Source organism: Hippocampus bargibanti, linkage group LG10 (assembly GCF_051943395.1).
Source record: "Hippocampus bargibanti isolate YZ-2025 linkage group LG10, ASM5194339v1, whole genome shotgun sequence".
Taxonomy (NCBI): Eukaryota; Metazoa; Chordata; class Actinopteri; order Syngnathiformes; family Syngnathidae; genus Hippocampus; species Hippocampus bargibanti.
The window spans coordinates 5549596-5677412 of record NC_142743.1 but is presented as its reverse complement, the minus strand read 5'-3'; the positions used below and the strand labels follow the sequence as shown (position 1 = coordinate 5677412).

General features: G+C 42.4%; 4 protein-coding genes across 6 annotated transcripts in view; 3 read left to right on the top strand and 1 right to left on the bottom strand.

The window, feature by feature from the left end:
- The first annotated feature begins 6498 nt into the window (after positions 1 to 6498).
- On the top strand, positions 6499 to 19954 carry LOC148892208 (rho GDP-dissociation inhibitor 1-like). The gene is made up of 6 exons (XM_089005449.1): positions 6499 to 6616; positions 11209 to 11397; positions 13169 to 13252; positions 13352 to 13428; positions 17267 to 17330; positions 18403 to 19954. The coding sequence occupies exons 2-6, from the start codon at positions 11211 to 11213 to the stop codon at positions 18600 to 18602; spliced, it is 612 nt and encodes a 203-aa protein (XP_088861575.1). The 5' UTR covers positions 6499 to 6616; positions 11209 to 11210; the 3' UTR covers positions 18603 to 19954.
- A 176-nt stretch (positions 19955 to 20130) lies between these two features.
- Positions 20131 to 70209, bottom strand: ppp1r12c (protein phosphatase 1, regulatory subunit 12C). The gene is made up of 20 exons (XM_089005448.1): positions 69832 to 70209; positions 49131 to 49299; positions 48921 to 49051; positions 47697 to 47815; positions 44910 to 45069; positions 44613 to 44757; positions 44445 to 44519; positions 44291 to 44370; positions 42024 to 42136; positions 41868 to 41935; positions 39904 to 40037; positions 39697 to 39784; positions 38516 to 38633; positions 32368 to 32483; positions 31126 to 31172; positions 26604 to 26637; positions 26235 to 26339; positions 22669 to 22719; positions 22526 to 22576; positions 20131 to 21119 (listed from the first exon to the last, which is right to left on the bottom strand). Exons 1-20 carry the CDS (start codon positions 70038 to 70040, stop codon positions 21033 to 21035), a joined length of 2100 nt encoding a protein of 699 aa, XP_088861574.1. The 5' UTR covers positions 70041 to 70209; the 3' UTR covers positions 20131 to 21032.
- A 12133-nt stretch (positions 70210 to 82342) lies between these two features.
- Positions 82343 to 89804, top strand: LOC148892206 (nicotinate-nucleotide pyrophosphorylase [carboxylating]-like). Its single transcript, XM_089006261.1, has 5 exons — positions 82343 to 82456; positions 83652 to 83905; positions 86806 to 87116; positions 88150 to 88281; positions 88358 to 89804. Exons 2-5 carry the CDS (start codon positions 83653 to 83655, stop codon positions 88547 to 88549), a joined length of 888 nt encoding a protein of 295 aa, XP_088862387.1. The 5' UTR covers positions 82343 to 82456; position 83652; the 3' UTR covers positions 88550 to 89804.
- A 6218-nt stretch (positions 89805 to 96022) lies between these two features.
- Positions 96023 to 127817, top strand: part of LOC148892205 (integrin alpha-M) — a 45458-nt gene continuing 13663 nt past the window's right edge. Inside the window, exons 1-15 of one of the 3 annotated variants that reach the window (XR_016116250.1) lie at positions 96023 to 96336; positions 102202 to 102319; positions 104177 to 104268; positions 106177 to 106259; positions 106611 to 106725; positions 106830 to 106960; positions 108660 to 108802; positions 109210 to 109366; positions 109511 to 109723; positions 111377 to 111494; positions 113306 to 113448; positions 115434 to 115580; positions 115663 to 115860; positions 117380 to 117510; positions 125275 to 125432. Coding sequence is in view for 2 of the 3 variants with exons in the window: in XM_089006345.1 (XP_088862471.1) it covers positions 96294 to 96336; positions 102202 to 102319; positions 104177 to 104268; positions 106177 to 106259; positions 106611 to 106725; positions 106830 to 106960; positions 108660 to 108802; positions 109210 to 109366; positions 109511 to 109723; positions 111377 to 111494; positions 113306 to 113448; positions 115434 to 115580; positions 115663 to 115860; positions 117380 to 117510; positions 125275 to 125432 (1990 nt within the window). In the remaining variant the exon portion in view is untranslated. The remainder of the gene's footprint in view (positions 96337 to 102201; positions 102320 to 104176; positions 104269 to 106176; positions 106260 to 106610; positions 106726 to 106829; positions 106961 to 108659; positions 108803 to 109209; positions 109367 to 109510; positions 109724 to 111376; positions 111495 to 113305; positions 113449 to 115433; positions 115581 to 115662; positions 115861 to 117379; positions 117511 to 125274; positions 125433 to 127817) is intronic. The other 2 variants (XM_089006345.1, XM_089006346.1) reach the window with 2 other exon arrangements.

Here is a 127817-nt window from a genome sequence, read left to right as displayed (position 1 = left end):
ACTCGATGAAATGTTAAAACCCCTGGCACCCCCCTCCCCCCGCTCTCTCTCTCTTTTATTTTGTTCTTCTCTCCTCTTTTTTCTTCTTGTATAATGATTATCTGTCAGGAACTCCTATTTCCTGTGTGATCAGGTCCCGTCTCATACGCGATTATGTCACCTAATGTATGTTGCCAACTATTTGGAAAATATCAAGTATGCAGGAAGATTTGCTGAGACACACCTCAGATGTACTTTTAGAAGCTCCACGAGCTATTCAAAACCAATGGTTTTGTCTACTTTTGTTGTGTTTTGTTTGCAGTGTTGTTTGATTGTTTGTTTCTGTTGCTTTGTATGTTTGCATGCCATTTGAATTAAAAAAAAAAAACATTTTCAGACACTAGCTCGTGTGTAACAGACGAGATTGAAGTGTTTGTGTTAAAAGGTAAAAATGGGAAGCAGAAGATTGATGACTTTTTTAAATTGCATACATAATACAGTAAGATGTAAGCGTTGCAGTTTCTCTGTTGTGTTATGTACATGCCCTCTGTACTGTATATGAATGCAATCGTTTTTTTGCAACAATGTTTCTTGTTTTGTCTGCTGAAGCGTGATGATTTTGAAAATGATCAAACATTACATACTGTGCATTAAAGGACAACCGATGTCACTTTTCATTCAAATGCAAAACACCAATAAAAATGACTTCACGCCAAAACATCTTGCATTGCTTGTGAATCCAAACAATGGCTTCAGATTCGGATAATATGCTTTCTTGTTACACATCCAGTTATGAATATGATTCAAATACACTGTAGTTCTGAAAAGGAAAGCATACATGTTTGCAATCGATTAAAGAATTATATGTGCCATTTTGAGGCAACATTGGGGGAACAGCTCTCACCCCCAAAAAAAATAATAAAGAGGCACAAAATGGCGAGCTCATGGCCAGCTCCGTTTCTTATATGGCGCTTGGATGCCCTCTTTTGGCGGCTTTTGTTAATGCGGATATATCGACATTTTTTCTAACTCCCGAGAATATCAATATAACGAGACTTTACTGTACAGTGGGACCTCAACTTACGAATTTAATTGGTTCTCGGGCAGTGTGTAAGGCGAAAAGTGTGTATCTAAAAAAAAAAAATCCCATAGGAAACCATTAAAATGGGAATAATTCATTCCCAGGTTTCCATAAAATATAATTTTCAACTAAATAAGCCTTAAAACTACACACAACACACCTTATTCTATGTATAATAAATGTGCTATTGTATTGTAATGAAAGAAATACACTGCATTGTATCATAAAGTCACTTTATTTGCATTTGTGATGGTCATTGACGGCTTGATGGAATGGCGTTGGAGGTCGAAGGTCAAACGGAATTGCTGTTTGCAAAGAGAGGCACATTACATGAGGACTGTAATTAAAGAAATAAACTGTGCTGTAAAGTTTTATTTACCTTTTTGATGGTCCTTGATGGCTTATGGAAGGAGAGTCACCTTCCATAAGGACTGTTGATAACTTAACCTCTGGTGCTGTTCGGTCGTGTGCTTCTGCCGAAGATCACTTCGCCAGCCGTGGTGTGTATTATGAAAATAGTGCTTATTATAAGGTTTAATTTTCAGAAATTTGAAGTTTGTAAGACGAAAAGTTTGTAAGATAAGGTGTTTGTAAGTTGAGGTCTCACTGTATTTGAGAATGTGAAATGCACATACGGTAGTTGGGACTATTTTGTCCACTAGGTGGCATCAAAACCTTACATGGCACAAGTGGAAATTCAACCTATTACATTATTCAAAACAATCATTTCTACATTTTCTGATGACAAATTGACAATTGATGACAAATAAAATATAGACAGACAAACCGCTTATATAATAACTATGGAGCCATCTCAAAGGAGCATCAGTGGAAGCCGCACCATTCTCTGATCATCGGCCTTTGCAACATCGGTCAGAAATGCATCAAGAAAATACTTGACGGAGGCAGGAAACGGTGGAGAGTTCTTGGAAGGATTCCTCACAACAAGCTCGTGCACATAAAATAATGGGTAACCCTTTCTCTTCTTCAGAATGCTACCAGTGGCGTCCAAATACAAGATGTCCTCCCTTGTCCTGTTCTCATAAATGTCTATGCTCTTCTGTGACCACAGTTTTACTCCTTTAGGAAATAAAAACGGTTTTGGGAGAACATCTTCTGGTTTGTTTGATTTTCTTTAAACCATGAACTTCAAACCGAAGACATCATTGTTATGGAGATGACTTATTTGTTAAACTTCCCATGTGATGGCCGATGTTATACAAGAATCATGAAACACTGGACATGATGTTATTCTGTCCATTTGTGCCAATGGATGGTCCTCACATGAGATTAGCCTTGATGTTGAGAGTGGTGTGGGAGCTGTGCCTCAGGGATGGGAGGTTGTGAATTTGGGACACATCGTCAGTAGTGTGCCATCGTCAGTAGTGAGAGATACAGAGATAGATAGATAGAGAGAGATAGATAGAGAGAGATACAGAGAGATAGATAGCGAGAGAGATAGAGAGAGAGATAGAGAGAGATAGAGGTCGAGAGATAGAGATAGAGAGATAGAAATAGAGATAGAGAGATAGATAGATAGAAATAGAGGTAGAGGTAGAGAGGGTAAAGATAGAGAGTAGAGAGATAGAGAGGTAGAGAGATATAGAGATAGGGAGAGATAGAGAGAGAGAGATAGAGATAGGGAGAGATAGAGAGAGTTAGAGAGAGATAGAGAGAGTTAGATAGATTTAGAGAGATAAAGAGATAGATAGATTTAGAGAGAGATAGATTTAGAGAGAGAGATAGATTTAGAGAGAGAGAGAGATAGAGAGAGAGAGAGAGATAGATAGAGAGAGAGAGAGAGAGAGAGAGAGAGAAAGAGAGAGAGAGAGATAGATATATATATATATAGAGAGATAGAGATAGAGATAGAGATAGAGAGATAGAAATAGAGAGAGACTTTCTGTTGATTTTTCATCCACATCGATTGTGGTGTCTGATATTTCACGCCCTCCCACAATTCAGACTCCACCTTTGAATGACAAACACCTACATTCAGCAAGATCATATTTAACGTACACTTAGAGTAAATTAGAAGTACAAACGTGGACATGCGGAAAAACTTTACATGCTCAGATGACTTATCCTCCACAGTGATTGTGACGTGTTCAGTTCGCTGCTGTGGGAGCTTGTGCGATTGTGACTATTAAACACATTTATTATGTTTATAATCAACTATTATATATGAAACGAAATTAGTCACCAACTGACCCGCTGCAATCGGTGTGCTCTATGGAGTCTGTCAATTATTGCCACTATTTGGAATTTTAAGAGAGCCGCACATCTCTCCCCAGAAGCCTTTACTGGCTGCATTTGGCTTTCCACAATTGTTGCACATGGACGATAGCTTGCAAAATATCTGGAATCCAAATTTTTCTGATCTTGTTCTTGAAGGGAAAAAAGTAATAGCGTGATTACAACAACGCAACACCAATGATGCAATTTGTGCTTTATATAATCTCAACCAACGCCTTAACCCAAAGACCCTGAATAACAGAACTGTATGGGACGAACAAAAAAAAAGACATGAAAAAGAAAATTTTGAAAGAGTACACCTATTTAATATATTCACAAAAGATTATGCGACTCATTGCATAATATGGTTAAAAATTAAAGAGTAAAACAAAAATATGAACTCTATTTCCCCAGTAAAACCCAGATGTAGATTATGAGCAAGATTTTTTTGACCACTTAGGCATTGTTGTATTGGTCCTCTTGAAAACTTCAAAAAGGCATTTAGGTTTTACTTGCTTTTTATGAAAATGATGAATTTGTTGCAATGTAGGCACTGAGTAGTGGCTCTGTTGAAATGTACAGAACATTGAAACAAACTGTATACATGCCAGATGGATTGTGACGTGAACTACTTAACAATACAGTATCTCTATATTTGTCACGATTTGCAAGGTGGTGGTGGTGGAAAATGCAGGCAGGAGGGAGGAGCAGAGTAGAGGTGTATTTGACAAATTGTATTAAATAAAGTCAACAGGAACAAAGCTCATACAACAAAGTCATCAGAATAAAAAGGTCCAAATTAGCAAACAAAACCACGAGTTAAGCATGACAAGGAGAAACAAACCTGAAAAGGAGAAACAAACCTGAAAAGGAGACACAAACCTGAAAAGGAGACACAAACCTGAAAAGGAGACACAAACCTGACAGGGTGAAACAAACAATGATCCGACATTGAATGGAGTGCCGGGAGTCCTTTTAACTGCCACTGATTAAAATGACCAACACTTGTGCAGCTGCAGGCGGAGCCAGACAGTGCAGTGACGTGCGGTGAGGTTCATGGCTGGTGAGGCACTGACGTCATCACAGTCAGATTTACAAACATATGAACTCCACAGAGTAGCTTATTCACCATTTGATTGGCAAGAGTTAACATGTTTTGTTTAAAATGTCATGTCAGCATTCTTTATATACTTTGACGCTTCAGGAATAGTTTCAATGAGATCCTTCCTGGCCAAAAAGCTGAGAAGCTGTCCAGGAGATTTACATCCATCCCTCACCGTTTGTGAGCTATACAGTCCGGTGTTGGTCTTCCTTTAATTATCTCCTGCTTCGATTGAAAGTCCAGTTGAGAAAATTCTTTCAATTTAGATATGTAATCCACCATTCTGAAAATAAGGCCAAGCAACACGAAAAAAATGACTGGATGGTTGCACTTAACTTGCTAACTGTTTACTGTAGCTTGCTGTCACTAATTCTATTATTCTGCAGCCGAGGAGTCGCAAGAAGAATCTGTAATCACCAGCGCCTCCTGTCATGAGGCAGGAGAACTGTGTGCCTTACCTATGCACAGTTTTGATAAATAAAATAAAATAAACACTGTAGTACAGTGTTTATAATGTGCAGTGACTGTACATTATACACACCAGCTAAACTGTAGAAATTTAGTTCATATACTAAAAGCTTTTGAACACTTGAATATCGATATGCAGAGGAACAGCAATGCGGTCTCACTGCAGAGCAAGCCAGCACAGTTAGCATAGTCATTGCGCAATCCATGGTGAGGCTCAGCCGGCTGGTGCCTCATTGCTCGTCGTATTAGAACGGTAAAAACAGCGATTTTGAAAAAAAAAATGGTGAAGTTAAATGGAAAACAACGTTAAAGTACAAATCACTAAAGACATATAACTGTTTAATTTATTTTGTCATTTGATATTTCCATGATGACAGGTGAGGCTGTGCTTCACCTGCCTCCCCTGACTGCACGTCACTGAGACAGTGCCACCCGTTGGCTGCAAACCGATACGTGACAATATGACAATAAAAATCAACATGTTCGAATGAACATTTCAGTCATGAAACATGGACATAAACGTGGTTATAATATTACAACATTGGGTCTTATAGGTAAACTTGGTTTACTCCTCCTCATTCACTATGTACATTTGAGAATTTTTCTTGCAATCAAACATGTTCTGGGATAAACATTTATCAATAAAAACAAGACTTAAACTAAAGTTTCAGTAATGAGCGTTTAATTGCACATAAAGCTGAAATTGCAAGAGCAACACCCAAAAAACATCTAAATGTGTTTAGATTTTTTCCCACTAGCTGATGGAACAAAATACGTACCCTTTTTGTCTCTGACTCATCTTTGCAATGGGGTATCTTGTTGTTTCTAAGATGTTTTAGCACTTATATGGTTTTGTTGAAGAAGGTTGCTGCTAATTTGATCGAAAACAGTAACGAACCATTGAGCTAAAACAGAGTGGCCAGAATCGCACCTAGCTCAAGAAACGAATGCTCAATGCTCAGCCAGTGAGTACCGTCAATGTCCTAAAAATTGTGCTTAGAAAAGGTATGAAGCCCCATTAGGGCCAGGTTGAAATGTTTTTTTGAGGTGGGGTGTTACTCTGAGAAAAAAAGTCACACATTTGCTAGATTTAAACGTTACTTTTTTCATCAATCGGTATGCAGTGGGTTAGCGCGATAAGCCTTGTGTACGAAACCCGATCGCAAAGTAACAACTGATTAACTCGTCCATTTCAACAAGACAGTGTCCGTCAGCTGCGGAAGAGCATTGGGCTGCTCACCCACCGCACGACCGAATGATGTACAGTATTACAAACTCCGAACGTTTTTTTAACGTTTAAATCAAGCAAATTTGCGAGTTTGAATCCGTCATCTAGCGTTATTTGCGAGTTTGAAACTCGCAGATTTCCGACTTTTTTTGTCAGAATAATCCCCATCTCAAAAAATATATATAGTTTAATTTAACCTGGCCCTAATGCTCTTCCGTGTGAACGGGCTGATGCCATAAGAATAAATTAAGTATCTAAGTTTGTGTTGCAGCATAAATCGTGCTGTGTAAACCAACTGTGGCTCTGAAAACTTTTGCACCAAACACTACGGGAGGGGTAGGTGGAAGGTGAACGGTGCTTATACTTTTGAGACAGTTTACTTGCCGTAGTTTTATTCCCGGAAATGCCGCGAGGGCGGGTGGCGCACCGGGCGGCGCCGTTTAGTTAATCGCCATACTTCCACAGCAGCACACGACGAACGCACTTATTAAGGCACCTGGAAGCGCCTCTGCTTTAAAAAAAGGTTTGTCTACTCTCTTTCTATTCAGGGCGAACAGTTCTCTCATTGGGGATTTTAAACCACTCATGTCTCCTCATCCACCAGCAGGTTCCAACTTGCCAAGTGGAGAGTGAGCCTACTGGCGTTGGTTAGCTTGGTTGAATTGTTCAGTCCACATTAGCAATTAGCCTCTTGTCCCCGTCATCAACCCCACCCTGTCGGAAATCGACGGCGCAAAGTCAAAAGTTAAGATCCTTCATTCAGACTATTTCACCGCAAATACAACAGCTCATGTCCAACTTAAACTCGACACTTCTTTTAGTGCAGTTATCGTCGTCCTGGTGTGCTATTATTACGCGTTAGTGCGAAAACGTTCTGCTCAATCGCTGCCGTGTTGGAATATAAATACAGTATACTTATTTGTTTTTTTTCTGCACACGTCTTATTCAAACCTTGCTGTTTCTGTGTCACATTGTATAAATATTTGTTTGTTGGCAAGATTCAACTTTAAACTTACCCTAATGTCTGAGAAATGTCCACAAGTATCCCCTCCTCAAATTTACTCCCATGTCAATGTTAGGTTCGTGATGCATCTGCTTTATTCGGGATAATTAGTTGACGAAGACCAGGCCATGCGATGCTTGTGGATCAGACAGCAGCCAGGCTAGTCTGCTACTTAACGTTGTACCTGTCACCAGCCACAGTGATGGTGTCGACCATATGATTGACGTCTCACCTAATTCTGAAATAAAAGCACAACAGATGGAGACAATTAACAAATCCCATTGTTAGCTCATTTTAATTACAAACAAAACGATAATGCCTTAACCCAGCCACCCCACCCTAGTCACCCTGAGGGAGAAATGAAATAGCTTTTTTGGCTCGAATCTACATAATGCATTCACATCCAGTAAGATGCCATGTGGACTATTATTGTCACAACCTTCATGTTAGCAATTGTTAAAAAAAATCTGTAGCCATAGTGTGTTTTAGGTGTCAGCATGTCAGACTCGTGGTCTGACACGCTTTGGAGTGCACACCTTTGGTCGTCAGTAGTGTGCTTTATCCTTGCAACTTGCAGACATTCCTTCGATGACTGCTAGTTTGGGCAGGCCACAAGAGGTATGGGGAAGGTGTTTTTCTTTTCACAAATGGGAGCAAACCCGAGACAATTCTGAGCCTATAATTGGTTATGTAGTGTGCGTGTGCGTGTGCGTGCGTGTGTGTGTGTCTAATATTGATCGACATATCTGTCTGTCTATCTGTCCACACTGCAATTGTTTGCCAATCATGTTGAATCTATATTTAATTTCACGCACTATAAATTGAAGACATTTTATGTTCAAACTTGTTAACTTTAGCAAAACATTATTTTTAGCAAATGCTCATTTGGGGTCTCAAACTCAATTTACCTGGGGGCCGCTGAAGGCAGAGTCTGGGTGAGGCTGGGCCGCATCAGGATTTTCACAAGAAAAGCATAGATAAAACATTCCAATGTTCTTCAATGAAAAGGTTTCTTCAGCCGTCATCTGTACTTTTTGAAGGTGTCGGACGTTTCGCTTCTTATCCAAGATGCTTCTTCAGCGAACTAAAGTCTTACTAGTAGTATCAGCCCTATATATATATATATATATATATATATATATATATATATATATATATATATATATATATATATATGTATATATCCCTAATGTCCAGACATGGCGGCGCCGGACACTGCTAAGATAGGTGCCTACTCTCAGGTTGGGGGGAGCAGAGGACCACTCCCTGCAGCCCCCCCGATTGTTCCTACATTCCTGACTAACGACTGGCCTGATTGCCCCACTCCCTCCGGTATCACCTATCAGCATTACTCATGTTGCCTAACCTATGTTGCCTAAGCAGGCTATTGTACGAACGATCCAAATTGAACTTCACCCCACCATGTCGGTTTGATGAAGGATTTAGCTTTTTTATGAAAATTGCTTCTTTTACTCCCCTTTCAAACCATCTATGTTCTTTTGCCAAGATTTTAACCTCATTGTCATCAAATGAGTGGTTGCTAGCTTTTAGGTGCATATGTACTGCCGATTGAGGCCCACTAGTAGTATTCCTGCGATGTTGATAAAGTCTTTTTTTGAGAATTTGTTTAGTCTCCCCAATGTATTGCTCTTTACAATTGTCATTCTTACAATGTATTAAATGAACTACATTACTGTTTTTCATTTGGCATTACATCTTTTGGATACACTAATTTTTGCCTTAAAGTGTTTATCGGTTTGAAATAAGTAGGAATTTTGTGTTGCCAAAGTACTCTTTGTAGTTTTTCAGAAACTCCTGCAATGTAACATACATTACATACAATACATAGCACTTAAGCAACTTATGAACGGATTCACCTCACGAACAACCGCTTGGAACGTATCTCATTCGTAAGGTGGGGAGTGTCTGAATACCTTCTGCCATCCCAGCATTTTCGTGGATGCTCCTGCTTTGTTGTAAAAAAAACAGTCCAAGTACTACGCTGGTGCATATGAATTGATTGGGTTCGGTGCCTCTAACAAGGTTAAGGACCACTGCACCGGTGTGGTTTGGTCCCCTTGCTCAAGGGTGTGCAGGAACCAAATGTGTGTTTCTCTGGCAGCCAATCCTTTATGTTTTCGTTGTCTGTCAACTTAATTCACAGCTATGTCTTAATTCTATTGTGATATTGGATTTTATTTTGTATAATTCATTACTAAAAAAAAAGGCGGAACTACATTAGGTTAAGAGGTATGCATTTGTAAGGCGAGCTCCTCCTGTTCTAATGCCACGTCTGGGGTTTTGTTTCAACCAAAGATAATTATTTTGATTGCATTAGTTGTCGGTTTTGAAAACATCCCGGTGAAAGCCCAAAGGAAAACGGCATTTTGTTTAAGAAGTGATAGACTGAATGTTTCCATATTATAATAATATTTTTTTAAGCACCTTTCAAAGCTCTCAAGGATACATTACAGTCACAGACAAGCATAGGTACTACAATTAATAAAATACAATACAAAATAGAATACAATAAATAAAATACAATTATAAATAGAAAAAAGAGAAGCTACACAGAAAATGCAATTTTAAATAGGTGGGTTTTGAGATGGGATTTGGGAGATGGGACCGTATTCCTCCGTAAGCATACAAATCTTTGCTCTAAAACAGGGGCGGGAACCTTTTTGACTAAGAGAGCCATTAAAGTAAAATATTTAGAAATGTTTCTCAGTGAGAGCCGCGCGCGCGCATGCAAACACACACGCACGCACTTTTCAACAAAATGTCAGAATGGATTATTTAAAATAACTTTGTGATAGTACTCACCGTTAACATGAATGGTATTCCGTTCCTCGTGATTGGTAAATATCCAGCCAAACGATCAGGTCCATAGGTGAAGTTACTGCTAGCTAGCCTGCACACGGCTCATAAGCTTCCACACTTGCTATCTGAAGTATACTTCTCGCAGAAGTACAGTAAAGTCTCGTTATATCGATATTCAAGGGAGTCCGAAAAAATATCGATATAACCGGGACTATCGATATATCCGACCCTGTTTTCATGTAATTTTCTCCGTGCGTGCATAGAAATAGTATCGCTATAACCGGGACTATCGAAATATCCGATATCGATATAACGAGACTTTACTGTATATTGATATTGATCAATGATGGGGTATATTGATGGGGCTTGTTAAAATGTCACTGACATTCGACTGTTTCATCGATGGAATTGTTTCATTGCAAATTAGAATCAGAACATTTTCTCTCCTCAAAGGCGAATGCTCCGGTGCATTCAAGCTGAAGTGTACCCATCGGGCTCATTTAAAGGGTCGTTTATCTGTTTTAACATGACGGCCAGTATCATCCAATCAAAATTGCGCTCTCCGCCAACCTAGGTCAGTGTCATCCAATCAAAATTGCACTTTCCGCCAACTAAAGCCCCAACAGGAAATGAACGGCGAAAAAACGAGAATATGTATTTAGTTTTATCAGCGAGCCATATGCAATCATCAAAAGAGGCATATATGGCTGACGCGCCATAGGTTCCCGACCTCTACTCCAAAATCTGGTTATTTTTTTCATTGTACCACTTATAGAACACACATTTATCCTCTTACATATACATCTAGTTCAATGAAAATCTGTGGAGTCAGCTAATTGTTAAGCCCTCTTCATGACTCTCGCACAGGGGTGATGTCATTTCAGAGAAGTGATTTTCTGTCATGTCACGTGGGCCAAGTCTGGCCCGCCACATCATTTTATTCGACCCACGAAAGCAAATCAAGCATGTCAAGTGCCATGATACTTGCTAAAGTCCGAATCAAAATTTCAAATTGTCATATGTAAACCACAATAACAATCATTATTCTTGACTTCAGATTTGAAAACTAGTTATTCATTAATTTGTTGTGCATTCTGTACGTAATATGTGGAGGAGATGAAGCATTCTAATTGTTTCCCCAAATTCATAACGGCCCTCGAGAGGAAATCATAGCTACAATATGGCCAAAGTCCATCGTGAGCATAGGCCCAACATTTTTTTTTATGTTCGATTTTTTTTTCCCACCCTTTTATCTTTATCAGTGTACTGTATAATTTTTTTGTGACCACCAGACATGGCTGATGATGACGTTACTCCAGAGCAGCTCGCAGCCATCGCTGCAGAAAATGATGAGCCAGAGATTGTGAACTACAAGGCACCTGCCCAAAAAACAATGCAGGAGATCAATGAGATGGATAAGGATGACGAGAGCTTACGTAAATATAAGGAGGCCCTACTCGGCGCTGGAGTTCCTGATGCTGGTAATGCGGCTGCTTTCTTTCCATTTTCATTTTTAAGGGATGCTTGATAATTATCCGGCCGACATGAGGAATTATGACATTAACAAAGTGATGATTCACACGTAGAAGTTGCACCACCTGACTTTGCAGAGAAGTGGAATAGAATTGTATCCTTCCGTGAGCATACCAAAGCATATTTTTGACACTCTGTATTTGAATTGTGAATACCATATTTTCCACACAATAAGGCGCACCAAAAAGCCTTTTTTTTCAAAAGCTGATGCCCATGCACCTTATAGTCCAGTGCAACTTATATATTGGAAAGTTTTTCAAATACAATATTTTCCGGTGTATAAGATTCACCAGAAAGCCTGCATTTTCTTCAAAAAATGACCCTGTGCCTTATTTGTAAAGTAATATTGAGCCACAAGTCTTGCAATCACTGTCAGCAGCCACAGAGTCAATTTCCCCCTGTAGAAGAAGTAGTGTGTGTCCTCAGCCTCTACTGTAGCGCCTTATAATATGGTGTGCCTTGTACAGTGATACCTCGGCTCACAAATAACCCGCACAAGCCATTGGTACAATTTGAAGAGAACATACAAGTAAGAGAACCAGCTATTAACGAAGTTTCTAGTGTGTCTCCCTGCATCTGTTGCTGTTGCAATATCACAACTTCTAAGATGTATAACCCAGAGTTCCTTGAGCTACTTTATGCAAAAAGCTATCCATTCCATCAAGCAATTAACGACCACCACAAAGGTAAATAAAACAACTTTTTTATACAGAACAGTTTATTTCTTTAATTACAATACCATAGCACATTTATTATACATGAAATAAGGTATATTGTGTGTAGTTTTAAGGCTTATTTAGTTGAAAATTATGTTTTATGGGTACCTGGGAACGGATTTATCTCATTTTAATGGTTTCCTATGGGAAATTGATGTTTGGAATACACACTTTTCACCTTACACACAATTTCTGGTGACCAATTAAGTTCGCACGCCAAGGTATCACTGTATTTGGAAAACCTTTAGCTATTTATATATTTGGAAAACATTTTTCTTTCATCGAAGGTGCGCCTTATACTCAGGTGCACCTTATACAGTGAGACCTCAACTTACAAACTCCCTATAATACGAACTTTTCATCATACGAACGTCAAATTTATGAAAATTAAGCCTTATAATAAGCACTATTTTCATAATACACAACCACCACGGCCGGTCGATCAAGCACACGACCTTCGGATCTGGCGAAAGTGATCTTCGGCGGACGCACACGACCGAACCGCGCTCCAGACGGCGCTACTTTCCATACCCCTCTCATTGAATGCATACGTCGATCGCCTACTTGGAGCTTTTTGCTGATAATTTTACTATTATGGGACCGGAAAATAAACACCACAGGCTTGTGTTCAGCCTCAGTTCAAATGTGAGCCTTACTATGAATAAATTGAAAACACTACCAGCCGTACACGTCTACTCTGCTCTGTTTATTTGTCATCCAAGACTTGGGGTGTGTTCAGGTTCGAGAATAGCGCATGACTTCTTATGACTCTAGGCTGTTTGGAAAGCATTGTCTAACTGAATGAGCGGTGACAAACACTTGCCAATGTTTTTGTGTTGCTACACTTGCACCCCCATGGCAGTTATATGTACATTGCACATATAACTGCCATAATAAGCAGATGCATCTCCATAACATTAAATGTGGGTTGTAAAGACTTTTTTGCATAATTCATGTGGAATGTCAGAAATGCTGGAGCTTATGCTTGTTCTGTTCTTGTCAGACCCCAACGTTCCCAATGTCCAGGTGACCCAAATGGCTCTGTTGTGTGAAAGCGCCCCAGGTCCTCTGGTGCTGGACTTGCAAGGTGAGTCCTCGGAGGATGGTTTCTTTCTTTTTCGCCGTGATTTGTCACAATACCTGATATGGTGTATGTCGATACCTGTTTACTTTTGATTTCCATCAGGAGACTTGGAATCCTTCAAGAATGATGCATTTGTTCTAAAGGAAGGAGTTGAATACAAAATAAAGATCAGCTTTAAGGTGAGAGCTACCCTTCATCCAGCATTTATGGCCACAAATGTACTGGACATACTGTACCTCATATACTGTACACTCGTATTCAGTAAAGTGTTGACACTTGAGGAGAGATAAACAATGGTTGTCATTTTGTTACATATCTTGTGTGTGCGTGTGCCTTTTAACTGACAATTTGCTGTGGACACAGTCACGTCCAACCCGAGTGTCTAGGTGTCTTGTTGTTTTATTTAATAACAGGGCTGATGGGCTTATTTTGATCGTTCGTCCTTGGTTCATTGCGTCTACGGGCGTTTACGGCACAGGATGGTTAAATCATCAGGAAGCCAGGTGTTGAACAGAAAGTTGGTTTAATCTTGAAGACAGCGGAGACATCGCGGTGTCGGCCAAGGAGGGAGGCAGGGAGAGAGAGAGAGAGAGAGAGAGAGACTAGAAAGGGAGAGCATTTATACGTGGCGCACAATGTGTGATGCGATAGGATGTGACGTAATGTAGATGTGACATCATGTAAAGGAAGGCAGGATATGACGTATTAGGAAGTCCTAACGTGAACAAAGATTCTAAAGCGATGTTTAGAGATGTTTGTATCGCGAATTACCCCAAGAAGGGGGCCCATGTTAGAAAACTGGTTTTGGGCCACAAAAAACTTAACCCTCTCACCTCAATTGTGTTCAGTCTTAATTTTAAGCATTTTCTTCAGACCTGACGGCTCGAATTGAGGACTTCTTTAAACGATTGCAAACATTTATGCTTTCCTCTTAAGAACTATATGAATCATATTCATAACTGGATGAATAACAAGAAAGCATCTTCTCCGAATCTGAAGCCATTAATTTGATTCTAGAGCAAGGCAAGACGTCCTGGCGTGACGTCACGAACAAGGGGGCGGGACCTTCTGAAACGTGCCATTTCCAGGGTCATTTTGAGGTAGTTTTGGGACACTTTAACTACACACTACACTTTAACTACACACTAAAACTACAGACAATATACCTTATTTTATGTGCTGTGGTAGTGTAGTTAAAGAAATAAACCATACTTGTACAATAAAGTCGTTTTATTTACCTTTGTGATGGTTGTTGATTTTTTTTTTGCATAAAGTGTCTCAAGGAGCTCTAGGTTGTACATCTTGGAAGTTGTGATAAAGCATCAGATGCAGGCAGACACACTAGAAACTAATAGCTGGTTCCCTTGCTTGTCTACTCTTCAAATTGTACAGATGGCTTGTGTCCGGGTTTTTTGTGGACCCTGATTGATTGGATATTTTAACCTTGCAGTTTACACTCTGCCTTTAACAATAAAGTTGAAACAAGTCCAAATTTCACTGTTTTCTATCTATGTTCTCACCTTTTCACTTTTGTTGTTGTTTTTTTTTTTTACTTTTTTTCTTTTTGTTTCAAGCGCTGTCGTCTGCCTTTCCTGTTCATGTGCAGTTCTGTGTTTCTGTAACCCCTGTCCCCGCTCACTGCTGTGTGTCCTGCTGCGTGTGTCCCCTCCCTCATCTACCACGCATCTTGACCAATCACGTGCGGCTTTATGCACGTGCGGAATAGAGGACAAAAAAAGTCAGCTGCCATTTCCAGCTCCAAGAACCGGCTCGTTAGCGAACGACACATCACTCGTTGTGGTGCTCCTTGTGTTTCACGAAAAATAGTTTGTATGCCAAGATTATATTCTCGTGAATTTAACGTTCGTAAGGCGAAAACTAAAGCATTCAGAAACCGAGGTATCACTGTATATAGCTTTGGTTTTGATGTAAAGGTTACGTGCACATGTTCCGTGTGATTGCTCGCTTGAGAGAGCACACGACTTTTCACATTGTAAAGATGTCGTGGAAGAGAGATCCTACACAAGAGTAATGGTAGAACAGTGACGTCTCTGGATGGCGGAATAAAGAATTTGTGGAATTGGGCATGGTTAGAAAAACAAGTTGATGGATGCCGGCTTTCAGATTTCATATTCAAACGTGAAAATCCTTTTGTCACTGATGATTGCCTCATCTCGCCACCGTACCTGGACTCTTCCTTCGATGCGCGAGTGTATCCGATCCGAGGTGTTTTCCCTGCGTCCCGTAAATGTATGTCATCATCCGGGATTGTGTAATTTTGCACCCTCATGTGCCATTTGCTTTTTGGCGTAGTAAACGGGTCGGATCACCCCCTGCCTTCTTACTCGCTGTGTTTTCTTTGATTTGTGAATAAACATCCTGCTTGGGTAGTACGTGTCTGCTTTGGGATCCCAAACATTCCACTACGTTCCGACGAGTCATCTGCCGTCACTCTCGCTCGGAACGTGACAGCTTCGGATGACTTGGCTGCAGGATGTTCTTTTCTCTTGAAATATCTATCCAATGACACTTGCTCTGATTCCCACGGTCACATCACTAGATTTCACAGCCTCCTTATTCTTTAATATCGTACTGATCGTAGATTTTGCCATGCTGTATTCCCGCGCCAGATCAGACACGCGCACACCTCCTTCATATTTTGCGATTATTTCTTTCTTAAATGCAATAGTTGTACGCACTACTTTTCTTTTGTCACTTTAAGCAGCACTTACTTTCTTTGGAGGCATGATTAGGGGCTAAAACTCTTCATACACCTATATTAAACGCTAGAGCAAAACGCAGCAAGTCCGCTAGCGACAACAGTTGGTCACGGAGAGAGCGATACACCCGTGCGCCGCTCAGCTCCCCACCCTCGCGTACGCACTCACGCGTCGTATTGGCGTTCGAACACCGATTGATGTTCGAACGCCGAAGCAAGAATATCTCGAATATTTTGTTCAAACACCGATTTGTTCGAACAGTGAGGCGTTCGAGAACCGAGGTACCACTGTACCCACTACAAATGTTCTGTTGCTTAATTGATGGTAAATATCCCTTGCTGAAGATTGTCGTTTGTCATCATGGTGCACAATGCAATGTTAGCGTTGCCTGCTGAAAGACACGTGGACTCCTGTTTCTAAGCGGCTTTCATAACTCTCAAGTACACTTTAGAGTCACAATATGCAAATTGACAACAAATATTCGTTTGGCAATTTGCATACTCGGCATGGCAGCCAATCAGAAGCCTGTTTCGTGCTTCGGGCTATACTGTGACTGTAAAGTGTACTTGAAAGTTTTGAAAAGCTTAGAAACAGGAGTCCACGTGGCTTGTAGTGGTTTGCGTGCTTTTGCTTTATTGAATAAAACAAACGTTTGATTTGAAAAAAAACTTTTTTTTTTTTTTCCTTGAAGTTGTCGACCACCCGAGCCGAGTTGTTTTGAAAGCTGTACGCCCGACGTAGAAGTTGAACGCCCCGAGCTTCCGGGCAGATGTTATTTCAAACACTGAGTATACCATGATTTGAATGATGATTTATCAGACTAAACTAACTAACTTGAATAAGACCTGATGGGAGATGACCAAAGTTGGTGAAAAACCGCACTAAACATAATAAATGGTATTTGTATAATTATGTAGCAGATACCTAATATGCAATCTTGCATTGATAAATTTACAGCCCCCTTCACCCCCGGCTGATCTGTTCCATTTTCCTCTATTTTCATTTCCCTTGGCTGGGATCACTGATAAGTGTAAACGCAATGGGTTAAAAAAATGTTCCTTGTTTGTTGTCGATTGAGTAGAGAAAGCATCAGGAAAACAACCACTGATTCCTGTGGTTGGGTGCACATTGTGTAACTTGAAGAAAAAAAATCTATTCCCTTTACCGTTTTCTAGCGTCCTAAATTATATTTTAACAGGTTTTGATTTGCAACAATGCTGCATCTGATGTCTTCAAAACAACAGATGACACCAACTTACTCAACTGAAAAGCAATGTTGTTTTTCTTGTCTCCTCAGGTAAACAGGGAGATTGTTTCAGGTCTGAAATATATACAGCAGACATACAGGAAAGGAATGAAAAGTGAGTGCATTTTTTACTTTTTTTTCTACTGTTTTTAGCCATCAGAAATGTGCCACTAAAAGGCACCCAAAAACGGCATAAAACCCACGACATAGTCTAGCCTGGTCCCAATTCCAGATCAATACAAAAGGTAGAGTGATGAGGATAAAACTTGAAATCATTTGATATACGTCGTGGTTCGGCTCCACTGTGAGGATGTGAACTGGAGGAGACACCGTTTCCCAGGCGGGGAAAGAGAGTGCGTGGACGCGTGTTGTAATGGACATGTTTTAGGAAAAGTAACGATGTCCAGGAAAGGAACTAGGCAGCGGGTGGGGGTCAGAAGATGTTGGAAGCTGAAAAAAAGGAAACACGTCATGCTGCTATTGCAAAAAAAGGATAAACGGGCTCTGGACTGTCAGCAGGAGCTTCCACAAGACTGAACCACCACAGCCAAGTTGTCCTGGTAGACGGCGGGGGAGTAGAATGTCTAGTAGAAAAGGGGGGAAAGAGACAAAGTGGTGCACCCATAAAGTGTGGGAAATGTGTATGTAAGAAGATTTGGAAGATTGAGGCAAGGAACAGAAAATGCTAGAACAAAATTGGAGGGGGCAAAGATCAAAATGAATGCAGATGACACATGCAGAGAGACGTCAGTCGAAAGGACGCACAGCACGTCAGGCTGATTCAGGATCGCAATGGAAGTGTGCTAACTGATGTCATATCAGCATATCAGAGAGGAGGTGGCTGAGGACTTTTTGACCAGGTTGTTCAGTCGTCTTTGGGAGGGTGAAAAGATGGCCGAGTAGGGTAAGCTCGACTTTAGACGGAAATGTGTAAATGTGAGCAAGGGTATGGTTTCATTCTTAGGGCATGCTGCTTTATTTGTCTTCCGGGTGTTGGAGAAGTAAAGCGAAGGTCTTGCATTGTCTTGCTTTTTTGACTAGTGATGGGTAACTTCAACAACGGTCTGGATGAATATTCATTTTCTCCAATTAATCAATGGCACCACCAAAGTTATTCAAATGCCCTTTGTTTTGCATTACACAATTGTCATTTCTATTTTCTTATGTCGTCTGGTCTGTGTCCGTAGTTGACACGTCGACCTACATGGTGGGCAGCTACGGGCCGCGTCCAGCTGCATTTGACTTTGTGACCACGATGGAGGAAGCCCCGAAAGGCTTGCTGGCCCGCGGAAACTACGTCATCAAATCCATGTTCACCGATGATGACAAACACAACTACCTGAGCTGGGAGTGGAACCTCAACATCAAGAAAGACTGGAAAGACTAAAAGCCAACCTTTGAGTGGGCGGCAAATGAAAGATGTCTACCTGCTATCTGTCTTAGGACACCTGTCGCTCTGCCATCCAGTTAATTCTGCAGTCTCCTTCCGCCTTCCTGGTTTTTTTTGTTTTTTTAATACCGCTGTACATTTGGTCCTTTGGTTTTGGTTTGTAACCCTGACATTTCTTTGACTTCTCCGAGCATCAGGAGCGGCACTATTTCCTCACCCCCAGTCCATCCAATCATCACCTCATTTAGCTTGGATTGGTGGAATGTCACTACCCCTTTGCCACCCCATTGCCCACTTCACTCCCCTTTCCTGCTTTTGCTGGTCGCTGCTTCAGCAGAATGTTGTCTTCCTCTCATAATGAAGTACATGGTTAAAGCAAGTGTGTACAATCAACGTGAGTTTGCCTTTCAATCTAGTTGTATCACTGGTTGTGTAACTGTATGACTGTATCAACCTCACTGATTATCAACTGTCTCCTCACCACATCCACCATTTCCTTTCCTCATCGACCCGCTTGCTGTCTTTTGATAAAATGACCAAATCTTGCCTTCACTCAGAGCCGCTCCGCATGTCATCCTGCGCTCCCGTTCCAAATGGAAGCATGGCCCCAGAACACATTGGCATCCAAACCTGCCTTATGATTGGTTAAAGCAGGACCTTTCCTCACCCGGTGTGCAGTTTAGCTGCCAGGTGGCTCAATTTGCTTTTGTCCTACACCCACCTGCAGCCCTGTTGATGTGGAGATCAGTTTCAACAGGTTACCAATCGCTTGTGCACATGGCCAACGCTCCCCCAAACTTAACCCATCTTATATAATTGCAGGGTAATGAATGTTGACAAGAATTGGGAGGAAAAGAAAAAGCCCGAAGCCTTATATTACAAATGATAGCGTCCAAATAAAAATGGGCACAAATGTTTTGTCGTTCGCTTTTGGTTGTGTTTCTTTCGCCTTAACATGCACGTCCTCCCCTGCAGCGGCTCACAAGCTGATTCAGATTGCATTGCGCTTGCAGTCAGCGTGCCGCCGCCGGGCGACATGGATGGTGTCAGGATCAGCCGCTCCCCCTTTTTTGTTTTAAATGCAGTGACAACACTTAAAACAGTTGTGAAGACTGTTTGAAACAAGTGACTGGTAACAACCTGAAAAGCCTAAATGAACTTGTACTGGTCCAACGCATATGCATGTCATCGAGCCTATTTGTAGTTCCAATGAAAGCTACTGTATGTATTCCTGCATCATACATTCCTTCACATTGTATAGTTTCTATGAAATCACTGGCATGCTGGTGGGGTTGTACATGATATCATTCGTGATTGTACTTGGTCAATAAAGATTTTGCTCAACTTGGGCTCTGAATTGTGGTTGTTTGACCTTCACAATTGCACACACCAATTTTGGAACTCGAACAGAAATAATTTTGTGTGGCTGATATGAACTGTAGTAAGAGACTTTGAACCATGTCACATTTTGGGGTTATTTCTCCCCATCACCAAATATATATCCAACAAATGACATAACTATGAGTCAGAATCATGATATGCTTAATATTAATCTCTTATGACAATAAAATACTTGAAAGGCACACCATATAATTGACATGCAATGTGTTTCTTTCAATGGCAGTACAGTGATCAGCGAACAGTCTGGCCTTGTTGACTAAAAAATAGAAATCTATTCTGGGGTCAATAGTATACTTTGCTTCCAAGAAAGAAACCTCAAGTTCGAAAATAGAAAGATGAAATGCCAATGATCTTGCCTGTATGTACACCATTTACACGTTTGTACATGCACATGAAAATAAAGTTTGGTCTGCCTATGCAGCAGTTGAAAATGAAAAAAAAAACACTCCAGATTTACCCTGACAAAAAAACAGACTATACAACATTCGTATTTGTTCAATTTCGGCAGGATTTGGCACTTTTCTTCTTTTCCTAGTAACTAAGCTATTGATGAAAAGGTTTCTTCAGCCGTCATCTGTACTTCTTTGAAGGTGTCTAAATATAACCAGCAAAATTCCTCAAAGTACAGATGATGGCTGAAGAAACCTTTTCATCGATGGACCACTCCTGTATGATAGAGCTTACACAGACCTAGAAACCAAGCGCGACTTTTTTCCCTTTCCAAACTTTCAGAGGAAAAAAGTATGAATGAACATGGCTTTTAGTCTAAAAAAGAGGGGTGGGGGGTCTTTTATAATATTACAGTTAAAAACAACAATAAAAATGAATCTAGAGGAGGTTGTGAACAGGATGAACAAGCAGCCCTGCCACCCTCCTTTCCCCATCCCCATAGAAGGTGCACTTCAGCTTTGTCATCATACAAAAAATATGCATTAGCTCTAAAATTCTGTTCAGTTAATCTTGGCTGTGTTTCACACAGTTGTAATTCTGTCCTGTAATACATTAAAGTTATTTTTTTTTTCTTTTTCATCTGGACAGTTTACTGATGACTCGAATGAGGGCGGCATTCTCATCCTTGAGCCTCTGGTTGTCTGCTTTCAGGTCTCCCAGAACCTTCAAAAAAGAAAAACAAGCCACTGTCAAATCACAAGTAGACACACACAACACGCATTTCAAAACAAAACACACATACAACACCCCTCAAAAAAAAAAAAAAAAAAAAAAACTTGTGCCGATGGGAGCTTGTTGGTCATATGAAGTAAACTTGATTTCCACCCCAAATGGATGTGGAACCTCATCTCGAGTGTACATAACTAGTAGGATTTTGTCTCACACACTAATTAAAGTGCTCAATTGTTCATTTTGTGCATTGTGGGATGAGCACATGCAATTATTAATTTTGCATTTAGTCACGATTTATCAAACTTGAGACAATTGCAATAGCAGATATTGCGTTTTTGACGTACATGTATTTCTAAAGGAGTAGTTAGAGCAAATCATGTATGACATCAGGGCAAAACCACCTGTGCACGCTGGTGGTTTGAGACAATTTCACCAGGGTTTACAACGGTGAGCCAGTAGTTTCAGTTTAGAGGGCAGAGGTAACAACCTCGCACACAAATGCAAAAACTACCATAGCCTACATGCAAGCACATACCCTTGTCTAATTCAGGTTTTGTTTTCTGCCTTCCCTGGCAAGTTTGATGCACATCAAGTGGAAAGAGAGTTTCATTTTCTGTCCGTGTAGGCTATGCAATATGCAATCACAATTTTCAATGCGGATTGCCACAAATTATTTTGCTGGATGACAAGTGGACAGCCACGTCAGCCTCACAGTGCAGAGTTGCAGGGTTTGATTCCTGTGTGGAGTTTGGATGAATGGATGGATGGGTGACAAGTCACTGATTGTCATAGGAATTAGTCAACTAATTAGATTTAAATGGCAGTAAAATGCATGTTTTTGAAATGTGGGAGGAAACCGGAGGACCCTGGAGAAAACCCACGTGGGCCCGGGAAGACCATGCAAACTGCACACAGGGAGACCGGAGCGAGACTTGAACTGACAATCTCTGCACTGTGAAGTCGGCGTGCTAACAACTCGACTACTGGGGCGCCCTACATTGTCTTACAGCTTGAATTATTTCAGGTGTAGCAGTATCAGTATTCCTAATCTGTTAACAAATGAGCATGCAACTTCAACACTGTGGCCTTGCATGATGAATATCTACTCATACAAAAATAAAGGATGGGGGCAGAGACACAACGTCCAGACAGTGTGCGCTTCATTGTAATTACAGGAATTTGTGTGTCAGAAGGTCTCCTATCTACTGTAGAAGACTTTACTGCATAGCTTTCCAGATCTCATTTAGGATAGCCAGGCTGTATTCCTCAATCACCGATATGTCAAAAATGGGGAGGCAGTGAAATGATTTTGTCGTAAGTTTTGTTAGTGAACTTTACAGATGACTGTGTGAGCACTGTTGTGTTTCCTTTTTTAGCTATGTGAAATGAGTCAGAACCTTCAACTCATCTTCCAGTTCTACTGCTCTCCTCTGGAGGGCCAACTTCTCCTAAAACGCAACACAACAACAGAAGAAAAACGTTTCCCTTTGCTCGTTTGCAAGAGCACAGACATGCTAGTGTTGCAGTGGAGCACACTTACAAATCTCTCGAGCTCCAAACGGGCAGGTCGCTCTGTGCTGCCATCTTGACTCTGTCACAGAGATAATATGTCAAGTCAAACTGTGGTTGTGCTTTGCGCTTTGCTTTGAACAATTCTAGTAATTTTCAAAGTTAGAAATTTAGAAGTTTGAACCAAAATCGAATGGACTGAAACAGAAAGTGAAGGTTGGTTACCTCTTCATAGACAACCTAAATTGAGTAGGAAAATATTTTTGCCTTATGTGGGATAAAGTAATCAAGTATTAATCATGTACAGTACAATGGTACTCGGATTTACAAGTAACACGTATGTGTAAACTCTCAGTCGTACAGGAGTGGTCGGTCCATCGATGAAAAGGCTTCTTCAGCTGTCATCTGTACTTCTTTGATGTTGTTGGACGTTTCACTTCTTATCCAAGAGGCTTTGTCAGTGAACTAAAACGTTGCTGGTAAGCTCTGGCCCTATATATATATATATATATATATATATATATATAGTAAAGTTATATCGATATCAGTTATATCGATAGTACTGCTTATTACGATACTATTTCTATAAACGCAAGGAGAAAATTTACATGCCGCAGGATCGGATATATCGACAGTCCGGTTATATCGATATTTTTTCCGACTCCCGAAAATATCGATATAACGAGACTTTACTGTATATGCGCTGTATATATACCAGCCATATATGTATATACGTATACATATATATACGTACATATATATACACGTATATACATATACGTATATATATATATATATACGTACATATACGTATATACATATATATATATATATATATATACAGTGAGGCCTCAACTTACAAACACCTTATCTTACAAACTTTTCATCTTAAGAACGTCAGATTTATGAAAATTAAACACCTTATAATAAGCACTATTTTCATAATACACACGCACCACGGCTGGCGGAGTGATCTTCGGCGGAAGCACACGACCGAACAGCGCTCCAGCCCGCTACTTTCCACACCCCCTCTCATTGAATGCACACGTCGATCGCCTATTTGGAGCTTTTTGCTAATAATTTTACGATGATGGGACCGAAAAAAAACCCACCACAGGCTCATGTTCAGCATAAGAAGACACAAAATAAAATCACCGTCGCTGAGAAGAAGGAGATAATTGAAAAACACGAACGAGGTGTGCGTTTGTGTGATTTAGTGGCCGAGCACGGCTATGCTAAGTCAACCGTTACTCCCATTCTCCGGAACCAATCCAATCCAATCCAAAGCGACGGTCTCGGGCAATCGAAGAAGTTGAAAAACTTCTGTTAATTTGGATTCACGAAAAGCAGCTATCCGGCGACAGCGTGAGTAAAGCTATTTTATGCAAGAAAGCACGGCTAATTCACGCCGATATCGCCATGCGCCAACCTGAAAGTTCGCCGCTTATTGAGGATTTTAAAGCCAGTAGCGGATGGTTCGAGAACATCTGATGGCGAGGAGAAGGCAATGTTGGCAAAGTGGAATGATGTGCAGGCTTTTATTGAACAGTTCCATCCAGAAAAGACTGTGGCTATGACAATCATCAACATGATGAACGATAATGTGATGCCTCGGCTTCGTAAGACCTTACAAGTCAGAAAGAGGAGTCTCCAAAGAAAAAAGAAGAGAAGCCACACCAGAGGTTAATTACCAACAGTCCTTATGGAAGGACCTTCCATAAAATATATAGTATAAAGTATATTTTATGGAAACCCATTATTCCCATTTTAATGGTTTCCTATGTGATTTTTTTTTTGTTCGTAAGTTGAGGTCTCACTGTATATATATATATATATATATATATATATATATATATATATATATATATATATATATATATATATATATATATATACAGTATATATATACAGTAAAGTCTCGTTATATCGATATCGGATATATCGATAGTCCCGGTTATATGGATACTATTTCTATGCACGCACGGAGAAAATTACATGCAAACAGGGTCGGATATATCGATAGTCCCGGTTATATCGATCGATCCCTTGAATATCGATATAACGAGACTTTACTATATATATATATATATATATATATATATATATATATATATATATATATATATATATATATATATATATATATATATATATATACACACACACACACACACACACACACACACACACACACACACACACACACACACACACACACACACACACACACACACACACACACACACACACACACACACACACATAGGTACCTCGGTTCTCGTCCATAATTCGTTCCAGGACCCTGTTTGAAAAGCGATTTTTTCGAACACCGAAACCACCTCTTTGGTCCCGTCACTTGCGAGTTGACAGGGGGGGGGGGGGGGGGGGCTGCCTCTCCCGGCCGTTCTCCACCTGCTGTCAATTCTCTAATCACGGACACGGGGCATTTATACGGTTCGCGATCGCCTCGTCAATACGGGATGATTGACTTAACTCGCCACCGTACCTGGACTCTTCCTTCGATGCGCGAGTGTATCCGGTCCGAGGTATTTTCCCGGTCCCGTAAATTTATGTCATCTTCCGGGATTGTGTCATTTTGCACCATCGTGTGCCATTTGCTTTTTGGCGTAGTAAGCGGGTCGGATCACCCCCTGCCTTCTTACTCGCTGTGTTTTCTTTGATTTGTGAATAAACATCCTGCTTGGGTAGTACGTGTCTGTTTTGGGATCCCAAACATTCCACTACGTTCCGACGAGTCATCTGCCGTCACTCTCGCTCGGAACGTGACAGCTTCGGATGACTTGGCTGCAGGATGCTCTTTTCTCTTGAAATATCTATCCAATGACACTTGCTCTGATTCCCACGGTCACATCACTAGATTTCACAGCCTCCTTATTCTTTAATATCGTACTGATCGTAGATTTTGCCATGCTGTATTCCCGCGCCAGATCAGACACGCGCACACCTCCTTCATATTTTGCGATTATTTCTTTCTTAAATGCAATAGTTGTACGCACTACTTTTCTTTTGTCACTTTAAGCAGCACTTACTTTCTTTGGAGGCATGACTAGGGGCTAGAACTCTTCGTACACCCATATTAAACTCTAGAGCAAAACGCAGCACGTCCGCTAGCGACAACAGTTGTCCCGTGCGCCGCTCAGCTCCCCACCCTCGCGTACGCACTCACACGTCGTATTGGCATTCAAACACCGATTGATTATATATATATATATATATATATATATATAGTAAAGTCTCGTTATATCGATATCGGATATATCGATAGTCCTGGTTATATCGATACTATTTCTATGCACGCACGGAGAAAATTACATGCAAACAGGGTCGGATATATCGATAGTCCCGGTTATATCGATATTTTTTCGGACTCCCTTGAATATCGGTATAACGAGACTTTACTGTATATATATATGATATAGGATATATAGGATAAGAAGCAAAAACACCTTCAAAGAAGTACAGATGACGACTGAAGAAACCTTTTCATCGATGGACCACTCCTGTACGACTGAGAAATTACACAGACGTAAAGCTCAACTTTGTTTTCTCCAAATCAAACCGAAAAACTGCCGCAACCTGTCTGAGTCTTTCCAGTTCCACTTTGTTCTGGCTGAGCAGCAATTCCATCTCCTGCAGCTTGTCCTTCATTGCAAGGTTCTGCTGCAGTATCTGGAAGTAGAGCTGCAGGGGAAACACACACATCTATGAGCAGTCATTGAACAGAAGAGAGAGGTTCTGATGAAGGTTGGAATGTCCATGCAAAAACAAAACAAACAAAAATCAAATAAACCAAAAAAGAGGAGAGGGGGGGTTGGAAATAACTTGGTGAGCATTCCGGACATTAAGCAACGCTGTTCATTTTGAGTTGAAGCCAGAAGAACACTCTTGTGTTTCCTTTTTTAGGTATGTGCAAGTGTCTGCATGGGGAGGAGCTCAGACACGTACCATCCTGTAGTCAGCGTCCCCTAATCCACTCGCACTGCAGAGAAACACAGATGGCAACACATATTACAACTGCTTTACTAGTCTCGATGAATGAATACAAAATAAAACCTCTCTTTGCAAGTAAAGCAGGGCATACATTAATTATGAACACAAACATCCGAGAGATCAAGTGGAATGATTTTAAGGTACTTGGGGGACATATTCAAATTCCTTGAAAAGGATTTAGAGTAGTGGTTCTTAAACTGGGTTCAATCGAATACTAGCGGTTCGGTGAGTCAGTCTCGGTGGATCCTCCGCCACAGAGGTCCACCCCTCAGCCTCGTCTGCAGTTACTGGGCACTGCCACAGAAAGTGTTTTGAGTTCATGCACTGGGTTTGTTTTGTTATTTGAACAAAGCGATATTAATGCACAATTAATTTCATGCACCAGTTAATTTTTTTTTTTTTAAACCACATTTTATTTTTTTATTAAAGAAGGGTTCGGTGAATGAGCATATGAAAGTGGTGGCGTTCGGTGCCTCCAACAAGATTAAGAACCACTGATTTAGAGGCATGACTCAGCTTGGTACGCAGTACACTCGATGTGCTATTGACAACACGATGGAAATATTTTGGCACACGAGAAGCGCACATCAGTCACGGAGTGCTCAAACTCAGAGTTGCTGAGTCCGTGTGATGTTGTTAACAACGCACCAATCCAAAGCCCCGTACTTGAAGCACATAGAATCTCCTCTGCAACAAAACCTACATGGGTGAAAATACACCCTTGTGAGGACAAATCTTCATGCATTAAAGCCATCTCCACTTTTCTGTTTCCCCTACAATGAAAAATCCCCATGTTGCCTTGATACAAAATCTTTTTCTCTCCCCTTGCCTCGCATTGAGATTCACTACAATGAATATAAGCCTTCTGCAAAAGTCTAATCAACCTCAGCCTGCGTCGACTCTTCCTGCTTAGCTCGGAAATGGCCACAGAAAACACCACGCTGGCTTGCACATGCGCAGTAGGACAGGAAGTATTTGTTATTGTTAGTTTTAGACGCACACCAACGTTGCATTGCTAAAATGGCTAAAAAAAGACGGACTTCCGCAGACTAAGGACTGAAGAAAAGATGTAATGCTTGAAGTAATAAAAAACGAACAATGGAGGCAGCAAAGTAAAAGATATGATGCAAGAAATCGATGTAAATGAGAGTGAACACAGATTGTAAATTTTGTAATTTCTTCCCATTTTTTCTTTCTACATAAGTGTCAAATAAGTGTATGCTCATACTTATGCACTATTGGAATAAAAATAAGGTCTACACATTAGTTTGTGTGCATGTGCGTGTGTGTGTGTTTACATCTGAGATAAAATTTGCTCATAGTGAAAAGTCACTTGTGAAAAATGTCTTGCTGCAAACGATTTAGTTGTAGAGGAATTTCACTGTACTGGCAAAAAATATATACACAGGGTCATCCAAAAAGATGCGTACCCGTGAAAATTTCAATTGTGGCTTTGATTAAAAAGCTACTTATTTAAAATTACAACCACACATTCTTCAGTTTATGGAACACCGTTCACCAGAGTTTCAGCTATTTCTTTCAATTTTTAGTCAATTTATGGCATTCCCAAGATGTGTTACAAATGTCCACTATTTTGTTGCAAGCAAACCTGTACTTGTCTGACAAAGTTGTCAATCACTTTTACACACTCCTCTTTCGGGAGGGTGACCCAAAAAGATGTGTCCTATTGAGTCCTTCACTGCAGCAATGTTATCCCCCAAAAGAGGAGTGTGTAAAAGTGATTGACAACTTTGTCAGACAAGTACAGGTATGCTTGCAACAAAATGGTGGACATTTGGAACACATCTTGGGAAAGCCATAAATTGACTAAAAATTGACAGAAATAGCTGAAACTCTGGTGAATGGTCTTCCATAAACTGAATAACCTGTGGTTGTACAGTAAAGTCTCGTTATATCGATATTCTCGGGAGTCGGAAAAAAAATCGATATAACCGGACTATCGATATATCCAATTTTAACTGCATTAAAAGTGGGCAATAAATCGGGGATCTTTGATATGGCATGTCATTTTCTCCTTGAGTTCAAGGATTGCGTATCTAGCATACTTTTGTACTGTCGTGAAGTGAAAAATAAACTTATGCATTAAATAAAAACATTTATTATTTTCATAACGCACTCTAGCAATCATGACTGAGTAGCACTGGACATTGTTCTATACACACACGAGAGAAACCACGAACGCCAGCATGTAGATACTGTATGAAAAACAGTGATTATTGCAAGCGATAAATATATCTGAATACAACACAATTAAATACATGTATGGAAAACAAAAACTGCAACATTTACATTACTGAAGTTTATAATGTATTCTGCGGCATGTGGAACTCTTTCGCGATGGAGGATTGGCTCCTTGTTGGATTCTCCTCGACAGCCACTATTGCCTTGTACGTACTTCGTTCCGAGGTCACAATTCTTACGTTTCCCCATGGTTGAAATTGGTGTTGAACAATTGTATACTGTATAAGAAGACGACAGTATGTTTCAGATGCTATTGCAGCTCTGCTACACTGTGAATGGAATTTCCCTGAGGCTTCAGACTCAGGATTACTGGCAGATCCTGAACTGAATGAATTGAAATGTCTGGTTATGACCGATGTTATTCAGTCAATACATGAAATTACATTGAATCGACAGAGCTGAGGGTAGATGGCATTTGGCGGGGGACTGGGTGTTGTGTCAAGGCCCATGTGCTGAACACACCGTCCGCCACTGACAATTTAACACGCCAGAGTATACGTCTGTGTAAGCTCTCAGTCGTACAGGAGTGGTCCATCGATGAAAAAGTCAGCAGTCATTTGTACTTCTTTAAAGTTGTTGGACGTGTCGCTTCTCATCCAAGAGGCTTCGTTAGCAAACTAAAATTTTGCTGGTAGCTATATCCCTACTTTACAGAGGTGGCAGTGCCAGACCTCTGCTCTGATAGATCCCCGCTTTAAGGTTGGGGGGAGCAGATGGCTATTTCTTGAGGCTACACTGATTACTCCTATTGTCCTAACTACTGATTACTTCTATTATCCTGACTGATTATGGTCTACATAGGCTTAGTTAAGCTGATGAGGTGATACCAGAGCAAATAGGGCAATCAGGCCAGTGGTAAACCATAGTCAGTCATGACAATAGAAGTAATCAGTGTAGCCTCAGGAAATAGTCCTCTGCTCCCCCCAACCTTAAAGCAGGGACCTATCAGAGCAGAAGTCTGGCACCGCCAACTCTGGACAGTAGGGATATAAATACAGTGGTACCTCGGTTCTCGACCATAATTCGTTCCAGGACCCTGCTCGAAAAGCGATTTTTTCGAACACCGAAACCATCTCTTTGCCCCTGTCACTTGCGAGTTGACAGCGTGGGGGTGGGGGGTGGGGCCTCTCCCGGCCGTTCGCCACCTGCTGTCAATTCTCTAATCACGGACACTGGGCGTTTATACGGTTCGCGATCACCTCGCCAATGCCGGATGATTGACTCAACTCGCCACCGTACCGGGACTCTTCCTTCGATGTGCGAGTGTATCCGGTCCGAGGTATTTTCCCTGCGTCCCGTAAATGTATGTCATCTTCCGGGATTGCGTAATTTTGCACCCTCATGTGCCATTTGCTTTTTGGCGTAGTAAACGGGTCGGATCACCCCCTGCCTTCTTACTCGCTGTGTTTTCTTTTATTTGTGAATAAATATCCTGCTTGGTTAGTACGTGTCTGTTTCTGATGAGTCAGCTGCCGTCACTCTCGCTCGGAACGTGACAGCTACGGATGACTCGGCTACAGGATGTTCTTTTCTCTTCAAATATCTATCCAATGACACTTGCTCTCACTCCCACGGTCACATCACTAGATTTCACAGCCTCCTTAATCTTTAATATCGTACTGATGGTAGATTTCGCCATGTTGTATTCCCTCGCCAGATCAGACACTCACACACCTCCTTCATATGTTGCGATTATTTCTTTCTTAAATGCAATAGTTGTACGCACTACTTTTCTTTTGTCACTTTAAGCAGCACTTACTTTCTTTGGAGGCATGATTAGGGGCTAAAACTCTTCGTACACCTATATTAAACGCTAGAGCAAAACGCAGCAAGTCCGCTAGCGACAACAGTTGGTCACGGAGAGAGCGATACACCCGTGCGCCGCTCAGCTCCCCACCCTCGCGTACGCACTCACGCGTCGTATTGGCGTTCGAACACCGATTGATGTTCGAACGTCGAAGCAAGAATATCTCGAATATTTTGTTCAAACACCGATTTGTTCGAACAGTGAGGCGTTCGAGAACCGAGGTACCACTGTATAGGGCCAGAGCTACCAGCAAAATTTTAGTTCGCTGACGAAGCCTCATAGATGAGAAGGGAAGCATGCGACACCTTCAAAGAAGTACAGATGACGGCTGAAGAAACCTTTTCATCGACGCCGTAGTATACTTCTGATAAAACAATATACAAGGTTTGACATCAAGGTATAACTCACGTTGAGGCGTTGTCTGCATCATCCAAATGAGCATCCTCTTCATCATTCTGAAACATAAATCGGCTATCAGAATGTACATCGAGGACATTTTTACAAATATTTGCAATTTTAAACATTCAAAATGCTGAGTTGTTTTCCGGACCCAAGGCTCACAGGGTTGCACCACTGCCATCTAAATCTGGGATTACGGTTCAAATCACGGGCAGGGAAGACAACCTCGCCATGGAAAACAGGGAATGTGTATAATAAAAAAGGGTGTCAGGGGTGAAAAATGCTTTTTTTCTCCACATAATGACATTAGGTTCTAACTGCTATTATTTTTTGAGGCTCATGTTGATTTATGGAAGACAAAAAAATATTCCCGAACCAACACCCAAAACCAAAAATATATTTCAGAAGGTGCCAATCAGTGGATTTTTACTATTTGGTGCCCTGTCCTCATTCCCCACAGTTTATAGAGGTCAATACCTAACTAACTAACTACTGGTAACCAACCAACTAACTGACTAACCAACCAACCCCCATTTCTCTCTGATGTACAAGGTGACCCAAAAACATGCGTACCCATGAAAATTTCACTTGTGGCTTTGATTAAAAAGCTATTTATTTCAAATTACAACCACACATTATTCATAGTTTATGGAAGACCATTCATCAGAGTTTCAGCTATTTCTCGTCAATTTCTAGTCAATTTATGGCTTTGCTAAGATGTGTTCCAAAGGGCCACCATTTTGTTGCAAGCAAACCTGTACTCGTCTGACAAAATTGTCAATCACTTTTACACACTCCTTTTTCGGGAGGGTGACCCAAAAAGATGTGTCCTATCGAGTCCCTCACTGCAGCAAAGTTTTCTCCCACCCAACTTCGCTGGGTGCAGGGTTTGATTCTGGTTCCGGCCATCCTGAGTCGATATGTATGTTTGGGCCAAACATGCAAATCCACATGTGCGTGTTTGGCCCTTGAAACAAATATATAATGAATAAAAGAACAGGTTTTCTGTCTGTTATCGCTGACATGACAAAAAAACATGGATGCTTTTGTGCACAGATGGGAAGAGTATGTGACAGTGCATCGACACGATGTTTGGGGGGGATAAAAGTACGCTTCTGTATTAGAAGCCATGATACCAAAAATTTCACCCAAAAACTTTTTTTGGTTACATCATTGAAAATGGTGACTGCCTCTGAAAAAGAAATTTTGCGGCTGCTGGGACTGTGAATGTGCAGCGAGCGTGCTTCCCACCTCTGCACCCGGCTGAATGACGCCAGTGGAGCGTCTCTCTTTTCTCGCTCGCCTCCTGTCCTTCATTCCCAGACGTCTGTCTCCCTCAGGCTCCTCCTGCTTCACAGGGTCTGTATCTGAAAAAAAAAAAAAAAAACATGGGGGCGGTGCTCACAAACACCCTCACAAACTACTAAAATATTGAACACGAAAACAGCCTATACAGAATTGCCCCCATAGCATGCGGTTGGAGGCACGCTCTTTACACCAGGAGAAGTGAACAGTGACTACATTTACACGCAGTCAATAACCCTTTTACGCTGTTCAATCGTTTGAAATCCACTGTGGACCTGGAACGTTGAAAATGTTTGGACTTGACTTTGAAAACACATGCACGGGGGCCATTGTCTTTCTCATACCAATTATGCTATAATACACACACATGTATGATTTATAGTGTGGAAATACAGAGCACCAAATGTATCCAATACTTAAAGGACAACCGACACCTCCGGACAAGTTGCGTCCATAATTTGTAAAATCACTTCAAATGACTTCTACTGAGCGCATTTTACAAAGATTCCACCACATGTAGCTATATTTTACATTTTAAGACTCGCGCTGAATATTCATGAAGTCTTGGTTTCGAGTTGATGACGATGCCCGAAGTGACGTCACTTTCGGAGCACCCCTGACCGAGAAAGCGACACACAATGCATTTTGGGTACTTTTTTCATCTGAAAACATCATGTTGATCGCTGAAATCATCATGTTGATCGCTGAAAACAACATGTTGATCGCGAAATTAGAAGGAAAACTACATAAATGACACGGTGGTGAATCGTTGTGTGTCGCAGCCAATTGCGGTAACACGCATAGAGAAGGTGTAAGTTTACACAAATTCCCAGCGGACAAATCAGCCCATTTCCAACGGAGCTTGCGCAAGATGGCACATCTTGTGCATTTTCTGGGCGCTACATCGGAGTCCATATCTTCATCGGTTTCATCGCTTGCAGACGGCTCGAATTGATACGGAAGGACTTCTTTAATTGATTGCAAACGTTTATGCTTTCCTCTTCAGAACTATTGATCATATTCATAACTGGATGAGTAACAAGAAAGCATCTTCTCTGAATCTGAACTTTCTGAAGCCATTGTTTTGATTCTGGAGCAAGGCAGTTTGTGAATCCATTTTGTGTATCCAGGCGTGATGTCACGAACAAGGGGGCGGGACTTTCTGAATCTACCCAATTTCAAGCTCATTTGTGGGAGTTTTGGGACACCTTGAGTCATTTATATTGGTGTTTTGCATTTGACTAAAAATATCAGCCTGCGTATTTTGGGTATTTTAGATGCTATAAAACATTTTTCTGATGTCAGTTAGGAAACAAAAAAAATGTGTTGGCTGTCCTTTAAGCTACAAATCCAGCCATCCATCCAGACGGCTTAATCCTCATGATGGTCGCGTGGGGTTGCTGGAGCCAATCCCAGCCGTCTTTGGGCACAAGGCAGGGAACACGCTGTACCGGTTGCCAACCAATCGCAGGGCACACGGAAAAGAACAACCAACCGCGCTCAGACTCACACCTGGGGACAATTTCGAGAGTTCAATCAGCTTTTCAGGCATGTTTTTAGAATGTGGGAGGAAACTGGAGGCCCCGGAGAAAACCCACAAGGAGAACATGCAAACTCCAGGGAGGCCGGAGTGGGATTTGAACGCACAACCTCTGCAATGTGATGTGGACGTGCTACAAAAACGGGATCAAAATTATTCATCAAGTTGGTCACATAAAACCAAGTGGACGTGCAACAAATAATGGGATCAAAATTATTCATCAAGATGGTGACATAAAACCAATCACTGAACTACTCAGGGGTGGATGCTAAACCCCCACACTTGGGCCACATTAGCTTGGAGTGCCGTATTTTCCAGTATATAAGGCGCACTTGAGTATAAGGCGCACCCGCAATGAATGATGTATTTTCAAACTTTTTCCAAATACAGTGATACCTCAATTTATGAACCCCTTGGCTTACGAACCTTTCGGTTTACGAACGTTAAATTTATGAAAAATTTACCTTGGCATACAAACTATTTTTCGGGATACACGCGGAGCTGCCACAATGAGTGATGCGTCGTTCGCGAATGAGCCCGTTCTACTAAACGAAAATGGCAGTCAGCTTGTTTTGGTCCTCTATTCCCCGCCCCCAGTCGTCGGTTAAACACACGTGATTGGTCAAGAACGCAGCAGTGAGGGAGGGATTTACAGACAGAGAGAGAGAGTGAAGCCCTTCTCCAAAAAAGAAAATAGCTGCCGACATTTTTTTTTGTCCTCTATTCCCCGCCCCCAGTCTTCGGTTAAAGCCACGTGATTGGTCAAGAACACAGCAGTGAGGGGAGATTTTTAACATTAAAGAGAAAGGCAGATGACAGAGAGTGAGAAAATGGATTTCAACTTTGATATTTCAAAGGCAGTGTAGACTGCAAGGTTAAAATTCCCATCAATCAGGCTCCACAAATAACCCGCAAAAAATAAATAAAACGACTTTATTATACAATACAGTTTATTTATTTAATTATAATATCATAGAACATTCATTATACATACAATAAGGTGTATTTTGTGTAGTTTTAAGGCATAGAACATTAGAAAGTAGAAAATTATGTTTTATGGCAGGGGTGTCAAAGTCATTTTTTGCCGCGGGCCACATTGTAGTTATGGTTTCCTCTCGAGGGCCGTTACGAATTTGGGGAACCCATTAGAATGTTTAAATCCCTTCAAATAGTGCCTTGCATGCTGGGTCCGAGAGGACAGTAATTTCATCTGTGCTGTATGTCATGCATATTAGCATATTTGACAATAAAGCTGACTTTGACTTTGAAATATTACATATAGAGCACACAGCAAATTAATGAATAACTCGTTTTCAAATCTGAACTCAAGAATAATTACTTTTATTGTGGTTGACATCCAAAAATATGAAATTTTGGCTCAGATTTTAGCAACATCATTAACAAGTTTGATTTGCTTTCGCGGGCCGAAAAAAATAATGTGGCGGGCCGGATTTGGCCCGCGGGCCTTGACTTTGACACCTGTGTTTTATGGGGACCTGGGAAAGGATTGTTCTCATTTTAATGGTTTCCTATGGGAAATTAATTTTTGGGATACACACTTTTCGCCTTACACACTCTGTCTGGGAACCAATTAAGTTCGTAAGCCAATGTATCACTGTATAAGGCACACCTTCAATGAATGAAAAATGTTTCCTCAATATAATATATAAATACAGTGTATCTAAATTTTCCATATACAAAGTCTCGTTATATCGATATTCTCGGGAGTCGGAAAAAATATCGATATAGCCGGATTATCGATATATCCGATCCTGCGGCATGTAAATTTTCTCCTTGCGTTCATAGAAATAGGATTGTAATAAGCAGTACTATCGATATAACCGATATCGATATAACGAGACTTTACTGTATAAGGCACACTATTATAATGCGCTACAGTAGAGGCTGTAGTTGCACACTACTTCTTCTACAGGGGGAAATCGAGTCGGTGGCTGCTGACAGTAGTTGCAAGACCTGTTGTGGCTCCATATTACTTCACAAATAAGGCACATCTTTTTTTGATGAAAATGAAGGCTATTGGGTGCGCCTTAAACACCGAAAAGTACGGTAGGTGGCAGCCTATGAAGGAAACTTTTCCCATTTTCCTGTGCTGGAAGATCTTTGACTTGCACATTGCGTTGAGCCACTTTGCTGTTTTTTTTTTCTTTCCGCCGTGTGTTCCAATCTCAAAAGAGGCCTGATGATCTGGTTTCTTCTTGTTGTAACGAGCATTTCCCTCAAGGTGATTTTTTTATTGGCTACTTTGTTTGCTTGAGTAAATGATAGGTTTATTTTTATGAACATTGTAACTTGGTGTTGCTACATTGGACAACATTTTTAATTTTGGGTGTCAATGTCTGCTTTCAGGGTCCTGACAGGCGACATAATGTTCAGTCCAAAAGCAAAATGGACCCAGTACAGACGTCTGAAGCTTGCGCTCTTTGCGCAGTAAACGCTGGTTGGAACAGGAGATGACACTGCAGCAAACTGCGAACTCCTATCCAACAGAGACAGTTCATTCCACTTACTTCGTGGATTGCAGGCCACTCTCTTATCAAGCAGCCCCTTTGGCGGCCATCCGTAGCTTTAGACATCCGTGCCTTTGTCGCCTCATGCTCAGGATGTGCTCGCAACACAGCTTCCCAACATGTCTTGGTGGATCTCCTGCATTCCTTTCCCATTCCTTCTTGGCCTTTGGACTTAGTTACCGGTCTTCTCCAACAAGACTATTATTAGTATTGTTGATTGGTTCTAAAAGGTAGTTCGTTTTGTTACACTTGCAACGGCTTTTGAGATTGTTAACCTACAGGTCCAGCATATTTTCAGGCTTCATGGAATCCCCATGGACATTACGTCGGACAGGAGGCTGCAGTGCAAACAAGGACCTTCACATGAGCCACATCAGCTTGAGTAGAGTGGTAGCTTCTCCAATTCTTCTCTGCCAGAAGATCCTTGGCTTCTACATTGCGTCTTGCCACATTGATGTCACGTGTTCGAACCTCAAGAAAATCTGTCTTGGTTACACGCTCCCTAGAATTGTCTTTGGCTTTTGTCATTTCCGTTCATTTTGGGCACAGTAAGCCGCTCACTTACTCAAAAACTTGCTCAGACCTCTTTGACCAAGTTGCACAAAACCACAAGGTATTAATTTCCGATGATAACTATGAAGTTTAAGTAATTAAGTATTCCGTATTAAGTATTAAGTATATATTAAACATTTGAATGGAACAACGAAATCTACTGCTGATGCACTTCTGCTTTTCCTTTTAAGAATGTGTTGATTTGTTTTGTACAGTGATACCTTGGCTTACAAACTTAATTGGTTCACAGAAAGTGTGTGTAAGGCGAAAAGTGTGTATTCCAAACATTAATTTCCCAAAGAAAACCATTAAAATGAGAATAATCTGTTCCCAGATCCTCATAAAACATAATTTTCAACTAAATAAGCCTTAAAACGACACAAAATATACCTTATTTTTTGTATAATAAATTTGTTATTGTATTGTAATGAAAGAAATAAACTGTACGGTAGAATAAAGTTGTTTTATTTACCTTTGTGATGGTCATTGATGGCTTGATGGAATGGATAGCTTTTTGCATAAAGTGTCTCAAGGAGCTCTGGGTTGTACATCTTAGAAGTTGTGATATTGCAACAGCAACAGATGCAGGCAGACACACTAGAAACTTCATTAATAGCTGGTTCCCTTGCTTGTATGTTCTATTCAAATTGTACAGATGGCTTGTGCGGGTTATTTGTGGAGCTATGATGGGATATTTTAATCTTGCAGTCATGTATTTTGTTTTTCTACTTTCATTCCTTTCATCACTTTGCTGCTGTGAAATGTAAATTTCTCCACTGTGAGACTAATAAAGGCAAATCCAATCCAATACACTCTGCCTTTGAACTATCAATAACGTTGAAACGAGTCCAAATTTCACTGTGTTTTATATCAATTTTCTCACCATTTCACTTTTTTTTTGTTTCAAGCTCTGTTGTCTCCCTTTTGTGTGTGTGTTTCTGTTTTTTAACCCCCTCCCCCGCTCACGGCTGCGTGTGTCCTGCTGTGTGTGTCCTGCTGCGTGTGTCCCCTCCTCCACGGATCTTGACCAATCACGTGTGGCTTTAACCAAAGACTAGGGGCGGGGGAATAGAGGAAAAAAAAGGCGGCTGCCATTTCAGGAGCTCCAAGAACCGGCTCGTTCACGAACGACACATCACTCATTGTGGCACTCCGCGTGTTTCCCGAAAACTAGTTCGTATGCCAAGATTATATTCTCGCGAATTTAAGGTTTGTAATACAAAAAGCTCCTTAGCTAAAGCGTTCGTAAGCCGAGGTATCACTATATGTTTGATCACATGGCAACATATTGGCTTGTCACAAAGAAATGTGAGCAATTTTAGCCTGTTTATACTCAAGTGACTGAATGTTAGCAACAAATGAAAGTTTGTGATGTGAAAAAAAAATCCTACTTCATTCTTGATAAGGTACAAGAGTATAAATGTAAAGATGAATAGAAAAGGTAGCTATGGCATATCGACAGAAGCAAACTCACCCCTCTCAGCAGGTGTGAGAGTGATGATGGGGCTAACGGGCTGAATGTTACGAGGCAGAGGATCAGCAGCTTTAGACACAGTCTTCTCAGCTTCCTTGAGGTCTGTTAAGGTGACACCCTGGAATCGCCAAAGCACAATTCCCAAAGAACGTTCAGTTGTCTTTGAGAGTAAGGGCTGTTCACAAGCACGAGTAAGACTTTAAAGTTCGGAAAAAAGAAAATGATTGGGCCAGAAATTACACCACCTCATAATTGGAATTATTTGAATTTCCATGACTCCCGGCAAATTGCCGTTTTCGTGTTAATTATGATTGTCAAAGTCATTATGAGTGCCTTGCATGCTTGGTCTGAGAGGACAGTAATTTCATATGTGCTGTATGTCATGCATATTAGCATATTTGACAATAAAGCTGACTTTGACTTGATACAAAAATATGAAATATCAGCCAGGCAATGCTTTGTTTTGTTCTTGGGAAATTCAATGTGTGCTGCCGCTTTGATATTTCAATTTCAATTGTTCTGACTGAAGATTTCTGGTCAACTGTTTACATGTTATGTGATCAATTTCGATCTGCCATGTGCCTCTACATTTAATCAGGATAGTCTTTATACAAACTCGTGGTATGCAAATCACGGCCAACAGCTATAGATTTATCAAGATAGAAGTCAGTTGTCTACTTAGCAGAGTAGTTGTGGTTGTTTTTCCATTTTTGGCAAAGCAATACTTCATGAAAACAACTTACAAGTCGTTAAAAAAGAAATTAACCGCACTGAGTGGCTCGCCTTGTAATCCGCCACACTTTTAAGTGCATCACCACATTTATTTATATCAAGGCGTGCAGACAGTATGCAGCTTCGAGTGTATATGCGACATTTGATCGGACTGGCAAAAATATACCACCCCTGTGAATCTGAATCAAATTCTGTTCGGATTGCGCCTCTTTCTTCTGACTGCGATCATCATATGGAGCATTTTGGTGCGGTTTGCTAATTCAATCTCATTCTAATGTGATTGATTGTAAATTTCTCCACTGTGAGACTAATAAAGGCAAATCCAATACAAATGGCACCATGTGAATACAGGAATGGGTGCACGACAGTCGATCATGTTCGAGACACTACAACAACTCTGAATTGAAAGAGGTAGACGGAAATGCAATCAACGTGCGGCCTCTGCACACCTGAGTGGAGCGGCGGGACTGACGCAAGAGTCTAGAGCGAGCTTTCCTTTGAGACTCAGACTCCTCATCTCTTACTGGTGCCTGAAACCTGAACAGACACAAAGAGAGGATAATTCAAGGAAGAGCCACACATGAGTTAAGTATGCCTTTTGGAAAGTTCCGTTAAGAATTTAGTCGATCATCAGTATGTGGTTGTGCGTTTCATACTTGCGGCGCTCAGTAGTAGGTGTGTTGGGACTTTCAGATGTACTGTCCCTCGTATGAGGGGTGGGCTGGACTCTTGCAGTGCGAACCGCCTTGCCCTGCTCCTTTTCTTCATCGCCGCCTCTCTCGTCAGATGTCTACATTTCGAAAGTACAAACGTCACAAATGTCAAATGTCATCCCTCTGCATAACACTTTGTATAGATTTGATCATGTATCGTGAACAGAAAAAAGAAATCGCCCTATAAGTGAATGCAAATTGTTGAACAAGACGTATGAAGTTACATTTAGGGAAATATTTTTAATAACCATACTGAATTGTAAATTGGTTCAATTACTATGTAAATAAACAGTATGATTTTGTGAAATTTATTTATTATGATAATATACAAAATGTCTGTCAAAAATGTGTGGGGGCGAGGGGTTATCTATTTATTGTATGAACAACAACAACAAAAAAACTATCTTCACTAAGGTTGCCAAATGACTCGCACCTCTCCCAGCTGACTGTTGGGTAATAGGCAGGGGACTACAGCCTTTGAATTGCTCGTTGGTCAAGAGAATATATATAATATAGGCTAAAATTATTATTTTATCCAGAAAAATTCTGGCAAGTCTTGCAAGTCTTGCTCTCACAGATTGGCTAGTGCCCATGTGTCAGACAATGCACGACTTGCCAAGACATCTGATTCCAACCCATTACAAGTACAGTGATACCTCATCTTACGGGCGCTTTAGTTTACAAACATTTCGCCTTACGAACATTAAATTCGCAAGAATATAATCTTGGCATACGAACGAGTTTTCGGCAAATGAACCAAACCACACGGAGCGCCACGGTGGCTGGCGGACTAGTTTTCGGCAGATGAACACCAAACCACACGGTCGAACAGCGCCACTGTGGATGGCGGACTAGTTTTTAGCACCCCTTACCTTGAGTGCATACGTGGTTTGTTATCAAGGATACTTTTGCTATTATGGGACCGAAAAAGACCCCACCACAGGCTAGTGTTCAGCCAAAGAGGACACAAAACAAAATAACGATCGAGCAGAAGATCATCAAGAAATACGAATGAGATGTGCATTTGTGTGACTTAGCGCCCAAGTACCAGTACGCTAAATCGACCATTGCTACGTGTGGCTAAGGGTGTTTCTGTGTAGTCTAAGCAACGGTCTCAGGCAATAGAAGAGTTTGAAAAACTTCTGTTAATTTGGATTAATGAAAAGCAGCTAGCAGGGTACAGTGTTTGAGTGTATTATCACCGAGAACTGCACTCGGATATCATCAAGAGGCAACCTGGAAGTTTGTCATCCATTGACAACTACCATCACAAAGGTAAATAAAATAACTTTATTATACTGCACAGTTTATTTCTTTAATTACAATAGCATATTTATTATACATAAAGTAAGGTATATTTTGTGTAGTTTTAAGGCTTATTTCGTAGACAATTATGTTTTATGGGGACGTTGGAACGGATTATTCTCATTTTTAATGGTTTCTAATGGGAAATAAATGTTTGGCAGACGGATTTTTCACCTTACACACACTTTCTGGGAACCAATTAAGTTTGTAAACTGAGGTATCACTGTATACATAAAGCTCCACTGTTCCAATTCCATGCGTGTAGACTCTACACAAGATATCAACACACGTCAAAGCCAGAGAGAGAGTAGCTGCTATGTTTTTTTTTTTCAAATCTTCCCAAAATCTGTCACGCGTTACAGGGTAGAGCAGTTCAATCAAATCAGCAGCAATGGACCAATGAAGTAATCCATCAGGAATTTAAGACTAATTGCTTTTGAAAATGTGCGTAAATACAGTTTTGAGTTGAATGCATTTCACCTTGTCACTGCAATGCTACATATAAGAATGAAAATCAAACAATAGATTCTTGAACAACTGCTGTGATATTTGGCAAAGGCTTTTTGACATACACTGATTGAACCCACAAATGTAAATGTCACCTTGTTAACCGGACAGGCAGCAGACGTGATGCCACTTTCAGTGTCTGGACTGGACACAGTGGAGCTCTCTGGAGAGACAACAAACTGTTGGTCGAGCCGGAAAACAATCAGGGAAAACAAATTACTTGAAGAAGACCGTCAAAAAAGCCGTTTTACCAGGACTGCTCTCCTTGTCTTCACTAAGCTCCAGGCCTGCCGACACACCCCTTTCTTTTGACTGGTCCTGCAGGTTCAACTTTTCTTTACTGCTCATCCTGCACACTGAGCTCCTAGCACCATAAAAGTAGAGCAATACATTAGAGTGCAGTGTTTCGCTACGTGCCACTGAATTTTGTGAACACAATGAAAATATCCAATTATTTTTTAAAAAGTGTGCAGACTTAAAGGACAACCGACACCTCCGAACAAGTTGCATCCATAATTTGTGAAATCACTTCAAATGACTTCTACTGACTGCAATTTACAAAGATTCCATTGCATATAGCTACATGTATTTTACTTTTTAAAACTCGAGCTGAATATTCATGAAGTCTTGTTTTCGCGTTGGTGTCGATACCGGAATTGACGTCACATAGTGAACTCCCCTGACACAGAAATTGATACACAGTGCATTTTGGGTACTTTATTTCGTTTGAAAACACTGTTGATCGCGAAATTAAAAGGAAAACAACATAAATAAGGTGATGGTGAATCGTTGTGTGGCAGCCAATTGCGGTAACACGCGTAAAGATGGTGCACGTTTACACAAATGCCCAGCGGACAAACCAGCCATTTGGGCGGAATGGGAAAGACAAGTCCAACGGACCAGAGTAGTAGAGAACCAGCCGGAGGCGAATGAGGAGCTAACCGAAGTTAGCGATTCACTGCTTGGATAACCGCTATCATCCTCTCAGCCTAACAATGCGGATAAATGTGCCTCCAGTGGTGCAAGAGTGCAATCGCCAAGGTGTATATCGGTGGAGCAAACCGATCGGACAAGCATCCAGCTGCTGTTAGCTCGGAGCCGTAGAGCACCAGCCGGAAGGGGACGAGACCGGAGTTAGCGATTCGCCGCATGGATAACTGCTGTGATCCTCTCGTGTTGTTTGCTCTCCTCTCGAGGCTGATCATCCAGCTTATATACATTCAACAAAATTATTTACAAGTAAAATGGAGCTCTTCCAAGCCAAAGACGATGAAGATGATGATGCAAATTTCCCCATTGCGGGACGAATAAAGGTATTCTGATTCTGATTCTGATGACATTCTTCAGAACGGGCATCGAGCTCTTTGATGTATTAAGGATGCCAGGATGACAGTCAAACTTGGTACGTACCATTCCGACAGTCAGTCTTTTTTTTTAATCGAACACGAATGCTTTTCTTCACCCCGTGATTAAATTCTCAATTTTATGTGAATTGCGATTCACTACAATTTTCTTATTATGAACTCCATTGTATAGAAGGCCATTCATACGTACGTTTGTAACTTTTCATCTTGAATGTTGAAACAACTTTTTGTATGCACAAACATTAAACAATGTACATTGATGTTGACATCTTGTAGCTTATTATTTGTTATTCGTGTCCTTATATGCCACATATCACAAAAGTTGATGCTATATTGCAAATTCACGGAGCTCATATGTCGTGTCCTTCGCAGATTTCGTCGCTTGCATACGGCTCGAATTGATACGGAAGGACTTCTTTAATTGATTGCAAACCACTTATGCTTTCCTCTTCAGAACTATTTGAATCATATTCATAACTGGATGAGTAACAAGAAAGGATTGTCTCCGAATCTGAACTCTCTGAAGCCATTGTTTTGATTCTGGAGCAAGGCAGTTTGTAGGTGGGCCAGGATCGCCGGATTCGCCCAGGTCCCCAATGTGACGTCACGAACAAGGGGGCAGGACTTTCTTTCCAGTTTCCTGCTCATTAGTGGCAGTTTTGGGCAACTTTCAGTCATTTTTATGGGTGTTTTACATTTGACTAAAAATATCGGCCTGGGTGTTTTGGGTATTTTAGATGCTATAAAACATTTTTCTGATGTCAGTTAGGAAACAAAAAAAAAGTGTTGGTTATCCTTTAAGTCCAACAAATGTCATTATGTGATGAATTAGATATTCAAGGAGACCAATATAAAGATTAAATAATATAACAAATCTAAATAACGCGGTGGTCATGAGAGGACACTAAAAACATTCAAGATGTATTTAAAGAGGTCTAATATGTTTTAGAACTTGGATAATTATCAAATTTGACAACAAATTTAAGAAATGGCGTATGCTTTTCACGGTAAACTTAAGTCAATGACAGTTTCACACAACCTGGAACGACCACCAGTCAATTATCTGCCTGACACTGAAAGACATCATTTTATAAACAATTCCAATCAGTATTTAAAAGAGGTAAATATTTGCCAGTCTTTGGGTGAATACTAACCTGCGCCTTTTATTTTGCGCGTTTACAGTTGTAGCACCTTGTTGGTTTTGCCGTTCCCGTATGGACAGCTCATTTCGCCACTGTGAAAACACCCAGTTGTTAGTGAATTGTCTTGGTTTATTTTGACTGGATTAATTGAAAGAAAATGTCTCACATTGGCCTGTTTCAGAGCTAAATCCTCCAGTAGTTCCTGCACACTTTCATCTGCGACATCCAAAGGTGTCTGACCCTGCAGAATATTTGTTGCAATGATCGATCAACCAAGTACAAATATTCCAAAACATAAGTCCAAATTCATTATGAATGAAGAGTTAAGCCTCACTGAGCTACTGCGGGCTTCCATATTGCACATCTGTTCAGCTAAAATGTGACAGGCCTCTCCTTGACCCCAGTGTGCAGCAGCGTGAAGAGGAGTCCACCCATCAAAGTCCATTGCTGACACATCAAGCCCACATTGACAAAGTAGTCTGGAACGCAAGAAACGAACAAGATAGTGTCAGCAGAGATTTTCTCACTTGAAGGGGATTATGGCATACTGAGGAAGGGTTATTCTTCTCGAGGCAGACACAAAATCAAGTCAAAGTGTCCTCTTTGAAAATTGCAAACAAAAAAAGTTTACTTGAGAGCTTCCACATAGCCTTTGGCTGCAGCCACATGTAGAGGAGTGGCTCCAGTCCTGGGATGTTGTACGTCAGCGGGTGGTCCCTCAGTCAACCAGGTCCGAGCATCTGTTGTGATGTGCTCCTCTTCGACCCGCTTTACCGCTTCCAAGTCCACACCTAAAAACAAGCAGGACACAAATGCTTTGTGACTTACACCGAGACAATGTGAAGTGGAGATTAATCGTATTTGAATGTGCAAATGCTATTTACTGCCTGTATCCAATTTCTTTGTCATTCTATTTACAATTACTTTCATCAGAAATTAGTCTTCTTCTTCTTTTCCTTTCGGCTTTTCCCCACAAGGGGTCGCCACAGCAAATCAGTGTCCTCCATCTTTAGAGGTTTGATCCGCATATTTGTTTTGGCCAAGCTTTTACGTCGGATGCCCTTCCTGACACAAGTGAACCCCTGAAAAACATGTAGGTGCTGTGTGCACTTAAAACCCTTCATTACTTAAAGTGACGTGCAGCAAACGCTGAACTAAATAATAAACTGTAAATAATAATAACACTCAACTCAACTTTATTTTGAGCACTTTAACAACAGCTGCAGCTATAACAATATATATCGAACATAAGATAATCCAAAAAAAGACTGACAATTGTAATAATCATACCCTCCGCACCCTGCCCACCACCTTTTCCAGCTACTCCCCTCAGGCAGGCGCTACCGATCCATGCGCACCAAATCCAGCAGACATTTAAACAGCTTCTTCCCCCAAGCCATTAACTCTTTGAACTCTTTCAACAGTAGCCAAAATGGAACTGTATAGTGCCACTTAGCAGTTTTTTTTGACAATGATACTAGTGCAGCGTGTTCTACCGGAAACAAATTCCTTGTGTGTTCTACATACTTGGCAATAAAGATGATTCTGATTCTGATAATATACAGGGTGTGCACAGTCTCGGTACACAGGAAATGTCACATGCACGGCACCTTCTTACATTTCTTGCCGTCTGGAGTATGTTAAATGAGAAAGCGCATTTGATAAAGATGGCAGTTTCTTAACCACATGAGACAGTGTGCAGAAATCGACAGCAATGCACACTGATTTCATCAAACTCGCCTGCATTTTACAAGGTGAATAAAATTATCCACTGAAAATTGTGGAAATGGAGTTGAAAATACTATTTACCAATGTTTCAATTGAATGCAATTGTTTAAAAATTATACCCAAATTTAATGGATACAGTGGAAAATTATAATACAGCGATACCTCAGTTTACAAAGCCCTTGGCTTACAAACTTTTCGGTTGACGAATGTTACATTTATGAAAATTTTACCTTGGCATACAAACTATTTTTCGGGATGCACACGGAGCTGCCACAATGTGTTGTTCGCGAAAGAGCCCGTTCTAACAAGAAAATGGTGGCCGACTGTATTCCCCGCCCCCAGTCTTCGGTTAAAGCCACGTGATTGGTCAAGGGGGGGGTTTAAAACATTAAAGAGACAGCAGACAACAGAGAGAGAGTAAAATGGAGCTCTTCCAAGCCAAAGCTGATTACATTCTTCAGAACGGGGACCTAGCTCTTTGGTGTAGCCAAAAGGACGCTTCGATGACAGTCAAACCTGGTACGTATCATTCCAACAGTCGGTCTTTTCTTTGAATCGAACATGAATGTTTTTTTTCTGTACCCCGCGATTGAATTGCGATTCACTACAATTTTCTTATTATGAACTCCATTGAATAGAAGGCCATTCATACATAAGTTCGTAACTTTTCATCTTGAAAGTTTAAACAACTTTTTGCATGTACAACCATTAAACAATCTGCATTGATGTTGACATCTTGTAGCTTATTTGTTATTCATGTCCTTATATGCCCCATATCACCGAAGTTGAATTCACGGAGCTTCATATATGCTTCATTTGCCCTGTCCTTCACCGGTTTCGTCGCTTGCATACGACTCGAATTGATACGGAAGGACTTCTTTAATCGATCGCAAACACTTATGCTTTACTCTTTAGAACTATTTGAATCATACTCATAACTGGATGAGTAACAAGAAAGCATCTTCTCCATATCCGAACTTTCAGAAGCCGTTGTTTTGATTCTGGAGAGAGGCAGTTTGTGGGTGGGCCAGGTTCCCAATGTGACATCACGAATAAGGGGGCAGGACTTTCTGAATCTCTCCAGTTTCGAGCTCATTAGTGGAAGTTTTGGGCAACTTTAAGTAATTTTTATTGGTGTTTTGCGTTGGACGGAAAATATCAGCCTGCGTGTTTTGGGTATTTTAGATGCTATAAAACGTTTTTCTGATGTCAGTTAGGAAACAAAAAATGGTGTCGGTTGTCCTTTAAGTCAGAAATAATTGACTCAATGGCAGCGGGTCGAGACAATTGTTAAAATAACCGAAGCCATCAATCATCAAACACCGGAAGTTCAGTGCTAAGGCGATTGAGTACAATTTTCAAAGAAGCCCAACCAGAACTGTGTTAATGCTGTCGCTAACAATGTGAATCTGAGAAAATGGAAAGCAACAGATCATTTGTTATATTGTCATCTTCTTGTTGATAAATAAAGCCTTACCTTCACACCGTGGGGATTAACCTGAAAAATTATTACTGCTCAGAATTAGGGACTCGCTCTGCAAGCGCAGTCACTGATTTGTAAAAGGTATCATTCTAATCTGACATGATCACATCCCATTCTCTCTTTACGCTTTGATTGCATGTATCCAAAACCATATCGTGGAATTGTAAATCAAGCAAGCATGTTGTTTTGTCTCCAAAGAATATTTACCTTGTCTCAGAGTGTATTCCTGAAGAAGGGCCTCAGTGGTTTCATCCAGAGCGATGTCCACTGGGACATCACCATCACAGTTGACAGCAGAGAGAGCAGCACCACATCGCAAAAGGAACCTGCCATTTCAACCATAGAGTGAAAAACCATTTAAAATTTAATAAAACAACCATTATTCATTGTTCTTCTTTTCCTTTCGGCTTTTCCCTTTAGGGGTCGCCAGAGTGAATCAGTGTCCTCCATCTTCAGAAGTTTGATTCACATGTTTGTTTTGGCCAAGCTTTTACGTCGGATGCCCTTCCTGACACAACCCTCTGTATTTATCCGGGCTTGGGACTTGTGGCTACAGAACAAGCAACTCTATGAACTTAATAAGGATTAAGATGCTCAGTAAAAGGCTCCCAAACACAAAATGGTCATCGGCACAGCAGCATTCAAATAAAGTAAAACTATACTCACCTGCTCTGATATTACAGCTATAAAATTTGACCACATGCTTTCAGTTTTCACAAAAACAGTTTCAAATTCTACGCTGTGTGGCCAGCCTGTCATGTTCATTGTTTTGCTGAGATACTGTCCTGCCAAGCACTGCAACAATGAGAGCATTGTTGAATGCAGAAATAGCCTGGCACCCACAGAACACTCGGGCATCAAGATGTGCTCATAAAGCGCATCACCAAAGTATTTAAAGAGCTTTGTTTCCTCCTTAAATTGTTCAGTCTTACAAAAATTATCAATTACATTGTTTCTCTTTACCTGCATGGATACATGAAACCGAAATAACGACAATGCTTCTTGTCCTTGTTTAGATCTTTGCAAAAAAAAAATGAAAACAGAAGACAAATGAATCACAATGTGCATCAGTATCAATTCTTAGCCCTGAAGCTAAATATTGAGTTGAGATGATCTTGGAGTTGTCTCTATAACTCAATTGGAGTCCCTCCCTCACTCCAAATACCCTGGTAAGAGACACCATTACTCCCATTGTTTACTGTGCATGTCAGAGCACAATTCAAGCACGAAGTCCAAGTTACTGCCTTGTAGACAAACCTGTCATACGTGTGTGTGTGTGTGTGTGTGTGTGTGTGTGTGTGTGTGTGTGTGTGTGTGTGTGGCTCTCACTGAAAAACACATAATTATTTTGATTTTACGGCTCTCTTAGTCAAAAAGGTTCCCGACCACTGCTCTAAACAGTGTTGAAGAGCGCCGACAATAGCGACATACTCTGCTATATCACGGTAGCCGCAGGATGCAGCAACGTGCAGGGGTGTCCAGCCCTCACTGTCAACCTGGTTGACATTGGCTCCGTGCTCCAAAAGAAAAGACACCATCTCCATGCTGCTGTCGATGCAAGCCTGGCAGGGTGAGATTGACGAAGTAAGTTTCGTTCTCATCACAGTACGGGGACAACTTAGGTAGCGAAAGCAGCTTCACCTGATGCAATGCAGTTATCCCATCAGCATTGGAGCAATTAATAATTTCTCCATCCTCCATGTTGCTCATCATCTCCTTGGCCTCTTGCAGCATCACTTGGGCTTCCTCTGTGTCCCCACTGGCACATGCAGCTAGAAACTCTGCAGCTCTGTCAAACCGCACCCTTTTTCTGAACAGAATGGATGACAGAATAATGGTTTAAGAAACAATTATCATGTTAAGATTTTATCATATCAGTTCTTAATCCTCTTTGTTACATTTTTCTTCATTAACATCATGGAGCCAGGGAGCTGAAGCCAATCTCAGCTGAGTTTCAACTAGGGTAGGAATAAAGCCAACACATAACAACCATACACATTGACACCATCTGACAACTTTAATTTTTCACGGAGCTACAGTGATAAAATGTGTTTGGATCCCCCTAAAAGCAAAAGCCACAGTGGTCGCAGAAATAACTCTGACACAGTCTGACAAAATAGTACCCGAGACAATCCATCCATTTTCCAATTCACTGATCCTTACAATTGTTCGCCGGGCGTGCTTTAAAGCGACCACAGATGTCTTTTGCTCGTAGGTGGGAACACCCCAAACCGGTTGTCAGCCAATCGTAGAGCACACAGACATGAACAACCATCCACACTCACTCATAGCTGAGGACAATTTAGAGTGTTCAATCAGCGTACCATGCAGGTCTGTGGAATGTGGAAGCAAACCGGCGTACCTGGGGAAAACCCACACAGGGACAGCGAGAACATGCAAACTCCACAGAGAAAGACGGGAGCTGTAACCAAACCCTGCATCTCTGCGCTGTGAGGCAGATGGCCGAACCAGTCAACCACCGGGCCATCCTGTACTATATTTGAATTTTTTTTTTTGGTCTCAGACAAATGTTGCTAAACTGTAACATGATCTTCTTGGTCTGGGTTTTGTAATGACGAATGAAATAGACATTCATGTTGTGTTTACATTCCGTGAGGTGCAAACCACGTGTTTTGACATCCTATTTTTGCAATATTTTTTTCATTAATTTTCCGATCCGCTGAATCCTCTCTCAGGTCGCGATGGGTGCTGGACCCCAGTCGTCATCGGGTAGTAGACAAAGGACATTGAACCGGTTTCCAGCCAATTGCAGATGTACAACCATCTGTGCTTGGGAGAATTTGGAGTGCCATGTGTGTTTTTGGACAGTGGGAGAAAACCAGAGTGATAGAGTGCTTATGCACATTAGTAAACATATGTTATTTCATGCTTAGATTAGTAAACATATTGTTATTCCATGTTTAGCTTAGTACATATTATGTTATTGCATGTTTACTTTAGTTTACATGGATTTATGAAGCTTATTAGTTGAATAGTTGTGAAAGCAGAATGTAACAAGTATCAACTCTCAGTGTAATGTTCTCCCAATACTTGTCCGTAGCTGATTGGACAACAGATCGCTGGAGACAACGATCCTGCAAGAATTAAGGGAGTTCCAGCGTGAAAACGGCAATGTGCTCACCAAAATCAAGGACAAAATTAAGACTGCCAACAACAGAATAGATGTCATCGAAGCGAGGATCTCGGAGACGGAGGAGTGTTGGACCTGGAAGTAGCAACGAAGGAGCTGCTAAAGCTACATGCTAAAATGGAAGATAAGATAACCGACCAAGAGGGACGAGCAAGATGGGACAATATAAGAATTTTTGGTGTCGAGGAGGGGTCTGAGACCAACTTTACAACAATGGTAGAGTTTGTTGATCACCTTTTGAGAGAAAAGCTTGAGCTTTCTCCTCACACCGATCTTAAGATTGAACAAGTGCATCGGGCACTTGGCCATAAACCTCCCGCTGACTCCTCGCCAAGGTCAATTATAATAAAATTCGCTGGCAACAAAACTAAGGAGGAGATCCTGCATAAAATTTGGCAACAAAAGGCTTTTTTGTTTAAAGAGTTTTTGCCGACCACGACTATGCACCAGAGACCCTGAAGAAACGACGAGAATACGCTGAGGCAAAGAAGGTGCTGCGAGAGAAAGGGATACGATTCCAGACTCCTTTACCAGCAAAGATGAGGGTATTCTACGCGGAGGAAACGTGTCTCTACAACTCAGCACATGAGGCCACAACTGATATGCTAAAGAGGGTTTTTCCAGTGTCTGTCCGCACACCTCCAACGAGCTGGATGGACAGCGTTGAAAGAAAGACAAAATAGCGTCTTCGGTTAAAGCCACATGATTGGTCAAGAACCCAGCAGTGTTTGTGTGTGTGGGGGGGGGTTAAACATTAAAGCAGGGGTCGGGAACCTATGGCTCGCAAGCCATATATGGGTCTTTTGATGATTGCATATGGCTCGCCGATAAATCTAAATACATATTCTCGCTTTTTTCTGTTCATTTTCTGTTGGGGCTGAGGTTGGCGGAAAGCGCAATTTTAATTGGATGACATTTTGTTGAAAAGTGGCCGCACGTGCCTCTGTGTGTGTGTGTGTGTGTGCTTGGGACCGGCACAAGAAGACATATGTCCCTTTGTGGCGACAGAACAAGCAACTCGCTCAGTAAAACGCTCCCAAACATAAAATGGTCATCGTCACAGCAACATTCAAAAAAGCATCAATGTAGCCAAATATTGAAAAACTATCTTAGCTCAGTTGGTAACACAGAATATCACGTAGAGACAGGGTTTGTAGAGAGGATCAAAGACCGTATATTGGAACCTGAGGAAACTTTGGCATCTTACGATGTGACTTCTCTCTTTACATCTGTCCCAACCCCAGCAGCAGTATCAGTGGTGAGGATGAGACTGCTGGCGGATGTTTCTCTGCATGAAAGAACCAAACTTAAACCGGATCACATCTGCCAATTATTGTAAATATGCCATAATACTACGTATTTTCAATTTAGGGATACATTTTACAAACAAATTCATGGTTGTGCTATGGGCTCACCAGTTTCACCCATAGTGGCTAATCCAGGGGTCGGGAACCTTTTTGACTAAGAGAGCCATAAAAGTAAAATATTTAGACATGTTTTTCAGCGAGAGCTACATGCGCGCACACACGCGCACGCGCGGCCTCTTTTCAACAAAATATCAGAATGTATTATTTAAAATAACTTTGTGATAGTACTCACCGTTAACATGGATGGCTTTCCGTTCCTCGTGTTTGGTAAAAATCCAGGAAAACGATCGGAATGAAATTCAATTTGCCGGTCCAGAGGCGAAGTTACTGCTAGCTAGCCTGCACACGGGTCATAAGCTTCCACACTTGCTATCTGCAATCTACTTCTCGCAGAAGTATGTCGATGCTAACATTAACATGGGGCTTGTTAAAATGTCACTGACATTCGACTGTTTCATCGATGGTATTGCATTGCAAATTAGAATCAGAACATTTTCTCTTCTCTAATGCTCCGGTGCAATCAGGCTGAAGTGCACAAGTTGGGCTCATTTGAAGGAGCGTTTACCTGTTTCAACATGACGGCCACTATCATCCAATCAACATGGCGCTTTCAGCCATTCTAAGTCAGTGTCATCCAATCAAAATTGCGCTTTCCGCCAACTGCAGCCCCAACGGGAAATGAACGACGAAAAAAACGACAATATGTATTATAATATGTAATATTTATCGCCGAGCCATATGCAATCATCAAAAGAGCCATATATGGCTCGCGAGCCATAGGTTCCCGACCCCTGGGCTAATCTGTACATGGAAGAGATGGAGAAACAGGCCCTCACATCCTTCCCGGGGACAAAACCGAGACATTAAAGAGAACCAACTAGCCTTCTTGGATTGTAAAGTAATTATAAAAGAGGACATAGCGCTAAAAACAGAAGTCTTTAGGAAGGCTACGCACAATGACAAATACTTACTTTTTGATTCTAACCACCGTTTACAACACAAACTAGGAGTTATCAGAACCCTCCAGCATAGGGCTAAACTAATACAAACAAGCATTGAAGGTAGAGAAAAGGAGTAAAAACATATCAGGAGAACACTCACTAACTGTGGGTACGCCTAGTGGTCATTCAACAAATGTCAGAAAGAAAGAATAGGGAATGAAACCAAACATTCTCAAGATACAAAAAGGAGAGGAGTAGCAGTACCTTACATTGCAGGGGTTTCTGAAAAAAACTACTTATTTCAAACCGATAAACACGTTAAGGCAAAAATTAGTGCATCCACGATAGGCTGCCAAAACAAAGTAATGTAGTTTATTCAATACATTGTAAGAATGAAAATTGTAAAGAGCAGTACATTGGGGAGACTCAACAAATTCTCAAAAAAAGACTTTATCAACATCACCGAATCACCTGTCACCTGTCACCGAATGTTATTATTCTCGGAGACTTCAACATCCACATGGACAATTCCACTCTTCCCCTCACTAAAGACTTCACCTCCTCACTCGACAGCTTTGGTCTGCACCAATTCTCGGATTTTCCCACCCACATAAAAGGCCACACCCTGGACCTCATCTGCATGTCTGGCCTTACCCCTAAGAATTGCACAGCTGATGAAATCCCTATAACAGACCATTTCCTGGTTTCATTCAATGTTTCCATCACTCTCTCTCTCCCCAAACCACCCTGTGTCATCACATATCGCAACATCAAGGACATCAACGTTGCCACCCTTGCTGAGATGATTGCCACCCTGACTCTGGACCACAACTCTTCTCCTGATGAACTTGTCTCCCGGTACAACGCGGACCTCACGAACACCCTCAACGCCCTTGCTCCTGTAAAGTCCCGGTCTGTTCAATTTACCCGACCTGCACCCTGGTTCACCCCCCATCTCCGCTCCATCAAGACAAAGACTCGCCAACTTGAAAGACTTTACAGGAAGTCCGGGCTCACTATCCACAAGGACATGTATGCAACTCACCTTACCCTTTATAAGGACTCTATTTCACGCGCAAAATCGCTATATTACTCTGGACTCATTGATTCAAATTCTGGCAACTCACGGGCCCTCTTTTCCCTCTATCACAAAATCACACAATCTCCTATCTCTCTCCCCTCACATTTTTATTCCTCTGAGACATGCAACACTCTGCTGTTTTTTAGCGAAAAGATCAACAAAATCCATCAGCACCTCGGGTCCTCTGTCCGCCCCCCTTCTCCCAGCCTTTCTACTCCTTCCAAACTTTTTTCCGCTTTTGCACTCCCCCATCCCTCTATAATCTCAGACATTATCACTAAATCCAAGAACTCCTCCTGTCAACTCGACCCCCTCCCCACTATCCTTATCAAGTCCTGCCTGCCCTCTCTTCTCCCATTTATTTCTACCATTATTCACTCCTCACTATCAACTGGAATTGTTCCTATCCCACTCAAAACCGCAGCTGTCACTCCCATCTTGAAAAAACCTGGCTCAGACCCAAACGATTTCAATAACTTACGTCCAATTTCCCACCTTCCATTAATCGCCAAAATTCTTGAAAAGACAGTTGTGTCCCAGCTTCACTCACACCTCACTCACAATAACCTCTACGAACAATTCCAGTCTGGTTTCCGCCCCCGCCACAGTACTGAATCGGCTCTCATAAAAATCACGAATGATCTTTTTATGGCAGCCGATGCCGGTTCACTCTCCATCCTCATTCTTCTCGACCTGACCTCAGCTTTTGACACCATTTCCCACCCTATCCTTCTCGACAGACTTTCCACCCTAGGCATCACCCACACCCCACTCCGCTGGTTTCATTCCTATCTCTCTGATCGCGCACAATTCATCCAAATCAACTCGTTCACCTCACTGTCCTCTCCGGTGTCCTCTGGTGTGCCTCAACGGTCTGTCCTGGGGCCACTTCTCTTTATTATCTACCTACTTCCTTTTGGCAATATTTTCCGTAAGTTTGGCATTCACTTTCACTGCTTCGCGGATGACACCCAACTCTACCTCTCCAGCAAACCCGACGCTTCTCTTCCACCTTCATCCCTCTCATGTTGCCTCTCAGAAATTAAATCCTGGCTTTCCCATAACTTTCTCAAGCTCAACAGTGAAAAAACTGAACTTCTTCTTGTCGGTACCAAATCCACCCTCCACAAAACTAACAGTTTCTCCCTCACCATTGACAGTTCTACCGTGTCCCCCTCCCCTCAGGTCAAGAGTCTGGGTGTCATCCTCGATAGCTCACTTTCCTTTCACTCCCATATTAATAACATTACTCGGTCTGCTTATTTCCACCTCCGTTCCCTCTCGGTCCCTCAGATCCTCATCCTCTGCCCGTCTCACCACGATGGGATGCAGAGCTTTCAGCCGCTCTGCTCCCAAACTCTGGAATTCACTCCCACCCAACATCCGTAATATTGACTCCCTCCCTATTTTCAAGGCTCATCTCAAAACCCATTTGTTTAAAATTGCTTTCAATGTCTAATTCTCTCTGCTATTTTATTATTTATCATTTTACTTATGGTTTTATTGTTATGTGCTGTGTTCTATTGTTTTTATTGTAAAGTGTCCTTGGGTGTTTTGAAAGGCGCTTGAAATAAAATGTATTATTATTATTATTATCGCAGGGATAACACTAGTGGGCCTCAATCGGCAGTACATTTGCACTTAAAAGCTAGCAACCAGTCATTTGACGACAATGAGGTTAAAATCTTAGCGAAAGAACATAGATGGTTTGAAAGGGGAGTAAAAGAAGTGATAAAACATCATAAAACAACTAAATCCTTCATTAAACCGGTCTGGTGGGCCGATACGACCAGTGAGACTTTAGTTCGCTGACGAAGCCTCTTGGATAGGAGGCAAAACGTCCGACACCTTCAAAAAAAGTACAGATGACGGCTGAAGAAACCTTCTCATCGATTCAAAAAAGCAAAAACTATACTCACCATTTGATAACAATGCTCTGATCTTACCGTGAAATGGGCATCTGTTTCCTTACATTACATCACAAACAGAACGTCAAAGTCCTTTAAGATGATCATGACAAAAGAAAAAGGAGACATAATGTTTTTACAAGAATCCCACTTAAATGGTTTGGAACATCTGAAACTCAAAAGACAGGGATTCAAGCAGGTGTTTTTGCTTCCTATGCGAAGGGACACAGGAGAGGAGTATCTGCCATTATTTCTACAAAAGCGATATTTGAGTTGCAGACAGAAATTAAAGACAAGGAAGGGAGGTATAATATGGTTGTGGGTAAAATGGAGGGCTCTTATAAATGTTTATGCATCACCTGGGGCATCATTACCGACATATCTTCGACCTGATGATTACAAAGGCCCTAGGAGTGGTCATATGTGGTGGGGACTTTAACATGATATTGAAACTTAAAATGGATGCATCAAAAACAATACAACAGCACAATAAAGTGGGAAAGATGATAAAGGAGATGGGCATATGTGATGTATGGAGAGAGCTTAACCCAACTACTAGAGACTATGCTTTTTACTCGGCACCACATCAGGGATGGATTTTTTTTTTCATGTATAATAAAGACATCGGCCTTATAAGGACGTGTAAAATTGGAATAATGGACCTATCGGATCACAGCCCAGTCTATTTCGACACAAATAAAATGCAATAAAGGGCCTTATGCCTGGACACTTAACATAAATGCATTAAAGGGAAAGATGAAGGAAGAAATAAGAGGAAATCTCACTGTTTTTATTCGAAAATGATAAAGGAACGGTGCCGCCAAACATGGTATGGGATGCAGGCAATGCGGTCTTAAGAGGGAAAATGATCGCAAAATTGGCTTTACAAATTTTACAAAAGAAAAACAGACAGGAAAAACTAGAGAAACTCGAAAAATAATTCCAGCAACTAGCGAGTCAGCACCAAAAAAATGCCCAAACGATGGTGGCCCAAGAAATTACGACAGTTAAAAACAGATACAAGATATCCATGACATAGATATTCAGAAAAAAATGCTTTAAAGCAACGAAAAATCTGGCATGTAAATTGAGGAAGCAACAAGCAGAGAGGGTGGTGCATAAAATAAAGGACCCATATACCGGACAAATGAAATTTGACTTCAAGGACATCCAAAGTTGCTTTGAAAGATATTATAAGGACCTCTATGCCCAAATGGTTCCTGATTATGGGGAAGCTCCCGAGGCTATGTTGGAATCACTGAACCTCCCAACAGTCTCGGGAGATCAAAATGACGTTCTCATGGCTGAGGTGACTATAGGTGAACTACAGAAGGCTATTTCCCAACTAAAGCTAAATAAATGCCCGGGAACTGACGGCTTCCCCGCTGAATGGTATAAGACAATGGCATTGGGTCTTTCTGACCACTATTTAATCCACTTAATTCCCACATACAAACAGAAACTCAAATGTGTAAAACCGGTAGTCAAGACAGTTAAAGCATGGACAGATGAAGCAAAGTTATCGCTACAAGCATGCTTAGACTGCACTGATTGGAGCGTCTTTGAAACTTCAACGGGCACATTGGATGAATACACAGACACTGTAACATCATACATCAGTTTCTGTGAGGACGTGTGTACCAACAAAGTCCTTCCGCTCATTCAACAACAACAAGCCATGGTTCACTCCCAAACTCAGGCAGCTTAGGAAAGAGAAAGAATCCGCATTTAAAAGCGGCGATCGAGCAGTTTACAAACTCGCCCGAAACAGGCTGACGAAGGAAATTAACATCGCAAAGAAAAGTTATGCAGAGAGGCTTAACAAACAGTTCTCCGCTAACGACTCTGTATCGGTGTGGAATGGCCTGAAAGCAATAACAAATTATCGTTTACCTTCCCCCCAAGCAGTGTACAACAATGGTATGGCTGATGAGTTAAATACATACTTTTGCCGATTTGAAAAGGACACCCCCATTTCCCTGGTCTGCCCACCATTACCAGAAACTACCGTATCTCCGCCCTCTGCCCTACAGATACACGAACTGGACGTTAGACGGCTCTTCAAGCAGCAGAAGATCAAGAAAGCTGCAGGACCTGACAGAGTGTCCCCCTCCTGCCTGAGAGTCTGCGCTGACCAGCTGGCTCCGGTCTTCACACAAATCTTCAACAGATCCCTGGAGCAGTGTGAAGTCCCATCCTGCTTCAAACAGTCTACTATCGTCCCAGTTCCAAAGAAACCAGCACCCTCAGAATTGAACGACTATAGACCTGTCGCTCTGACGTCTGTGGTCATGAAGTCCTTTGAACGCCTCGTGCTGAACCACCTAAAGAACATCACCGGATCTCTGCTAGATCCTCTTCAGTTTGCCTACTGGGCAAACAGGTCTGTGGAGGATGCAGTCAACATCGGACTGCACCACATCCTCGACCACCTTGACAACACAGGAACCTACGCAAGGATCCTGTTTGTGGACTACAGCTCTGCGTTCAATACCATCATCCCAGAACTCCTCATCCCCAAACTTCTCCAGCTTGGTGTGTCCCCCACGATCTGCCAGTGGACCCTCAGCTTCCTGACAGGACGGACACAAAAGGTCAGACTGGGAAATATATCATCCACAACACGAACCACGAGCACTGGAGCCCCGCAGGGATGCGTCCTCTCTCCATTGCGCTTCTCTCTCTACACAAACGACTGCACCTCAACGCACCCAGCTGTCAAATTCATAAAGTTCGCAGACGACACCACGATCATCGTTCTCATCAAAGACGGCGACGAGTCTGCGTACCGACAACACGTGGAGCAGCTGGAGCTCTGGTGCAGCCGTCACAACCTGGAGCTGAACACGCTCAAGACAGTTGAGATGATCGTGGACTTCAGGAAACATCCATTACCACAGCTACCCCTCACACTATCCAACTGCCTGGTGTCAACCGTTGAGACCTTCAAGTTCCTGGGAATCACAGTCTCCCAGGACATGAAGTGGGAGGTCAACACCAACTCTATCCTGAAAAAGGCCCAACAGAGAATGTACTTCCTGAGGCTGCTAAAGAAGCATAGCCTGCCACAGGAGGTGCTGTAACATTTCTATACGGCTGTCATCGAATCCATCCTGTGTTCTTCCATCACCGTTTGGTTCGGGGCCGCCACAAAAATGGACAAAATCCGACTTCAACGGACAGTTAGGATGGCGGAAAAATCATTGGCACCGCCCTACCCACTCTCGAGGACTTGCAAACTGCAAGAATCCAAACTAGGGCGTGGAAAATCCTACTGGACCCTCCGCACCCTGCCCACCACCTTTTCCAGCTACTCCCCTCAGGCAGGCGCTACCGATCCATGCGCACCAAATCCAGCAGACATTTAAACAGCTTCTTCCCCCAAGCCATTAACTCTTTGAACTCTTTGAACTCTTTCAACAGTAGCCAAAATGGAACTGTATAGTGCCACTTAGCAGTTTTTTTTGACGACGATACTAGTGCAGCGTGTTCTACCGGAAACAAATTCCTTGTGTGTTCTACATACTTGGCAATAAAGATGATTCTGATTCTGATTTATAGTGACATCTTATCTCCAATATTACTGAGAACATTCAATTGGGCCCGAGTGAATGGAACCATTCCCCCTTCTTGGAGAGCGGCAAATATAGCCTTGATACCAAAAGATGGGAAGGATAAAACCGAATGTGCAAACTACCGCCCTATTAGTTGAACCAATCTTGAACCAAGATTATAAACGTTTTACATGAATTTTAGCAAGGCGTCTCTAATCGATACTACCAAAAATCATACATTTAGACCCGACCGGTTTTATTAGACAAAGACAAACAATGGATAATATTTGAAGAACTCTCCACATAGACAGACAGACAAATCCTTGGAAATGTTCAATTTTCATTTCCTCCGCTAGCGTTACTGCTCTGAGTGGGATGGTGACAGTCGAAACGCTCCTTATGCTCGCTCTTAGCTCGCCGATCCATTGCTCGAATCTTTCCTCCAACTCCGGCCACCTTGCCTTATGTCACGGCCGCTCCATTCCCATGTTCCTCGGCGTAACTGATAGCCATCAGTTTAAACTGAGCTTCATAACCATATCTCTGTGCCATTTTCAGGGTTGTTAAAACAGCAATGTTCTGCATAAAGAACATACCTGTTCGTTTATACACAAACCACACCCACACATCCCCCCCACATGTTCTCTCCCACGTCCGCACTACAGGGCGCACCGCACATTTTGAAAAAAAATCTGAGACCGTTTATATGCGCCTTATGGTCGTGAAAATACGGTATATAAAGAACAAGTGGTCGGAGGAGGGTGGCATAACAATCCAACAGGAAGCATGGGAAAGAATAATAGCACAGCAATGGAATTGTACATCTGCTCACTCTTGGAAAGAATTTGGGTGGAAGAACATTGTCAGATTTTTTTTGGAGTTCCGGCTCAAGGGCATGCACAAGGATCGAGTACAGCTTGGTGGAGATCCTGTGGCAATAACAAAGCGTCACACTATCATGTGTTTTGGGAATGCCCGGTCATTTCCAAATACTGGAAAGGGTAGGATTGTGGGAAAATTTGTTCCTCCAACCTTTGAAGCCCTGTATCTGGGACTGGAACCTGATTTAATTGTTAACTCTGCCCAGAAATACATACATAACATTGTGCTGTTAGTGTCACGTGCGAGTTGACAGCTGGGCGGGGCCTCCGCTTCGGACCTCCGCCAGCTGCTGTCAATTCCCTCATCACAGACATTTGGACATTTAAACCAGTCGCTGGCACTCACCCAGCGTCGGAAGATCCTCCCCATATATTAAGGTTCCGACTAGTCAGCTGCCACTGTCGCCCTCGGATCGTGACAGAATCATCCGACCACCATGGATCCCGCAGACAGAGACCGTATCTTCTCTGCCCTAGCTTAGCAGGCGGAGCAGATCAACCAATTGGGGCCGGCCCTCGCTGAGGTCCGCAGCGACATCGCCCGACTGGCCCACTGGGTGGAGAGACTTGAAACCGGTGGCACCCGCGCCTCGGTGGCCCTACCTTTCCAGGCCAACATCACACAACCCGCCCGTTACGGAGGGGAGCCCGGACGCTGTGCGCAATTCCTGTTGCAGTGCTCCTGAGTATTCGACCAACAACCCTCCGTATCCACCACCGACGCGGCTAAAGTGTCGTATGTCGCCAGCCTGCTTGCCGGCCACTTGGGCCTTGGCCGTCTGGGAGTCTCGGCCGGAGCTCCGAGCCTCCTTCCCGGACTGCGTCGCCGAGATGCGGCAGGTGTCCCACCACCCGATGAGTGGGCAGGAAGCAGGGGGCCAGCTGTGGATCTGCCACCAGGGCACCTGATCGGCGGTAGAATATTCCGTCGACTTCCGCATCATGGCCGCTGCCAGCGGGTACGATAACCGAGCCCTGCGGGGGATGTTCCGGCGCGGGCTGAATGCGGCGCTGAAGGATGAGCTTGCTACCCGCGATGAGTGCTCCAGCCTACGCGAACTGATCTCACTCACGCTGCAGCTGGACAATCGGATGCGAGAGAGGAGCCGGGAGCGTGCTGCCTAGGCGAACCCCGAGCCGCCGGCGGGGATTCGAGGGGGCAGCCTCCGGGGCTCTCTGCGCGGAGGGCACACTGCAGCAGAGCACATGGCGATGGGGGGGCGAAAGGGCCGCCCCGCGGCAGCCGGAGCAACGCACCACCGGGCCAACTTGCCAACTCTGTGGGAAGTCGGGACACCGGGCCTACGGCTGGCATGGACTTCACCCAAACTGGGGCCGCGATTTGCGGACCCCTTCGCCGTGGAGGCCATCATCAGCCTGGTCGCGGTCCGCTCCGGCTGCCCGCCTCAATGAAGGTCCACCCGGTGTTCCATGTTTCGCTCATCAACCCGGTGGAATCCAGCCCCTTGGCCCCCTCTCCTCCCCAGCCTGCTCCTCCGCAGATGGTGGACGGAGGACCGGTCTACACAGTGCGGGAGATCCTGGATTCGCAGCGCAGGGGTAAGGGCATCCAGACCTGGTCGACTGTGAGGGCTACGGACCGGAGGATCGTCAGTGCGTCCTCCGAGTCTGGATCCTGGGCCCATCGCTCCTGAGGGCGTTCCATGAGACTTACCCGTTTAAGCCGGGTGGGTTGCCAGGGGGCGTCCGTTGAGGGGGGGGGGGGGGGTACTGTCACGTGCGAGTTGACAGCTGGGTGGGGCCTCCACTCCCGACCTCCACCAGCTGCTGTCAATTCCGTCATCACAGAGATTTGGACATTTAAATCAGTCGCTGGCAGTCACCCAGCGTCGGAAGATACAACACCTCGCGCCTCGCCCGTGCCTTGAACTGCTATCGGTACGAGAGTTTGCTTCGCCCGAGGTATTTAGTAGCCGCGATCGCGTCAGTCTGCTACTCTCGAGATCTCGAGCCTTTTTATTTTTCCCCCGAGCTAGTGAGGCTGGATGGATCACGCCGGCCCACCCACTCGCTGTGCTGTTTTGTCACTTTCTGTTCAACAGGTTTTTTCCGGGTGTGCGTTATCTCGGACCCGCGCCTTTTGTTAATAAATCCTCTGCCGGCACCAACGTCTCTGCCGCCTGCTTAGTGATCCTCCCCATATATTAACGTTCCGACTAGTCAGCTGCCACTGTTGCCCTCGGAACGTGACAGTTAGCAAGCAAGAAAGCAATCACGAGTAGATGGCTAACAAAAGAACCCTCATCGGTCAAAGACTGGATTAAGGTGGTGGGTGAAATTTATGAAATGGAAAAGATTACTTTCTTAGTCCGAGGCAAGCGAGTGAAATTTGAGAGACTATGGGATACCTGGGAAAAAATTACAGCAACCTAAGTGCTTATAAAGATATTTAAGTCAACCAATGAACCCCAATCCACTCAAGATCAAAATTGTTAATTATTGATACTCTAATTACTATTATTTATTATTTGTATTATTACAGTAAAGTCTCGTTATATCGATATCGGATATATCGATAGTCCCGGTTATATCGATACTATTTCTATGCACGCACTGAGAAAATTACATGCAAACAGGGTCGGATATATCGATAGTCCTGGTTATATCGATATTTTTTCGGATTCCCTTGAATATCGATATAACGAGACTTTACTGTATTTTTTTCTCTCTTATTCTTTCATTCTTTATTTGTTAACTTTTCTTTTGTATATGGCACAGTGAACAGCACATTCCACCAGCAGAATTGAAAAGAAATGTAAAACGTTTTAATGAGATTGTTATGTGATCCATGTTTTGTTTTGATGTCTGGATCAGATGACGCTCAATGTGACCATGTTTTCCTTTTTTAATTGTTCTAAAATTTTTCTATAAAAATAAATAAAATATAATTGTAATAATAAGCCATAGGATAGGAATAAACAGAGCCTGCAATTAATAATACTTTGTTATAAGCAAGCGGGAAGGGGGGGTTATTTATTTATTTTTTTGCATGTGTTGGAGAATAGGCACTTTATTGAATCCCTTAGACCACAGGTGTCAAAGTCAAGGCCCGCGGGCCAAATCCGGCCTGCCACATCATTTTTTTTCGGCCCGCGAAAGCAAATCAAACTTGTTAAATTGAACTTTAAAAAGAGACACATCTGTCAACGGGTTGCACCTCTGCCAAAAGAATCACTTCCCTTTTCAATTCTTACGTTTTCCTTTAGAGGGCCGTTGGAACCGTGACTGTCACCATGTATATGTTTCATAACTCCTCGTGAAATAAACAGTACACAAAAATGTTTCAAATACAGTAAAGTCTCGTTATATCGATATCGGATATATCGATAGTCCCGGTTATATCGATACTATTTCTATGTACGCACGGAGAAAATTACATGCAAACAGGGTCGGATATATCGATAGTCCTGGTTATATCGATATTTTTTCGGACTCCCTTGGATATCGATATAACGAGACTTTACTGTAATTGAAAAACCATTGTACAAATTATTGTAATAATGTCAGAGGGAAATGCTTTGCCTACGTCAACCTTATTATTTATTACATATGACAGTTAGAATTTTTGGTAAATTCGTTTTTAGCAAGCATTGTGGAAGTTGACAGGCTCGATTTGTTTTCACGAGTTTTTTTTCATGACAAAATTATTTGGCAGTCCGGATCTGGTCCCAGGACTTTGATTTTGACACCTGTGATCAAGAATGAACACTGCTGTGCTGATATTTTCCAAAGTTCTTGTGGCCATTTTCAAAATAATAAATTCTTAAATTAATATGTGTTTTAATTAGCTTATCAGTTTTGAATATCAGAACATTCTGAATTCCATGAGGCATTACTTTTTGCCAAACATTCAGGTTTGCAAGGAAGACGTACATTTAAGTACAATGACAGTATTTAATTCATTCATCCATCCATCCATTTCCGAAGCCACTCATCCTCAGCAGGGTCGCAGGGGGGTTGCTGGAGCCTATCCCAGCCCTCTTTGGGCAGTAGGTGGGGGACACCCTGAGCTACTCCAGCTACTCCCCTCGGGCAGGCGTTACCGATCCATGCTCACAAAATCCAGCAGAGCTTCGTAGAAAGATGTCTTCCTTACACAATATAGATAACTATCTACTTCTTCCCCCAAGCCATTAACTCTCTAAACAGTAACCCAAATAGAACTGTAGAGTGCCTCAATTTTTCTTGTGATGATACTAGTGCAGCGTGTTCTACCGGAGACAAATTCCTTGTGTTCTTCATACTTGGCAATAAAGAAGATTCTGGTTCTGATTCTGATTGTCAGCCAATTGCAAGGTACACAAAGAATGAACAACCATCCACGCTCACACTCACACCTAGGAATAATTTCGAGTGTTCAATCTCTGCATGTCATGCATATTTTTGGAATGTGGGAGGAAACCGGAGTACTCGGAGAAAACCCACACGGGCGCGATAGAACATGTAAACTCCACACAGGGAGGCAGGAGGTGGAATTGAACCTTGCACTGTGAGGCTGAATCGCTAACCAGTGGACACCCAGGCCGCACTATTAGTATGTTTAATTATTTAATAATATTTTATATATATATATATATATATATATATATATATACAGTGAGACCTCAACTTACGAACGCCTTATAATACGAACTTTTCATCATACCAACGTCAAATTTATGAATATTAAGCCTCATAATAAGAACTATTTTCATCTTACGCACTTCGGTGGAAGTGTGTATACATAAATACATAATCTTCGGCGGAAGAACACGAAAGCACACGACCTTCGGCTCTGGCGGAGTGATCTTCGGCAACCGAACAGCGCTCCAGCTGACGCTACTTTGCACACCCCCTCTCATTGAATGCACACGTCCATCGCCTCCCTGCCGCTTTTTGCTTATACTTTTACGATTATGGCACCGAAAAAAACCCACCACAGGCTCGTGTTCAGCCCAAGAAGAAACACAATAAAATCACCGTCGCTGAGAAGAAGAAGATAATTGAAAAACACGAACGACGTGTGCGTTTGTGTGATTTAGCGACAGAGCGCGGCTATGCTAAGTCCACCATCGCTACCATCCTTCGCATCAAAGAAGCTATCAAAGGTGCGTCTGTTGCAAAAGGTGTTTCCATGCTCTTAAAGCGACGGTCTTGGGCAATCGAAGAAGTTGAAAAACTTCTGTTAATTTGGATTCACGAAAAGCAGCTATCCGGCGACAGCGTGAGTAAAGCTATTTTATGCGAGAAAGCACGGCTAATTCACGCCGATATCGCCATGCGCCAACCTGGAAGTTCGGCGCTTATTCAGGATTTTAAAGCCCGTAACGGATGTTCGAGAACATCTGAGGGCAAGGAGGAGAAGGCAATGTTGGCAAAGTGGAATGATGTTCCATCCAGAAAAGACTGGCTATGACAGGGGTGGGCAAACTTTTTGACTCGCGGGCCGCATTGGGTTCTAAAATTTGACAGAGGGGCCGGTCCAGGAGCATTTGGAGGGAGTGTTTGTGCCGGAAATACTAAACCTAAAGCATTAAAGGACAACCGACGCCTCCTGACAAGTTATGTCCATAATTCATAAAATCACTTCAAATGACTTCGACTGAGCGTATTTTACAAAGATTCCACAGCATATAGCTATAGTTTACGTTTTAAGACTTGCGCTGAATATTCATTAAGTCTTGTTTTCGGGTTGATGACGATCCCCATGTGACGTCACGTTTGGACCGTCCATGACCGAGAAAGCGACACATAATGCATTTGGGGTACTTTGTTTGGTCTGAAAACTTCGTGTTGATGGCAAAATTAGAAGGAAAACACATTAATAACGCCATGGTGAATCGTTGTGTGTTGCACCAAGACAACTATTTGATATTCGCTGACACAAATTCCCAGCTGACAAATCAACCCATTTCCAACGGAGCTTGGGCGCAATCTTCTGCATTTTCTGGGTGCTACATTGCTGTGATTGACGTCTCGAATTGATATGGGAGGACTCCTTCAATCAATTGCAAACATTTATGCTTTCCTCTTCAGAACTATTTGAATCATATTCATAACTAGATGAGTAACAAGAAAACATCTTCTCCGACTCTGAAGCCATTGTTTTGATTCTCGAGCAAGGCAAGACGTCTTGGCATGACGTCACGAACGAGGGGGTGGGACCTTCTGAAACTGGCCATTTCCGGATTCATTTTGAAATCATTTTTATTGGTGTTTTTCATTTAACTAAAAATATCAGCCTGCCTGATTTGGGTATTTTAGATGCTATCAAACGTTTTTCTGATGTCAGTGGGAAACAAAAAAAAATGGTGCCAGTTGTCCTTTAAATGTAGTGTGTACAAACCGCATAGCACAGTAAGAACACTACAACCCAATTTAGTAACTGTCTTTCAAATGTGAAAAATATCCCTGATCAGTTAATAAATTTGTCTCAAGGAATATGGCGTTTACATACTATTTCCTCCTCCAGATACTTGGAGGAGGAAATGAAATAGATTAAAATAACATATACACTGTGATTTATCGAGATTGCGTCTGTTTTTAAGTTTTCATTGAAGGGGCAAAGTTAAAGAAATCAACATTTATTGAAAAATTGAATCACTTTCAGCATTCAAAACATATTACACAACGAAGAGAAGGTTTCTTCAGCCGTCATCTGTACAAAAGTGAAGGTTTCGGACGTTTCGCCTCCTATCTAAGAGGCTTCGTCAGCGAACTAAAGTCTGACTGGTCGTATCGGCCCCATTTATATATCCCTAATGTCCAGACATGGTGGCGCCGCAGGGATAATACTAGTGGGCCTCAATCGGCAGTACATTTGCACCTAAAAGCTAGCAACCACTCATTTGACGACAATGAGGTTAAAATCTTAGCGAAAGAACATAGATGGTTTGAAAGGGGGATAAAAGAAGCGATTCTTATAAAACAACAAAATCCTTCATTAAACCGGTCTGGTGGGGTGAGGTTCAATTTGGATCATTCATACAATAGCCTGCTTAGGCAAAACAGGTTAGGCAACTTTCGCAATGATGATGATGAGGGTCGTTATGCTGATGAGGTGATACCGGGGGGGAGTGGGGGTAATAGGCCAGTCGTTAGTTAGGAATGTAGGAACAATCAGTGGGGCCACAGGGAGGGGTCCCCTGCCCCCCCCAACCTGAGAGTAGGGACCTATCATAGCTGTGTCCGGCGCCACCATGTCTGGACATTAGGGATATATAAATGGGGCCGATACGACCAGTCAGACTTTAGTTCGCTGACGAAGCCTCTTGGATAGGAGGCGAAACGTCCAAAACCTTCACTTTTGTACAGATGACGGCTGAAGAAACCTTCTCATCGATGGACCACTCCTGTACGACTGAGAGCTTACACAGACGTATTACACAACGAAATATTCAAGCTCAATAATACCTACTTGTGTTAAATTCTGCCAAATCATAGATGGTTTGTCCTCACCGCACGCTCAACAAACTCTCCACTAACGCCCTCCCCTTCACGCGCAAACAATACACGTGTACCGTCGCCGAGCACACAGACATAGGCTACCTGCAGTTGAAGTTTGCATACTCGGCACGGCAGCCAATCAGAAGCCTGCTTCTTTCTTCCGGACTTTATCAAGCGTTATAAAGTCGTGCAATTGCATGTCATCTTCCAAAATAGATGCACAGAACCTCAGCCCAGAAGAAAGATTCAAAAGAAGCTAACAACATATGTGACGCTACAAAACGTAAATTTACATTAAACCGTGACTGTGAAGTGTACGTGAGACTTATGAAAGGGGCTTAGCGGCTCTTAGGAAGCAATGCAAACGTTGCATTGTGCACCACAATGACAATCGACTACTGCAGCAAAATTTACTGCCATGCACATTTACCGTAAATTAAGCAAGGTAGCATTTGTAGTAGGTACATTCTTCATTTAAAAAAAACTTCGTAGTTTGTGACAATGTTTTTTTAATGTGATTGGTTGTCTCATTGTGCTTCAAGTTGTGAAAATGGGGCTGGCAACTTTTCAGTTAACTGCCCTGTTGTCCACTAACATTTTGTCATGAGTTTCAGACACTGTTTTTACGATAATTTGGGCAAGTTCAGTGGGCCGGATTAAAAAGCCTAACGGGCCGTATGTGGCCCGCGGGCCGTAGTTTGCCCATGTCTGGGCTATGACAATCATCAACATGATGAACGATAATGTGATGCCTCAGCCTCGTAACACCTTACAAGTCAGAAAGCAACAGGTGTCAATTAAGAGGTTTTTAATCAGCAAAAAGGATGAGGAGTCTCCAAAGAAGCAAAGAGAAGCCACACCAGAGGTTAAGTTACCAACAGTCCTTCTGTGACTCTCCTTCCATAAGCCATCAATGACCATCAAAAAGGTAAATACAGCTTTATTTTACAGCACAGTTTATTTCTTTAATTACAGTCCTCATGTAATGTGCCTCTCTTTCCAAACAGCAAGTCCCTTTGACCTTCGACCGCCAACGCCATTCCATCAAGTCATCAATGACCATCACAAATGTAAATAAAGTGACTTTACGATACAATGCAGTGTATTTCTTTAATTACAATACCATAGCGCATTTATTATGCATAGGATAAGGTAGGTCGTGTGTAGTTTTAAGGCTTATTTAGTTGAAAAGTATATTTTATGGAAACCCGGGAACGGATTATTCCCATTTTAATGGTTTCCTATGGGAACTTTTTTTTCGAGATACACACTTTTCACCTTACACACTCTGTCTGGGAACCAATTAAGTTCGTAATTTGAGGTATCACTGTATATAAATGAACCCCCTTTGGCTGTCTCCGCTCTTTTTGGACGCACCAGACTCTTCAATAATTATGGACAAAAAATTTTGACAAAAAAAAGAATTGTCTGACAGCCAAAACACCCGTTTTGTGGTTTTAATAAAAATATGACGGTAGTAAATGTATATAAAGTATTTTAAAAACTAGGAGCAACACTTTCACTCCGATTTTCACATTATGACGCATGTTCACTCCATGGCTCATTGCAACGACATTTTAAAACTGGATTAAGATCAGAAACATACAATACAAACATATCTAAGTAATGTAATGTACGTGAGTAGTCTGCAACGCAATAATGTGTAAAATCCAGTAGGTGCCCGTCCGGTAAGCAACAGCAACGCAACACTGTGCCGAGACCGTTTCTATTCAGCTTGGTCAATGTGCAGAAACGGCTAACTATACCCATCATCAACAGTTCGGACAATTACCAAGGGCCTTCCGAATTCCAACATATATCACTTTCACCGTAAATGGCTTTAGTGCTAGGAGTACTGTCCAGTAATAAAGCTAAAAGCCAACTTGATGAAGTCCACCCAAACAGGTCCTCCTCACATTCTTCATTTTAGGATCTTGGAGCGAAACTAGCCATCAGAGCAGCTAACTAGTTGTGTTTAACTGTTCCGGGTGTTCTCCAAAGAGGTTTTGCTCACCGTCTCTTGCTGAGCGGGCTACTTTCATCACCCCTTAAAATGGGCTGCTCGGTGGACGGGTCATGCAGGTCGGCCTCCGGCTCCTCGCTTCCACTTTCCAAGGCATCGCCTCGCCATCTGCGCCGTGGCAAGGCCGACGCTTTGTCGGTACATGAACCGGCCCAGCGCTTTAGTTGCTCCCGCCGCTTGGTCCTCGCGGAGTCGCCCATTCGATTATCCAAGCAAGACTGTGTTATTGAAAATAAAACAGAGCCAGGAAGCGAAAGACACACCCTCCACGCGTATGCTTTCACTTCCTGGTCTCTGGCAGTGTAGAGCACATAAGCAGCCTCCAGTCATGTGTCGTTCGCGAACGAGACGGTTCTTAGAGCTGGATCTCTGAAGTGAACGAAGAGAGCCGGTTCCTAACAAGGAGCCGTAAATGGGAGCTGCCTTTTTTGTCCTCTATTCCCCGCCCCCAGTCTTCGGTTAAAGCCCCACGTCGATATCCGTGGTGGAGGAGGGAGGGGAGAATTACAGACACACGCAGCAGTGAGGAGAAGGGGGATGAGGTGGTTAGGGTAGACAGGTGGACAAATGTTAGTCAAAGTCAAAGTCAGCTATATTGTCAAATATGCTAATATGCAGGACATACAGCACAGATGAAATTAATGTCCTTTCGGACCCAGCGTGCAAGGCACTTATAATGTGGCTAAAAGAGACATACAATTGACAACAGGCAATACATGTAATTTCTGAATGTAAAGTGAGGAAGTGACGTTTGCAAAGTGAGGTAGTCTCGTATGTAAAGTGACGTAATGTAGTAATGCAAAAACAAACAACAAAAAAAGGGTTGAAGTGAGGTCTTGCAGAAAAAAAACGAGAAAGAACAAAAATAGAGTTCAGGATGATAGTACAGCGTGTACCATGTACTCAGAGTTCGATGAGTGTAGCAGAGGGAAGGGGCACGGGGGAAGTGCTGGGAATGAGTTGAATCTCCTGACTGTCTGGTCGCAGAAACTGTCCTTGAGCCTGCTGGTCTTGGCTCGGAGACTCCACAATCTCCTACCCGAAGGCAGCAGGCTGAAGAGGCTGTGGGAGGGGTGGGTGGGATCGCCAGTGATGCTGATGGCTCTGCGGGTGAGGCGGGTGTTATAAATGTCCAGAAGGGGGGAGCATTTTCGTCAACGGATGCTACAGCTACGTCTTTGCTTTCAACATTTAGCTTGTAGTAGACGTGCAAATTCCACCATGACATCCCTAATCCACTGCTGAAATGGATGCTTTGATCCTCTCCTCTTTCATCTAGAACTGCTTCATGTCATTACAAAGAGGGTACAGCAAGTCCTGAAGAATGAATGACTGTCTTTGTGTTGTCATATTATTTGTAATTTCTTTTTTTTTTCCAAGATGGCAGCGCGTGAACACGCAGCGGCTTCTCTTTCCCGGCAAATTGGCGTTTTCATGTTTATTATGTTTGTTAAAGTCATTATAAGTGCCTTGCATGCTGGGTCCGAGAGGACAGTAATTTCATCTGTGCTGTATGTCATGCATATGAGCATATTTGACAATAAAGCTGACAAGAACAGGACAGGAACAGGAGAGAGACACCGATCTTCTCAGCTGTCCTCACGATGCGCTGCAGAGTCTTATGGTACAGGCACATTATGCTGTTATTATTATTCAATGATTATATTTTTTACTAGTTGGTATAATAGCATTATTAATATGGAAAGCAAATTAGTGACAGCTGATCATCAGACCAGATTAACCACAGGGAAAGTGAAAGTTAGTGGATGCTCTCTGTGCACATATAAATCAAGACATATTTTAAAAAATGATATACTGTAGTGGGCGGCCCGGTAGACAAGTGGTTAGCACACCGGCTTCACAGTGCAGAGGTCGCCGGTTCGCGTCCCGGTCCGATCTCCCTGTGTGGAGTTTGCATGTTCTCCCCGGACCCGCGTGGGTTTTCTCCGGGTCCTCCGGTTTCCTCCCACACTCCAAAAACATGCATGGCAGGCAGATTGACCACTCCAAATTGTCCCTAGGTGTGAGTGTTAGAGTGACTGTTGTATGTCTTTGTGTGTCCTGCGATTGGCTGGCAACCAATTCAGGGTGTCCCCCGCTTCGTGCCCGAAGACAGCTGAGATAGGCTCCAGCAACCCCCGCGACCCTAATGAGGAATAAGCGGTACGGAAAATGAGATGAGAGAGATATACTGTAGTGGGCGGCCCGGTAGTCGAGTGGTTAGCACACCGGCTTCACAGTGCAGAGGTCGCCGGTTCGCGTCCCGGTCCGGCCTCCCTGTGTGGAGTTTGCATGTTCTCCCCGGACCCGCGTGGGTTTTCTCCAGGTCCTCCGGTTTCCTCCCACACTCCAAAAACATGCATGGCAGGCAGATTGACCACTCCAAATTGTCCCTAGGTGTGAGTGTTAGAGTGACTGTTGTATGTCTTTGTGTGTCCTGCGATTGGCTGGCAAACAATTCAGGGTGTCCCCCGCCTCGTGCCCGAAGACAGCTGAGATAGGCTCCAGCAACCCCCGCGACCCTAATGAGGAATAAGCGGTACGGAAAATGAGATGAGAGAGATATACTGTAGTGGGCGGCCCGGTAGTCGAGTGGTTAGCACACCGGCTTCACAGTGCAGAGGTCGCCGGTTCGCGTCCCGGTCCGGCCTCCCTGTGTGGAGTTTGCATGTTCTCCCCGGACCCGCGTGGGTTTTCTCCAGGTCCTCCGGTTTCCTCCCACACTCCAAAAAACATGCATGGCAGGCAGATTGACCACTCCAAATTGTCCCTAGGTGTGAGTGTGAGAGTGACTGTTGTATGTCTTTCCCGCCTCGTGCCCGAAGACAGCTGAGATAGGCTCCAGCAACCCCCGCGACCGGAAAATGAGATGAGATGAGATATACTGTAGTTCTTTGAAGGTGTCGGACGTTTCGCTTCTTATCCAAGAAACTTCGTCAGCAAACTTAAGTCTTACTGGTAGTTTAGGCCCTATATAGGCCCGGACTCTGCTATGATAGGTCCCTGCTCTCAGGTTGGGGGGAGCAGAGGACTACTTCCTGCCACTCCACTGATTGTTCCTATTGTTCTGACTAACGACTGGCCCCACTTCCACCGTTATCACCTCATCAGCCTAAGTAGGCTGTTGTACGAACGATCCAAATTGAACCTCACCCCACCATATCGGTTTAATGAAGGATTTTTACTCGCCTTTCAAACCATCTATGTTCTTTCGCTAAGATTTTAACCTCATTGTCGTCAAATGAGTGGTTGCTAGCTTTTAGATGCATATGTACTGCAGCAATCAGTGGAGTTGCTGGAATGGACATACTATCGCACGTGACAAGCAATCGGCCACAGGGTTACATTTGCCGGCCACATGCCGAATGTCTGTTGTGAATTCGGAAATAGCTGCTAAATGCCGTTGCTGTCGGGCCGACCATGGTTCAGTCACCTTTGACATGGTGAATGTTAGGGGTTCATGATCTACGTAGGCGGTGAACCGGCGCCCCTCGAGGAGGAAACGAAAATGGTGTGTCGCAAGATAGAGTGCTAACAACTCTCTGTCGAAAACACTATACTTGCATTCGTTATCTTGTAGCTTCTGACTGAAAAATGCAAGGGGCTGCCATTCGTTCTCCACAAGCTGCTCAACCACTGCCCCTACAGCAACATCAGACGCATCGGTAGTCAAGGCCACCTGTGCGGTAGAGATCGGGTGGAGATGGCGGAAAAGGAATCCGTCCTCATCCAAACTTAAGAGCGACAGCATATTGTCCATGAGATCCACTGCTGTTCCGTCGCCGAGTCCAGGAAGGGAAAAAGCCTGTCTGCTCTCGCAGAAGCCAATAACGTGAACCTTCTGATCAGCAGGTGTTTGAGCGCGTCGTACTTCCCGCATCGTGGAGGTGCACGCAAGAGAGGCAGCACAAAACGAGTATTCTGCTCGTTGAGAGACGCCACGACCACGTAATATTTTGGCTCATCCGCCGTGATGCCTCAGAGGTGGAAAAGTGCTTCCACATGCTGGAACCACGAAGCCGGATCGCTGTGCCAGAACTCGTGCAGTCTCGCGGCTGAGGCGCCGTCTGCGAGTTGGAGCGTTGGTCATGACGACATGGCCAAGGAAGGTGCCTCTTCGTCGGTTGACAGAAACATTTTAAACGTTGGGGTTACCAGTGTAGCCGTTGAGGAAGGAGCATACAAGTTTGGACGAAGACGTGTTTATTCCAACGGCTAACAAGTGGATCTGAGCCAAACAGAAAATGCAGTGAAATATATGTGATATGAACCCGCCCCCTCCCGTGCACCTGCTGGGTGAGATGCTTGGTCCTAGTGCCCGCCACAATATACTGTATTGTATTTTTTTGGTAGTAATGTAGCCGTTGAGGAAGGAATCCACATGACTGAACGTAGACATGTGTTTATTCCAACGTCTAACAAGTGGATCTGATCTCAACATAGAAAATGCAGTGAAATATACTTAACATAAACACGCACCCTCCTGTGCACCTGCTGAGTGAGATGCCTGGTCCTAGTGCCTGCCATAGTAAATTCATTTAAGCAACAACAAAAAAGAAAAACTGAGGAGCGATATGGGAGCCGAAAGTGACAGATCTTTTTTTGTGAGCCGAGCCAAAAGAAACAGCTTCTGATCTTCATGTAGGAAAAGGCTGACTCACATAAATAAGTGGAGCCGAATAATGCAGTGAAGGAGGTAGCACATTTCCTCAAGTTGGGGTACTTTTCCTGTGTGAGTAAGTTACAGGACTGTCCAATTCTCTGAACAAGGAGTCAGCTGTTCAACGAATGCTTCTTTTACCATCTCTCCGTCTTGGAAGGACTTATTGTTTTTAACGATGGCGTGACTCACCCGGAAAGATGCTTCGGTGGCGACTTTCGCTTTTGAAGTATGTTGAGTGAAAAATGCCTGCTGTCCGGACAACTGGGATTTTAGTTCGTCCACCGTTCTCTTTCTCAGCTGGCTTTTCGGCGTGAAGTCAATGTCGTATTTTCCATGAACAGTCCGAAAATGGCGCTCCACATTTTCCCATTCCGTATGAAAGTAATATGTTTTTCCCCCTTACTTGGTCCCGCTTTCTCACTCATTTTGATCACCATATGTTTTAGCAAGGGCTTAAAATCTGAGGTAATTCGCTGACGAGCTTGTAAATTTTGCTGTGTTTAGCGCCATTGTTTACGCATGCACGGCGACCTAAAGGTAAAAATTCAGTTGTCATCTGAATGGTTGCCCTGTATGTCAATCAAGTGACGGGACGTTTGATAGGCTGACAAATGTTTTTTTTACTGTCACGCTGCGATCGACCAGTACTACCTCCGCGATCGACCAGTAGATCGCGATCGACCAGTAGATCGCGATCGACGTAATGAGCACCCCTGCTCTAGGGTAATTCAGCAAAGGTAAATTAAACCGAGCTGCTGGACGGTCAGGACATGATTACCCGTCTCTTGAGGCAATGCCGAATGTTTTTTTTTTTTTTTTTTCGTTTGAAACCTCTGAAATGTTGATGTCACTCCATGGTTGTAGGTGAGGCCTCAAAGGTCAAACAGCACGCCTTCGTGGGTTTGAACTGGAATGGGCTATTACGACAAAAGCAGAATGTATCCCTCAGCTTGATTCTGAAGATGATACCAGCTACTTTGACAGTACACCACATATAAGATTATATTAATCCATTTTTGAAATGCAAAACAAAATGTGTGTGTGTATCTTGACTGTTCAAGTGTACAGCAGCACAGAACATTTGGCTACACCATCCAATTTGAGCTTCTCATCTGATCGCAGTCACAGCGAGGACTAAGTGCTTGCGTCCCTCAGCCCAGACTCCCGGGACGCATGGCCAGGTACTCAACGCCGTCTTAACATGTCAGTTCTACTTTTTGCATTGCAGGTTTATTTGTTTATTTATTTTGATTGTGTATTTTTATTTTATTGATGTTTTTATTTTATTTTGGGTGAATCAACTGGTCGATATACGTATTGGTACTTTGTTGTTGCATCTTCCAGATTTGCTGTTTGTATTGAGGGTTTGTTTTTTTTTATTGATGGTTTTCGTTTTAGATTTATTTGTATTTTCCGTGTGCCGTCACCTTACCGTGGTGCAGGGGTTTGCGTGTCCCAATGATCCCAGGAGCGAGGTTGTCTGCGGCTTGATGCCCCTGGCAAACAGGTCCGAGGTGAGGCACCAGACTAAGAACAGCTCAACACACTTCTTACAAAGATAAATTGATCTGAGTTTCTCTTGCCCGGATGCGGGTCATCCCCCCCACCCCCACACCGTGGACAATATTTGTGATCTGGTGCAGCAGTCCAGACAAGTCTCAGTCGATGGCAAGTCACAAACAATAACCTGAAAGCAAATGTAATAAGATGCATCAAACGTCTGTCTCCAAGTTTTCTGGTGTGCTCAACTGTTTAGAATTTCTCTTTCTTTCTCTCCTCTCCCTTTTCTCCTTTTTTTTCTTTTTTTTCTCTCCCTCTCTCTGACTGTGTGTGTGCGTGTGTGCGTGTGTGTGTGTGTGTGTGTGTGTGTGTGTGTGTGTGTGTGTGTGTGTGTGTGTGTGTGTGTGTGTGTGTGTGTGTGTGTGTGTGTGTGTGAGAGAAACACTGATTCTGCTTTTTTCTTTTTGTTTTACTAATTTTTATATATAATTTGTTGTGTGGTCATTAAAGCTTACTTTGGTTGTTTTACTGTAAATAGTTAAAGGCTTATAAATATACACATTCATAGATTGTTGTTAACCTTGTTTTGAGATTGGTCTTGGTTTTTGTAGTACTCCATGTTGTACTCCTTGTTGAGCATGTTCAGAAGTGTATAAGGCCATATAAATAAAAAATGACATATTGTATGGTTTTTACGTTAGTAATTCATTTTACAGATCATTTACCTTATTTTTGGTAGTAAATTAATTTAAGCAACAAACAACCACATGAAACAGGAAAGGGAGACGACAGAGCTTGATAGCACTATAAAGAAAAAAAGGTGAGAAAATGGATAGAAAACACAGTCAAATTTGGACTCGTTTCAACTTTGATAGTCCAAAGGCAGGCTGTAAACTGCAAGGTTAAAATATTCAATCAATCAGGCTCCACAAATAACCTGCACAGGCATATAATAACAGTCCACCCATCTGTAAAATTTAAAGAGAAAGAAAAGACAAGCAAGGGAACCCGCTATTAATGGAGTTTCTAGTGTGTCTGCCTGCATCTGTTGCAATATCACAACTTCCATCCAAGATGTACAACCCAGAGCACCTTGAGACACTTTATGCAAAAAGCTATCAACCCAGCTAAACAACTGGGTGTGGAACTGGGTAAAATGATTTCAGGTGATTTTCAGCCATTTTCAATTGTGGATCACGAGGGATTCAGAAAACATACTCATGCTCTCAACCCGATGTATGCAATTCCAAGCAGGAAATGACCCCATGTGGGGCAATTAAAGGCTTTCTGTTTCTGACTCTGAAAACACTTTATCAGTGAATCATATATGACAAAGAACGTGCTGAGGTCCAAGAACGGGTCTAAAAAGCCACAGCTGTTTGTCTAACAACTGACTGCTGGACATCCAGAACCACGACATCTTTCATCTCAGTTCCATGCCACTTTTATTGAAGATTTGGAAGTGAGGACCTGTCTGCTGGATTGTTTTTGAGTTCAATGAAAGACACATTTCTGAGAACTTGGCAGAGGAGCTCGGGATGTACTGCAGGACCCATCCACTGCTTTGGAGCCATTTGAGGAGGTCACTGGAGATCAGTGTAAACAGGTAAAGTGGACAAATGTTATCATATTATGCTGTCATTATTATTAATATGTAAAGCAAATTAGTGACAGCTGACCATCAGACCAGAGTAACCACAAGGAAAGTGAATGTTAGTGGTTGCTCTCTGTGCACATATAAATCTTTTCCTTTCGGCTTTTCCCTTCAAGGGGTCGCCACAGCAAATCAGTGTCCTCCATCTTTAGAGGTTTGATCCGCATGTTTGTCTTGGCCAAGCTTTTACGTCGGATGCCCTTCCTGACACAACCCTTTGTTTTATCCGGGCTTGGGATCTTATGACTTATGTCCCTTTGTGGCTACGGAACAAGCAACTCGCTCAGTAAAAGGCTCCCAAACACAAAATGGCCATCAGCACGGTAACATTCAAAAAAGCAAAAACTATACATTTAGCAACATGAGGAAAAATAAAAATACATTTACATTAGTCTATCACAATGGTAATATAAAAAATGTCAAATCTTTACAAACGTGTCGTGTGTAAGGGGCTCAGGAGATCTTGGGGGCTTCAGGCAAGAAATACATGTTTGACCTCAATTCCATTTGAAACAAAGTGTACATGTGTTCTGATGGTAATAATTCAGAGACCGAAAAGATTAACTTGCAACAACACGTCACTGATGCCTCCCTCATTTTTAATGAATGTCATCAAGTTGAGAAAATGTCATTTCTTAAATCCTTGACCCCTCCCTGCTTCCCCTGGTTGAGCTCCGACAATGGCATTCCTAACTGCAGGAGCTAACATCCAAACAAATAAATAAAGATATATAAAATATTTGATGTAGTGTATTTTTTTACATGAGTAATTCGTTTTTCACATAATTTTACATGCTTTTTGGTAATTAATTTAAGCAATAAAAACTGGGGAGCCAAAAGAGCTGGATCTTTTTATTGAGCCGAGTCAAAATAAATGGCTCTCTGAAAGGAGACGGAATTCCCATCACTACTGGAGATGCCAGCCCGTCGTCATTTGTTATGATCACGTGATCGGCCGCTGACCTCCGGTCGGCAGAAAGCCTACCAACACAAAAGTTGTTAGCGAGTACTATCATTGCTTTGTAAGCGTATGCGTTTCATTTTAGGTTTAGATTAATGAAAGTCTTCGCATGTTAGTACAATGGTGATATCGTGTGTGGTTGTCTAAAACTTCAGCCATGTTAACTCCTGATAATTCAAAGAAAGGGTATCAGCGAGCACAGCGTCGGGAATATGACAGGCAGACGACAGCCAGGATATAGCAAGAAACGAACAACGCTGCCTCAATTCTCCTGGGACTATCTAACTGTACCAGTAACATTGATCAAGAAGAAGGGGACAATGAAGAAGAATTTTAAGATTCTAAGTACAACTTTGAAAATTAATCTTGTGCCTCAGTTTGACAATATTAGGACAGTATGCTGTGCTCTTTCAAATGTGCATCCCAAGTTGGTTGAATGACTTACCACAACTGACATAGTATGTTCCCTTTCAAATGTTCTAATGATTAACAATGATTCAAAATGTACAACAGACACTCCAACTTTGTCTTCCAAAAATACGGGGACTATTCAACGTTGTAATAAAACACTGAATACACGTGTCCACTTTCTACGTATTCATAAGCTTTAAAGGACAACCGACACCATTTTTTGTTTCCTAACTGACATCCAAAAAAACATTTTATAGCATCTATTGCAAAGTAAAATGCAAAACACCAATAAAAATGACTTAAAGTGTCCACAAATCAGCTCGAAACTGGGGATTTTCAGAAAGTCCCGCCCCCAGTTCGTGACATCACGCCAGGTCGTCTTGCCTTGCTCAAGAAACAAAACAATGGGATCACGGAGTTCAGATTCGGAGAAAATGCTTTCTTGTTACTCATCCAGTTATGAATATGATTCAAATAGTTCTTAAGAGGAAAGCATAAATGTTTGAAAACGATTACAGGAGTCCTCCCATATCAATTCGAGCCATCAATGACACCATTGTAGTTTCCCAGAAAATGCAGATGGCGCCCAAACTCCGTTGGAAATGGGTTGATTTGTCTGCTGGGAATTTGTGTCAGCGAGTATCAAATGGTAGTCTTGGTGCACCATCGCGTTATTCATGTGTTTTCCTTCTAATTTCGCCATCAACTTTAGCTTTCTCAAACTCAAAAACAAGACTTCCTGAATATTCAGCGTGAGTCTTAAAATGTAAAATATAGCTATATGCCGTAGAATCTTTGTAAAATACGCCCAGTAGAAGTCATTTGAAGTGATTTTACAAATTATGGACACAACTTGTCCGGAAGCATCGGTTGTCCTTCAAAGTACTTGTATGCCTTTAAACTATCGTGAGTAAACTGTCCGGGAGTATCGACGAGGTAAAAATAAATATCGGTGAAAGTAATGTCCGGCCACAATGATGGATCGTCAACCGATCCATTCTTCAAATTGAAAGGATTCGGCAAGTTACAAGTACCGTCACGATATCCCAGCTTCTAAAGTATCGCTCTCGGACTTTTAACGGTAGCTTTCACAAATAATCGGAGCATTGTTCAGATTTCATGCTACAGTGATTCGCTTTGTCCATACACCCCATTGTTGCTTTTGCCTACCAGCGAGAAAAATCACGTTATTCGTGACGTCACCTCCGTAAACAACTGGCATCTCCTAATTTGTGAGCGACTCGCACGCACCATTTCACAGATAAGCTATTTCAATTTGATGAGGTCACAAGGTGGTGTCCAGTACAACTAAAAAGAGATGTTCAAAAACATTAGCAGTTCAAAAGGCAGGAAAATAGACATGATCAGACTTCCTGTCATTGTGTCTTTACGATGAAATATCTCAACGAACAAGTGTATAACAAGGGTAGAGCCTTGGAATTCCACCATTGAAACCAACTTAAGCATTTATTTGATATTTCCCTACGCTGACCGGTGTTGTCCATATGGTACCCTCTTCGTCATCACTACCCACTAACCAACGAGACAACGCCGAGGGCGCACAAGCCAGGAGAGGCGTTACACTTTCGCTAATCGCTAGGTGGGGCTTTGTTCCCGTCTAACATTTGTGTCGACTCAATAAATCTGCTGCAGCACTTTATTTGATATTTCGAAATATATTTATAAATTATTTATACATTATTTTCTCACACAAGTCGTTGACGTTGTGGACCACAAGTGGAGCGTGAAACACGTTGACATTAAAATTACATTTCACTCGTAGTTAAAGTCGGTGTGTACCGAACTGTATTGTTATGTACTGGTGATTGTTGTTAGGAGAAAGGACTTACTACCGTAATGCGTCGATTTTTTTTGCACAAAAGTTCCATATCAAATGTAAAACTTCACGTGGTTTGACAATGTCTAGTGTACTCATCGAATCATACTGTCTCAGTTAATCATTATTTTTTTCAGAAAAAAACATTTGAACGTTGCGCTACGTATACGTATCTTATCTTTTTCGACCGTGTTTTTCTGGTGATCAATGTGGGGTTCACAAAGCACTCAAAAATGAGCTGAGACGGGCTCCTTCTGAGCCTCGACTTGAACGAGGACAACGACAGAAAATGGATGGATGCATATGTTTAATTCCAAGGCCAAATTATTCAATGCCAATATATTCAACATCTGTCCTACTTGGAGCATCAAAGGCATTCCAACTATCGTGGGGTAACTAAAAAAAACAATTTTGATCAGAAAATATTTTTTGAGATAAAAGACAAAAGTGCATTAAATGTAACCAATTCAAATTACCTCACTTTGAAATATAACAAAACACATATGCAATAATTTTTTAAGTGGAGAGATATTTTCAAAAGTAATGGCACATTTACATTGCTGTACTGACAAATTCATGAAAATGTATAGATAACACTTAAAAAATAATTGCATCATACCATTTCCAATTGAGCACGACCATATTAAAACAAATAAAAATCCCACTGGGTCAAACTGAATCTCCCCCCCCCCCCACTTTCAAATGAAATTGTGCTTGAATCGTTTTGCACCCCACATATAAATTGTAGCAAATCCTGTTTTGGGGGGAGAGATGCACAACCTTGAAGGACAACCGGCGTCTGATGACGTGATGGCAGGACTGCTACAATGTGTCTTTTTTTCGGTCAGGGGGGTTCCTTTCGTGACGTCACGTATGGACTCGTCACTAACTCAAAAACAAGACTTCCTGAATATTCAGCGCGAGTCTTAAAACGTAAAATATAGCTATATGCGGTGGAATCTTATTAAAATACCGCGCAGTAGAAGTCATTTGAAGCCATTTTACAAATTATGGACACAACTTGTCCGGAGCCGTTGGTTGTCCTTTAAGTTTTGCTCTCTGCTGCTATCCTCCCGTTCTCTGGAAGTCAGTCCCACCACTACTCAGAAACATGGTCTCAAAACTGACTACCGCTACTCAACGTAATGTCATTTTGTCCTTCTCTATTCTGCTGTTCATTGAAATGAAAAGTTTTAGTTGTTATTTTTCTTTAATATTCACATTTTAATGTTTTATCGAAAGTAACGTAACATGTTTTATTGTGTCCTTGAGTGCAAAGAAAAACACCTTTTTAAAAATGCATTATTCTTGATTGGCAACATTGATTCTCCAACACATTGCCCTGAATAGTTCATTCACTATCAAGCCCTCTTAAGAATCACAATCAATATGTTTACAGTGCTAACACTTGGTCTTTGCTGCTCATAGACATTCCAACATGCACTAAGGGTCAAATTCCACTTCAAGTGCTCTGTGGTAGAAACAGTCAGTCAACGACAGGAAAAGCCGATTCACACAAGAATGTTAGTTTCCCAGTGGAATTTATTTGTGTTGCATTGAGACTTACATTTTAGCGTTGCAAGCATTCAGGTGAGTACATGATTATTTTAATGAGGTTCATCATAATAATATTAATACATTTAATAACTATACCTGGATACAGTGTCATGATATATTATACAAATGCACAAAGTTGCATACAAAACAAACTAAACACTTGCCAACAGTTTTCAACTGTTGGCAACTTCAACTTCAAATGTATGTCTTTGCAAAGCAAAGACATACATTTGTTTTAGTAATAGTGGTCAAAAAAGACATGGAAAATGAGCACCGGACAGTCTGCCATGAGGGGAAATTAGAGAAGTAACCAACAAACAAAAAAGCATTGTACACGGAGTTGTACTAATTTTTTTGTGGAGAGATATGATCATTTTTTTATTCACCTCCTAAGACTCAAACTCTTGCAAGTCATGCATTTTTCTCTCTATTTTCTCTTTGATATTTAGGCTAGTTAGGACTTGATGAGTGTAAAAACAAAAAAATATCCTGATGTAGTTTTTGAGAAAAACGATATCCACATATGAGGACATCCATTGTAGTCCACAATTTAACATTGTCGTCTTGACAAGCAAAAATGTAATGTCCACACATGTGGATGCCAGGTCGTAGGACTCCTCTTGACAACAGTAATGCACGAACCCAGACGTGTTGTTGTCATGGGTGATATCATTATGTATTATCAATTGCAAAAAACTATGAATGTGAAAACATTTGAAAAGAAACTACTCTTGTACTGTAAATAGCACATCCACCTTATAATGATGATGCAATACAGTTGCATACATCAATATGCTTTTCTTATATTCTTATATTCTGATATTTGCACTGTGTTTTTTATCTTTTCACCCCCCCCCCCCCTCCCACCCCTCTTTCAATTGCTGCTGTGGATTGCAAATTTCCCCATTGTGGGACTATTAAAGGCTTTCTAATTTTGATTCTGAAATAGCCATTTTCCCATGTTCAGTTAACAGATTGTACCAATGTTTTTGTGATAATTTATCAACTCCTTCTATTTCAGTGTTAATGCAATAGGTCTGATTGCATCAAACACTTAGTGTTTTCTGATGGGGGGAAAAATCCAAAAACAAATAATTTACAATTTTCTACACAGATTGTTTGACCCAGTGAAATCAAACATTTGAGATATTTGAATTATTTACCACAATTTCTGCTTCAGTGTCAATGGGCCAACTTCTCATTTAATTTGTTTCCTGAATGATTACAGAATGGTGCCCTCCAAACACACACCCGCCCACTCGATCCCACCTCATGCTGTGAGGCAGCTGGCGAAGGCATGGCTTGCCGAGGACACACCAAACTTTGATCCTGCAGGAGTGTGTGTGGGGTCACAGGAGATGGAGGCCAAGCTGTGGTGTAAAAGCCCACACAGTGTCTTGGCAGGAAGTCCCTTCTTTACAGCGGTATTCGCTGAGGTCGGCTGTAACGTGGACTGGATTTACCAGGACGGAAATGAAATTGGTCAGTATTGAATTTTCAGATTATCTGAAAAAAAATGAGCTCCAAAAGTATTTTCATCCACAATCTTTGAAGATAAGAAGACACATGCAGAATGTTAGGTTAGAATATTACAAGCTAATATTAGCATTAACGGTTACCTTTACATTTCAACGATTCTAAATGTAATTAAATATTTACCTTATTGCGCAACATTGTAACATAACAATTGGCGTGTTTGTTGTGCGAGGGATGACAAAAATAGCCGGCAAGTTACTCACAGACAATTTATTTCTAACAATTTGATCTAATACAGAATTCTGGGTCTCAGCTCCCTGACACAGAAAATATTCGCGTGCCTTCATAATCAATAAGAGGGTGTCAGAGATATCGGACACAGTGGATCTTCCTGTGTTCGAGCCTTTGTCCACAGTGTCCGATCAAATATCTCTGACAGAGAGACAAAAAGACAAAGACTGAGACGAAGGATCCCAGATTTAAAGGTGTACTACATGCATATTCAAATTTGGCCCAAAGAAATTAAGCCCCCCATTTGGTCCCTCCTGGCATTTGGTCCACGCCATCGTTCCCAGGGTGTTTACTCCCACCTCCAGGTGGAAGGGATATCATAAATTACGTCCTGCAGAGTCAGTGTTTGGTCACTTCCTTTCATCTCTGTTATGCAACGTTTGGCCAAGTTGGGGTGTCACACTTCCTTTGTGTGTGAGAGCCAGCTCCCCTTTTATCTCCTATTACCTGTAACACGTCTCCAACCAAACACGACATCTTTGTTGTGTTATCTATCTATTACAAGCAAAGCAATATTTATACTGATTAAATTTACTATTCTAATGTTTATCTTGAGCAATGTTTAATATGGCTAAATAAATGTATTTATTTCCTTCAAGAACAACTCAGATCATGCAGTGTATTCCAAGGTCGGCGGCCCTCTGTTCTGAGGATATGATCCACTTCTGACTTATTTAAAAATCATATAACAGTGATTCTAAATTGGGGGGTACTTGTACCCCACGGAGACTTTATAGAACACTCTAAATCAGGCGTCGGAACCTACTCTTTTGATGATTGCATCTGGCTCGCAGATAACTAAATAGAAATTCTCGCTTTTTCGTTGTTCATTTCCTGTTTAGGCTGAAGTTGGCTGAAAGCACAATTTGTTTGAATGATATTGACTTAGGTGCCGTTGATGTCGAAACAGGTAAACGCCACCTTTCGAATAAGCGGATGAGTAAAAAAAGAAGACGAGTATCGTACACTTCAGGTTGAATGGACCGAAGGAGTCGCCTTTGTCGAGAGAAAAGGTTCTCCCGTGATTCGAATTTGCAATGAAATAATATCTTTGATGAAACCGTCTAATGTCAGTGGCACAAGCACCATGTTAACGTTAGCATCAGTATACTCTGCGAGAGACAGAAGAAAGCAAGCGTGCAAGCTAATGAGCAGTGTGCAGGCTGGCGAGCAGTAACTTTGCATATTCATTCCGATAGTTTGGCTGGATTTTTACCAATCATGAGGAACAGAAAACCATTCATATTAATGGTGAGTATTATCACAAAGTTATTTTAAATAATAAATTCTGACATTTTATTGAAATCACACATTAATACACATATATACATATATTACTAATGCACAAAGACATACTTTTCCTTGTCATAAATAACAGCTTTATGACCTGTTGCCAGTTCCTTGCAAAAAACAACAACAAAAACACGATTGCTGTATGATTGGATGGACAAGGGGGAGAAGGCAGAACTTTGACCTCCCAGACCAAAGGCTTTGCACTCACAGGAGGATCATGTTCTGTCGTTATTTGACATTGGTACTCACTGCAGTTCATTTGCAATTGAAAGAGAAGATTTGGTTTGAGGAGTTGAATAAAACTCATTTTAAAAATATAGGCTGATCCAATGTTTGAATGACGTGGTCAGTATGCTTTCCCTTGACAGTTATATATACTGTATGTAAGGAGACTGTCAGAGATATATGTGCTCGGACACTGTGAACAAAGGCTCAAACACAGAAGATTGTCTTTTACTGTGGGCAGGGGACGTAGTTTTCATGACGCCATATCGTGTGCCCTTCTTCGACCGACGCCCAACCTCTGCAGCCCTGTGCCAAGCTATTTATTCAGAGTATATGTAAATTGAAGTGATACATTAGTGAAACACACTCTACTTGATGTGAATACCACGTCCCTGGACGTCCCGTGGTGCAAGCACCAACATCCATAAACCAAGAGAACATAGACAATTTAATGGTTGTCTTTCCATGAACTGATAGATTTGTAACCTGGCTAACGAGCTCTTCCTGTGAAGGAGTTTACCAAGGCTAGATTTGTTACCCAAGGGTGACATTTTAACAGGCTGTGTCTGTTCACCTCAGATTGACCCCAGATTTTCTGTTCTTCCATTGTGGGCCTTGTGTGTGCCAATTCAGCATACAACAGCATGAAACTTTTAAATATGATAACTTCTATTCTGTCTATTCACTATGAGAGACCAAGAGGAGGACCAAAGAGGAGGTTTATGGTTGTTGTGAAATAGGACATGAAGGTAGTTGCTGTGAGAGAAGAGGATGTACAAAACAGGGTTAGATGGAAGACACTGATTCCCTCTGGCGAACCCTGAAGGGAAAAGCTGAAAAGAAAAGAAGACACTCCGCAGAAAAAATATCCTGTGACTGTAAAGTGTCCTTGAGAGTTTTGAAAGCCGCTTAAAAATGAAATCTATTATTATTATTATTATTATTATTATTATTATTATTATTATTATTATTATTATTATTATTATTATTATCACCACATATATGCATGCATATATGTAATGGCAAGTAAAAAACTGTGATCATTATCTTAAAAATACTTGGGGATCTAACTGTAAAATACTAATTTTGGACCACAGGCGCAGATCCTGTCACACTTATTGCTGTGGTGCGAGGCCCAGCCAGATGCCTACTCCTGGGTGAAAGGCCAGCTCTAAATTGTCTTTCCCGGGCCTCGGGGATCGCCACTCGATGTTTTCAACTCCGGAAAATGGCAAGAGATGTAGGATGGCATGGAGAAGTGGCAGGCACACGTAAAACCACACCGGGCTTCCGCCTGGTGGAGAAATATGCTATGCTGGTGGGTGATGTGTCCATGCACAGGCAGGATTTGAGTGGAATGGTAATGCTGAAGGACAACCATGTTTGGGCTTCAGGGAACATCACAGAGGTGCGTATGCTTCATTACTGATGACCCTTTAATGGTCCCACTTTGCCCCTAATATTTCAGACAGTGTAAGTGAAATCTTAATACAATCCCCATGGCCCCTGACTCTAAACATTGTCGTAGGGGACGGAGCCATTCTCAGCTTACTTCAGGGTGAAAGGCGCACTGTCCCCGAGACTGGTCGCCTTCAGCAATTGATGATTTTCCTCAAAGTAGAGGTTGACTTGTTCTAAATCTCTCACCACTCTTAATTCATTCACTGCCGGACGATGTGCAAAAATGTGTTCACTCCAGTGCCAGGGTTTTTGTCATCTTCATTCAAATAGAATATTGAGTTTTCGGACTACATAAACATTCGATGCAGCGTAAGAAACCTTCCACTCTCTTCTTTCCTGAGAAAAAAAAGGTTTATGTCAAGCTTATTTGGTTCTAGTTATCTGCAGTAGAAGTGGGGGCGGTGGTAAAAAAAGCAAATGCTGCCCCTTCATGGGAGGGAAAAACATTGCCAGAGGTCTGACCGGAGTTTGATCCGCACCCCCCTGCAAGAAAAACCAAAACCCGAACAAATTCTGTAATGGTGCTCCACATCATGCTTTTCAACTTCAATAAACTCGGGAATGGCAGTGAATTATTTAGCTGGAACTGAAGGATGTAGCTGATAGCCAGCATCATGAAATGTTTACAATTTAATTTTTTGGGTCAAAATATGACATTGATCATTGAAATGTAAATTTCTCCACTGTGAGACTAATAAAGGCAAATCCAATCCAATCATAATTTCAAGAAGGTGACAATATTTGAAATAATCCAATTGAAATCCATTTTAATTGACTGTATTTTAACGTTTTCCTCTGCTTACTCTTATATTGACTGAATTTGCTTTGAAAAAAGGGCAGCGGCTCGAGAAGATGCGACCTCACCATACGCCTTTTCTGTTGGCTTTGTTTTTCTGTAAAAATCGGTTGTGACTTTTTATGGACTGACAGAGATTGAATAAAAATCAATCAATCAATCTGTGATTTTTATTCCTCTCCAGGCTGTGAAAGCTGCCAGGTCAATATGTGGATTCAGCAGTAAGATTGAAGTGGAGTGTGGCTCCTTAGAAGAAGCTTTGGAAGCAGCCACGGCAGGAGCAGACATTGTTATGCTTGATCATTTCCAGCCACAGGTACACAAAATATCATTACACTACTTGTAATATTTTCCTTGCAAAGATCAACATCAGACAATATAATATACTACAGGCGCTCCATGTTGCAGCTGGTGCTTTGAAGCAAGAATTCAAAGCTCTGCTGATAGAAGCCAGTGGAGGAGTGACACCAGAAAACCTAGCAGAGTATTTCTCGCCATGTGTGGACGTCATCTCCCTGGGCTGTATAACACAAGGGTGCCCGGTTGTGGATTTCTCATTAAAAGTTAAAAAGGCCGTTTCTTAGTCAGACCACTATGAAGGATCAGCGCCAATATGTATTGTACACTCACAAAAATCTAATTTTAACCTTTGTACTTACAGGAAAGTTAGGTCACAGATAAAAAATTATAGGGGACCGTATTATGCCAGGAAAAACAAAAGCCTACTTTGTAAAGCCAACATTTTTTGTCAGGTTAATCAGAGAAGCTTTAACTGGAAACAGATGTGTGCTGAACTACATAATCCTGGTTTTATTGTTTGGATCACATTTGTTTTTGTTTCATGTTTTATCTTGTTTACTTGTGTACCATTTTTTAAGCCTTTAGGTTTTAGTTCTCATCATAGTATTTGTGTCAACCAATCAGCTCCCTCCTATTTGTGTCTTGTCCAAATGTACAGTACCTTAATTGTTGTCTCCTCAGTCTACAGTTGTACCTCTACTTATGAACGTCTCTTCAAGTGTAAGTTTCCAATTATGAAACAGCAGGTGTCTGTGTGTGGAGATTGATAAATGAGGTGTTGAGGCAGCGTTCTCTGCGTTTCATGCGATGAGGCGTTCTGTTTGTTTTCCGTAAATGTGAATCACCCCAGAAAAATGTTCACCAGTCATCGCTCACTAGGCGAATGTTTGCCTTCGACATTTTCAAAGGATTGTTAAAAACTGGCGAAAGAAAATGTAGTTTACAAAACTACTCCTCAGAGAAAACATGATGACGATGCAGTATAAAGTTAAATGACCATCATTTTTATTCTTTATTCTTTCTTTTTTAACATTTTGCAAATCGCTCATTTAATGTACAATATTATAATTGTAATGTATATTTATTGTTGTTTGCATTTTTATGCTTGAGAAAACGATGTCAGAATTTTGGAGGGCTTGGAACGGATTAGAGCATTTACATGGAAAACGTGTGTCGACTTACACAACTTTCGAATTAAGAAAATTTGAATAACTTCACATTCCTTCCACTACTGCATCATTGGACCTTGCTTCACTCTTACTAGAATCCCAAAGCCAATTGTCATCAAGTCATCTATTTGACTTGGCCAATTCTAATGCTACTGTCACGGTTTGCAAGGTGGTGAGGGCAGTTGTTAATGGGTTTATTTTGATCGTTCGTCCTTGATTCATTGCTTCTACGGGCGTTGATGGCAGAGGATGGTTGAATCATCAGGAACCACCAGGAATCACCAGGTGTTGAACAGAAAGTTGGTTTCGTCTTGAAGAGAGCGGAGACATCGCGGTGTCAGCCAAGGAGGAGGTATGGAGAGGAGAGAGATAGACGGGACCTCCACCTGGCCCTCCTGAGTGGGAAACAAGGGCGGCTGATAGGGCGGCTCACCCCTCCAAACCTGGTGGGCCGCCAAGAGGCGTCCGTTGAGGGGGGGGCACTGTCACATCTCGTCGCCGTCCTGGGCGCGCCCCGCCCCTCCTGTCACCTCCTCCGCTGCTCCCGGGAGACGGCCCCTCCCATCATCACGCACCTGGGTCCCCACAGCTGACTGTCATTCCCTTGATTGTGCCTTCTGACTATATCTACCGATAGGGCGGCTGACATAAATGGGGACCGACCTGTGGCTGCGGAGACCAGGGAGTTGTGGGCGTACTCCACCCAGGGTAGGTGCAGGGCCCACGACGCCGGGTTGTGGAGGCACACGCACCGGAGGGCCGCCTCCAGGTCCTGGTTCTTCCTCTCCGTCTGTCCGTTGGTCTGGGGATGGTATCCAGACGACAGGCTCGCCGACGCCCCTAGGGACCGACAGAAACGTTTCCATACCTTGGACACGAACTGCGGTCCCCGGTCCAACACGATGTCCGTCGGAATCCCGTGGAGACGGACGACGTGGTTAACCAGGAGTTGAGCCGTCTCGATGGCGGACGGCAACCTGGTTAACGGGACGAAGTGGGCCGACTTGGAGAATCGGTCCACAACGGTAAGGACGACCGTCTTGCCACGGGAGGGGGGGAGGCCTGTCACGAAGTCAACGGAGATGTGGGACCAGGGTCTGGACGGTACCGGTAGCGGCCGGAGGAGTCCTGCCGGGGGCTGATGGGAGGCTTTCCCACAGGCACAGGTCGGGCAGGCCTTCACGAAGAGGGTGATGTCCCTCCGGAACCCCGGCCACCAGAACCGTTGGGCGATGAGTTGGATCGTCCTGTTGACCCCCGGGTGACAAGCTATCTTGGAGGTGTGCCCCCAGACGAGCACCTCCGTGCGAAGAGGGGGGGGGGCGAACAGGCGATCCTTAGGACAGCCCCTGGGGATGGGGGTCGTCCCCTGGGCTTGCTGTACTTTTCTCTCAACCTCCCACCTCAGGGCACCCAGGATGCGTTGGGCCGGCAGGATGTTGGTGGTGGTCTCCTCCCTTTCTGCCGGCTCATGGATGCGGGATAGGGCATCGGGCTTGGTGTTCTGTGACCCTGGGCAGTAGGTGAGAGAAAAGTTAAACCGGGTGAGGAAGAGTGACCATCGGGCCTGTCTTGAGTTTAGTCTCTTGGCCGACCGGATGGCCGCCAGGTTTTTATGGTCCGTGAAGACGGTGAAGGGGTGTTTCGCTCCCTCAAGCCAGTGTCTCCATTCCTGAAGGGCCAGGACGACCGCCAGCAGTTCCCGGTTGCCGACGTCATAGTTGGCCTCGGCGGGGCTGAGCCGGCGGGAGAAGAAGGCGCATGGGCGTAGCTTCTGGTCCATGGGAGAGCGCTGGGATAGGACGGCCCCTACTCCGGATTCGGATGCGTCAACCTCGACCGTGAACGGGAGATCCGGGTCGGGATGACGCAGAACTGGGGGGTTAGTGAAGGCAAGACGGAGGCGGTTGAATGCCCCCTCTGCGTCGGGCGTCCACCTGAAGGGGATCTTAGAGGACGTGAGGTTAGTGAGGGGGAGTGCCTTCTGACTATACCCGCGGATGAAGCGGCGGTAGAAGTTGGCAAACCCCAAAAACCGCTGAAGCTGTTTGCGCGTCTTCGGGATCGGCCATTCCACCACCGCTTTAGTCTTAGTAGGGTCGGCCCTGAGCTGCCCCCGCTCCACGACAAACCCTAGGAAGGACAGAGAGCGGACATGGAACTCGCACTTCTCTGCCTTCACGTAGAGCCGGTTTTGCAGGAGCCGCGCCAGGACCCGTCGGACGTGTTGCCGGTGCTCCTCTGCAGAACGAGAGAAAATAAGAATGTCATCCAGATAAACGAAAACAAAAACATTGAGGAAGTCCCTGAGCACATCGTTGATAAGATTTTGGAATACGGCGGGAGCGTTCGTGAGTCCGAACGGCATCACCAGATATTCAAAATGTCCTAATGGTGTTTTAAATGCAGTTTTCCATTCGTCCCCCTCCCGGATGCGGACCAAGTGGTACGCACTGCGGAGGTCTAATTTAGAAAAAATGGTTGCGGACTGAAGGGGCGTGAAGGCTGAGTCCATGAGGGGGAGGGGGTATTTGTTACGGATGGTGATGTCGTTCAGACTCCGATAATCGACACATGGACGCAGGGTTCCGTCCTTCTTGTCAATAAAGAAGAACCCTGCGCCCAGCGGAGACCGAGACGGCCTAATGAGTCCCGCCGCGAGGGAGGAGTCTATGTAAGTGCTCAGGGCTTCCCGTTCCGGTTGTGAGATGTGGAAAAGTCTGGAGTCCGGTAATGGAGCCCCTGGCTGCAAGTCAATAGCACAGTCATACGGTCGGTGGGGCGGCAGGGATTGGGCGTTGTCCTTGCTGAACACCTCCCGCAGGTCGTGGTAGCAGTGTGGCACGCCCTTGAGGCAGATGGCCTCCGGCGGTCCACCGCGGGAGGCGTCTCGCCCTGCCGTAGCCGACCGTAGGCAGTTGGCGTAGCAGTAGGGGCTCCAGCCCTGAATGGTGGGGCCCTCCCAGGAGATTGACGGGTCGTGGGTATTGAGCCAGGGGAGACCCAATACCAACGGCGCATTCCGGGAGGGCATAACTAAAAATTGGCGGTGCTCGACGTGGTTCCCCGCCACCCGGAGTTTGAGCGGGGCCGTGAGGTGGGTGACTCGGGCCAACAGTCTGCCGTCCAGGTCGACCATCTCCTTAGGGGGGTGGAGATTGATCAGCTGGCAGCCCAACGAGTCCGCCAGCTGGGGGTCAATGATGCACCCGTCGGCCCCAGAGTCCACTAGGGCCCGCACGGTTTGGGAGCTGGACGGGCCGATTAATTCGCTGTCCAGCTCCAACCGCGTAACGGGGGTAGTGGATTTGACCTCCAGAGGTCGCTGTGGTCGCCGTCTTGCCGGGGACTTGCGTGGACCTGAGGTCTTCGCCTGGGGGCCTTGGGTGCGACGAGCCCCGGGGGTGGTGTGGTCGTTCCCCCCCCCTACGATCATGGGTTCGGGGGATTCCTCCAGGCGCCGCACACGCTCGCTGCCGGGTGTGGGAGATCTGGACCGGCTGCGTGGCTGTCTGGGCCGTCGGCCGCGCTGCTCCCTCTGTCGCTCCCGAAGGCGGTGATCCAGGCCGATGACGATGGCGACCAGGTCGTCGAAGGTGGTGCCCGCGTCGCGGGTAGCCAACTCGTCCTTGAGGTCGGTGTTCAATCCGCGACGAAACACCCCCCTCAACGCTCGGTCGCCGTAGCCGCTGCCAGCGGCCCGGATGCGGAAGTCGACGGAGTATTCCGCGGCTGAACGGGCCCCTTGGACGCAGTCCAGTAATCTCCCCTCCGCTTCGGACTCCGTCACCGGGTGATGGAAAACCCGGCGTAACTCGGCGACGAAGTCCGGATACGAGGTGCGCAGCTCCGGTCGGGATTCTCGGATGAGAGACGAACGCAATGGGAGAGCATTTATACGGTGCACTGTGTGACGCGATAGGATGTGACATAATGTAGATGCGACATCATGTAAAGGAAGGCAGGATATGACGTATCAGGAAGTCAAAAACATAGAAAGCGATGTTTAAAGATGTTTGTATAGCGAATTACCCCAACATCTCCCCCCTGACAAACATATCTAAGATCGGTGGAGGTGAACAGAAAGAAGAAAGAAAAAAGAAAAGAAAATCACAAAATAGAACAATCACAATGGAAACAATCTCAAATTAAAGTCATGTCATTCGCTACAACAGTCAAATCTTCATGGCATCCTGAAGAGTAGGAACGAAATTGGAGGAGGAGGAACGCCTCCCGCAAGTCATGGTAACAATATGGCACGCCCTCGAGACAAATCGCTTCGGGCAGGCCACAGCGGGAGGGGTCTCGCCCTGCCGTAGCCGACCGTAGGCAATTGGCATAGCAGTAGGGGCTCCAACTCTGTATGGTTGGACCCTCCCAAGATATGTAAGGGTCATGGGTACTGAGCCAGGGGAGGCCCAGTACTAACGGTACGTTGCGGGAGGGCATAACCAGCAATTGTCGATGTTCCACATGGTTACCCGCTAACCTGAGTTTAAGTGGTGCCGTGATGCAGTTAACCTTGGCCAGTAGTCGACCATCAAGGTCGAGAATCTCCTTGGGGGTCTGGAGAATCTCGAAGTCGCAGCCCAATGATTCGGCCAGTTGAGGGTCGATGAATCACCCATTTGCCCCCGAATCCACTAGCGCCTGTATAGCTTGGGAGTTGGACGGGCCGAAGAGTTTGCCGTCCAACTCCAATCGCGTGACGGGCGCCGTCCTCGATGCCTCCGATGGCCGCCGCGGTCGCCGTCTGGCCAGGGACTTGCGGGTGCTGGAGGTCTTGGGCGGGGGTCCTTGGGTGCGGTGGGCTCGATCGCCACCGCTCCCCACCTGCAGCGGCTCGGAGAACTCTCGTCGCCGTCGGGTGTGGTCGTCCGCTGCTCGGGTCCGGGTTCGCCAGACCACTGGGAACCGTGCTCCCGCTGCCGCTCCCGGAGGCGATGGTCTAGGCAGATGACTACGTTGATCATGTCGCTGAGGGAGGTGCCCGCGTCGCGGGTGGTCAGCTCGTCCTTGAGAGCGGCGACAAAACACTCCTCTCAGCGCTCGATCGTTGTAGCCGCTCCGGGCAGCCTGGATGCGGAAGTCGATGGAGTACTCAGTGGCCGAAGGCGTCCCTTGCACACAGTCGAGAAGGAGTCCCTCGGCCTCGCACTCTGTGACCGGGTGGTGGAACACTTGGCGAAGTTCGGCCACAAAGTCCGGGTAAGAACTGCAAAGTCCGGGTACGAACTGCAAAGTTCCTGAAGAGGAGGAACGAAATTGGAGGAGGAGGAACGCCTCCCGCAAGTCATGGTAACATGGGGGGGGGCGTCAGGGTAGCGAGTCGTGTCTCGACCTCCTGTAGGCGCTGAGCCAGCGAGGACGCGATGTGGCGGTTCTCCGCGATCGCTTGCTCGAACGCTCTGCCTGATGAGCTATGGTAGATACGAATTTGTCTCCACCGGCGAGATCCATAGTTGGTCGAGGGACGCCGAAAGGTAGTGGGAATCGGCCCGAAATACACGGTGGAGACAGTGATTCAAAATAAAGAGTCTTTACTGAGCAACATCAAGCATAACAGGACGTCGAGAACAAGGACGGTAGGGCAACGACAAGAACAGACCTGTGTGTGGAGGGGTGACGGGGAACTTCCTGGAATACACCGACAACGACCGTACGGTAAGTGTGGCTTTTATAGCCAGAAGGCACAATTAAGGAAATGGGGAACAGGTGTGTGAGCCGGGAGAGCCAGGAAGGGAGGTGCCCGCTCCAAGGAGCAGCGAAGGAGGACACAGGAGGGGAGGGGCGCGCTCCTGAAAAGCGCCCAAACACAAAATGGTCATCAGCACAGCAACATTCAAAAAAGCAAAACTATCCTCACCATTTGATGACAATGCTCTGATCTTATCGTGAGCATTCAACGAATATATCATAATCATGATATAATTGAATTTAAGTCTGAAACGACACCCAAAATATTGATTCACTTCTCACCTTCAAATCCCAACTCAAAATCCACCTATTTCAAATTGCATTTGCGGTATAAATTAATCTCCTCTTTTATTATTTAGAAGTACAGTAAAGTCTCGTTATATCGATATCGGATATATCGATAGTCCCGGTTATATCGATACTATTTCTATGCACGCACGGAGAAAATTACATGCAAACAGGGTCGGATATATCGATAGTCCCGGTTATATCGATATTTTTTCGGACTCCCTTGAATATCGATATAACGAGACTTTACTGTATATCTAGGGTTTCATTGTTCTTGTGTTTATTGTTTCTATGTTGTTTTTGACTGTAAAGTATAATTGAGAGTTTTGAAAGCCAAATTCATAATTTTCTCAAAAACTCCCATAATTTCTTCGAGCATAAATCATTTATGCTCAATTCACTCTTTTATTTTTTTTTGCATTTTAAATAGTTTGGAACATTTTTAAAAAATATGAAAGTATATTGATAGTGCATTGCTCACTGGCTAATGCGAATAAACAGAAACTAAAAACCTATTGTTCAGCATGTTCGTTCAATTCTTCCAGTCCTCAAATCTGACATCGCAAAAGAGGAAGACTATTTCACAAGAGGTGATTGTGCCACACCGAAGTCAATGACATCCAAAGTGAAAGTGCAACTTAAGAGATGGATTTTTTAAAACAGATTTTATATTGGTTTGTGTCTTTCGGCATACTCTTTATGTACCTGTAACTGAACCTTGCTGAGTGGGTGCTATGGGAATCAAAGTCTGTCAGAGTTCGACCCAAAAGTGTCACAACCACCTGTTAAGGAAACGCCCAAGGCCGGAAGGATTGCACAGACGCGGGCCTCAGACTGCGCCTCGCCTTTTCTATGAAGAAGTGCAACAAGAAAGATGTGCGCTTTGCTTTGCCTCTTCCTGCCCATGTGGGTTGTTGGTAAGTTATCTTCTTTTGGAATTATAAATGAGACACTTTCTATGTATAAATCAAAGATACGATGTGCAGATAAAAAGTGTTTTGGTGTATATCAGAGGTGTCCAAATGTTTTCATGTGTGTGCTGTGTGAAGAGAAGAAGCAAAAGAAGAAAGAGTGAAAGAAAAAAACATTTTTATCTGAGTTTTTTATTTTCCAGAGTGAAAGTCTGCCTCGTTGCGCTGTTAATTGGTTTCCTACCTACTATAGAAAATGTTCTATGCTAAGGTACTCGCATTGCCTACCACCAATACCCAAACCTTCGACATCTACACTTCTAACGCTGCCCACTCCCACTGTTTAAATGTTTTTAATAGCATTGCACGGCATCTCAAACATTATCCTTTGTACATGTCGTAGGTGGCTATAAAATGGACAATGGGCTATATATATATATATATATATATATATATATATATATATATATATATATATATATATCTTTACAATTTTCATTCTTACAATGTATGGAATAAACTACATTACTTTGTTTTTCATTTGGTAGCCTATCTTTTGGATGCACTAATTTTTGCCTTAACGTGTTTATCGGTTTGAAATAAGTAGGAATTTTATGTTGCCAAAGGACTCTTTGTAATTTTTCAGAAACTCCTGCAATGTACGGTACTGCTACTCCTCTCCTTTTAGAATCTTGAGAATTATTGGTTTCGTTCGCTATTCTTTCTTTCTGACATTTGTTGAATGACCACTGAGGGTACCCACAGTTAGTGAGTGCTCTCCTGATATGTTTTGACTCCTTTTCTCTACCTTCAGTGCTAGTTGGTATTAGTTTAGCCCTATGCTGGAGGGTTCTGATAACTCCTAGTTTATGTTGTAAAGGGTGGTTAGAGTCAAAAAGTAAGTATTGGTCAGTGTGCGTAGCCTTCCTAAAGACTTCTGTTTTTAGCGCTCTGTCCTCTTTTATAATTACTTTACAATCCAAGAAGGCTAGTTGGTTCTCTTGAATGTTCTCACGAGTAAATTTAATGTTGAAGTCTACAGAGTTGAGATGATCTGTGAAGGATTGAATTTCTTGTTTCTTAATTATGACAAAAGTATCGTCCACATATCTAAACCAGTGTCTAGGTTTTGTCCCTGGGAAGGATGTGAGGGCCTGTTTCTCCATCTCTTCCATGTAAAGATTAGCCACTATGGGTGAAACTGGTGAGCCCATAGCACAACCATGGATTTGTTTATAAAATTTTTCCCGAAATTGAAAATACGTAGTATTAAGGCAGATTTCTAATAATTGGCAGATGTGATCCGGTTTCAGTTTGGTTCTTTCATGCAGAGAAACATCCGCCAGCAGCCTCGTCCTCACCACTGAGACTGCTGCTGGGGTTGGGACAGATGTAAAGAGAGAAGTCACATCGTATGATGCCAAAGTTTCCTCAGGTTCCAATATGAGGTCTTTGATCCTCTCTACAAACCCTGTGGTGTTCTCACGGAGGAAGTTTGGCACTACTGAGAAGAGCTGATATATATATATATATATATATATATATATATATATATATATATATATATATATACCCCCAACTAGACGTACTAACTCAAGTTGCATTACACTTTGGAGCACATTAGACCATCGTGTAGATCTTTTCATTTTAGACTAGCTAATCGATGACAAGGTTTCTTCAGCCGTCATCTGTACAGATGACGGCTGAAGAAACCTTCTCATCGATGGACCACTCCTGTACGACTGAGAGCTTACACAGACGTACTAGCTAAAAATGTTATCAATTGATCAGAAAAAAAAGAGGAAAAGGAGGATTAAATAGACTCATAAGAAGTTGTCAACGCAAGTGATGTGATATAAAAAAGGAAATGTGAGTGAAGCCATTTGTCAACCAGTGACGTGCGGTGAGGTTCATGGCTGGTGAGGCACTGACATCATCACATTCAGATTTACAAACATTTGAACTCCACAGAGTAGCTTATTCACCATTTGATTGGCAACAGTTACCGTGTTTTGTTTAAAATGTCATGTCAGTATTCTTTATGTACTGTATACAAACTGTAGCATAGAAAAAAAGAATTAAAAAACGTTATCGTGTTACCTTTACTTATAAATGAAGTCCAAGTCTCTGTCTCAATGCCAGTGAAGAAAGTTGTCCTTGATCAGTCCCGTTCCGACTGTATACATGTTTTCAGTCTTTTGTGCTGAGAATGACCGCTTCACTAATGTTGTAGTAGCTGGAACATTGAGCACGAGCTGGAGCAACTTTGTCGCTTCAGGAATAGTTTCAATGAGATCCTTCTTGGCCAAAAAGCTGAGAAGCTGGCCAGGAGATTTACATTCATCCCTCACTGTTTGTGAGCTATACAGTCCGGTGTTGGTCTTCCTTTAATTATTATCTCCTGCTTCAATTGAAAGTCCAGTTCAGAAAATTCTTTCAATTTAGATATATAATCCACCGTTCTGAAAATAAGGCCAAGCAACACGAAAACATGACTGGATGGTTGCACTTAACTTGCTAACTGTTTACTGTAGTTTGCTGTCACTAATTCTATTATTCTGCAGCCGAGGAGTCGCAAGAAGAATCTCCAATCACCAGCGCCCCCTGTCATGAGGCAGGAGAACTGTGTGCCTCACCGATGCACACAGTTTTGATGATAATAAAATAAAATAAATACTGTAGTAGTGTTTATAATGTACAGTGACTGTACATTGTATACACGAGCAAAACTGTAGAAATTTAGTTCATATACGAAAAGCTTTTGAACAATTTAATGGCGATATGCAGAGGGTCAGCAATGCGGTCTCACTGCAGAGCAAGCCAGCACAGTGAGCATAATGATTGTGCAATCCATGGTGAGGCACAGCCGGCTGCTGCCTCACCGCTTGTCTCCACTTAAATAAACTACATTACTTTGTTTTTCATTTGGTAGCCTATCTTTTGGATGCACTAATTTTTGCCTTAACGTGTTTATCGGTTTGAAATAAGTAGGAATTTTATGTTGCCAAAGGACTCTTTGTAATTTTTCAGAAACTCCTGCAATGTACGGTACTGCTACTCCTCTCCTTTTAGAATCTCCGACCCATTGTTTGTAGCATTGACTCCTCTACATACAATGTAGCCAAATATTTAAAAACTATTTTAGCTCCGTTGGTTGGTAACACAGAATACCACGTAGAGAACACCACAGGGTTTGTAGAGAGGATCAAAGACCTCATATTGGAACCTGAGGAAACTTTGGCATCATACGATGTGACTTCTCTCTTTACATCTGTCCCAACCCCAGCAGCAGTCTCAGTGGTGAGGACGAGGCTGCTGGCGGATGTTTCTCTGCATGAAAGAACCAAACTGAAACCGGATCACATCTGCCAATTATTAGAAATCTGCCTTAATACTACGTATTTTCAATTTCGGGAAAAATTTTATAAACAAATCCATGGTTGTGCTATGGGCTCACCAGTTTCACCCATAGTGGCTAATCTTTACATGGAAGAGATGGAGAAACAGGCCCTCACATCCTTCCCAGGGACAAAACCTAGACACTGGTTTAGATATGTGGACGATACTTTTGTCATAATTAAGAAACAAGAAATTCAATCCTTCACAGATCATCTCAACTCTGTAGACTTCAACATTAAATTTACTCGTGAGAACATTCAAGAGAACCAACTAGCCTTCTTGGATTGTAAAGTAATTATAAAAGAGGACAGAGCGCTAAAAACAGAAGTCTTTAGGAAGGCTACGCACACTGACCAATACTTACTTTTTGACTCTAACCACCCTTTACAACATAAACTAGGAGTTATCAGAACCCTCCAGCATAGGGCTAAACTAATACCAACTAGCACTGAAGGTAGAGAAAAGGAGTCAAAACATATCAGGAGAGCACTCACTAACTGTGGGTACCCTCAGTGGTCATTCAACAAATGTCAGAAAGAAAGAATAGCGAACGAAACCAATAATTCTCAAGATTCTAAAAGGAGAGGAGTAGCAGTACCGTACATTGCAGGAGTTTCTGAAAAATTACAAAGAGTCCTTTGGCAACATAAAATTCCTACTTATTTCAAACCGATAAACACGTTAAGGCAAAAATTAGTGCATCCAAAAGATAGGCTACCAAATGAAAAACAAAGTAATGTAGTTTATTCCATACATTGTAAGAATGAAAATTGTAAAGAGCAGTACATTGGGGAGACTCAACAAATTCTCAAAAAAAGACTTTATCAACATCGCAGGGATAATACTAGTGGGCCTCAATCGGCAGTACATTTGCACCTAAAAGCTACTAACCACTCATTTGACGACAATGAGGTTAAAATCTTAGCGAAAGAACATAGATGGTTTGAAAGGGGGGTAAAAGAGGCGATTCTTATAAAACAACAAAATCCTTCATTAAACGTATTTGAATGGGAAATGTGAAAATTCAGCGATTTTGAAAAAAAAAAAAATGGTGAAGTTAAATGGAAATTAACGTTAAAGTACAAATCACTAAATAAATATAACTGTTTAATTTATTTTTGTCATTTGATATTTCCATGATGACAGGTGAGGCACAGCCTCACCTGCCTCCCCTGACTGCACGTCACTGTTGTCAACGTAGGTTCAAGATTGTCCCTATTTGATAAGAGCCTTATTAAATCCACACAGACGGATGAATGACCTGCAAAATGAGAAAAGGATTGAGTTCATTGCTTCCATTTACAGTGGTTGGAAGAAAATGCTGAGAAATGCTGAAGACCGCATAAGTAAATCACATCATCTTCTTCATTTGCTACAGATTAAGTGCAGTTGTATATGAGAAATAGCAACAAACCATGCATGATGATGTCATGACTATTCTGGCCTAATACTGTTGCAAACTGGAGAGAAATTGTTTTTTCATCAGCAGAAACACTCCTTTTTTTTTACCTCATGATTAATGCTTGATAAATTGACTGATTTCATCCATTGTTTCATCCATTGTTGTAAAACACATAACGTGGCTTCTTCTTCTCAACCACAGAAAAACTTATCCGGTGTCTGTAGCGAGACCTTGAGAGTTTTAAAAGGTGCTTCTAAATGAAGTACAATACAATTAAGGGATCCCATTCAAATGTACTTGTGAAGTTGAGTATGAGTCTCGGGTGGTAATCGCTCACTGTATTTCAGCAGATCATAAAGAGAGAAAGACACTTGCAGTGCCATGCCATAATCTTTCATTGGATTGGATTAGCCTTTATTAGTCTCGCAGTGGAGAAATGTACATTTCACAGCAACAAACTTCTGAAAGGCACAGTAAAGGAAAGGAAGAAGTAAAAAACAAACTACAGGAGCTGCTTCGATGAGAAGGTTTCTTCAGCCGTCATCTGTACAAAAGTGAATTTTTTTGTACAGATGACGGCTGAAGAAACCTTCTCATCGATGGACCACTCCTGTACGACTGAGAGCTTACACAGACGTACAGGAGCTGCTGTAAAGGCAGCCACTCTCACGGCACCATCTTGAAGTCAAACAAAAACAAAATAACAAATTATGTGACACAACACTTTCCGCACCTTGTTTGTTGTATGAAGCAGTTCTAGATGAAAGAGGTGTCCTTTTCATCAGTGGATCAGGGACATCATGGTGAAATGAGCACACGTCCTTCAAGTTGAAAGCAAATACGACGCTGTAGCATCCATTGATGAAAAGAAATTGTCTTACATCTCCTGTCCCACGTAAATCCCCTTCAATTTCAAGCCGCGACAGTTTCACATATGCTAATTTTAGTTCTAGTTCAAATACTGAAATGCCATGTCCTATATTATTGTTTCATGTTTTTTTCATGTTTAAATACTCAGCGAGACTAATGATCATTGCTTTTTCATTTTGTTATTTTTTTACAAACTGCAGTTCTCCCTGTGTCCTTGTCATTCAACATTGACACCACATATCCCAAAGTGTATAATGGCAATAAAAAAGCTTTCTTTGGATACAAAGTGCTGCAGTATGTGTCGGGCTCCAAGAAGGGGTATGTTTGAGCTTCTTTTGCCTTTAATTCCAAATATTTTTGCAGTTTTCTTCTCCTCTGCTTTTTATTTAACACATCTATACAGTGAGACCTCGATTTATGAACCCCTTGGCTTACGAACTTTTTGGTTTACGAACGTTACATTTCAGAAAATTTTAACTTGGCATGCGAACTATTTTTCAGGATACACATGGAGCTGCCACAATGAGTGATGTGTTGTTCGCGAATGAGCCCGTTCTTCTAACAACAAAATGGCAGCCGACTGCATTTATTTGTCTATTCCCCAGCCCCAGTCTTCAGTTAAAGCCATGTCACGAACGCAGCAGTGGGGGATCAGGTTACAGACAGAGAGAGAGAGAGAAAACACACACACGAAAGGGAGATGACAGAGTTTTAAACCAAAAAACAAAAGTGAAAAATAAAAAAAATAAAAAAAAGTTAGTAAATGGATAGAAAACAGTGAAATTTAGACTTGTTTCAACTTTGAAAATTCAAAAGCAGAGTGTAGACTGGAAGGTTAAAATATCCCATCAATCAGCTCCACAAATAAACCGCACAAGTCATCTGTACACTTGATGCAAAAAGCTATCAACCCAGCTAAACAGATCACAATTGATGAAGAACTAGATACAATTATCACAGAGAAAACACCTATAAGGGATCCTTCCTCAAGAGGGTGAAAGAAGAAGGTTACGTTCCTCATCAAGTGTTTAATGCTGAGGAAACCGGACACTCCATTCCATCAAGCCATTAATGACCTTCACAAAGGTAAATAAAATGACTTTATTGTATAGTACAGTTTACTTCTTTAATCATAATACTATAGCAAATTTATTGTACATAAAAGAAGGTATATTTTGTGTAGTTTTAAAGCTTAGAAAATTACGTATGTTTTATGTGGACCTGGGAACGCATTATTCTCATTTTAATGGTTTCCGATGGGAAATTAATTTTTGGGATACACACTTTTCGCCTTACACACTGTGTCTGGGAACCAATTAAGTTCGTAAGCCAAGGTCCCACTGTATTTCAAAAACATTTCACCAGCCTTTTCTGAACTATAAGGCACACCCGAAATCATTCATTTTCTTCAAAAGATGGCCCTGCGCCTTATACGCCGGTGCACCTTATATGTGAAGTAATATTGACACACAAACACAAAAGATCTCACAACTATTGTCAGCAGCCACCGATTCCAAAATGTTTGCCAAAATGTTCAGTTTTTGGCACAATGATTATAAATGGAAAATGTTGTGTTTTTTGCTTGTTTTTGTATTTTGTGTCCCAAGAGTAACATTTTGGGGACGAATGAAGTTTTTAGAAAGCTGATTTGTGGTCTATTAATAAAGTTTGACTGACCTAGATAAGATAAGAAAAAACCTTGATTAGTCCCACAATGGGGGAATTTGCAATCACAGCAGCAAAATTGAATAAGGTGGGGTAGAAGAGAAAAACAAAGTATGACATGCACAAAATCAAATTTCTTATAAAAAGAACTGTACATGGTACGGAATGCAGTATAAAATATAAAATCTCGACTTAAGCATATATGCAACTGTATATTTGCAGCATGAAGTGGTTGTGCTATTTACAATATGGTTGGTGTGAGTCCAGAATTTCACGAGTGTTTATTCATCATCTGACTATCTGACTGTTTTGTTTACATTCCCTTGAGTGCAAAACGTAACCCCAGCCGCTAGTGTTGCGCCTTATAATGTCATTTGATGTGCCTTATATATGGAAACATTTTTTAACATCATTCATTGAAGGTGCACTTTATAATCTGGTGAACTTTATAGTCTGGAAAATGTAATAATTGAAACTAACTTCCATCTCGATGTTTTCTCCAATCCTCAGGATACTTGTCACTGCACCACTTCAGAATAATGGAACTGGGGCAGTATGCAAACCAGATCACAGCCAAACTATCAACTGCTTCCACCCACAAGGTATGGTATGCAAATAATATAAAGCCATGGAGCCACCAGCTGTCAAGAAACATAATATAAAATTGTTAATATGCAGAAAAAAATAAACAGACTTGTACTCGACAGCCAATTCCTGGATAAAGAGCCTTTCATTGTTATCCAAGGAACAGAAATGGTTGGGGTACAAAAAGTGAATTTTGTTTGTATAATTCATTCATTCATTCATTCATTCATTCATTCATTTCCCCATCTGCTTGTCCTCACAAGAGGCGAGCATGTCAAGTGCCATGATGCTTGCCAACGTCTCAACCAAGATTTCAAATTGTCGTATGTAAACCACAATTCCAGTCATTATTCTTGACTTGACAAATGTTAAAACTATCCATCCATCCATCCATCCATCCATCCATCCATCCATCCAGCCATCCATTCATCCATCCATCCATCCATCCATCCATCCATCCATCCATCCATCCATCCATCCATCCATCCAGCCATCCATTTATCCATCCATCCATTCATCCATTTTCTAACGCTTATGTGAGGTCGAGTCGGTAGAACGGCCTGTATCAGGGTTTTCTGTACCCCATACTCCCGAAGCACTCCCTACATAACTCCCCGGGGGACACGGTCAAATGCCTTCTCCAAGTCCACAAAGCACATGTCGAGGCAGCAACCCCTGTACTCGCTGATGGACACCAGAAGTCAGGGATGCCGTCAAACTGAAGGAGTCGTATTCGGCCTTTATAATCTGGCCTGCGGGACCCCAGAGACAGCTGACAGGTATCGATTAGTCAAGTGGAATGTAGCTTCATTGGTCGCCGAGGCAAAAACTTTGGAAGAGTCCGGTGAGGCCATGGAAGCTGACTTCCGAACATCTTCCAGAAAATTCTGATCCACCATCCAGAGATCGGAGAGCCAATCTCAGAGTCCCCAGATTCTGCTTCCTCCAAAGAAGGCGCGTTGGTGGAGTTGAGGAGGTCTTTGAAGTACTCTGCCCCCCGGCTCACAACGTCTTGCGTCGAGGTAAGCAGTGCCCCATCCTCACTGTACACAGTGTTAGTGGTGCAATGCACGCCCTTTCCGAGACGCTGGATGGTGGATCAGAATCAGGCCCGCAGGCCCGCAGGCCAGATTATAAAGGTCTAATACGACTCCTTCTTCAGCTTGACGGCATCCCTGACTTCTGGTGTCCATCAGCGAGTACAGGGGTTGCGGCCCCGACAGGGACCAACGACCTTACGGCCACAGCCGTGGTGCATAGGCACAAACAACAGTCAGGACCTGTCACCCCACCCAAAGGCAGAGGGAAGCAGCCCTCTCCTCTAAGTACAGCCGGTGAGCCTGGGGGCAATGAGTATGTCCACACCTGCTCTACGCCTCTCACCATAGGCAATTCCAGAGTGGAAGCGAGTGAAACCCCTCTCGAGAGGGCTGGTACCAGAATCCTGGCTGTGTGTGGAGGCAAGTCCGAGTATATCTGGTTGGAACTCTTTTAGCTTGGACACCAGCTCGGTGAAAACTAGTTATTCATTAATTTGTTGTGGGCTCTATATGTAACATGTGGAGGGGATTAAACATTTTAATGGCTTCCCCAAATTCATAATGTGGCCTGCGTCAAAAATTAGTTTGACACCCATGCTCTAAATTGTGAATGTGTTAATAGTTTGTGTGTCCCCTGCGATTGGTTGGAACCAGTTCATGCTGTACCCAGTCTACTGCCCAAGGAAAGCTGGGATATGTTCCAACACACCCACGACCCTCGTGCGTATGAGTGGATTAAAAACATGTATGGATGGATTTATGGATGGGTGGAGGGATAGCAAACCGCAATAGGTGGGGGTCACTATGGTTTTTGTATAATCTCATCTTCAACCATATGCACGTGGCAGAGGTAATAATTGTACCACTGAAATGCCATTGTCACAGGACTCTCATTTGAAGACAAAGGCATAGAAGTCAAGCACTTTGGACTGTCCATAGCCGAAGACTCAATACACTCCCAGTTCACTGTAAGGATATCAAAAATTATTTGACTGTTGCTATATTATTCCCATGAAATTTGTCTTTTTCATTTAATGATTGAATATTAATGCTCATCTTTTGTCATATAATATGTTATTGTCTTTTTGTGTGCAAAATGAAATTAATGGAATTGTATTATACCTCAGATAGCAACCATACATGTTTTCAGAATATCATGTATATCATTTCGGTCTCTGCAAAAAAACACATAAATCTTGGCTTTGTGTTTCTTTACATGGATCAGAGCTGTGTACCAAAGCTTTTTAATTGAACTAAATATAATCTAACCACAAAATTTGTTGAGATTATATTTATATTTTGTAATTAATCTTTCCCAGATTTGCAGCCCCTATGTAGCTCACGAATGTTATGATAACTCCTACCTAAACAGTGTGTGCTACAACATGACAGACGATCTACGGGAAATCACCTCTTTCAAACCGATTTTCCAAGGTAAAAGATGTTAAATGATAATTTGCTAAATATTTCTAATCATAGTCTCCTAGTGTTGCATCACTGTTTCCTGCGACCAATTAATATATTCATTCACTGCATAGAATGCCGAAAGAAGACTGTGGATCTCGTCTTCCTCTTTGATGGGTCAGGGAGTATGGATGATGAAGACTTTGAAAAAAATAAAGATTTTATCATGGATATCATGAACAGCCTCAAAAACACATCGATCAAGGTCAGTGGCACATTGACAGAGTTGTGATATTTGCAGTTGAATGAATCCATGCCTGAATTTGGCCTGCACAGATTTCTGATAGGAATCCCTGCCCCTTGAGATCAATCCCTGCCCTGTTAGTCATGCTGGAGTAGAAGCGGATTCCTGTGACACACTCACAATTTTTGGCAGTGTTGTAAAATATAGGTGGTCACTATAGGCATCATGAGTTCAAAAATCAGTTTGGATTTAAAAGACATGCACACTTTGTATCAAACTTAATCACGTTGCTCCGCTTTAACATGTACTGTGCTTGAATTGTAACACCCCAAGCATCAATATTTCTTCTGTATCCAGGTATGTTTTATTTTGGATTTGTACACCAATTTGCCATCCAAAACATGTTTATTTGGGGTATACTCACTTTTGTTGGCTGTGTGTAGCGTTGTTTTTGAGGAGGCAGTGGACATGTACACTACTTTAAATTAAGCAAAATGGCATTTCTTTGGTGTTGTGACATTTAAAGATATGATGGAATAATGACAAAGATGTGAGGGTTGCCACTCACTTTTGAAAGAAACGGAATGAGAATTGATCCCATCTTTCTACCTTGAATTCTCCCCCTCCACAAAACTGCTTTCAATTTGGTTGGCACATTCTTGCTATGTGAGACAGGTCACAATGCAAACAATTGGTCGCTGTGTACTAGATTAGATTAGATTAGATTAGATTAGATTAGATTAGATTAGCCTCACACTGGAATCATTGACATTTCACAGCATCAGAATGATGATAGGTAGAGGAAAGGAAAAGAAGAAGTAGAAAAACAAAATAAAGGAGCTGCTGTCAAGGCAGCCACTCTCGTGGCACCATCTTGAAGTCAAAAGAACAAAATAAATAATATGACATAACACAAAAGAAAGCAGTTCGACATGAAAAAGGAGAGCATCAAATTGCTCTTTTCACCATTGGATCCGGAACGTCATGGTGAAATGTGCACGTCTGCTACAAGCTAAATTTTGTAAGCAAACACGAAGCTGTACCATCCATTGACGAAAAGAGATTGTCTCACTCCTCCTGTCCCACGTAAATCCGCTTCAATTCCAAGCCGCGACAGTTCCACATACGCATCGGCGCTCTGCGCTGACGCTCCTTTCTTCTTATCGCGGGCTCCTCAAACCATGCATCCATCCACTTGGGGACAGTCCAACAGCAGCGACCTTTCCGCAGAACAAAGCGGGGCTGTGAAAATGCTGCCCATTATAGCCGCAAAAAAAGCACCAGAACTGTCCAGCGATGACCGTCAAATGACACCGAGATGCCTCTCAATCAAAAACAGTGCTGGCATATTTGTGCTGGCAAAAAGGTGTAGCCGCTCAGCAGTGTCCTCCTTGATGGATATCGTGGCCAAAAATGCTGAAAAACAATCCGCATCCGGTCCACACAACGAACAATAACACAAATTGACAAAAGAAAACACAAAGATAACAGAAAACCAACAAAAAACTGCGAGGCTCCTGAGAACGCTTGCCGACGGCTGCCTACCTGGGAGCCATATTGGATATTTTAAATAATATATAATATTGTAATACCGTAATAACCAGAAATGTACGGGCATTCACCCCAAAATAATGTCATGTAATTGTGCTTTATGTCAGTTTGACTTTCTCTTTGTTCCATTGTATATTTAATATGTGAACACTCATCGTATTTCTTACAGTTTGCAGCAGTTCAGTTTGCCACGTCTCATAGAACAGTCTTTAATTTTACTGACTATCAAAGTGGGAGTGCGCACCGAAAGCTTCGAGTGGAAGGTCATATGGGGACCCTCACCAACACCCACCAAGCCCTGAAATTTGTATTGTAAGTGATATGAAGACAGTTTTCAACCGAATTTGAGATCTTTGTTTTTCATCTTTTTTTTCATCTATTAGTGAGTTGTTTTGTGTTAACTTTTGAAGTAAAAATGAATCGATTCCATTTTGGGATGAGACTGTAAAACAAAAAAAGGAGAAAAAATGAAGGGATGTGAACAGTTTTCTCATGCATCGTCTGTCGTCCATGCGGTGAGGGACAACTTTGTAGATGGTTTGAATTAGAGCAGATGATGCCGAGTAAAAAGTGATCTTTGAACAGAAGTCAAAAGGGGGAAAAAAATAAAATAATCATAATTACATATTAATAAAGATATTTTTCCACAGTTTTTACACATAATATTGAATGAATTTTGAGCACAAATTCAATGTGTACCATTTTTGGGGCTCCAACAGGACAAACCTCTTTGAGAATAAAGATGCAGGTGCGTCAATCGATGCAATGAAAGTTTTAGTCTTGATCACAGATGGAGATCCAAGTGACACGGATGAAGATGCAAATATGATTATCGACACCTACATCGAAAAACGCATCATTCGGTTTGTCATTGGGGTGAGAATTATTTTTATTCTTGAAAACATTTACTTCTTGACTGAACAACCTCACCCTAATTTTGAACAAGAATTTGAATTTGGAAGGAGAATTGCGTTAAGATAAATACAGAAATCATTTCTAAACTCTTTGTTGTTGTTTCAGGTGAAAATCGAGAGCCTGAATGAATTGAAGATGATTGCTTCAGACCCAAAAGACAAATATGCCTTTAAAATTGACCATTACCATGGGCTCACAGGATTGCTGGAAAACTTTCAAAAACACATCTTTAACATCGAAGGAGACACCAAAGTGGCTCGCGCACAAGACATGACCAATGAAATGTCTCAGAGAGGATTCAGTGCTGCATTCTACAAGGTAAAGAACATCTCTTCGCCCAGTTTTTTTGACAGTAATGTGTGTTGTACGTGCCCAAACTAGTCTAAACTGTTTCGATTAATAATGCATTTGTGACATTTGAATTGAAGAATCTCAGGGGCCGCTATTTTGACTTGTCCTGGTAGATGCTGACGACTAAATAGAATACAGTATCAGGCTGCCTCAGGTCTCCGCTTGTGAATGTCAACATGACTAAACCCAGAAATAACGAGCTGTGATACCCCTGATCTGAGCCCTTTTGCACTGTGCTATTATTTTAAGTTGACAGCGAGTGGCTGTATATAACATTTTAGGCTCTATTTTAGTTCAGGCACACGACGAGTGAAAAGTGCTGTCCGCCCATGTGCATGGGTGGATATTTTGGCGTTTTGCATGATTTTGTGTGGGTGAATATATTTTTGATGTCACCTTGCTGTGCCATCGTGGGATTGTCACCTCGTCGTCGCAGTCCAGAGCGCGCCCCTCCCCTCCTGTCGCCTCTTCCGCTGCTCCTTTCGAGACGGCCACTCCCTTCCTGACTCACCCGGGCTACCGCACCTGTTTTCGATCCCCTTGATTGTGCCTTCTGGCTATAAAAGCCACTCTTACCGTGCTGTCTTTGTCGGAGTAATCAGGAAGTTCCCCGCTACTGCCACACCTTCCAGGTCTGAGCATTTATTACCCTCACTGTTACCTCTTTTGTTTGTTGATTGATTACGTCTCTCAGTAAAAGACTCTTTTGGAACTCTGTCTCACCGTGCATTTTGGATCCAACCCTTTTCGTCTTCCGTCGTCCCTCGAGTCTTGTCACTACGCCTCGAATGGACGTGACAGGGATAGAACGTAATCTTTTCCCAGCGAATCCGAGCAGCATTTCAGGGTGATCGCAGCACAAATAAGTACGCCATTCTTGAACATTGCAGAAACATAAATGAGACTCACTCTACATAGTTTGTGCACGACGGCAATATCTTTACTTTCGGGATAATATACTTTGGCCATGTGCGTAAAACGTGGGAAATTGGAGACTGCTTTTTACCTCCCAATCGTGCACCCTTGTGGGACCAATAACGGGTATTAAAATATTTTAAGAGGATATTGATATCTCAGCCCTCCCTTTGAGATGAGGTGAGAAGCTCGGTCTTCCGAGAGGGACTCGTGGTCGAGCCGCTTCTCCTCCACAAAGAGGATCCAGATGAGGTGGCTCGGACATCGGATTAGTATAGCTCTTGAGCGCCTTTCTGGTGAGGTGTTCCGGGCATGTCACACTGGCAGAAGAACCTGGAGACGACCCAGGACATGCTGGCAGACTAAATTTCCCAGTTGGCCTTGGAATGCCTCGGGATCCGCTGGGAAGAGCAAGAAGAAATGGCTGGGGAGCGGGAAGTCTGGGCTTTCCTACTAAAGCTACTGGCCTGCGATCTGACCACGGATAAGAGACGGAAAATGAATGGATAAATGGATGGTTGGATGATTGTAATTGTTTGAATGAATTGACTCCTACAATAATTCAAAGTGATTGTCCCTTGCTGGTGTTATATTTATGAATGAAATTTGATGAGGTCCACCACGCACGTCCCATTACAGGACCACTTAATATCCGCCACAACTTGCTCCAAAGTGAAATATAATGCTTGTTATTCCTGATGACAGGACACCTTGATTCTGGGTTCAGTGGGCTCCAACAGCTGGCGTGGTGCACTGTACGAGCGTAAAGATCAAAGTGAAACACAGATTGAAGATTCACAAATGCAGATGGATTCCTACATGGGTATTATTTCTTCTTTTTAAAATTTTTTATTCAATTTATAATAAGAAACATTGGCGGCCTTTTGGGGACTTTCATAATCACAATCCCATTCCACACCCCTCAATCTATGTTGTTCCTTTACCCCCCAACAACACTACATATATAAAACATAATGCTTCTGGCGCATGTGCTTACTGCGGCTGTCTCACAGTCAAGAACTTCTGGGTTTGACTCAGCTCTCATGTATCTAAGTGATAACAAAATGGTTCACACCTTTGAGCAGTTTGTTTTTCTCTATGAGTGTCCTTCATAAGTGCCGAGATGGACAAGTAACTATCAATGGGGTACCTTGCCCTGCTCTTCCATTACCCTGAGCACAGTATTTAAAGGCAAAAAGATCTATATTGTTTATTTCTAGTGTGACACTATATAGTGTACAATAAAATATTTAAGTGTTTTTATTACTGGTACATGTTAAAATTCTCAACTGTCATTTACAGTAAGTGTATGATTAATAAAACCGAACGGCAAAAATATTGACCACGAATTGATGATCAGTGCCAAATAAATTAGAACAATTGCAATCAGGGGCTGGAAACTTGCCTTTATTTTTTTTTCAACATTTGCATCTGTCACAACTTGAGACAACATAAGTGTATAAATTAATAGCTCTACCTTAAAATAAAAAAACAAGAAAATAAATTAACTTAAGAGTGCGGAAAGTGACAGATGCAGAGGCAAACACACACCAGGAGATGCATACAGTAGTAGACCACAACAACCATTACAAAGCGCATTCCAATCTTTTTTGATCAATACTGTCGTTAAATTGTCATGTTACATCATCCGACCAATCCCTTCACCACCAGACCAAAATCCAGCCCGACCCACCGCAGCTTCCAACAAATTCCAAAATGACGTCAATGTTAAATGTCAAAGTGATTCTTCAATCACAAACATTTTAGACTTGAAACTGTTTGTGATCAAAGAATAAAACAAGGCTATATAGTTTAAAACCACAGTTGTATGCTGAGATGTGAAAGGGTCAATAAATTTATGCTTAGGACATCTTAATTTAGAGATCGGAGATCTTAAAAATCATTTCACGGATATTGGTCATCATTGACCAGAAATATGAAACAAAATGAGTATTCCCAAAAGATGGTTTACATCAGGGGTGACAAACTCATTTTTTGCCGCGGGCCACATTGTAGTTACAGTTTCCGCTCAAGGGCCGTTACAAATTTGGAGAAACCATGATAATGTTTGATCTCTTCCACATATTACATACAGAACGCACAACAAATTAATGAATAACTACTTTCCAAATCTGAACTCAAGAATAAATGACTGTTATTGTGTTTTACATATGACCATTTCAAATTTTCACAAGCATCATGGCACTTTGACATGCTTGATTTGCTTTCACGGGCTGAATAAAATGATGTGGCTGGCCAAATTTGGCCCTGGGCCTTGACTTTGACACCTGGGCCATGCTTGGGCGACAATGATTTGATGCATGTAATTTGAGTCCTAGCTTTGAAACTCAAGTTTGACCATCCAAAATTAGCATATGTTTTATACAGTTCATTTTTTTGTAGTTGTCGCCATGTGTCGGTTATGTGACTGGTAATGTTTTCATTGTGTATCTTGTCTGCGACCGAAAGATACAATCCGACTTCCCTGTAACATTGAACAAAACAAGCAAATATAAAACGTACAACTACTGTAAGGAATAAGAATTTAAAAGCAAATGGTCTACATATTTATTGCATTCAAACCTACAGATTAAATTCCAGTGTCGTTGAACGTCTAAAGTGCATTTTTTGCAGGATATTCGGTTTCTGTGGGACAGGTGAATCGAGTACCTCTATATTTCACTGGTGCACCAAGATTTGACCATGTCGGACAAATTGTAGTCTTCACTTACACCGGGAACATCTGGAACGTCACCCAAAGAATAAATGGGGAACAGGTTGGTAACGTTCATTCAATGTATTGTATGAACATGTCTTCTTCTTTTCCTTTCGGCTTTTCCCTTCAGGGGTCGCGACAGCGAATCAATGTCCTCCATCTATTATTATTATTAGTATTATATGACCATGTATTTAACTGTAATTATTTGACTTTACAGTAGACATATTTGAAATACACATTGCCGTATAGTACAGCGCCAAATACATACAGTATTTGGCGCTGTTTTCGCACAAGCGCAATTAAAGCATAGACGAATTTTCCGGATTGGTGGAGTTTTCTTTTTATGTATTTATTTTTTTTGTATTTAGACTTTGGACAGGTACAATTTAGCCCAACATGTTGTTTGCAGCTTTGTAGATTGTGGAATATCTGGGTCATCTGTTTAAGTCCAATCTTACAAAGCTTCTTCTTCTTCTTCTTTTGCTTTCGGCTTTTCCCTTCGAGGGGTTTCCAAAGCGAATTGGTGTACTCCATCTTCAGAGGTTTGATTCGCATGTTTGTTTTGGCCACGCTTTTACGTCGGATGCCCTTCCTGACACAACCCGCTGTATTTATCCGGGCTTGGGACCGGCACAAGAAGACACCGGCTTATGTCCCCTTGTGGCTACAGAAAAATCAACTCTATGAACTTCAAGATGAAGATATACTCAGGATAAGGCTCCTAAACACAAAATGGTCATCGGCACAGCAACATTCTAACAAAGCAAAACTATACTCACCATTTGAAGACAATGCTTTTCATAATTCACAAAAAAAAGCATTGTTCATAAAAAAAAAAGTTAATTCAGGTGCAGCGCATTGTAATACGGTATGGCGGGTGTCCAAACCTTTTGTAAAGGGGACCAGATTTGGTGTGTTAAAAATGCAGGGAGCGGACTTTGGCGGACGTTCTTTACAATATCACAGCAATTAATTAAAATACATTTCAATGAGCCGTTCTGTGTTTCACATTTGCTTTTTATTTTAATTTCAGCTATCTTAAGCATGTGTTTTGGTTCATTTCAAACAAGCGCGTCAAATTTGAATTGCCATTGAAAATTGAATATTCACTTAACTTCATTTTTAACACTAACTTTTTTGTAACAATTGAACAAATGTAATTGTACTTTTAGGTGAAAATTAGATTTGAAACCTAGAAAAAATATCTCATCATGGCAGTTTAATATTTCCAGAATTTTTCAACAAAATAACTGAGAAATGAAGTAGTCAGCCCTCGCACTCAACTTTTCTTCTTTTGTTGATTGTCGCCATCTTAGAAAATTGAGTGGCTCATTCGGTCAATTACTGTACTCGTATACTAATTTTTCTCTTCCTAATTGAGCCTCTAGATTGCAGCTCTTAGCACACCCAGGTAACAGCGCTACTACCCAATGTGTTCATTCTATATGCGGCCCAGACGTTATTGATTTTATGAAGGAGGCTGCGGGCCAGATGAAAATTGGCCACGGGCCGCACTCTGGACATGTCTGCGCGATGCTTTAAATCAGGGGTGTCAAAGTCATTTTTTGCCGCGGGCCACATTGTAGTTATGGTTTCCGCTCGAGGGCCGTTATGAATTTGGGGAACACATTAGAATGTATAAATCCCTTCAAATATTACATATAGAGCACACAGCAAATTAATGAATAACTCGTTTTCAAATCTGAAGTCAAGAATAATGACTTTTATTGTGGTTGACATCCAAAAATATGACATTTTGGCTCAGATTTTAGCAATCATCATAGAATTTCACAAGTTTGATTTGCTTTCGCGGGCCGAAAAAAATGATGTGGCGGGCCGGATTTGGCCCGCGGGCATTGACCTTGACACCTGTGCTTTAAATTGTACAAAGCCAAGTAGACTCTCTGTGTTCCATTCATTGACAGGTATAACTGCAGGCTCTCTCTATGCAGATGATGTAGCTGCCGGTGCATTAAGAACCTGCATGAAGAAAAGTAACAATATGAAAAATGAAATTAAATGTGTGTTCCCCCAAATCTTCAGATTGGTTCCTATTTCGGGGCAGAACTTTGTACGGTGGATGTGGACTCCGATGGTAACAGTGATTTTCTCTTGGTGGGAGCACCTCTGTTTTACCATCCTCAGGAAAAATCTGAGGGACAGATCTACGTCTACACGCTGACTGATGAGGTGGGCCCGGATAAGAACTGACTAGAATAGTAGGAACAAATGAATCATTGAATGAATATGATTAAGTGACTGTTTTCTGCAGATTGTGCTGAAAAGTGAAATACATATTACCCAACTGTCCACAAGGAGATTTAGCACTAGCTTAGCCAGTCTCGCAGACCTGAATGGAGACGGGCTGCGCGATGTTGCTGTTGGGGCACCTCTTGAGGATGATAATGCAGGGGCAGTGTACATCTACTTCGGTGACAGACACCAAGGGATGCGCAGTGTTTATAGTCAGGTGAGAAATCTGTTGTTATAAAGTGGCTTGAATTGACTTGATGACTGAACTATGAGTGCAATAAAAAACTAAATTTGCGGTTCTGTTGTGTGCAGACATGGGCAAACTACAGTCCACGGGCCACATACGGCCCGTTAAGCTTTTTAATCCGGACCGCCGAACTAGTCCAAATTATAGTAAAAACAGTGTCTGAACCTCATGAAAAAAAGTTAGCGGACACCAGGGCAGACAACTCTGAAAAGATTCCTGCCCCATATTCCAGGTATCCGCGAAATAGTATGTAAATGCCATATCTTGCATATTCCTTGAGACAAATTTATTAACTGATAAGGGCTATTTGTCACGTTTGAAAGACAGTTAATAAATTGGGTTGTAGTGTTCTTACTGTGCTATGAGGTTTGCACACACTACATTTAATGCTTTAGTACAGGGGTGGGCAAACTTGCGGGCCGCATCGGGTTCTAAGATTTGACAGAGGGGCCGGGCCAGGAGCATTTGGAGGGAGTGTTTGGGCCGGAAATACTAAACCTAAGGCATTAAAGGACAACCGACGTCTCCGAACAAGTTATGTCCATAATTTGTAAAATCACTTCAAATGACTTCGACTGAGCGTATTTTACAAAGATTCCACAGCATATAGCTATAGTTTACGTTTTAAGACTTGCGCTGAATATTCATGAAGTCTTGTTTTCGAGTTGATGACGATCTCCATGTGACGTCACGTTTGGACCGCCCCTGACCGAGACAGCGACACAATGCATTTTGCGGTACTTTGTTTAGTCTGAAAACTTCCTGTTGATCCGTGTTGATGGCGAAATTAGAAGGGAAACATAAATAACGCGATGGTGAATCGTTGTGTGTTGCACCAAGACAACTATTTGATATTTGCTGACACAAATTCCCAGCTGACAAATCAGCCCATTTCCAATGGAGCCTGGGCGCCATCTTCTGCATTGTCTGGGTGCTAAATTGCTGTCATTGACGGCTCGAATTGATATGAGAGGACTCCTTTAATCAATTGCAAACATTTATGCTTTCGTCTTCAGAACTATTTGAATCATATTCATAACTGGATGAGTAAAGAGAAAGCATCTTCTCCGAATCTGAAGCCATTGTTTTGATTCTCGAGCAAGGCAAGACGTCTATGCGTGACGTCACGAACAAGGGGGTGGGACCTTCTGAAACTGGCCATTTCCGGATTCATTTTGAAGTCATTTTTATTGATGTTTTTCATTTAACTAAAAATATCAGCCTGCCTGCTTTGGGTATTTTAGATGCTATAAAACGTTTTTCTGTCAGTCAGTCCGTCAGTCAGTCAGTTCGTTAGTTACTTATTATTTATTTGTTTGTTTGTATATTTTTAAATCTTTAATTAATACGCCTCTTTCTGTGTTGCACCAACATTGCATTATGATTGTAAAGGTAGAATCAGCTATTGTATTCAATCTTTATGTTCCAAATACTGTAACCAATGAGTGTAGAGTACACAGGCATAATAGAGTTTAATCTGCCAATCCAGAGAATCACAGGACGAGAAGTAAAACATGGCATCAGATTCTTTGGAGTGCACATAAATGGAAACATAGACCTGGAAGATGATGCACTCCCAGACATAGTAGTTGGATCCTATGGAACAGCCGTTGTTTTAAGGTATGAATATCATAATCTGCAAATGCTATGATACCACATATGTATACCAGCAACATCACTTCTTTTTCCAAATCTTTTTTCCAAATGTATAATTATTCTGTCAAACATCAGCTGAAGTGGTCATTATTTTCCGTTATACTCCCGCAATACACAGTACTGTACAGCAGTGGTGGACCGTCAGGGCTTGCATGGCCTTCTCTGCTGGCCTAAAAATATCTGAATCACAGACTGTCTATGAATTCTTATTAGATAATTCCAATTTGTCTTTCAGATTATTTTCATTGCTTTTCCCCTGTTGTGCTGCTGCCAGATGTGTGTTTTCGTATTTAAGCATTTAACCAATCACATTTCAGCAATCATTTGTTACCAGACTCAGAAAAAAAGAGAGCCGTAAAAGCAAAATATTTTGAAATGTTTTTCAATGAGAGCCACATGCATGCATTTGGATTTTCCTTTATTAGTCTCGCAGGGGAGAATTTTAACAACAGCAAAGTGATGAAAGGAATGAAAGTAGAAAAACAAAATACATGAGCTGCTGGAAAGGCAGCCACTCTCGCGGCGCCGTCTTTAAGTGCAAAGACACATAGTGATTCCTTCTTAAGCACTTTCTGTACCCTTTTTGTTACATGAAGCAGTTCTAGATGAAAGAAGAAAGGATCAAAGCATTTTTTCAGCAGTGGATCAGGGACATCATGGTGGAATGTGCACGTTGACTACAAGCTAAATGTTGAAAGCAAACATGCTGCTGTAGCATCCATTGACGAAAAGAGATTGTCTCACATCTCCTGTTCCTGTTCCTCCGCGCTTCAATTCCAAGCCGTGACAGGTTCACATCCACATTGGCACTCTTATCGCAGGCTCCTCAAGCCATGCATCCATCCAGCCGCAGACTGTCCAACAGCGCTGACATTTCCTTTGAACAAAGTGGGGCTGTGAAGATGCTGCCAATTACAGGCGCAAAAAAAGCACAATGGCCCCAGAACTGTGTATACAGTATATGTACACACACACACACATATATATGTATATATATGTATGTATATATGTATATATATGTATGTATATATATGTATATATATGTATGTATATATATGTATATGTATGTATGTATGTATGTATGTATGTATATATATGTGTGTATATATATGTATATGTGTGTGTATATATGTGTATATATATATATATATATATATACAGTAAAGTCTCGTTATATCGATATTCGAGGGAGTCGGAAAAAATATCGATATAACCGGACTATCGATATATCCGATCCTGCGCAGAACTGCATTAACAAAAGCCGCCAAAAGAGGGCAGCCAAGCGCCATATAAGAAACGGAGCTGGCCATGAGCTCCCATTTTGTGCCTCTTTTTTTTTCTGGGTGAGAGCTGTTCCCCCAATGTTGCCTCAAAATGGCACATATAATTCTTTAATCATTGCAAACATGTATGCTTTCATCTTCAAAACTATGCTTTCATCTTCAGAACTACAGTGTATTTGAATCACATTCATAACTGGATGTGTAACAAGAAAGCATATTTTGATGACGGCTGAAGAAACCTCTCATCGAAGAAAGCATATTATCCGAATCTGAAGCCATTGTTTGAATTCACAAGAAATGCAAGACGTCTTGGCGTGAAGTCATTTTTATTGGTTTTGCATTTGAATAAAAAGTGACATCGGTTGTCCTTTAGTACACAGTATGGAATGTTAATAATTTTCAAAATCATCACGCTTCAGCAGACAAAACAAGAAACATTGTTGCAAAAAACGATTGCATTCATATACAGTACAGTGGACATGTACATAACACAACAGGGAAACTGCAACGCTTACATCTTACTGTATTATGTATACAATTTTAAAAAGTTAGCAATCTTCTTCTGCTTCCCATTTTTACCTTTTAACACAAGCACTTCAATCTCGTCTGCTACACACGAGCTAGCGTCTGAAAATGAAAATGGCTCTGCTACACGGGTGCTGGGCACGTAACAAACTCACGTGACCAAGTCGACCAATGGCGCGACCGATGGCGTGTCACGTGACCAAGTCGACCAATGGCGCGACCGATGGCGTGTCACGTAACCAAGACATGTGACCAAGTCGACCAATGGCGCGACCGATGGCGTGTCACGTGACCAAGACACGTGACGAAGTCGACCAATGGCGCGACCGATGTATCGATATAAACAGCAAAATGGCCGGCGGGGGATGAAAAGGAGCACCGTAATAACCGGATTATCGTAATAACCGGGTATCGTACTAAACGGTACTAATTATACATACAAAGACTAGAAATGTGCAAGGGAAATGAAAATAGTATCGTGATAAGCGGTACTATCGATATAACTGATATCGATATAACGAGACTTTACTGTATATATATATATATATATATATATATATATATATAGTGGCTATAGTGGAATGACATGCCGGCTCAGACGTCGCCCGCCCAAACAAGGTCTGCGTCAGGTGCTGGGGAACCAGAGCACCCTGGTGAGAAATGGGCTACTGGAACAAAGCGGAGATGGACGAGATGCGATAACATGGCTCTGTTGGAATGCTACTACTCAAGCAACCCTAGTCAGAGGGGTTACATGCGGAGAATGAGGGCTGAATGGTTACTTCGAAACCCACAGTCACGGTTGACCACGAAACAACTAGTAGCTCAGTGTTCCAATATCCACAAACGGCAATTGCTATCACAACTTGAGATTGATGAGGTACAACACAAATTCCGAGGTGAAGGGCCCCAGGCTGCCACATCAGAGGAAGAGGTTCAACCAGAGATTGGGAGGCAAGCCCCAATGAATGATGAGATTGGGAAGCCAGCCCCAATGAATGAAATGCTGAGCGAGGCAGCAACTGACCTGAGAGATAAGATCATAGCAAGAATGAAAACTGGGCAACTAAGAAACCGATTACATCGGCTATGTGAAGTACCACCTGAAAGTCTCATGGAAACTGTGAATGCAGCACTGAGAACGATCCCAACCGGAATGATCACGGAAACCAATGAGCTGATATACACCTAAGCATCAGTGATCCTAGAGATGCTCGGCTACAAGAGCAACCATGAGAGCCACGAGATTCATTACCCACCATGGAAAAGACGGTTGGAGGCCAAGATCAAGGCGGCTCGGAAAGATGTGAGTCAATTGACGGAGATCCAAAGAGGTGTGAATAAAAGGCCAATACCCAAGAGGTACATGCAGATAACCATACCTGAAGCACTCGAAACTGCCAAACAAAGGCTCCAGGCCTTGTCCAGTCGCCTAAAGAGGTACACGAAAGAGAATGAGGCCAGAAGAATAAACAGGCTTTTCGCAACACAACCTGCGAAAGTGTACGCTCAGTGGCAGGGTTCTAACAGCGGAGCAGACCCTCCAAGGCTGGAAACTGAAAGATACTGGAAAGGCATATGGGAGAAGGAGGTCGCACATAACAGCAGTGCACAATGGCTGGTGACTCTGAAAGAGGATCACAGCAACCTCCCTGAACAGAACCCAGTTACCATCACAGCGGCAGATATACAAGGAAGAGTCTCAGGTATGAAAAAAAGAACGGCACCAGGCCCGGATATGGTCAACACCTACTGGCTAAAGAAACTCACAGCTCTCCACGAGCGCCGAGGAGCACAAATGAACCAGTTGCTGATGCATGGGACTCACCCAGGATGGCTAACCGAAGGGCGAACAATCCTGATCATGAAGGATTCCTCAAAGGGTGCAATTCCTTCCAACTATCGGCCAATAACCTGTCTCTCCACAACATGGAAGCTCATGTCAGGCATCATTGCGGCTAAGATAAGTGGACACATGGATCAATACATGAGCAAAGCACAGAAAGGCATTAGTAGAGATACTAGAGGTGCCAAACATCAGCTGCTGGTTGACAGAACAGTCGCTCAAGACAGCAGGTCCCGACATACCAACCTGTGCACAGCCTGGATTGATTACAAGAAAGAATATGACTCGATGCCACACACATGGATCACTGAATGCTTGGAGTTGTATAAGGTCAACAGGACCCTGAGAGCCTTCGTTGCAAACTCGATGAGGATGTGGAAAACCACACTTGAAGCCAATGGCAAGCCACTAACGCAAGTGTCCATCAAATGTGGCATATATCAAGGTGATGCACTCTCCCCACTGCTATTCTGCATACCCTCAGCCAGATAATCGCCAAGACAGGCTATGGATACCGCCTCAGAAATGGATGACATAAAGCTGTATGCTAAGAGCGAAAGGGACATAGACTCCCTGATCCACACAACCAGGATCTACAGCAGTGACATCAGAATGTCATTCGGGCTGGAGAAATGTAGTCGGATGGTGACTAAGAGGGGCAAGGTAGTCCACACTGAAGGGGTCTCACTCCCTGAAGGAACAATAGCAGACATTGAACACAGCTACAAGTACCTTGGTATACCACAGGCCAATGGCAACCTCGAACTAGCAACAAGGAAAACGGCGACGACCAAATACCTCCAGCGAGTGAGGCAAGTCCTCAGAAGCCAGCTCAATGGCAAGAACAAGACCCGGGCAATAAACAGCTATGCCCTGCCAGTGATCAGATACCCTGCAGGAATAATAAGGTGGCCAAAGGAAGAGATTCAGACCATGGATGTTAAGACCCGAAAACTCCTCACCATGCACGGAGGGTTCCATCCCAAGTCCAGCACCCTGAGACTGTATACAAGCCGTAAGGAAGGAGGCCGGGGACTAGTGAGTGTGAGAGCCACTGTCCAGGATTAAACATCCAAGCTCCATGAATACATCAAAGAGAAGGCTCCAACGGATGATGTACTCAGAGAATGTCTCAGACAATGGGGAACAGAGGATGAGGTGATGGAAGAGGGACAATCATGGGAGGAGAAGCCCCTACACGGGATGTACCACCGAACCATAGCAGAAGTGGCTGATCTCAATAAGTCCTATCAGTGGCTAGAGAGGGCTGGCCTAAAGGACAGCACAGAGGCACACATCCTGGCTGCCCAAGAGCAGGCCCTGAACACCAGAGCCATAGAGGCAGGGATATACCACACCAGACAAGACCCAAGGTGTAGGTTGTGCAAAGAGGCACCTGAGACAATCCAACACATAACTGCAGGGTGTAAAATGCTGGCAGGGAAAGCCTACATGGAGCACCATAACCAGGTGGCTGGCATAGTCTACCGAAACATCTGTTCGGAGTATGGACTTGAAACCCCAAGGTCAAAATGGGAAACACCTCCCAAGGTGGTAGAGAATGACCGAGCAAAGATCCTGTGGGACTTCCAGATACAGACCGACAAGATGGTAATGGCCAACCAACCAGATATCGTGGTCATAGATAAAGGGGAAAAGAAAGCCGTTGTCGTGGATGTAGCGGTCCCGAGTGATGAAAAATCAGAAAGAAGGAACATGAGAAAATCGAGAAATACCAAGGGCTCAGAGAGGAGCTGGAGAGAGCCTAGAAGGTAAAGGTGACAGTCGTGCCTGTGGTGGTCGGAGCACTCGGGGCAGTGACCCCCAAACTCGACGAGTGGTTGCAACAGATCCCGGGAACAACATCGAATATCTCGGTCCAGAAAAGCGCAGTGCTGGGAACAGCACGGATACTGCGCAGAACCCTCAAGCTTCCTGGCCTCTGGTAGAGGACCCGAGCTAAAATGGGGGACAGACAGCACCCATGGTGGGTGAGACGCAGATTTGTATATATATATATATATATATATATATATATATATATATATATATATATATATATATATATATATATATATATATATGTGTATGTATGGATAGTCCATAAATGTCAAAAAAAAAAAAATATATATATATATATATATATATACAGTAAAGTCTCGTTATATCGATATCGGTTATATCGATAGTACCGCTTATTACGATACTATTTTCATTTCCCTTGCACATTTCTAGTCTTTTTATGTATAATTAGTACCGTTTAGTACGATACCCGGTTATTAAGATAATCCGGTTATTACGGTGCTCCTTTTCATCCCCCGCCGGCCATTTTTGTTTATATCGATATATCCGTCGCGCCATTGGTCAACTTGGTCACGTGTCTTGTTACGTGAGCCGCCATCGGTCGCGCCATTGGTCGACTTGGTCACATGAGCCGCCATCGGTCGCGCTATTGGTCGACTTGGTCACGTGTCTTGGTTACGTGTCACGCCATCAGTCGCGCCCTTGGTCGACTTGGTCAGGTGACTTGGTTACGTGCCCAGCACCCGTGTAGCAGAGCCATTTTCATTTTCAGACGCTAGCTCGTGTGTAGCAGACGAGATTGAAGTGTTTGTGTTAAAAGGTAAAAATGGGAAGCAGAAGAAGATTGATGACTTTTTTAAATTGTATACATAATACAGTAAGATGTAAGCGTTGCAGTTTCCCTGTTGTTATGTACATGCCCACTGTACTGTATATGAATGCAATCGTTTTTTGCAACAATGTTTCTTGTTTTGTCTGCTGAAGCGCGATGATTTTGAAAATTATTAACATTCCATACTGTGTATTAAAGGACAGCCGATGTCACTTTTTATTCAAATGCAAATAAAAATGACTTCACGCCAAGACGTCTTGCATTGCTTGTGAATCCAAACAATGGCTTCAGATTCGGATAATATGCTTTCTTGTTACACATCCAGTTATGAATATGTTTCAAATACACTGTAGTTCTGTAGATTAAAGCATACATGTTTACAATCATTAAAGAATTATATGTGCCATTTTGAGGCAACATTGGGGGAACATCTCTCACCCCAAAAAAAAGGGAGCTAATGGCCAGCTCCGTTTCTCATATGGCGCTTGGCTGCCCTCTTTTGGCGGCTTTTGTTTAATGCAGTTCGGCGCAGGATCGGATATATCGATAGTCCCGGTTATATCGATATTTTTTCGGACTCCTTTGAATATCGATATAACGAGACTTTACTGTATATATATATATATATATATATATATATATGGATAGATCGATGAGAAGGTTTCTTCAGCCGTCATCTGTACAAAAGTGAAGGTTTCGGATGTTTCGCCTCCTATCCAAGAGGCTTCGTCAGCGAAGTTCGCTGACGCTCCTATCCAAGCGCTGACGAAGCCTCTTGGATAGGAGGCGAAACGTCCGAAACCTTCACTTTTGTACAGATGACGGCTGAAGAAACCTTCTCATCGATGGACCACTCCTGTACGACTGAGAGCTTACACAGACATATATGGATAGACCATAAATGTAAAAAAAATGTCAATTGTGCCATCTGATGTACTGTATTCAAATAGCAGACAAATAAATAATCACTTCCCAGCAGGAATCTATATGAAGTTCTGACTGTGCCTTGAAACAAAATTGTCTTCTTGAGTGGATGCAGTGACATCGCAATGACAAAAGTTCGCAGGTTAACTCAGTGAAGCGGAAAACCACAACATGACGGGTTTTCTGCTGTTTGAAATTTAATTTAAAGCTATATGTCAGTACAGGAACCAATAAGCGATATAATCTGTCGCAAAACAAGATTCTTTTTTTCTCGCAATCACATTTTTGAACAGTGTTAAACTTTCAACAAGTTAACTAGAATTGGAAAATAAATATTGTAACGGAATTGAATGGGAAAAGGAAATAGACAAATTATAAGATAGTCGGCTCATTTTAAATTGGGGTTCATATTTTTCTATTCGTTTGCATGTCCACTGTTCCTGAATCTGAACAATCTTACTCATACTTCATGAAAGTATGATACGCTAATCCTCTTTTTTTTCAATATTCTTCAGGTCCAAGCCGATTGTTAATGCTATAGCTCGCCTGTCTTTCCAACCAAAGGAGATAAGTCTTGATCAAATTGACTGCTCGGCCAACACAGACACCATTTTACCCATGGTGAATTTAACAGCCTGCTTTGAAATAGTAGAAACAACGAAGAGTAAGGCAGGTAAGAATGGTGACCGCTACACTCCAAAAAGACAAAACTCTAGTGCTAGATTTGTTATTTGTACCTGTTTTCACATAAGTCACCTCAAAGTCATAGTCAGATTTATTGTCAAATATGCTAATATGCATTACATACAGCACAGATGAAATTACTGTCCTCTCGGACCCAGCATGCAAGGCACTTATAATGACATAACTCATTATAACTCATTTTGACATTGCAAAAAACAACTAGAATGACAAATATGATCGGGATGATATAAAAAAAGCATCCCCATATTAATTTATTTGCTTGTTTTTTCTGGAGGTTTGCATATCGACTTAGCAACTACATCATTATGGTTGCTTAGCACAATTTTATGAGATGTATCAAATATTTCACATTAACAAGCATAACATTGTTCAATGTAATTGACACTGTCAATCTAAATCATGATCGTTGTTATTGTATGCAGTGGTTTAGAACGGTACTGCATCATAATGACTACTCTTAATATATGAGATCACATAAATCAGGGGTGTCAAAGTCATTTTTGGCCGCGGGCCACATTGTAGTTATGGTTTCCTCTCGAGGGCCGTTATGAATTTGGGGAACCCATTAGAATGTTTAAATCCCTTCAAATATTACATATAGAGCACACAGCAAATTAATGAATAACTCGTTTTCAAATCTGAAGTCAAGAATAATCACTTTTATTGTGGTTGACATCCAAAAATATGAAATGTTGGCTCAGATTTTAGCAATCATCATGGAATTTAACAAGTTTGATTTGTGTCATGATGCTAAAAGAAATGTTAAATAATTTTGTGTTTCATGGATTTTGGATGGGAGAAAGGTGCGCATTTCTCCCCATCCAAAATAGTTAAGTTGGGCGACCACTAATTGACTCTGAGAAGGTGATTGCAACCACCTGGGAATGGCCAATTGCCGCTGGGACCTGATTGGCCAGAAGCTCAGGTGAAGCACCTTTAAAGCCAGCCTGAGCCAGTCACTTCGAGGAGGAAGAAGAGGGACAAAGGAAGTGCTGGAGAGCGGTGTTTCCTGTGGTCTGTTGAAAGCTGATATCAACTTCAAATAAAGAAAACTCACAATACCCTTCCTGCATCTAGCTGAGTGAACTTTTATCCTCTTTCCACCTGCTTGCTGTCGCGCCGCACGACAATTGGTGGCAGTGGTGGGATCGTGTCACCCTGCATGAAGAAGGTGGGATCGTTACGCCTTGCTGAAGTGGAAAAGATAGAAGGAAGCCGAGATGGAGAAGGTGGGACGAGGAAGAAGTTGTGTAGCACGGGCCAATCAAACTGGACTGAAGAGTTCTGAAGGGGATCAAGGAAACCAGAAGCTTGAGTTGCCCCAAGAAGATGCCGTTCTTCTTTTCCATGAGGCGTCTGACAGTTGCCAAGCCAAAGATGGAACTGAGCAGAGTGAGATGGAACCAGTGGTGAAGCCTAAGACTCAGACAAGAGGTGATGTTGATTGAACAGATCTAGAGATCAGATGCACCAAGAAGTAAGAATGGACATTTGACAGTCGATCTAGTCAACATTATCCTCCTCTGGGACCGCAGCCCAGGGCGCTGACTCTCGAACATCCAGGCCAACGAACCTTCCTCCCGCACAAGAAACTCCCAAGTCTGGTTACCTAACATGCCCAACCTCCACAGTTTCATCATCTAAGACAAGCTGCAATTCCAATGCTTTCTGAACCCAGAATTCCAGAAAGAAACGGAAGATGCAGAACGTCAGGAGCTGGAAGAGGATCTCCAGCGAGAATAACGGCAAGAATTTATCAGGGAGAGATTGGCACCCTGGACAGAAGGTGTTAATATTGTTGCATATGGGATCAAGTAAGCTACTGGCAAAGTGGCAGGGCCCATACGCTGTGACTAGGAGAATAGGACCTGTCACATATGACATTCTCTGCCCTGACAACAAATGTTATTGCTGATTATTTGACAAGAATGTCTGAACTCTGAGGAGAGGGGGTGAATGATGTCATGATGCTAAAAGAAATGTTAAATAATTTTGTGTTTCATGGATTTTGGATGGGAGAAAGGTGCGCATTTCTCCCCATCCAAAATAGTTGAGTTGGGCGACCACTAATTGACTCTGAGAAGGTGATTGCAACCACCTGGGAATGGCCAATTGCCGCTGGGACCTGATTGGCCAGAAGCTCAGGTGAAGCACCTTTAAAGCCAGCCTGAGCCAGTCACTTCGAGGAGGAAGAAGAGGAAAAAAGGAAAAAGACGACAATTGTCGTGCGGCGCGACAGCAAGCAGGTGGAAAGAGGATAAAAGTTCACTCAGCTAGATGCAGGAAGGGTATTGTGAGTTTTCTTTATTTGAAGTTGATATCAGCTTTCAACAGACCACAGGTAACACCGCTC

Bases quoted from the DNA above. Each gene is read 5' to 3' on its own strand.
- LOC148892208 (XM_089005449.1), top strand. From the start codon at position 11,211: ATGGCTGATGATGACGTTACTCCAGAGCAGCTCGCAGCCATCGCTGCA. The intron at 13,253-13,351 runs GTGAGTCCTCGG...GATTTCCATCAG, and splicing joins TCTGGTGCTGGACTTGCAAG to GAGACTTGGAATCCTTCAAG. The intron at 13,429-17,266 runs GTGAGAGCTACC...TTGTCTCCTCAG, and splicing joins AAATAAAGATCAGCTTTAAG to GTAAACAGGGAGATTGTTTC.
- ppp1r12c (XM_089005448.1), bottom strand. From the start codon at position 70,040: ATGGGCGACTCCGCGAGGACCAAGCGGCGGGAGCAACTAAAGCGCTGG. The intron at 49,052-49,130 runs GTGAAGCTGCTT...TCACCCTGCCAG, and splicing joins GGATAACTGCATTGCATCAG to GCTTGCATCGACAGCAGCAT. The intron at 31,173-32,367 runs GTGGGAAGCACG...TTTATGTTTCAG, and splicing joins TCATTCAGCCGGGTGCAGAG to AATGATGAAGAGGATGCTCA.
- LOC148892206 (XM_089006261.1), top strand. From the start codon at position 83,653: ATGGTGCCCTCCAAACACACACCCGCCCACTCGATCCCACCTCATGCT. The intron at 87,117-88,149 runs GTGCGTATGCTT...ATTCCTCTCCAG, and splicing joins CTTCAGGGAACATCACAGAG to GCTGTGAAAGCTGCCAGGTC. The intron at 88,282-88,357 runs GTACACAAAATA...AATATACTACAG, and splicing joins TTGATCATTTCCAGCCACAG to GCGCTCCATGTTGCAGCTGG.